Source organism: Arachis hypogaea, chromosome 11, assembly GCF_003086295.3.
Source record: "Arachis hypogaea cultivar Tifrunner chromosome 11, arahy.Tifrunner.gnm2.J5K5, whole genome shotgun sequence".
NCBI classification, from domain to species: Eukaryota; Viridiplantae; Streptophyta; class Magnoliopsida; order Fabales; family Fabaceae; genus Arachis; species Arachis hypogaea.
The window spans coordinates 8,123,930-8,268,108 of NC_092046.1; the positions used below are offsets into that span (position 1 = coordinate 8,123,930).

Sequence of the window (144,179 nt, forward strand, 5' to 3'; positions counted from 1 at the left end):
CTCATCTATAACGGCAAACCAAAATTGTAAAAGAATAATTAGTTGAACCGATTTTTTAATGAGTTAAGACAATGCAGGCTTGACTTGTTAGAGTTAAGAAGTAAAACGGGTTGACTCATTAAAAAATTAAATAAAGAATAATAGATCATTTTCACATTTTTTAGTTCATATCCATACAAATCAAGAAATTTTATTATTATATATTTTCGCACCCTCTCGACTCAAATATGCTTAACTCGTGAGGTATTAGAGTTGAGGCAAAATGATTGAAGGAATCAGAGACTGGTGAGTGAGAGCAAAGAAGATGAGTAAGAGAAGAGAGAGTTCAGAGAAGAGTGATTTGAACAGTAGAAAATTTCATTACACTGAATGAGACTTGCAGCTGTACAAGACTTATATAACATACACTAGAAGCTTCTGAAGAATTAGGTCACTTGTGTCAACTCAGAAGACTTAACTAATCTTCTAACAAATTTAACAGTTAGATAAACCTGATTAACTAACTGGCCCTCTTTGTTCACTTTCAATATCTTCTTTCACTCTATCAATGATGACCCACTTATATGAAATATTTATTGTGATTGAAAGGAAAAATTAATATGGTTTCTATCCTTCTGTCCAATAATAACTTGTACGGATATATAATTTGAATAACATCTTTAATCCCAAATATTAACAAGCTTTCGCTTAACAGTAGCGGTAGCCAAATGGGCCGATTTCGCGGGACCAAATTGCCAAAAAAGACGGATTGAGAAGAGGAGGGGGGACAGATTTAGGACCTGCCAAATTTTAAAAACCCGCACTGCCAAACCCGCAAAATTTGGCGGGACAGGACAGAATGGCCTGGCGGGACAACAATCTTTTTTTTAGGGTATTTTGGACTTTTGGTCATTCACATAAATATAAAATTATAGGATTAGGATTTTATTTTCAACTTTTAAACATGAACACGGGTCACAGCAGCACAACCTCCCTTCTCTTGCCCACTTCATGACGGTGACCTTCCCTTTATCTCTCGCAGGTCGCACTGTCGCAACACAAGCAGCGCCGCTGCGCCGTAGCAGCTCAGAACATTGGCGATGACCACACTCTGCGTACCACTCTCCCACTTGACCACACTATGCGTCCCTCTCTCCCACTTGACCATACTCTGCATCCCTGCATCTCCCTCAAGCGAAGCTTGAGAGCGGAGAATCTGAGAAGTCTCCCAGAGCCCAGAAAGCACCAGAATCAATAGCGGTGACGATGAATCGACTTTCCATCGCACTAGCATTCCTAGGTCTCTCTCCCTGGCATCCCTCTCTCTGGTAATCTATTTGTTTATTTTTCTTAATTTTTCTATTTGTGGGAGGGATGTTTGATGATTTTGTTCTCTTTGTGTAAAATTCGGGTAAATGATGAATAATTAACTAATAAATTAATTATGAACAAAAGGATTAAGAAATTAAAATTTTATGGTTGGAGAAAATAAAAATAATTAGAATACAAATTTAAAAGCTAATTTTAAAAGTTTTGGCCAAATATTAAGCCAACAGACTAAAACGAGTGAATTGGGCTCATGTTGGGCCCAAAGTCCACTCATTAACACTCCTAATCAACCTCACTTCAGCACACTCCCCCCCCCCTCCCCCAACCCCACATTTTCACTAAAACACAAACAAAGCCCTAAGAGAGAAGGGAGAAGATAAGTTTGTTCACTATTCATCCTCCACTTTTATTGTTCATAACTTTTGCTTCGGAGTTCTGATTAACGAACCATTTATGGCCACGTGTTCATCTCGGAATCCTCTTTAATTCTATTTAAACATTATGGTAAAGAACCTTGAACTCTTTTTCCAATTCTTCTTTTCCTTCAATTTTGCATTTTTGGTTATATGGGTGTTGAGAAAATTGTAATTTTGATTGTTTAGGGGTACTCTAGCATGGATTCCAAGTGGGTTTCATCCCAAACTGGAGTGGCTTAAGGTAAGAAAGCTCAATCACCTAATTTTTCCACTATATGCAAAAATCTAGGTTGAGTTATGTGAAAATTTTGTGATTAGATAGAATAGAGCTTGTTTGGATTGATTTTGGGGTGAAGTAGAGCTAACCCGGTGAAATTTGGTGTGGAGTTAATTTAAGAATCATTTTGGTGTGAAATTGGTGGAGTTTGGACCGGTGGACATTGGTAATTTGCTGGAGAAAAGCTTCTGAAGTTAAGACCGCCGTCAACGAAGGTACGAGTCTTAATTTCGGATAGGCATGATGTAAAACTATGTGAATACCTAAGTTAATTGTCCCTAAAATATGATGAATAGAATTGGTTGATGTTGAGTTGATTAGTTGTGATTTTGTGAATTGAGTGGTTAACGAATGATACAAATGTGTATATAAATGAGTTGAATTAAATATGAGTTGTGGTATGCTTGATTATGATAGATATTGATATGAAAATTTGGCCGGAGACCGAGATAGTGTGAGAAATTCGCTATGAGATAAGTGTGTGAATTATTGTATGAGAAAGTGATGATTGATGTCTTGCTTGGTTGTGAAATTGGATTTAGTTGGTGAAATTTGATAAATGAGTGAGAATTGGATTGATTTGTTTTGGATAGCTAGAAATTAATGATTGAGTGTTTAGAAGGCCTAGTAGTGGTATTGGAATGGTTTGAGCTAATTTGGATTTGGAATTTTGATGAAAAGAGCATTTTGTGAAAATTGGGAAAACCAAAATTTTGACCAACTTCGATGTGCCATAACTTGGTGCTTGAAACTTGGATTGGGGTAAGATCTATCTTAAATCGAAGCTAGTTAAAAGATCTTTAAAATGGTTTAAGAATGGAAAAAATCAGAATTTTATAGAGAAAGATATGAATGAATGAAAACTGGTATATAAAAAACTGAATTATGAGATTATGCAAAAAACCAGAATCTCTGGTATGCATGCCCACGCACCCTATGGTGCATGCGCACTGCATAGAATGGGTAACAAGGCTCATGCGTACGCACAAGATGGGAATGTCATTCTGACCTGTGCGTACGCATAGTATGATGGTATGCACAAGTCTTGTTTTCACACTTAAACTATGTTGTTGACTGTTCGGCCTTTCTGGCACTCTTGTAAACTCCTGTAACCCTTAAATAAACTCCGATAACTCATTTTTAAGTCCCGGATAGGGTGTGATTAAGTCCAACAAATTAAGTTGATATTTTAGAGGAGATTGAGGGTTTAAGTTGATGAATATTAATGAAAGCTTGAGAGTAATGAACTTAATGAATACTAAATTGATATAAGACATGGATAATGATATTAATGATGACTGAGTATGGCCTGATTGGCTGAATTGGCAAGGGTGATATCCCGCTTGTGTATTAATTGAATATCTATTTACAATGGTATTATCCCACTCATGAGTTAATGAATTTGGCAATTGATAAACTAATTTGGGTTAAAGAACGAACTAACTTATGAAACTTATTTCAGTAAATGAAAATGGTGAATTGTGGTCTGAGTGACTAGATTGGCGAGGATGGTGGTATCATCCCGCTTACCTAGTGTGTTATTGCTTTGTGGGGATGGTAGCTTTGTTCCCCACAGTGAGGATGGTGGTATTATCCCGCTCACGAGATAAATAAATTAGTAAACTGAATGAGAAGGTGGTTAATGACTTAACGGTTTCAAATTAAATACTTTACTGCGAATTGATGTTTTCTCGTGGCAAGGATGGTAGTCAATCCTGCTTGCGCACTAAGCTGAGTTATGCCAGAACAAGGACGGTGGTTACTCCTGCTTGTTCGTGGTTCTCTCTGATTGCATGGTAATAGGGCACGTGTTTCTTGTAACGGTGAGAGGGCACGTAGTCTCTCTAATGGTGATAAGGTACATATTTCCTCTAATGGCTAGCCGATGTGCTGAGATATTAGTGCACAACAGAGAGACAATGTCCAGGTTAACAACCGGACATGTCAGATTTGGCTGTATAACTATAGATGAGCTCATGGCCAGTAGGACAGACATGCATCATTTGTATTTGTGTATATTGATTGGGTATACATCTTGTATTTGTCTTGCCTTGTTGATTAATTATATCTCTATGTTACTTGACCTAATAGCGTTACATGTTCTCTCTACTTGTGTATTCTTTGTATTGCTTTATATGTGTTTGAACAACTGAGAGATCCCTCATGCTGGCGGTGTTGATGCTGAGGGTTGCTACTGATGTGATGTATTGATATGATTGTATGATGGAAAAATAAATTTGATTGAGATTGAGGCTCCCTGGGTAGATGCAGTGGTTCGCTCCCACTTGCTTCGGGTTGAGATTTGAGACTCCCTGGGTAGATGTGGTGGTTCATCCCACTTGCTCCGGATTGAGGTTGAAACTAAATGTAGAGAATAATCGATATGAGCTAGATGATGATATGAGATTTATAACTTTGAAACGTAGCCAAGTTTGGCGAGTTGACAATCGTTAGAGATTGAGATGATTAATAGATACAGAAGATATTATGGTGGCGTCAATTTAAGGCCGATGAATAAATTGTTTAACTTAACATTCTTAGTCCGTAACTACGAGAGAATTATTATTGTATTATAGAACTTCGTTAATGAAGAGACAAGTAAAGGATAAATTTGAAGTATCTGTTAAAGTTTTTCCGGTTTGGTTTAGAACAGGACCCTAGGCTTAAACAGTGAATGACTGGAGTTCAGGATTGTCTAGTAGGTTCATATCTTTTTACATAGTCTCTATTTGGAATTATTACCGTACTGGAAACTTTCAGGTTCTCACCTGTTGTCGGATTTTGTTTTTCAAATGCAGGACGTGGTTTACCTTGTTGAGTGTGCCGAACTTTGTGGAAAGCCAAGACTCCTCTTTATTTTGTACTTAGATGTTTATTTCTCCACTTTTGGATATGTATATGTATATCCTTTTTAGAGGCTGATTTATGGAGAAACATGTTGTATTTTGTTTACTTCTGAGTTGTATTATACTTTCTAGCCGACGTTGTCTTCGCAACTCGAGACTAGTGTGATTTTTGTTCTATCATTTTTCTTCACAAGCTCCTAGCTATATTATTATCTTTCAAGTATATACGTATGTACTTTGTTTTTAGAGGTCGTAATGCCTCGCCACCTCTGACTTACGACTGCAGCGTGAGGTTTTGTATGGTAAGGTGTTATACTTTAAATTTTGAGGGATGTTGATGATTCTATTTGAGCTTTGGAAACGTCTGATTTACTATTTTTTTTTTCTTAGTGATTACTTATTCACTAATTCTGTTCTCTATTATTTAGTTACTGACTATTGATTCTAATCTATTGAGTTTAAAAGAAATAATAACAATTTTATGATGACCAAACATTATGATAATAGGCCAAAAAGCTCAAAGTGGTGTGAATAATTTTGTTTGGCTAGTGTGCAGGAAATGTACAAAAAAAAAAGAGCAAATGGACAAGGCTCAAATAATGATCCAAACCCATGATCAAAGCATTCATCCCATTGAACCACTAAAGGCCCAAAGAATGGTTGCTAATCACTAACCTAGTTGAAGAGAAGCAATTCACTTGCATCTGAACCAAAACCAAAAGTAATCGAATTTGTTCTCTCACTTCTCTCTTTTCATACCCACATGAAGTAGCTCAAAGAAAGCAAGAAAAAGAAAGTCTTGTATACATGATCTTGATGGGATTTCTTTGCAATGTCAAACTCTTTTGTATATTTTTCTATTTTGTACACGTGATCTTAAGGGAATTCCCTTGCTAAGTTGGATGAGCACTTAGTGATTGCAAGTCTAGAGAGTGACCTAGCCAAATCTAACTTAGGTAAAAGTTGGATTTGTTCCGAATAGGATTGGGTTGAATTCTAGAAAAATTGGTGTTTGTAATCACTATGAATGATAGTGAAATTCTACCACTATTATGGGAGAGACTGGATATAGGTCACATTGCACATGGTGGTTGAATCATGATATATGATTGTGTGATTTTCTCTTATCTACTCTTCTTCTTATTTCTTTCGTTATGAGACAAAATAAAAGTGTCTCTTATATTGTTCATTTCTTAGAAGTTGCATCTATCCAAAAGTAAAAAGTTGCTCTGTTCCTGATTGCATCATGAAAAGACAAAATAAAATTATCTCCTAATTTTTAACTTGACAAACTTAACAGCAACCGAGTTCCTAATCCAATCAGAAGCAAAAGTTAAAAAAGTTCAAACAAAGGAGCCTATAAATTCAAACCCCTTTCTTTAGGCCATTTACAAACCTTCATAATCTCTATTATTTTATTATTCTTATTTAGTTATTGTTATTGATTTAGTTACTGTTATTGTTATTTTGTAATTGATTTAGTTATTGATGTAGTTACTAATTTAAATATTATTATGTTATTTAGGGTTTGAGTTATAAATTCTGTAATGGATAACTCTATCTCCATAGAAGTTGATGGTGAAAATTTAACACAAAATTCTTAAAATGAAGAGGGATCTGAAGCTGCAAAAAATATTAAAAAGAAAAAGTTGAAGGCAACAACATCTAATGTGTAGAGATATTTCACAAAAATTAGACCTAATGATAATGGTATAGAACGTGATGGATGCAAACAAAAATTTAAAATTGGTGGTAAACAATATGGAACAATATCACTTACGCGTCATTTGAACAGGTGCGTGAAAATAAACTTTGAGAATATTGGTCAGACGTTGATAGAAATGCAAAATAAAATGGGATCCCTCGAGATAGATAATCATGTATCGCGTAAGATGTTTGCTGTCTTTGTGATAATTGTGATGTTCCATTTTCTATTATTGATAATAGAAAATTTAGGAATTGAGTAAAATACATTAGTCTAACTCTAGGCTCATTACTAGGAATACTCTTAAGATGTGCTGAAATTTTACTTAAGGAAAAAAGAGAAGCTTAAAAGTACTTTAGTAGCCTTTTCTAATAAAGTTTGTTTGACTTCTAATTTGTGAATATTTATCACTACCTAGAGTTATTTATGTTTAACTGCTCACTTTGTTGATTTAAATTAAAAATTGCAAAGCAAAATTTTAAATTTTTGTCATTTGTCTCCTTCTCGTATAGAATTTGAATTGTCTTCCAAGATTTTTGAACTTTTAAATTAGTAGAAAATTGAGAAGAAGATTATGACTCTTACCGTAAATAACGCATTTGATAATTATACATGTTAAGATCATTTGAAAAGTACTTTAAACATGCATGATTGGTTGTTGTATGACTAAGAGTTTTTTTTATATTCGTTGTTCGGCTCTTGAATTTCACTATGCAAGATGGATTAAAGATTGCCCATAATGCATCGGATAAAATTGGGAAAAGTGTGAAATATGTAAGGCGATCAAAAGGTAAAAAGATAAAGTTCAAAAAATGTGTTTCAGTGATTCAGAACTTGAAATTTACAAGTGGGTTACATCTAGATGTTACTACTAGATGCAATTCTACTTACATTATACTCGAAAGTGCTATCAAGTATCGAAAGGCCTTTGAGTATTTAAAGGAAGCCGATCATACTTATAAGCGTTGTCCTTCGATTGATAAATGGAGGAGAACCGAAAAGATGTGTGAATTTTTATATCCTTTCTAAGAAATTTTAATTTGATTTATGACATATCTTATTCTACCTCGAACTTGTATTTCTTACAAGTTTATCATATTCAATGTGTTTTGATGGAAAGTTTGAAAAGTGAAGATGGACTTCTAAGAAGTATGGGAGAAAAGATGATAAACAAATTTAAGAAGTATTAAGAGAGGTATATTGTCATTCTTGCATCCGGCACTATTCTTGATCCTAATCCTAAGATTTCTACTTTAGAGCTTATGTATGAATAGATTGATGCTGAAACTGCAAAAGAGAAGGTGAAACATGTGGAAATAAAAAGTTATACAAGCTTTTTAAAAAATATGATCCATAGTACTTACCTCTAAAGTGTAGGCAAGAAGCAACTTATGATTATTGGTATAAGTAATGTTTAACATATTTTGATTTTCTTATATTATTTTATTATCATTATTCTATCCTAACAAGATAATTATTTTTATTTTTTGTTAGAAATTAATGAAATGTAATCATCAAGCTAAGATCTATATTAAAAAAAATCAACTTAATACATACTTAGATGAGCCAGTTTTGTTAAAGGATTATTTTAAGGATTTAAATATTTTGAAATGATAAAAATTATATGAACAACGTTATCCAAAGTTATCAATAATTGCGTGTGACTTATTAAGTATTTCAATTACTATGGAATATAGATTATGTATTTATGTTGTTGTGTTTGAAACTGTTAATATTGTGATTTAAATATGTTTGATGTGATAATTATTATGGATTGTATATTACTTAAAACTTTTAAAAAATATAGTCATTATCATGAATTTATTGAATTGTACTTTGTATAATATTATTTTTTGGGATGTAAAAAAAAAAAAAGCGGTTGGCGATTCACCTTTTAATAGAATGGGGTAACAAGTTTTTTTTTTTGTCAGAAAATAACAAATTTAACTCATATTAATTTAGTGGGACGAGGCAAATTAAACCAAGCCACTATTATTCCTACTTAACTGTTTTTTTTTTTCAAGTTTTCAAATATCTTAAGAATACTAAACTTTTTTTCAAATATTTTTTATTATAAATATTTTAATATTATATCATAAACTACTAATTTTAAAAATAAAATAAAATTTTAATTTTTTTATTATAAAAATTTTAATATTATATTATAAATTAATTATTTAAAAAATTTAAGATGATTATTAGAATAAAAATATATAAATAATTATATTTTTGATATAGAAAAGTCTCTTCCTTTTAACACGTGGGTAAGGATTTAGAATTTTATACCAAGACTTTGACCCTTAAATTACATATTCATTACTATATAAATTAAACCAGATCAAATATATTAATTAAATAAACAATAGAACAAAAATCATATACAAAATTTGAAACATACCCCACAAAGAAACCTGAGGAGATTGAAGGTGGAACTTGAAAGCGGCAAAGCTATATTTGGGTGGTGGAGGTGTGGTAGCATCAGAACAAAGAGTAGGCATGAGATTTAGAAGGAAAGAAAGCTGAGAAGTCATTATGCACTAGTAGCTGCTTCGAAATCTCCTATTATTAGTAGTTTGGTACCAATCATATTTATAGAAAAATATGGCCGATGGTCACGATAAATATCAATTACAGTTAACCTTCAAGTTTAATCTTGGACTGTCATATTAAAAAAAAAAAAAACACAAAAAGTTAGATAAAAAGTTTAATTTGTTGGTGAATTGTTGTATGAATTTTCAAATTATGGTTGATTTTTTTTAAATAAATAATATAAATATTTTATTTACTGAAATAGATAATTTATAATATTTTTATCAAAATTCATCTTTTTATTTATCTCGTTTACACGGTTGCATGTATCATGTTTATAAACGTGATACGTGAAATATAGTGGGATCCATATATCTCTTTTACATTGTAAAAGAGAGACAGTATGACAAAAATCAATTAGCTATAAAAGGATCTACAAACTGTTGGTATTCTTCACAAACATCTTAATCATTCTTCTCATCCGTTTTTTTAGTAAATTTAGTAGGAATGTCTAGTGTGAGTGGTTATTTTGTTATGATGGTGTATCCCAATTGCCACATGAAAAACAATGATACTGGAGTTGTATTTGAGTGTGAAAATCCTATTCTGTTGCGTATTAGGAGAGCGTGTTCTACATTTTCTCACTTTATGCAATAAAAGGATGAATTACATTTACATAAATAGAAAGCACAAAAATCGTAATTGAAAATAGTTACCTCATGGTCAGAGAAAACGTCAGGATCTGTCTATTGGGTAGACACCATTGAGAAAACCTATAGTATATCTACGAAACGAGGAGCAGAGTGCAACTGGCAATGTCCGTGGTATCTCGATGTGCTGCATGGCATAAAGAGTGGTACGTCCATGCAAGCACAGCGGATCCCAAGACATACCATGGCACCTCTCGAAGTCCGCCAACAGTGGTAACCATCTGATATAGACCTGATTGTTTGATTTGTCTGTCATCAGGTAACCACCGATCAACAACATGATATAACATCTCGTGTACTGTCGAAAGGTGGCTGCATCGACAGTAGCTGACATATGCCGGACCCGGTCTCGCAGCCATGTCACCTTGATGGAAAACGATTCATTTCTTTGCGCACCCTGCTGTTGAGCATAAGGAGGCCTAGCACCTAAGAGCTCATCTACCCACTCCCAGGTCAAGTGCTGGTACCACGTTGAATGTCATGCGACCACCCACCCACAGGCTCTCCGTGCGTGCGTAACCCTAGGTGGTATATATGCAATATCTTATAGGGTGATCGTGCACTCACCTCAAGGCAGATGGAAAGTGTAGGTCACCGGATGCTACCGCTCCACGAATGCAGTAACCAGGGAGTTGTCGAAGACAAAGTCCTTGAGCTACACTGTGTCCCTGAAGCCAGCCTCCCTCAAGTAAGGGACAATGGCGTCCGGTAGTGCAAGAGTGCGGCTCACTCGCCTAGGGAGTAGTAGACGTAGCCTATATTAAGAGATAAATGTATTCCAATAACAAATCTATTTCAATTGTAAAGAATTTTATTTTGACATAAAAAGATAAAAATTAATGATAAACAATTATTTCACATTTCAAAATAATTAACTATAAAAATCCAACTATTAATTAATTTATCAAACATTAATGCAACATATTCAAAATTAAAATTGACAATATAAAATTTGATTTAAATACATGCAAAAATAGAATAAACATTTAATAAATAAATTATAACTAATAATGACAATTAAATTAATTAAGAATCTTAATTAAATTAATTAATTAACATTTATTAATTTCTATATTCCAGATAATCTAACAAATTTTATTAACATGACAATCTAATCTACATGTATAATAACACTGAATCTATAAAAGTATCCTAACTGTAATTACATATTCAATCTCTTAAAAGAGAAAAATGATCAAAATTAACCTCGAAGTCTATCGCTCCCACAATGTGCCAAGTAATATTCAGGTGGTTGATGTCTCTGTCCCGTGCGTCCGCACGTATCATAAAGTCTGAGTATCTCACAAATGAATATCAAGAGAAATGTTCGAGAAATGGAGAAACAAAAGTAATGAAATGACCAAATAGACGCTGTAAACGAGGTGCTTATATAGACGCGTCTAAGTCTTATTTCGTTTACAGTGTAAACGAAATAGGATTGTACATATCTCGTTTATATTGTAAACGAGATAAGACACGTTACACAACATATTTATAAACGTGATACATACAATTTATGATGTGTCTTATTTCATTTATATTGTAAATGAGATATACTCAAAATAAAATCGTTTACAGTATAAACGAAATAGTAAAAAGATGAATTTTCGTAAAAATATTACAAATAACCTATTTCAATAAATAAAATATTTATTTTAAAAAGTCTCCGATTATGACTATGAATGTCTGCTGCCACGCACTGAGGATTTCAAGAGTTCTTTAAAACCCAAAGGTTTACTACCTGTTGATTCTAGTTCTCGTCTTCTAGATTAGCTTTTCATTTCAGGTATCAAAATCAAACAATATTCCGTTCTCCTATGTAATTGCATTTATGAGAAAATGTACATGTTGAAAAATAGAAAATTAGTGATAAATTCCATATATAATATTTTATTTAGTTTTTTATATTTTATTTTTTTTTAATTCTGTGACTGTAAGGGTTTCAAAGTAGCAAATTAGCAATACTTATCTAGAAATTGATTCTTATATAATTATTTCATTTTACTGTATACCATTCTTACTTTTTTGGAGAACTATATATTGTTGGTTCTATTGCCTTTTTATATTTTGGAAAAAAAAATCATTAGAAATTCATAATGTTTAATCATCCACTCATTTGAACTATAGAACATCAGATTGTTATATTAAATAAAGAAAATGGCTCAATTCAAGCAAAATTACTAGTGCTGCGTTGATAATATCCACTGCTCAAGAATTGATATTTTGTTAGCAGCTTGGTAACATTTATTGTAAGTGCACGTGTTAAATAGCATATTTTGTTAGTGTTTGGCTCCATCTATATAGTTCATTGATTTCTTAGTTTGGTTTTATTAATGCCGAACAAGTTAATTTAGATGGCAAAGTATTATTTTAGTCTTTATTATTATTTGAATTTAATTTTAATTTAGTTTTTAATATTTTAAATATTTTATTTTAATTTTAAAAAAAATTAAATGAATTAAATATCACCTTTAAATTTGATATTAATAATTAATTAATGGAACAACCGAACAAGTGATGTGAACGTTAACAATAATTATAGTTAAGTTATATCTTTTAGTTTGTGCGTATTAAAGAAATATAATTAAAATTTTCTTATAATATTTCATCTTTTTATTTTTATTTTTATATAAAATCTCAAAGCCTAGCAATTAATCATTTTTTTAAGTAAAAAGCTCAACACAATAAGGTGGAGCAAAAGAAAAGAAACAAAAACTCGTAACGCTAAAAATAACAACTCCTAGCCATCTCCGGTATTGCCATCAACAACTATAGAGTTCACCACCAATCTACTCATCGTAATTTGTAAAGGATCTGTTAATAATATCCACCACACTTGAACTTTGATTTTTGAAGATTCTATCATTTTTTTAGCCAAATTGTCCAAATGACCGCAAAAAAGCCAACCAATCACCGCTTCTGTTTTATCTTTTTTGCTGATATATCCGTCTAACTTTTATAGTGTTGCTTGAGTGTACCTGGAATGGTCCATATCCTTCCAAGAGCGAATAATCAAGCACACTACACCTGTCAAGTGAGCTCACAACTAATAAATAAGTGAAAAGCAGTTTCAACAGACTTATGACATAAAACACACCAAGAACGGAGCTAGATAAAATATTAAAGGGGGCCAAAAATATTTAAACAACAAAATAAGACTAAAATAAAATTTTAAGGGAGGGCTAAACTGAAATTTACATATAATTTACATGTAAAAAATTTAAATTAGGGGGTCATTGCCCCCTTCTCTATAATGTAGCTCCGCCCATGAAACACACATATTATCATTCTGACCAATAACGCCTAATCTATACAGTCTTTTTCTTATATTCACCCTACCAACAAGTGCAAATCAAGTAAACAACTTAACTCTTGGTGGGACGAATCCTCTCCAAATAGTACTAGTGAAACCATAGATTGTGATATCCGCCAGAAGCACCTCTGCGTGCAATACCTACACAAAAGAATTAATAGAATAAATATCTTTTTTTACCAAATTTTCAGACCACTCTATCCTCTCTCTCAGTTATTTGTTAAGTTTCACTTATTACAGAACCGCATGAAGTTGGTTTACTAGTTCCAGCTCCCATTGAGTCTAGTAATTAATCATTAACATTTCAAAATCTAAGAGAAATTATTTATGTTAGTAATTGTTGGAGGATCAATTTTATTTTCGTACTAAAAATTGAACATTATTCTCTTTTTAATATGTCAATTGTTCATATTAAATTTAATAATAAAATAACATTAAACTTATTTAAAATTTTTTAAATTAAAATAAAATATTAAAAATATTAAAAATCAAATTATAATTTAGTCTAAACTTTAAATTAAAATATTACTTTATCCTAATTTATATTTGAGGACCTTAAATGACTAGCATCTTAATATCTGTTTATTAGTTTATTTTCTGGTCCTAAAATGTCTTCTAAAATTAAAATATATGAGAGTTTATCTAATATCCTATCTTATTCTATAATGGTTAATCAATTTTTTATTTTATTTTATTTATTTTTTAAAAAAGTCTCATTGTTATCGTTTAAAACCTTTCTCTCCAAACATGTTCTGTTATACTTATATCGGACAATGTGTGACCATTCACTGGCCGACCTTGTGCCCTTATTGCAATCCAAGTGCCTTATTGTCGCAGTCATATTAGGGTAATTTACGCATCTAAATTGTTTGACCCTCAATATTATGCAAATACATTGTTTCCAAATTTAATACACAAATGCATTGTTTCACTATTTTATGTAAACCGCTACTGGCAGTAGCGGTTTACAGGTGTGCATAAACCGCTACAACCAGCCGCGGTTTATGTGTGCGAGTGTGTGAGTGTAAACCGCTGCTGCCAGCAGCGGTTTACGTGCGTGTGTGTGAGTGTAAACCGCTACTGGCAGTAGCGGTTTACGTGCATGTGTGTGTGAGTGTAAACCGCTACTGCCAGTAGCGGTTTACGTGTATGTGTGTATACTATTTAAATAATATTATAAATAAAAAATTTAATTTATCATTTCACAATATAATTTAAAAAATATAAATATGCATGTAATAAATTTTTTATTTGTATTTATTATTAAAATGAGATTAAATAACAAATCAAAGAGTGAGTACTCACAGAGTACTAAAATATATAAACTAAGACTAAATTTTTTTTTATCTTCATCCCTTCTAAAACTCATGAATGATAAAATAATTTATTTTTAGTAAAAAATTCACTAAAGCATACACTTTTTCTTTAAAAATTACTTCATTTTTTATCCATATAAATCATATGATTGCAAAAAATATATAATCCATTTTCTTTCTCTCAATTTTTTTGTAACTTAATTTAGCGGTTTCTGTGTTCCTCTAGCGGTTTACGTTGATTAGAAAAAATGTTTGTTTATGCTAAATTAAGTTACAAAAAAATTGAGAGAAAGAAAACAGAGTATATATTTTTTGCAATCATATAATTTATATGGATAAAAAATGAAGTAATTTTTAAAGAAAAAGTGTATGCTTTAGTGAATTTTTTACTAAAAATAAATTATTTTATCATTCATGAGTTTTAGAAGGGATGAAGATAAAAAAAAATTAGTCTTAGTTTATATATTTTAGTATTCTGTGAGTACTCACTCTTTGATTTGCTATTTAATCTCATTTTAATAATAAATACAAATAAAAAATTATTACATGCATATTTATATTTTTTATTTTATTCATCAAAATTATGATGCTATCACTATTATTTATCTAATTAATCAACTGTAAAATACAAATAATTTTTATTTTTTGGTATAAGACAACAAAGTTGCACAAATAAAAAAAAATCATTTAGCTAGAACCTCAAATGCAAATCATTGCAGCAAAGAACACAACCCATTTTCCAAACTCTCCAATCTCCTTTGTATGGTTGATATAAATAAAAGAGAATGAATTGATTTTTAAAGAGTAAAATATATAATTTAGTAAACTTTTGGCTAAAAGTAAATTATTTTATTATTTATAAATTTTAAAAGAGATGAGAATAAAAAAAATTAGTCTTGCTTTATATAATTCAATACTTTGAAGACTGTATTTTTTTATTTGTAATTTGGTCTCACTTCTAATAATAAATACAAATAAAAAATTTATTACATGCATATTTATATTTTTTAAATTATATTGTGAAATGATAAATTAAATTTTTTATTTATAATATTATTTAAATAGTATACACACACATACACGTAAACCGCTACTGGCAGTAGCGGTTTACACTCACACACACGCGCACGTAAACCGCTACTGCCAGTAGCGGTTTACACTCACATACACACGCACGTAAACCGCTGCTGGCAGCAGCGGTTTACACTCACACACTCACACACATAAACCGCGGCTGGTTGTAGCGGTTTATGCACATCTGTAAACCGCTACTGCCAGTAGCGGTTTACATAAAATAGTGAAACAATGCATTTGCGTATTAAATTTGGAAACAATGTATTTGCGTAATATTGGGGGTCAAACAATTTAGATGCGTAAATTGCCCGTCATATTAAATTTAACGAGTAAAAATATAATTTAATTATTCTGTTAATTTTTATAGTTTTGTTAAATTTATAATTAATTTTTATATTTTTTAATTAATTTTTAATTTTTTAATTAAATTTTTTTATTATAAAAATATTAAAATTAATTTAATATATTTTAATAAATTAAATGTATCGAAAATAAAAAATATAATTAGATATTTGGTCATATTTTTTTTAAAAAAAAAATTGTTAATTTTAATTTTTTAATATAAAAATAATTTAATTATAAACTTAAAAATAATGTTAGAATTTAATTAAAAAATATAAAAATTTAATTATAAATTTAATAAAATTATAAAAATTAATAGAATAATTATATTTAAAAATATACATAAAATTAATATATTAAATATTTATATCTTATTTTTAACCCTTAATTAAATTTAGATAATTATAAATTTTTTTTTTGGAAGGGACCAAAAGAAAACTAGGGACAAAATTTGAGAAAAGTAGAACTTCGTTAAAAAATAATTCAGGTTTGGAGGGGGCACTACCTCCCTTGAGCTATAGGTAACCCTTTCCCTTATGGCAACATTAATGGCTATTGAATTAGGGTGGCTTGCATTTAATTTGGACATTTGGTTGGCACCAATTTTCGAGCACGCGAAATAATATCGGAATTTACCATATATAACATGATATTTATAATCTTATATATATAATATTTATAAGAAAAAGTCTAGGGGCCAGCAGTTTTATTGAATTTTGACCAGCATGTAACCAGTAAAGAAAGGTGAATCATTGGATGAAATTTTACACTAATCTCATACCATCAAATCATCATTGATGGCTAGTTGATGGCTAACAATCACAAAAATTGCTGGCCCCTAGCATTGCTCTATTTATAATTATATATTTATGAGGGCAAAAAACTAGAATAAACCAAGGGAAGTTGCAAATTACCTAAATGAGCCAAAGTGAAATTCGTTTCTGCAATGAGCCAAACCCTATATTTATATAATTCGAACCAGTGTGGTTCGAACTCTATTCATGAGTAATTCGAACCAGGGTGGTTCGAATTACTTGGGAGGAAAACGTAGCACATAATTCGAACCAAGCTGGTTCGAATTATATGGGGAGAAGCTGCATCAAGTAATTCGAACCAGGCTGGTTCGAATTACACAAACTGAATTCGAACCAGTCCGGTTCGATTTAGTGGTAGACAGTGCAGTATATATATGGTTCTAAACGTGAGTTGCTCTCATAGAGGGTGTAATATGGCTAGTGAGGAGAGTTTTGTGGTTTTGGTTCACCATAGAGGATCCATTAAGAGGAAAACTCGCTCCGGTGTGAAGTTCATAGATAAGGATCCTCTCTGTATTGTCGTGAAACCAACGACGAGCTATGATGATCTTGTTAGATCTGTGCTGATGAAACTTGGTCTGGAAGGTGCGAAGCGAGTGAAGAAGTTTTTCTATCGCATTCCAATCACTGTCTTGCAGGATACGGTGAAGTATGATTGCTTCACGATTGGTAGTGATGAGGACCTGCAAGTCATGTTTCTATGTCAGAGGCAGTTTTCCGAGGTGAGGACACCAGAGTTGTTGGCAAAGTTGGTTGATGTGGTATCCAGCTCAGGGGGTTCGAACCGGAATGCCACCACTGAAGCAGCGACAGCCGGTTCGAGTTCCAGGCCTGCCATTGCTTCTTCGTCCGTCCCTGTGTACGAGCCAGCGGTCGAACCAGTCGCCTCCCCGTCTTTTGCTGTTGATCTGAATGATGGAGTAGGCGACGTGGTAGGATCAGTTGATATTCTGTCGAACGCTTTACAGGGAGTTCCACCGGTTGGCGTCGGAGACGGAGTGTTGGGTGATGTAGAGGAGGACGACGTCGAGCCGGATATGATTGAGGATGACAGCGGCGACGAGGTTGGAGCGACTGAGCCTGCATTGGTAGTCGGTGGTTCTAGTTCTGGCACACAGCAGTATCCACCACATTTTTCCTCTTTGGACCTAGATGCCATGAGGCAAGAGGGTGTTTTCAGGGCACTCTGTTGGATTCGGAGCTAGAGATGCTGAAGGGACTGCTGGTTTGACAGAGTTCCAGGTTGGTCAGCAATTTTAGGAAAAAGACGAGGCCCTGTTAAGTGTGAAGACTTACAGCATCCGGCGAGGGGTACAGTACAAGGTTGTGGAGTCTGATCATCGCCGTTATGTGGGCAAGTGTTCTGAGTTTGGGAATGGGTGCACATGGTTGATTCGACTGAGTCTGCGGAAGCGCAAGGGCATTTGGGAGGTCAAGCGGTACAATGGACCTCACACTTGTCTTGCGACCTCCATCTCGAGTGACCACAGGAGCTTGGATTATCATGTGATTTCCGCGTTCGTTATGCCAATGGTTAGGGCCGATGCATCCGTCAGCATCAAGGTGCTCCTAAATGCCACGGCAGCACACTTCGGGTTTAGGCAGACTTACAGGAGGGTCTGGATGGCGAAGCAGAAGGCAATTGCCCTCGTATACAGTGACTGGGATGAGTCATACAACGAGCTCCCCAGGTGGGTTTTGGGAGTCTAGTTGACGATGCCCGGTACTGTTGCAATCCTACGGACGAGTCCCGTTCGAGTTAGTGGACAAGTAGACGAGTCTCAAGCTTTTTTCCACTGACTTTTCTGGACGTTTCCACCGCTCATCTAGGCATTTCGCCATTGCAAGCCCTTAGTTAGCATTGATGGGACCCATCTGTATGGGAAGTACGGGGGTACTTTGCTCATCGCGATTGCACAGGACGGGAACTCCAACATTCTACCCGTTGCATTCGCACTAGTAGAAGGTGAGAATGCAGAGTCTTGGTCATTCTTTCTCTCCCACCTTAGACAGCACGTGACACCGCAGCCCGGTCTTCTGGTTATATCGGACAGGCATAACGGCATAAAGGCTGCGCTTGAGGCTCCGGACGGAGGTTGGTTACCTCCATCTGCATACCGTGCATTCTGCATTCGACACGTAGCGGCTAATTTTGCCCTTACCTTCAAGGGCAAGGATGCACGTAGGCTTCTAGTGAATGCCGCATATGCCAAGACCGAGGTTGAGTTTGATTACTGGTTTGATATTCTTCGGTCTGAAGACCCGGCGATGTGTGAGTGGGCGAACCGGATTGATTATTCCTTATGGACTCAGCATCGTGACGAGGGACGGAGATTCGGTCACATGACGACGAATATCTCGGAGTGTGTGAACTCAATCCTAAAGGGTGTCAGAAACCTCCCTGTATGCTCTTTGGTGAAGGCAACATATGGAAGGCTTGCGGAACTCTTTGTTCGCAAGGGTAGAGAGGCTGAGGCCCAGATGGGAACCGGACAGCAATTCAATCAGTACTTGGTGAAGTGTATAGAGGCCAACTTGAAGAATTCGCGGTGCTTCACGGTGACTTTGTATGACCGGGATAACTCCGAGTTCACCGTTGCCGAGACCACTCCGACGGGCTCTTTCTCATTGGGTACCTACAGAGTATCGCTTGCGTCCCGGACCTGTGACTGCGGGTACTTCCAGGCACTTCATTTCTCGTGCCAGCACGCACTTGCATGCTGCGCCTACTCACGGGTTACCTGGTCCTCTTATGTTCACAGCGTGTATCAGATTAGTTCAGTGTTCCGTGTGTACCAGATGGGATTCACACCGCCGATACCGGAGGGATTCTGGCCACCTTACGACGGGCCAACCGTGATCCCGGACCCTGCCAAGAGGCGTGCGAGAGAGGGTCGTCCGAGATCCACTAGGATACAGACGAATATGGATGAAGCAGATCCGAATCAGCCAAAGAGGTGTGGCCTTTGTCGCCAACCCAGACACACCCGCAGGAGTTGCCCACAGCTTGGAGGACCGTCTCACACGGGGGGCCAGTAGTAGCGATCTTGTTATTGTTAGTGTTTATTGATTTTATTTTTCCTGTTACTTGTTATGTAAGATGACTTATGTAATCTGTTTATCTTTTTACCTTCTAGTAATGAAAAAGTTGCATCTGAATTTGAATATAGTTAGAAATCCCATGACTGCAAAAGTTGATAACTAAAGTGTTATATGATTCAATGATAATACATAGTCACTAATCCACTAGGTAAATACCAGATTTTTAAGTACAATAAGATGAGGAAACAACAAGGAAAAATAGCTCTAAAGTAACAACAGTAATCCACATCGGTCTGGTACATGAGTGAACCCTAACGTCCAAAATACATGAAATGTAAATCATCTAAACAAGTGGGAGCCTGTCCCACAACGACGGGGAACCCATGGCCTCTGACCTCTGCGGATAAACGGCTCCTCATCCTCTATCTCATCTGCGTCCTCATGCGGGGCAGGCTGTGCGGGTGGCGTAAAATGGACAGGTGCGGCAGACGGCCCGGCGACAGACTGTGATGCAGCGGTGTAAGCGGAATGTGGGGTACCTCCCAAACCAAACTGGTCACCAACAGGTGTCGTAGCAGGCTCGTTCAGATCAACATCTAAGGGTGCCTGCGTGCCAGGGGTCTGAGGACGCCTCATGCCCGGCTCGTCCTCCTGCATGATAGCCGAAATCTCCGCTAGAAACCGTGGACTGCCGAAGTCCGCATCAAGCGTATCTGCCCCAAGGAAGTCCTGCTACTGTGATCCGGGAATAACCCATGGAGTACCGTCCTGCTGAGGCTGGTCGTCGGTGGGTACTCCAACAAAGTAATGTCCAAAAGGACCGGACCCAAGTCCAGCATCACTAGGCTCAGCCCCGTCACCCATCCCTGAGCCATACCACTCACCTCCGTGTACCCCATCCTGGGTACTACCACCAGCAACTGAAGCCGCCCCTGCACCATCCCCGCCCTCGGGCCCATGCTGATCATCGTCATCGTCCTCAGGGTCAGGTGCAGCGGCATGAACCGCAGCACGCCCTCTACCTCTGCCAGGATGATGTCGTCGTCGACCCCTAGCGGGGCCGGCCTCGTCGCCAGCCTCCATAGCACGCTCAAGCCACCCCCAGTCACGCTGGCTACGACGTGTGCCCACGCGAGCTCTCCTATCAACCCGCCTCCTGTCCGGCACGTCGTCAGGCCGATCCATCTCAGGTACTCGCCCAGCTCCCCGCTGTGAGGCCTCAACAGGAATAGCAACGGCTCTCGGATCGCCCAACTGCGGATCCGGAGACAAAAATCTCTTCCCGTGCTGACTCCACCAATCCAAGAACTGATGCGACGGACCAGGGTCAGCAACAACATCGAATCTCAGCACGCTCTCCGTACGGTCGTCCCAATATTGATGCCACTTCTGCAAATGGGACGGGAACCATCGAACGCCGCCTCTGCCGTCCTTCGACATCAGAAAGTCAATGTTCAGGGCGGCCTGTGGACGGGGCTGCACCCCTCCAAACTGCGGAAGAACCCTGTCTACCTGATGCCATTCTATGACGGCAAAGTAGATAAGCGATGTAACAGACCGCCACAGCACCATATGCCGAGGCTCCAAAACCTCGGGATGCACGACCTGAAGTACATCGGGGCTACTGTACGGCATCCAGATAAACTGAACCCAGAACGATACAATGTCAGGGCAACTCGTGATCCCAACTCGTAAATTGTGGTTAAATAAAAAAACTTATTAAGTAACATACTGACCTCTCTATCCTGCAACCGGTCTATCCAGAGCCTCCACGTCTGAACTCTAGGACCCTTCTCGCTACTGGAAGGGATGTAACCTGACCACCTGCAACATGCACATGTGTTACCGCTACTTATATGTGTGCTTAGGGTATCCAATACATTATGAATGAACACGCGGTTATGTGTAGTAAATTGAAATAGACAAAGATTAGTAAAGTACCTCGAGGCCAATGGCCAGCTGAACGTCTCAAATCCTGCAGGCCTAAACCGAGGAAATCGCCAGAAAATCCATGACTGAAGTAGCTGAAGTGGGCCCGCTAGCTTGATAACATTTCTGTTCGCCACACGGCACATGCACCGGTACAACCATGCCAGTGCTGCAGAACCCCAGCTGTAGGTCCCCATCTCCTCCAGCCTAGCTACAAACGGAAGCCATCTGATGTGAACGCGGTTGCCCGACTTGTCCGCAAAAAGCTGCGTGCCCAACAACATCATGATGTACGCACGGGCATAACGACGCACAATATCCTCATCAGCTCCCTCCGGGCACTCACCAAACGTCTCCTGAAACCAGCTGCAGTTGACCGCATACTTCTGAACCTGGCTAGGAGGAGGTACCACTCCAAGCAACTCCTCGAACCAAACCCAGGCTGGACGGCCACCCTCGATGTATACATCGAACTCTGATAGGCAGCCGCTGACGTAACGCCCGTCCACTGGCAAACCCAGCTGGTATGCCACGTCCTGCAGTGTGATCGTGCACTCTCCGAACGGCATATGAAACGTGTGCGTCTCCGGACGCCATCGCTCAACAAACGCACTGACAAGGGCCTCGTCCAACCGGAACCATCTATCGTTCAGCCTTGCAAGATGGTAAAGACCAGCCATCTGCAGGTACGGAACGTATCTGTCATCCAGGACCATGCCCTGCTGCCGCCGCATGCTCCTGATGCATCGCTGAGGCTGCGGAAGAAATGAACCGCATTATTAGAACCAGCTTAATTACCGGTGACAAACATAATCAACACGATAATCCCTAAACCAAAAAATCTTACTATGTATAGCCGCTTAAAAATCCAAGAACGAGAACCATTTGCATAAGAAACTTAAATTAGAAACCACCATAGGCTACTGACATGAAAGATCTAACATTATAAAACCACAACTAAACCGCTTACATAAACCACTAACATAAACCACTAACGTAAACCGTTAACGTAAACCGCTTACATAAACCACATACATAAACCACTAAGATAAACCACTAACATAAACCACTAAGATAAACCACTAAGATAAACCACCAACATAAACCCCTAACAAAAACCACTAACATAAACCATTAACAGAAATCACTAACATAAACCGCTAAAATAAACCACCAACTAAACCAACATCTAACCCGCATGCCAAACCACTAACTCACATGTACCGGTAAAACAAAGTTATTTCCGTACTAACCTCTTCGTTGATGACCCCAGCTATATGGGCGACTCCGTCCAAGCGATATAACCGTGCCGGATCGTCCCCCATGAGCAGAGTATTCCGTTCAGGTCTTTCTCGGAGAGAATCTGGGTCGTTTTCTCTGAGATTTGGTGGGGCAGGGGAAGGTGAGAATGGTTCGAATGAGGCTGATTCGAACTCCTTATATAGCCCAATCACTAGTAATTCGAACCAGGGTGGTTCGAATTACTAACAACCTAGCTTAAGCGTAATTCGAACCAGGGTGGTTCGAATTACATGATGACCTCATTTACCCATAATTCGAACTGGAGTGGTTCGAATTACTTGCATTCCTAGTTCGAACCAGGCTGGTTCGATTTACTTTCAATTTTTTCTTTGAAATTCGAACTGCTCTGGTTCGATTTATTTGAAGATGAAGTTCGAACTAGCCTGGTTCGAATTACATAAAAATATGATTTGGCTCATTGCTGTATCGATTTTCATTTTGGCTCATATAGGTAAATTTGGATTGATGTTGGCTTATTATAGTATTTTGCCCTATTTATTATATTTAATATTATATAATTATTTTAGTGATAATTAATAAATATTAAATAAAATAATTTTTTAATTATTTTTTATTTTTTAATAGAGTAAAGTATATTTTTTATCTCTAAAGTTTGACAAAAATTTCAAAAATACCCTTAAGTTTTATTTTGTTTCAATTTTCTCTCCTAAGTTTTGGATTTGCATCAAATATACTCATGACGTCTAATTTTTCAAAAAATTTAAGACCGATTTAACAACAATTTCATAATAACAACCCCTCAACACAAGTAAATCAAATATAATTTTCATGCATTATTGTTAGATTGGTCTTAAATTTTTTGAAAATTTAGCCGTCTAGGGTATATTTGAAACGAATCGAAAATTTTTGGGACAAAATTGAAACAAAATAAAATTTAGAGGTATTTTTAAAACTTTTATCAAACTTCAAGGACAAAATAAAAATATAATTTAGTAGTAAAAATATAATTTATATTTTAATAAAGAGAAAAACTCAAATCAGCCCCTGACAATTACCTCGAAAGACAACGAGGCCCCTGACAAAAAAAAACTCCAATTCGGCCCCTGACAAAAAAAAAAAAAACCCAACCCGACCCCTGACAATTACCTCGAAAGGACAATGAGGCCCCTGTGCCAAAAAAAAATTAATGTTATTTTTTTTGGCACAGGGGCTAATCAGTCCCAAAAAAATTATCAGGGGCCGGATTGGGTGTTTTTTTTTCTTGGGGGCCTCGTTGTCCTTTCGAGATAATTGTCAGGGGTCGGATGGGGTATTCACTCTTTAATAAAAAGATATATTTTAAATTAAACAAGATGTCTTAACCATATATAATAAATAAACAAAATCTTTTTTAATTAAAAAAGATGTACCCAAATATAATTGTTAAATAATTAAATAACATCTTTTTTAATTAAAAAAGATATACCCAAATATAATTATTAAATAATTTTTATGAGATATTTAAATATAAATTACTTATATTTTTTAAAAAAAATTTAAAAAATTACGTAAAAAATGAGTAATTATCTAAATCAGTTCCTAAGATTTTTAGAATTGATATTTTAGTCCTCTAATTTTTGAAATACACAAAAAATTCTCCCAAATCTAATTCTGGTAGAAAAATAAATTTCTAACTCTTTTTTTCCGTCAAGGACAAATAAAAAATACTGACATAGAGACCTAAACTAAGGCATGTGTCAATCAGTTGTTCATGTATACAAAGAAGACAAATTAGTGCCTGGACCTGAGACCCCCCAAAACGCAGCATTTGAAATTAGAAGAAGGTCACAGATGAATTCTAAAGATGGATTCCCTATTCCCGTGCCTCCAGAACCTTATTGTTTGTACTCTATGACATGAAAAAATTATATACCCTTAACCTAAAATGTTAGTTGTAATTAGTACTGTGAATTTTATTTTTCTAAAATGAAAATTCATATTAGTGGTTCTTCTCACTATTCTTTCTCTGAACTTCTAATTTCTTCTCTACTTCACTAATTTTATCACTTTCTTTAGCTTCGTTCTATTTCTTTTTTTCTCTTCATACCTAGACTCATATAACAGAGTTGATGAGAGTGCTTTGCCTCTACCGTAGTTCTTCATGATGATGCAGTGAGCGTAGAGTAGGTAAAGACTCCGATCACGAGATTAGGTGTGGAAGGTGATCAATTCACATCTCAGAACCTGTTGCATGTAGAATTTAATGCCGAACTCACATTCAGAACCAACAATGGCAAATCCAATGACTAACTTTGACCTCCAAGCGGTTGTGAACTTGGTAAATAAGGTGAACCAGTTTCAATCCGCCACATATCAAGCAAATTTGAGTCCTATTATAGATCCTGTGAGTCCATACTTTCTTCATCCTGGAGAGAATCTAGGAGTTCATTTGATTTTAACTGTTCTTGGACTCAATAACTATCATGTATATTAAAGAAGAATGTCTAGAGCTCTCAAATCTAAGAATAAAATACAGTTTGTTGATGGATTTATCACCAAACCAGGGAGAGATGATCCTCTATACAATATATGGGATAGAGGTAATACATATGTAGTGTCATGGCTAAATCTTTCTCTGAGTTCGGATATTGCACAAAGTGTGATTTGGATTAATGTAGCTATAGACCTATGGAATGCTCTAACACATAGGTATTATCATGGAGATATTTTTTGAGTTGCTGAATTACAAGAAGAATTTTTTATAACAAGGCAAGGAGACCTCACCATCACAGCCTATTTCGCAACGTTGAAAAGTATTTGGGAAGAATTGGACAATTTCAGTCCAATTCCAAATCGCAAGGTGAGCGCCGGGATGTGTAATTGTGGACTTGACATTATGAGAAACCAGTTGGAAGAGACTTATCTAGTGCATTTTTTGAGAGGTCTTAATGATCAGTTTGCAATAGCAAGATCTCAAGTAATATTGATAACGCCACTTCCTAAGGTCGATGCTACTTTTTCATTGCTCCTCCAACAAGAAAGACAAAATTCTAATTTGAATGATTGTAAGGCACTGATAGCTAATACCAATTTCAAAACTAATACACAAAACCACCAATCAATGAGAGATGGAAGAAGTTTTCGAGAAAGAGGAGGAAGAGTAAGTGGTGGCACAGGTGGTAGGAGTTATAAGCAATGCACCTTTTGTGAAAAATCTGGACATGTTGAAGATGTATGCTATAAAAAGCATGGACTGCCACCACATATGAGGAATGACAATAGGAGCAACATGATAAACAGTGAAGTTGCAGCTGAGAAGGTTGAGAAAATCAGCAATACTCCTCCACAAGGACTCAATGGTGATGGATCTGAGATTTATTTCTCTGCAAATCATAAACTAGCATTGTTAGCACTTTTGGACAAGGAAGGTTCACAACAACCAACTCATAATGATAGCAACCAAGACATCACATTGCCATCAAGCCAAGGTATAGCATTTATCATGTCTTTATGTACTTTTAGTCCAAACTCTTGGGTGATAGACTCAGGAGCCACTGAGCATGTATTATCTTCTATTAGTGCCTTTAGTACCTTATATCATATCAAGCCTATGCACGTTAACCCTCTAGATGGAATATAAACTGTTATTGACATAGCAGGAGCTATTCACTTCACAAGTCAATTTTATTTAGTTCATGCATTGTACATACCAAACTTTAAGTTCAACCTCATTTTAGTCTTCAAACTGACATCAGATCTTAATTGTCAATTCATTTTTAATTATTCTAACTGTGAGATACATGATCGGCTCTCCAAGGGGATGATTGGAGTAGCTGAACAAAGAAGAGGCCTGTACGCCTTTGAAAATCTTTTAACAACTGCATTCACTATATCCACAAATAATGCATCAACACTGGCTACTCTGGTTTCTCCTTGTGATTCCAACAAGAGAAATAGAGAGACATTATGGTATTTTAGACTAGGACACATTTCAGATAGAAGAATGAAAATAATGCAAAAATGTTACTCATGTTTAAAGAATAAAGGATATGTGGATCCATGTGACTCATGTCACTTTACCAAGCAAAAGAAACTTTCTTTTCCATCAAGTTTGTCACAATCTGAAAACTTGTTTGAGCTTGTTCATATAGATATATGGGGGCCACTTGGTACTTCCTTTATGAGAGGATATAGATATTTTCTTACTGTAATAGAAGACAAAAGTAGATTTACATGGTTGTTTTTCATGAAATCAAAGGATGAAGCCTCTTCTCTTGTGCAAAATTTTGTGAAATTAGTTGACACTTAGTTTAATATCAAAGTAAAAAAAATTAGGACAGACAATGGTGCAGAGTTTAAACTGACTTCTTTCTACAATTCAAATGGCATCTTACATCAAATAACTTGCGTTGAGACACCTCAACAAAATGGTATTGTAGAGCGTAAACATCAACATATACTTGAAGTAACTAGAGCTCTAATGTTCCACTCTGCTATGCCAAGATGTTTCTGGAATTATGCGGCTGCACAAGCAGTCCACATAATTAATAGGATTCCAAGCACTTTGTTACAAAATCACTCTCCCTATCAAATTTTAAAGAACAAATTGCCAAAAATTAATTATTTGAAAGTCTTCAGGTGCTTGGCATATGCCTCCACACTCACTGTTCATAGGACAAAGCTTAATAAGAGAGCACGCAAGTGTGTGCATATTGGTTATAAATCGGATGTAAAAGATTACATACTCTATGATTTGTCAAATAGAGAAATTTTTGTGTCAAGAAATGTGGTTTTTTAGAAAATGTATTGCCGTATCAGACATTTCACTTTTCTACTCATGATTCCATCATTCAAACAAATTTCACACCACCACAACGCTCTACACACATTCATTATCTCATTCGATATAGGCATTTCATTTGATCATAGCATTACTTCACAGAATTTCACACTTGAATCTGGTCTCAATAATCAATTGCACACTCATCATAATATTGCTGAATTACATGGACCGACTGTTGATCTCATTCCCCAGGGCATAGATACTGATGCATCAGAGTTTGATTGTACACATTTATCACATTATGAGAATGTACAAGAAATTAGAAGATCAGATAGAATGAGGAGGCCTCCCTCCTATTGGGAAGATTTTCATTGCATGCTTGCTGCCTCACATGAATTCCCTATCTCACACTTAGAATTTTTAAAAAATGATTTTTCATCCCCTTGTCAAACCTACATCTGCATTAGTTGCATCCATGCATACAGAACCAAAAACCTATGATGAAGCTATTGTGGATCCTAATTGGAAGGAGGCTGTTAATAATTAACTTTCTGCTTTGGAAAATAATAAAACTTGGATAATCACTAAACTTTCTGCTGGTAAAAGAGCTGAGGGTTGTAAATGGGTGTTTAAGCTCAAGCTTCACCCTGATGGCACCGTAGAAAGGTATAAAGCGAGGCTCGTGGCACAGGGGTTCTCTCAAACTCAAGGTGTAGACTACAAGGACACCTTCAGCCCAGTTGTGAAGATGAATACCTTTCGTATTGTTATGTCCATTGCTGCTGTCAAGGGTTGGCATTTACATCAATTAGGCATAAATTTAGATGAGACAGTTTACATGAAGTCACCCCTGAGTTACAACTTCCAGAACTTGGTTTGGTTTGCCACCTTGATCATTCTCTCTATGGATTGAAGCAAGCAAGTAGGCAATGGAACACCAATAAACTTGCTGCCTCTCTTGTTGTTGTTGGCTACACCCAATCTAAACATGACTACAACATGTTTACTAAGTGCTCTCCATGTGGGTTTACAATCATTTTTGTCTATGTTGATGATCTTGTGCTCGCTAGGAATAATTTGAATGAAATCTCTCGAATGAAAGGGTATTTACATGATCTGTACAAAATTAAAGATCTGGGTGAACTCAAGTATTTTCTTGGTATGGAAGTCGCTCGAAGCAAGAGGGGGATTGTTGTGTGCCAGCGCCAGTATTGCCTTGATCTCCTCCAAGATTATGGGATGATGACAGCAAAGCCAACTTCAACCCCTATTAACTCACATCACCCTTATCGAAACACACAGGGACTCCACTCACATCAAATTCAGAATATAGAAGAATCATTGGATATCTATTGTATCTCACAAACACAAAACCTGAAATCTGCTATGCGGTTGAAAAATTAAGTTAATTTTTGGGATTGTGCTACGGACAAACATTTTGAGACTGCACTAAGGGTCCTAAGATACTTAAGGGGAGCTTCAGCCAAGGGATTGTTCTTCTCAGCCAATACAGACCTCACTCCATCCGAATTTTTAGATAGTGATTAAGGGACATGTTCAAATTCAAGGAAGTCAGTCACGGATTACTATATATTAGTTATATCTAGTGTTGAGGAGTTGTGCAATAAATAGAGCACCTAACCAAAATCTAACTAAGCAGAGAAGCAATTCATAGTTTTGTGTGAATGAGTGCAATATTATAGAATAATTAAAAATTAGATATTGTGAATGAGTGGAAGAAAATATAAAATGTCCATCCCTGTGATGGTTTATTTTATTGCATATTAGGGTTCCCATCTTAAAAGGTTCAAGGTCTATATATTCCACTGAAAAAGTGAAATATGTTAATTTATTACATCACTTTCTGAAATAGGACTTTGTCAGCGTGAGACATAATGGTCTGAGAGTCAAAATATGCAACATAGTAAAAACTCTTGGCCACCAAGAAGAATGAACTCTTAATGCCATCTTGGGAATTTTGGAGCACTACTTGCACAAACTCTTGCATTTCTGATTCTATTTCTGGTGTAGTGGTGGGTTTGGTTGCAATACTCAGTTCATTTTCTCCCTTCTCACTTTGGTAATCTTTGAGCTTATGGCAGACTTTGTTAGTGGCTTTGAGTAATCTTTGGTACTGAGAATTTAGCTGTAGCTCTTGTAACCAATCACCAGCCATTAAATTTATAGTTTGCACAATCAACTCTGCTTCTCTTTTGGAGCTGCTTCCTTCATTTTGCCAACTAAACAACCAACTCTGCCACTGACCAATTCAGGAATAACAAATTTTCAAAAGAGACTAACCTCTCTTATTTGTTACATTGTGTTTTTATTTTCATTTTTAATATTTTTTATTTAAGATTTTGTAAAAAATAATAAAAATTTTCTTCCTTTACCTTTCACAATATAAAAACAAAAAAATGTTTTGTTAAACTAAACAAACTGTAAATTTTGTTGTGTTCTAATCACAAGAAATAAATAAATAAATAAATAAAAACTCACAATTTGATTCAAATAATGGGAAATTTCCTGTCCATGATTTTGAAAGAATTCCAATCCAAGATAGTCAAGAGTTATCAGCAAAATCCCAAGAAGTTGCTCGTTTTTGTTGTTCTTATCAAGCCTCCTGCAGCATGGGTTGCATATTCACCACACATTCAAGTTTCTAAAAGATGTATAATAGAATAAAGAGCAATGTTACTGGACGAATAAAATTATGAGGAGTGTTAGGTGCAATCAAATTTTGTAATTTGTAGTCATAAATTAGTCATCATTAATGTTTTTAACGGTGTAAGATTACATCTAATGATATAGGATTGGCATTTTTCTTTTACTGGTTGTGTGCTTACCAGATTTTAATAAAATTGCTAGTCTCCTAGATTTTTTCCTAAAGGTATTATTTTTGACTAACTTTTAGCCAAACATTCTATACTTTGTATACTCCATTTTAGACCCTAAATACTAAAGTTTAACTCCTAAGCGTATAAAAATAAAGTATTAGCTAAAAATGTTGGCTAATATCAATAAAAGGTATGTCTCTAGCAGTTCTTGACCTTCTCAAATTTAATTTGTCTCATTTTAAACATTTTTTTACATGTACGTCCGTATATCGGTTAGGTCAGTACAATTAAAGTTACATTTGATTTTTTTATTAGGCCTAACAGACCCAAGTGAACAAAGGAATTGATGTGTCTAAATTTTAAAAAATTCAAGAATTTAAATGTATTTTAAAATTTTTCGAAAACTTAAATATCCGTAAACTAAAAGTCCAAGAATTTATTTGTCTTTTTTTCTAATATTTATTTACCTGTTTGACAAGTCTTGTCTGTTAAAGTTGTTATTGAGTTGTTCTAAAATGACCTTCCTTGCTTCATCATGGTTGATATGGAACTTGAATGCATGAATCAAAGTTACGGTTTTAGCCCATGCGAGTCGCTCTAACCACCTTTGAGGTTCAAATATGCAAGCTGCTGCCACAAAATAAGCTTGGAGAATACTCTCTTTGCTCACTCCAAAATCCTCCAATCCTGTTTCCGAGTGCCATCTAACAATTTCCATTGCAAAATTTAGAAGCACGTCAATTTTCAATACACATATCTTATAAAATAATAATTGAGTGCCTCACCGTTGGATTTTCTCCCATTCTGCAGAGTGCACTGCTTGACTCTTGCTGTAATCCAATTTGGCAAGTTCAAGATAAATCTCGTTGTTCACACTAGGCAACCTGCCAACAATAAACAAATACATAAATAAATAAACTGAAGAGATGGCGGCATGTGCAGCACACAAAAATAAAGTGTATAATTAGTTGTAAGTTATTGTGGAACTGGAACAGGAAATATGACTAAAGCTCTAAAGAGGATCTTGATATTGGTCTTGTGCACAAAAAAAACGTCTTTAAGAATGACTTAGACTCAGGTTAGCTTTTAACTTGTTTTCTCCTTTAAATATTGTCTTTTATTCGGTCTTTAGAAAAAATAAAAAATAAAAAACAAGTAATTTCTTTAATTTTTGGAACAATTGATAGATAAAAGTGAATATTTAAATTAATTAAATAATAATAAATACTTAAAAAAATTTATTAAAAACTAAATTTTAAAAGACAAGTAACATTTTTTATAATTATATAAAAAATATAATTACACGTCTTACGTTATGATTTAATTACGTGAATAATATTACTGTAACAAGATGTCCTACCATTTATGTATGCATGTTATGTATAATTGATCGAGCTGTCACTACTTTATTTATATGTGATCAAATCATGATATAAGACATGTACTAAAAATTTACATCATCAAATTACATTAGCAAACCGTTAATGAAAAATGGAACGTAAGTTACATCAGTCAATTTTGTATATACTTTTTATGCAATTGAAATTTTAGAGATACAATTTTACTATACAAAATCAATCTTAGAAATCACTTTTGAACTTTAATCGAGAAATATATAGGGCCAATGTTTTTAGCGAAGAAAAATAAACATTAATAGTGTTAATATTTAAAAAAAAAGGTAAATGTGAGAGAAAACTATTAACGACTTAATATTTATCATATTATATAGGGATAAGTATTGTTTTGGTCCCTAACGTTGAGGGTCAAAATCGAAACCGTCCCCAACGTAATTTTAGATTTAAAATAATCCTTAACGTGTTTTTTCATATTAAAATCGTCCTTTTAATTTTTTCTGGACAAAAATGCCCTCCACGACCATCAGCACCTTTACCTCAACCACCACCAGCACCTTTACTCCCACCAGCACCACCACCAGCTCCTTTACCTACCCTCCACACCAAAAAAAATAACATCAATAAAATCAACATAAATTCAACAAATCCAGAAATCAGAAATTTAACAAATCAACCCAAATTCAACAAATTTAACAACCAAATCAAAAAACAACAAATCAAAATCAGAAGCAGATGCAGTCACAGATGCAGAAGCAGAGACAGTCATAGAATCAAAAACAGAAACTCAAACAGAAGCAGATGCAGAAGAAGAAGATGCTGATGCAGAAGCCGAAACTACAGAAGCAGATGCAACAGAAGAAGAAGCAGAAGAAGCAGATGCAAAACCACCGGCGCAGAGCCACCCATCATCACCAGCGGCAGCGACGGAGCGTGCGAGGACCGGCGACGCACTCCACCCTCGGTCCCTCTCTCTCCTTGGCCACCCATCACCCGCGGACCGGCGACGGAGCGTGCGCGGACCAGCTCAGCCTCGGATCCCTCTCTCTCTCCTTCGCGCGCCGCCCTCCTCGCGTCGTGCTCCTCTTCCCGGCGACGCACTCCACGGCGGCAGAAGCATGCATGAACGGTCCTCCCCTCCACTGGCGCTCCCTCTCTCTTTCCCCTCTTCTCTTCTCCCCCGTCGCAGCCCCTCTGCTTTCTTCTTTCTTCCGGCGACGACAGCTCCAAAACCGGCGCCGTCCCCTCCCCCTCCTTCCCCTTCTCCCTCTTCCTTTCCCCTTTCCCCTCTCCCTCCCCACCCCCCTTCGCGTTTCCTTTCGCCCCCTCTCCAAAAACGCGTTTCCTTCCCCTCCCTCCAAACGCGTTCTTTTTTATTTTATTTTATAATTTTTTTTATTAAAATAGGGATATTTTAGAAATAAAATTAAAAAATTTATTAAAAATGACGATTTTAATACAAAAAAATATATTAAAGATGATTTTAAATCCAAAATTATGTTGGAGACGGTTTCGATTCTGACCCTCAACGTTAGGGACCAAAACAATACTTATTCTTATTATATATATATATATATATATATATATATATATATATATATTATTAACAATAATTTTAAAATGTGTTTTAAAAGATAAATATTAGCTTAAATCCATTTTTTTACAGCACCTACTCAAATGAAGATGCTAAAAACATCTTTTTATAAAGATTCTTATATTAAAAGTGTATTTTGTTTATTTAGGCAGACTTTAAAAAAAATAACATTTTTGTAACACATCAAAATCAAACTATATAATTTATGATCTAATGGTAAAAAAGAAGTATTTTCATATGAAGACAATGATAAAATCTTCATGGTAGTATTCACCTATTTTTATTGGTTCACCGATTAAAGAATCTCTACCTGAAAAGTGTCTTTGCAATCCAAACAACGTTTTCACCACCATATTGTTCTATGTAAAATCTTGTCTCCAATCTCGGTAAACTTGCATACCAAGGCACATCCAACGCGTAACTCACCTATAAATATTATTTATTACCATCAGAAAAAGAGTTTTAAAAATGATTTAACTAGAGGGCATTGATTTAAAGAGTAAAAATATCATTTATGACCAAATTTAAGTAAAGGGAATGATATTGGAACATACCTCGCCAATTAAATCTTTTGTGATGATCCATTTATCAAATATCTCATTAGACGCACGATTCTCTGATAAGAATTTGAACGAAAAATATTTGGCATCCTGAAGAATCATTTCCCCAGGAAAAAGCACCTGAGAAGCTCTATAAAGATTGTATGTTGCTGACATTGACGGACTTGTTTCTCCGGCAAAGCAAAAGAACTCACCATTTTTCTCAAAATGCTTCAGTGCATCTACCAAATTTAATAACTTTAATCATTTCTGGAACCATATATTATATATAATCATATTTGTATTTAATTAGAATACAATTTAGTAAAATGTAGAAAATATTTTCTTGTCTTATTTTCTATATATGAATAATAAAAGTTACCGGGTAAAACTTGGTGACCATGTAACCTTAGTAACCTAAATGCCATTACTGAATCGTCAATATCTGGAACCCCCGAATCTCTTGTCCAACCAAGACCCTTGTCGGTCCAATATCTGAAATTATACAGTTTTCCATATTTGAAATCACTGAAAATCTAAATCAAATAATCTCATGAACTTACCTTGAGATATACATCATAAAATCATTAATCTCCGGCTCAAAATATCTTGAAATGCCAAGACGTTCCAAACGACCAACTATCCAATTCCGCTCAAACAAGCCTATGGGATACGAGTTTGGAACTGGCAAAAAAAAAAAAAAAAACGCAAACGTATCAAGTATCAACTTTAACCTGCATCATACATTTGGATTAATATTACTATGGTGATAGTAATACTTTTAAAAATGTTTATGCTATGGTAATAGTATTTTAAAAATATTGCTAAAATTAAAATAATATTTTTTTAAATATTACTAATAAAATATTATCAAAGTATAAAATAATATGATTTTAATTTTAAAAATATTTTATAGTTATTATAGTCATTATAAATATAGTTATATTAAAATTTACATACATATATTTATATAAAAATATTATTTATAGACTAAAATTAATATTTAATTCAATTATTATATATTTATGTATAAATATATGGATAATTTAATTTATTTTAATATATATTTTATATTAATAACTAATTTTAGTATATATATATATAAAAGTGTAATGTGTCGCTCTTTTTTCTTTTTTTTTTTTGGATTTTGTTGACTATGTATTGATCACAAAATACAATCTCAACACTTGGCATATATATCAGTCAAACAATTAATTTTAAGTGATTATTATGATGTTTAAAAGGTAGTACTTAATTTATCAAAAAAATTATTTAATTTAAAAATATAAAAATAAATAATATTTAAAAATTTAAAATTTATTATAAAAATAAATTAGACAAAAATTAAATATGAATTCATAAATAACCTAAAATTGGCATTAATTTTATTAAGAGTTAGTTGAAATTTATTTTAATAATTTAATGACAATAAAAGTTAAAATTTTTATCACATGAATAGATATTGTAATTTCACAAATTTCTTTAATGAAATATATGATATCACCCAAGTGAGAACCACTGCGGAGTGTGTTTTGGTGGTGGAAAAGGATCATCTTTTCGTAATTTGCTCAAAATCATATATTACAAAAAAATGTTAAATACTGTTAAATTTATCGTTAAAATTAGCGTAGAATATTAGCAGTGAATTTACTGATAGATATAGCAATAAATTTATCGAAAAAAAGTTATCATCGGATTAGTTTTTTTACGGTAAAATTGCCAATAATATTTGGATGGAAAAAAGAAAAATTGACGCGAGTATTACCATCGGAATTATCGGTGGATTTAAATTCGCCGATAAAGATCAATTAATGGAATGCTGCATTTTGGTCATACGCAATGTATTACTGTTAGATTTATCCGCTGGTAAATCTGACGGTAAATCTGATCTAAATTCAAAATGCGCAGCTCTCTCCCCTCACTTTTGAGAACACTCTTCTCTCTCTCCCATTCTTTTCTCTCTTCTCTCTCCCTAGCAACTACCTCCGGCCACCCTCTGCCAGCGCTGCCCATCTTCATTCTTCTCCAAAGTCTGCGTCAAGTCGCCTGTATCGTGTTTCATTGCCTCAAACAGAGTTGCTCCCTCTGTCTCCGCCACTGTTAATTGGAAGAGCTGTAGCTGCCGCTCCCTCTGTCGCTGGAGTTGTCTCTCCTCCGTCGTCCAGGTACGTTGCCCTCATCCCGTTCCCTATTCCATCTTGTTTGCATTTTTTCAATAAAAAACTCCAATCCCTTTTTGCCATAATCCTTGCCCTCTCCGACGGTGCATCCCCTTCCTCTCCAAGAGCTTGAAGTTGCTAGTTTCTCTGTCCGCCACTATGCAAGCTCTGCCATCGCCTTGTCGTCACCTTTTGCCTCTCATCTCCATTGCTTTCAGACTTGCTCGCCTCCAGCTCCGTTCCTTTCGGCGTTCAGGTATAGTGCGCGACTCTGTTACTCGATTCAGTTCTTCAGTATCTCGTCGCTGATTGTTCTTATTCAACCTCTGTTAATTGTTTTTCTTGTTGCTGATTCTTTTTTTGATTGTTATGTTGTCGTTGCATAGATGTTTAGTTCTTGTAGTTATTGTTGTTATGGTTCTTATTGATTAGTTAGTGATTGTTACTGTTGCTGTCATTGTTCTTGTTGATTTGTTAAATTTTTTGCTAATAATTGTTCAGTTCTTGCTAATAATTCTTTTGCTAATTTTTTGTTAGGTGTTATTAAATTTTTTGCTATGTAGTTATTAAATTTATTTGCCTAGCTGTTATTGTTCTTGCTGCCTACTTATTGTTCTAGCTGTTATTTATTTGCATACTAATTGCTGCCTAGTTATTAATCTTGTTTGGATATTTCTTTTGTTATTTGACTTGTGCGGATTTGGATGAGATTATAACACATTGGTAGATGTAGATTTTTTAATTTGGATGATATTTTAAAGTTTATATTAGAATATAATTATGTTTTGTGTGTTTATTTATATATTATTTTATTATAATTCGATTATTCTGATTGGACTATGGCTGAAACTTTGATCCAGTGAACCAGTAGCTAGATTAAATAATCATTCATTCTTCTAATATAGTGCTAATAAATTGTGTCAACTAAAGTAATAAGATGTCACTGTGACGTTTCTTGGGATATTCCAATGACGAGCTGATGAGGTTTGATGCAAAACCTTGCTCCAAGTTAATGAGACACACTGCTGGAATATACAGTGTTGGTAGAGCCTTAGGATTTTGATTGGATCCTTTGCCGATTACACTATAGTTTGTTTTATTCTTTCATTCCCTTGTTTATGTATGTCTATGCATCTTATTATTTTTCGCATACTTTTCAAGTGTTTGGTGAAATGCTATAGTTATCCTAATAGTAAGGTTTTAGTTTCTGCTTCCTTGCATATATGAATGGCTTTCACAAGCAAATTTCAAAAGTTCACCCATTTATAAACATATAATACATATTTTCTTATCATGTTTTAATGTGTGTTATTCGATACTTTTTGTATGTATTTTCCTAATCCCTTGGTTACAGAGAGATATGCTTAGCACTACTTACCTCGGTCCAGAATTACTACTATAGAAATGAAAAAATGAACAAACAATGAAATGCTAGCAGTATTAATGAAAAGTTTTCAAAAGATTATAGTAATGTAATAGGTTCAATACATTCTTATAGCAGTAACAATGTAAAGTATAAGATTATGGTAACATAACATATTCACTACACTAACTCTTTGATTCTTCAACCTCACTTGCAATTAGTCAAAGAATTGGGATCAAGATAGAAAAATAGGAAGAGACAACAAATTAGTTAATTGTTAGTATTATAAATAGTTTAGTATGATTGATTGTTTATGTAATGTAGTAATATTAATATAGCCTAATCTCTAATGCTTATCAGTATTGCTATTTCGATTTTTGATTTAATTTTGTTCAATTTTTGTAATTGAGAGTTTGGTGCATTTCAAATATGATTTTCTTGTTTAATTGAATTTTCTTTTTTTTAATAATAAACTTTGATATTTAAACTTGTTTGTGAACTTTCAACTAAAAATTATTATAAGTTGTAAAATTTTGAATTTTATTAGTTTAGAAATTATTAAATTTAAATATTTAATATTATATATTGAATTTTTAAAAATATTTTAAAAAAATTAAGATTATTGTCGATTAAATCCGCCAGTAATAATAAATAATATATTACCGTCGGATTTATTAGAAAAAAATCCGACAGTACCAAACTCCAGAATTACATAATTAAAAGTTTATATCTGCTGTTAAATTCGTGGGTAATTACTAATTAGCGACGGAAAAAAATCCATCAGTAAACAATTATCAGCAAGATTTATAGCGTTGGATTTATTCTGCCGCTAAAATCAACAATAAACAAGTTAACAACAGATTTTTTACTAAATTAGCCTATAAATTCAAAAGTATCTAACAACTTTTTTGTAGTGATATTTTGTTTAAGATTCATGGAAGGTAATTTAGGTGTTGGGGAAGATCACTTGAAGTAGAACACGGGAGAAAATAAAGAAGATTTTGGCTTCACTATTTGCAATAAATGAAAATCTTATAAATTTAATAATTGTTAGAAAATCTAGCACTAATATGATTTGAAGTAGTTTTTAACTAATATGATTTAAATTTGGTCAATGATGATTTTCTGAATTCCAATGAAGTTTAATAGAGAAGACATCTGAGGTAGAAGATGAGTGATGAAGAAGATGATCCAACTTTTTCTTTTCCTTTTTTAGTATTGAGACGATCCTTTTTTGTAACATATATTTTGCGTAGTTTGTGGGTATATGATTTGATATCGGCTAATTTTTTTTATATTGGAAGAGTGTGTGAGTTGTGTTTGGTTATGGAGTATACAGGTGTTAGACACAGGTGTAGGACAAAGAGAAATCGGACCGTCCGAGTTCTTTGTTAAAAAATTCGTTGACCACAAATCGGACCGTCCGATTAGTTTTTTTTATTTAAAATAAAATCGGACCATCCGTTTACATTTTTAGTTTTTTTTTCTTAAACTGAAAACGGACCCTCCGTTTACAAGTTTTGTTTTTTTAATTTTTCCCTTAGAAGAAAACGGACCTCCGTTTTTTGGATTTTTCTTTTTTTTTTTTTAAATCAAAACAAACCCTCCGAGTTTCTTTAAAAAAATATTTTTTTGTAAATTTCCTCTAATCGGACCGTTTGAGTTCCTTGCTCTAAATCCCTCGGTCCGATTTCAACCTCTGACACCACATGCAGGAAAAACACCCCTATTTTCCATAATGCTGTATCACTCCACACCTTCCTCCATATTAAAAATAAAAAGCGCTTTGATATCACCCCAAAATTGTTAAAAGAAAAGAAATACTACATTAACCTTTTTCTCATTAGTGTTTTAAGTGTTGTTTTATTGCTTTAAAAATTACTCAACGAAAAAGATAAAAAAGTAAAATTGTTTTTACGAATTAACTTTGTAGTATTGACACACATAGTCACCGAAGCTACCAAAACATAAAGTCATTAGAGACTACATTTTATTATATGCAAAATTTCAAACACAAATAACTTCACTTTAAAATCAATTCTTCTCATTTTTTTTCTTTTTTTGAAATCAATTCTACAAACATACACTTTAAAGTTAATTAAAAGAGAAAGTGTTATATGGGTACTGTTGTTAATTACCTGCACCATTACAAACGTTAACAGTGTTGTGGAGATACTTGAGAGCATTTTTATCTTTGGTCTGCATGTAAGCATAGGCTGTGGACGCTGGAGAGAATAAGAATGAACCATCTTTTGACTGCAACTTCAAAAGTTGTTTCCACTCCAAATTTACCATTATTCCCTCCAAACTATAGAGTACTGATGTAGGCACCTTATGCATAATCTCTATTGGTATTCTAAACATTCAAGTAGTATAGATACATATATCATATCAGTTTAGTTTTCGATTTCTCAATTAATAATGATATTCTCTCCAGTAAAGTTCTGAAAATTAAATTGATCATTGAAGTGATAAAATTAAAGATTTAAAAATTTAAAGATTTAATTGAGAACGAACTGATTAGAATAGAATAGTATATTTATATATAAAAAAAATATTTTGTAAAAAAATTAATTTTTTTATTTTTATTATTTTAAATTGATTAACTAAAAAAATTGAACCGATTAATCAAAATTTTTTATCAATTCTTTTAATTTTTGATCAATTCATTATCAACTAATTTTTGTTTGAACCGAACTAATTTAATAATCAGTTTTTGATTAACCTAATTGAACCGACAAGTTCGGACCAATTCTCAAAATATTACTCTCGAGTAATAATAAAAATTTGAAAAAAGAACTACTCACAAAAATAATGCTAAATAACTAATTTTTGTTGTCAACGTCACCTAATTATTTATTTTAAATTTAAATCTTAAATCATAAACTCTTAAACTTAAATTCTATACTATAAACTTAAATCCAAATAATAAATAATGTTAACTAATTAAAAATTAGTTTTCTATACTTTCTCTTATCAAATATAAGATACCTTTTGAGCTTGAGATCTCTCATAGCTGATAATTCTTTCAAGATAGGAGAATCATCTGGCACTTCAATATTCATACTTCGAGCCAAGTCAAGAAGAGAAGGTAAAGTAAATTCAAAACCAACTAGATCTTCTGCGGCACTCTCATCTTGAATCTTGCTTAGATTTTCCTTAAAGAATGTGAGCCCTGTACGTGATAATATTATGACATAATAATGTTATAGTAATGAAATTCATTGAATATAAAAAACATTATTCAATCACATAAATTATATGTAAGAATGAAGTTACCCTTGTGACACATTTCGGGGTGCAAATTCCATTTAGTGAATGCAATAACACAGGCGAGGGTATTAAGAAGACGGTCACGGGGTGAAAAGTAATTAGCATCACCCCAAGAACCATCTGGAAGCTGATTGTTGGCTATCCATTCAAGACACGAAGGGAACTGAGGGGCATTTCCGCCATTAACATCTTTCACCAGACCAACCCATGCAGTGTCATATGCTGACACGCTTGCTTCTCCATCTTCCATTGACCCCAACATACATTTCACCACTTTTATCTTCTCTCTTATCTCCTTTGTTTCCACCTCCTTTCATGCAAATCAAACATTAATTACGAACTAATTAAAGAAGAATAGATAAAAGTACACATAAATTTTCATAAGATGGATAGATATATATTTTAATTTTAAAAAAGTATAGATAGACAATGAAAATATTAAATAATGTGAACAATAGATATGTCGAATATTTAATTCACTAGGTGTGTAGATAGTTATCATAATGTTAGAGTTTAGGAGATAATTTAAGAGTTGAGTATTTTTTTATTTTATTGAATCAATTTTAAAATTCATTGTTCACATTATTTATAAAAGTCATTGTCTACCTAACAAAATCCTTTAATTTTTTAATGAATCATCTGTACACACCAATATTAAGTTTTGTTGTTATTTCTACCCTTTCATTGTCTGGATAGTGACTGGTAGATGATGATTTTGTACATTATATGATGTGACCCTTTTGATGACACAATAGAAACTATATGATAAATTATTGAATTTGTTAAATTTGAATAAAAAAAGTTTATAAGTGATTTAGAATCTTCATTCTCTTCTTTTCTTCTCTAAAAAGTGAATGTGGATCAAAGGCTGCAACTCAAAAATAGCTGCTAGGGCTCTGTTCAAAGTAAATTTTGAAGAAAGAAGAAAAAGAACGAAGATTCTAAGTTAGTTATAAATTTTTTTATTCAAATTTAATAAATTCAATAATTTATTATTTAGTTTTCACCATGTTATTAAAAATATCACGTCACACCATACACAAAATCATTTGGCAATTATTACCGTCAAAATAAAAGGATAAAAATGACAATAAAATTTAATATTAACGTGTACAAATGATTTATTAAAAAATTAAAGTATACATTTATTTATTGTATAAAATTAATATATATTTTTATCCATTTTCCCATTAATTAAACATTAGTAGTAAATATATACTTGAGGAAACGTAAAGAAAACTAATAACAACTAAAATGTTGTTACATAAGTTATTAAAACAAAAATACAATTTATATATTAAAATTAACAACTATGTATTTATATATAAATACGTATATTATATTTATTTTATTTAATTTTTAATATATCTTTAAAATTTTAACATATATTTTATATTAATAACTAGTTTTAATATACACATAAATACAATTGTTATTAAAAATAGAGTATAAACACCCAACTTGGTTCCTGTCCATTTTAAATTAGGACAAGGCAATCCCTCACCAAAAAAGTCACCCATGTCGGTCCCTGTCCGTGCATAAAATAACCATCGCGCCCCTTTCCTTGTATCCCTCGTCCATACTTGACGAAAAAGTCTGATGTGACATTTACCGGTGCTGATCTGTCAGTTAGTCCAAAGTTAAGTTCCAATGTGGATTAAGGTTAATGGACAGGGGTCGATTTGTCCCCCTGTTACATTTAAAAACAGCGTCGTTTTTGGGTTAAAGAGGGAGAAAACGTTAACTTCATCCTCTGGTTCTCCAACCTCTCCACATACTACTCGTATTCTAAACAATAATAACGAAATCCTAGGGCACCATGGTTAGGAGTGGAGAAGTTGCAGCAGCCATCGTCTCTTGAGAAATTGCATCATGACTGTTTCCTGGAGTTGTCTTCCCAGCTATTGAGTCATTTGATTGGAGCTGTGAGGTGTGAGACATCAGGTTTGGTGCTTGGGAATGTTGAGATTTGAACCATAAGGTTTGCCCCGGTACTGGTATGGGCGGAGGCACAAAATATGGACCTGGTGGCCTAATAATCTGGTGTTTCTCTCTAAATGGTGTAGGGTTACTATTAGAGTTTTCTCCTACAGCCTGTAACAAGGTTACTTTAACAGTTATATAAATGAAAAGTTTAAGGGATTGAGATGTAATCATTTCTTGTATGATCGGAGATAAAATCCAGTCCCAACTCAGTGCAATCCCCTAGATCATGCTGCAGTATTGACAAAAACTACCCCCAGGTGTCTTTACATTCGTTCAGAACCATAGCATACGCAATGACAAAAAAGTGGTTATTGGCATCTTGTCCCACTGCAGATAACAGCTGCCCACTATAGTAACCTTTGAGGAAGCACCTATCCAACCTAATTAGAGGCCTGCACCCATCTTTAAAACCCCTTTTACGTGCATCCAAACTTATATATAACTTGTCTAACAGTGGCAGCAACTCTGGTTGAGGTATGACATCAATCATAGCTGTGCTCCCGGAATTATTTCTGTGTAGTTCCATCAGATAGTCACACAACTTTTCATACTAAGTTTGTTTGTTGCCTATAACTATCTCTCTAGCAACCTTCAGTCTCCTGCTTATCATTTTTTCACTAAGATGTACATTGTAATCCTTAATCATATACTCCCTAGCCTGTTTAAGCTTTAAGTCAGGCTGAGTCAGTAGCCTCTTTACCAACTTTGATGTCCCCCATTGTTTGTTAGCTAGATTACTACCAAAATTTCTAGCACAGTTATGCTCATTAACCAATGTCATCACCTGATAACACCCCCTAACACTATTTCAAGAGGTCAAAATCAACAAAGGATAGTCCTCTTTTGCACATGCAGCCATCACCCTCTTCTTTTCATTCTTTAGATACACTACATCCTTCCCTTCATACACAAAATAGTCCTTTAGTGCATTCTTAAAACTTTTCATTGTGATGAATGTTTGCCCCACCTTAAACTCAACCTCCCCATATTCAGTCTTGTTTTCATCATCATTAGACACTGGACTGTTAAATGCTTTACTCTCATACTCATAAGGCTTGTCATAATCTGAGTCCAACTCTTCCCCAATAATTTCAGAATTTGATGCCATTGTTGCACCAGCCAGTCCATTTCCAGTCCCCCACATCACCCCCTGCTTTAGGCCCATCAACTACTGCACCTTCTACCCCAGTTTTTCCATCCCTCAGAATGTGTGTCCTCCTCCTACCTGAATACCTCTTGGAAGCCCGTTTCTTGGCTGTCTTTGGAGAATAAATGGACCACCTTTACTTGGTCCAGCCTTATCCCTACTATTTGGGCCACTCTTGATTAATTTTCTATTTGGGCCAGACTTCACCTCACCATCTAATCCACCCTTCACCTCACCAGCTGGGCCACACTTCACCTCTCTAGTTGGACCCTGACTAGCTCTCTTTCTTGGTGACACCATTTTTTTCTTCTTGTTCTTCAATCTCTCCTTCCTTTTTTGTTCCTCACTATCTTCACTACTATGAGTATCTTCATATCCCGGAGGAGGTGACTTATATGGCTCGTCCTCAATTGTTTCATACCCATCACTTGAGGATGATGAGTCACTCAGAATAACTTCCTCAACTTGCTTCTCCTCATCCACAACTTCTGGCACGCGAATGATCAAAGTAGATATAAATCTCATTTGTCCCCTTGTTTTTACTCTTGTTATTTCTCATGTTATTTATCTCAACATCACCCCTCATTACATGTAAGCCAGATTCTAAGTCAGGTGACATGCTATCAAATCAAAACATAGTCTTGTACTCTGTGTAACCCAACTCCTTCAATAACGCTTCGAAATCAAATAAGTTCATCAAATTAATGTCTAAGGGTGGCTACTTCTTCACTTTTTATCAATATATTCTAATTTACCATGTGCATTCCTCTTAAAATTTCCTCCATGATGGAAAATAGAAACTACTTCAAACTCTTCCATTTGCAAATTACTACTACTAATCAAAATTCAGTTCATGACATTTTATCTCACTGTACTAGTGATCTAAACTACTGACAAGCAACATTAATTATTTAACAAATTAATTAAAAAACTTCAAAGTCCATTCACGGCCACAATATTTTTAAAAAATCACAACCAAGAAACCCATTTCAACACTACTGAACACTGCAACACCAACATGCAATTTAGGAACAAAGTTTGGATAGTGATAATTTTTTAGATGCCCAAATCCGTCACTAATCTGAATGGCGACACAAGCTACCTCCACTACACGACGTCAATGACTCCATCAAGTGCAGAGTTAGAAGAGTCCTCTGAGTCCTTCCTAGCGGCCTTGTGAGCACCCTTGTCAGCACCAACACTAGCTACTTCCACCACTCTCTGTCCTTTCGCGTGAAGAAGGTTACAGGAGTTTTGGTTATTATGTAAATATGAGTTAGGGCTTGGGGGTTATGAGGGTGAGAACGACGTTTCCTCCCTTTTTAACCCAAAAATGACGCCGTTTTTGAATGTGACAGGGGGACAAATCGACCCCTGTCCATTAACCATAATCCACGTTGGAACTTAACTCTGGACTAACTGCCAAATCAGCACTGGTAAGTGCCACATCAGACTTTTCTGTCAACTATGGACGGGGGATACAGGGGAGGGGGCGCGATGGGTTATTTTATACACGGACAGGGACTGGTGTGGGAGACTTTTTTGTGAGGGGTCGCCTTGTCCTAATTTGAAATGGACATGGATCAGATTGTGTGTTTACTCTTAAAAATATAATCATCTATGTCTTTTCTTAAATCTGCACGTTTAGAAATTTAAAATATACACATTCGAGGGTTTTTTTTAATTATTTGCTAGATTTATGTATTTATCAATTATTTTGCATGTTTACTAAGAATATTTAGGAAAAATTACCAGAATAAAATATTTGGGCTTTAATTTATCGAAATACAACTTTTGCACATTGCATACGAAAATGCGATTTTTTACTAAGCTATGTAAACTGCGAGAGGGGTCCCACGGATTCTAAATGAACATAAACCGTTACACCCTTCCAATGGTTTACATTGAGATGCAAAATGGCCAGAAACCGCGACAGGTATCTCGCAGTTTCTGTGTAAATAGCAAATATACATAAACTGCAACAGGGGTCCAGCGGTTTATGCTTTAGTATAAATACGCAATAGGGGAGTCACGGATTATTCAGTTTGAGCCACTTTCATATTCTTAGAGAGAGAAAGAGACGTTCTAGAGAGAGGGAGAGAGGAAAGTGTGGTGAGGAAGACATTCTAACTTTGTTGGGGCCGGGACCATGGCAGATGAACGCAGTCTTTACCGGCTCAACGGCGTTGCGCATGTTGTCGGCAGCATAAACGAATAGGTAAGTTTGTTTTCTTTTAGTTGTTGTATTTCATATAACATAAAATGTAGTATTCGGGTGCAGTAGTTAGAACACATAATTTAGGATTGACCAATTTAGGATTTCAAAGTTAAGATGTAAAATACAAAGGTAAGATGAAATGTTTAAGTAGAATGATGATCCTCTTGTATTTGAGATATAGGGTTCAAATTGTAAGGCTTGTAGGGTTGTTGATTAAGTATCATATTTAAAATCTAAGATTTAAAATTTTAGGTTTTAAATATGTAAGTTTAAATTCTAATATTATAGCTTTAGTTTTTTAGAGTTTAAAATTTATTTAAAGATTAAATTTTGTAAATAGAACGTAATTATTGTATTTTACCTTCTTAAACTTTAAAATTATAAATTTTGTAGTTTATGTTTTTAAATTTAAGATTTAAAATTTAAAATTATAACTTTAGTATCTGTTTCCAGTTATAATCTATGGGTTAAACTTGTTATTGATGAAATTTCATTTGGTTTGATTATTTCTCTCACATGCTACAGTTAAGTAGATGTATTTATAGTGTCCAAAGACAACAGAACATGTCTCTGCATGACAGGATCATACCCTATCTGGAAAAGGCTGGTTTGTACTACCTGACGAGGCTCAACACGAGGTGGTTCTGGTTGGATGAGTCCCTAGTCAGCGCATTCATTGAGAGGTGGCATCCTGAGACGCACACCTTTCATATGCCATTCGGAGAGTGCACCATCACGCTGCAGGATGTTGTATACCATCTAGGGCTGTCCGTGGATGGTTTACCTGTATCCGGGTGCCTTACAGATTTTGAGAAGCTGATGGATGATGGCAAACTCGCTTGGAGTGGTTTCAGGAACTATTTTGCGAGCTTCCCCTGCCGAATGAGGTAAAGCAGTTTACAGTCCACTTCACCTGGTTCCATGAGAAATTCAGGGTGCTGCCAGAGGATGCTACTGAGGACACCGTAAGCATATATGCATGGGCTTACATTATAATGCTGCTATCCACTCAGTTGTTCGGTGACAAGAGTGGAAATCGGGTTCATATACGGTGGTTTCCCTTTGTGGCGAGGCTTGACGAGATGGGTAGTTATAGTTGGGGTGCGGCAACATTGGCATGGCTATATCGTTGCATGTGTCGAGTGGCCTAGAACCAAAAAACTCTCCTCACTATTCATTTGTGAAGGTGTGAAAATGACTCTCTACCATCGCGCCACTCCCTCTTGATTGGTATATATAGGCGAATTTGGTGCAAGCATAAACCAGTGGACCCTGTCGTGGTTTATGCACGTTTACCATTTACATAGAAACCGTGAGACCCCTGCCGCGGTTTCTAACCATTTTTCGTTTTAACATAAATCGCTGGAGGGGTGTAATGGTTTATGTATATTTAGAATCCGTGGGACTCCTCTCGCGGTTTATATAGTTTTGTGAAAAATTGTATTTCTGTGTCCAATATGCAAAAGTTGTATTTCATAAATTTAAAACCCAAATGTTTTATTGTAGTTATTTACCCGAATATTTACACATTAATTTTTACGATTATGATATATAATAATTTTAATTAATTTGGATGTTCTACAATTTTACTGAATTTATATAATAAGTTTTTATATTTTAATAATTTATTCCTCAAAAAATTCAAAAACCACAGTAGTCTTATATGTAGTATACATTTAAACACAAAGAATAAAAACTTAAAGCTTTTTCTAATAAAAAGAACTCTGATAATATAACAAAAATTTAATTTATAATTAATTTCTTAATATTTACAATTTTTTCCCACTAAATCCCCGTAAGCATATTATATGTTTATAGGATTTAACTGCAAAGACCTAACTAATTAAAAGATTCTAAAATATAAAAACCTATTTACAAAATTAGTGCGACTAGATAACTGATAAAATTTAGTCTTTATTCAACTAATAACCATTAAAATTAATTTAAATAAAAATTATATTAGGTATATATTCAAATCAGTAAATAATATAAAATATACATTAAATTATAAAATATATTAAAAATAAGTTAAATTATATGTATATTTATATATAAATATATAGTAACTAATTCTTTGTATTCACATAATATTTTTATTTAATATCCCATGTTTTCTATCTTTTATATTTAAAATACAAAATCAGTATTCCTAAACATCAATACATTTAAATTTAAAATAAAATATAACTAAACAAAAATAACAAATCCTAAACTTTACTTATACTATCAGGATAAATTCTAATATGTTTATGTTTATAATAATTATAATGATTATAAAATATTATTAAAATTAAAGTTACACTTTTTTTATATTTTGCTAATATTTTTTTAGTAATATTTTTTAAAAAAACGTTGCTAAATAATTAAAAAATATTACTTTAATTTTAATAAAATATTTTTTAAAATACTATAAATTCTATATTACCATAATATAGACATATTACAATGATTTTTTAATTAAATTCTTTTTATATCTAAGTCTAGGTATTGAATTCGCATCGCTTAATTCAAGAATATGAAAATCAATTCTTTTCACTCACACGTGCATTTTCTGTTGTGTAATATAACTATCACATTCAAAACAGCAAGAAGGATAATATTATTTTTCTATGAAATGTTTGATGTTTATTTCGTTGTTAAACTCTTTATTGATTCATTTTGAATTTATATTTTTATGTAAAAGTTACAGTCTGTTAAAGAACAATAAAATAGGCAATAGCTAACAAAAATAGTCACAACATAAAAAAGCTAAAATGTTACACGTCTAAAGTTTAAAAACTGCAAATCCAAAATTAATCATTGTGTTGTCTAGTTATTGGTTGACATTTTTATGTCTAATTAATCTAAAGGTCCTATTAAATTTACTAACTATTCCGTTAGATAATCATCAGAAGGTCCAGTCAATTTTTGCCAATTTTTATTAGACTAGATTTAAAGTCCATTAAAAAAAACCCACTCCATATATACTCACTCCTCTTAACCCTAGTTTAAAACAAAACACTATAGCCGTCTGACTCTCTTAATCTGCACGCCGTCACCCGCGCCGTCAACGTCCGCCACAGACCACATTTGTGCCGCCATTGCCTCCTCCAGTGCTGCCGTGAACGAGCCCATTGCACTGTGTTGCTTCCACTGCGAGAACGCCGTCCACCACGGTCGAGAAGTCACGCCGAGTCATATGCCTCTTCTGTCGCGCTGCACAATCTTTCATTCCGTTGCCACCCGCATCGTCGCACTACGCCGTCAACATTTAGACGCTAATATAAATTTAGTTCTTACAATTTTTTTTGATAAAGTATATGTTTTATCCCAAACATTTTCGAAATTTTCAAAAATACGTTTAACATTTAATTTGTTTCAATTTTATATTTAACTTTTTCGATAAATTTCAATTCTATCTCTATTGTCAAACTTTTGACCATCAACACAGTTTTTTTCGCTTTTACCTTTTTTCCTCTATCATCTTCCTCCTCCAATGACACACTCTCTCCCTAAATCCTCAATCCCAATCTGTTCACATCCGATCATTATCACTAGCTACTCTCTTTCTCTCTAAATTCTCAACTACAATCTATGCATATCCTACATATATATATATATATAGAGGAAAGTTCTATGGTGAAATTAGTTTTAGTGGCTAAAATTGACATAAGTTTGACCAACAAATAAAATATTGATACATAACAAAAAAATTAAATCTAAAACTAAAATGATTCTCACTTTCTTATAATTTCTTATAATTACTTTTATCAAAATAATTTTTTATAATTATAAAAATAATTTAAAAATATTAAAATAATTTTTAATTATATTTATAATTATTATTTTTTTATTATTATTATTTTTAAAAAATAATTTCTTATAATTATTTTTATAATTATTTTTACTAAAATGATTTTTTTATAATTATTTTTATTATTATTATTTTTAATAATTTCTAAAAATAATACCAAAATTATTTTTTAATTATTTTTATTATTATTTTTTATCAAAATAAATTTTTTTTATAATTATTTTTTCTTTTTGTAATTTTGAAAAACTAAAACCAAAATAATATTCTCTCTCTTATAATTTTTTATAATTATTTTTAAACTAACACCAAGAGGAAGAATATCATTTAGGTGTTAGTTTTTCGAAATTACAAAAAAATAATTATAAAAAATTATTTTTAGAAATAAAAATAATAATAAAAATAATTAAAAAAATAATTTTGGTGTTATTTTTGGAAATTATTAAAAATAATAATAATAAAAATAATTAAAAAATAAAAATAATTATAAAAAATTATTTTTAAAAATAAAAATAATAATAAAATAATAATTATAAACATAATTATAAAATTATTTTGGTGTTATTTTTTTGAAATTATTTTTTATAATTATGAAAATAATTATAAGAAATTATTTTGATAAAAATAATTATAAAAAATTATAAGAGAAAGAATCATTTTGATTTTAGATTTAATTTTCTTGTCATGTATCAATATTTTACTTGTTAGTCAATCTTATGCCACCTTTAGTCACCAAAACCAATGTCACCATAAAACTTACCATATATATATATAAAAAAAAACTAGCACCACCATTCACTTGGTCCCCACCCTTCTTCCCCCTTTCTTGTCTTCTTTTCATTCCCAATCAACCAACTCCTCTAAAAACCCAAAGATTTTTTTTTTTTAATCTTCTTTATCGTCTCTGATCCTACCAGCCCAATTAGTGTGCTGTTGTGTTTCTATGGTGTTTATTAGATTATTTGAAAACAATAGTTTCGAGATCAGCTGAGTCTCAAAAAGGTTCTCTTCGAGGCAGGGTCGGAGCTTTGTAGTAAGAAACGGGGCAATGACCTTCCGACTTTAATTTTTTATATATAAGTTATATGTAAATTTTAATTTAATTCTCTTAAAATTTTATTTTAGTCTTATTTTATTATGTAAATATTTAGATCTACCCCTGTTTTGAGGATTATAAAGATCGGCGGTGGATGGAAATGTGAATAGATTGAAGGGTTAAGAATTTAGAGAGTGTGTACTAATCATGATGGTGGACTGGTGATAATGGTGGTGGGATAGATAGAGATAAAAGAGTAAAAATAAAAAAAAATATTGACTACTATAGGTTGAACATAAAAAAAAATTTAACAGAAGGAATAAAATTAAAATTTATCAAAAACATTAAAGATAAAATTAAAATAAATTTAAACATTAAAAATATTTTAAAAATTTTTAAAAATATTAAAAACAAAATATATACCTATTTTTTTAAGTTAAAGAAAGTACTTAATATTACATTTAAATACAAATTGACGATTACATATAAAACAATTATTTATCTTATACAACTTTTACGGATGTTCTCTTCTAAATCTAAAGACAAACAAAATTTTTTTTAACAAGGACATTTAAAAAGTCCCTTAATAATAATGTTCTGATAAAGTAACAGAAATTTATTCACCTTTAAATCAAGAGTTGGAGAGGATTTTCCATATATTGGACGAAATCCAGCACATTTCTTGGCATGTTCGACTTCATTAATTCGGTGCGAACGTGTACCTATTGGAAAGAGAAAGTATATGTTTGAAGCAATTGGTTCATTAAAAAGTGTGTCGTTACCCAGTAACAAGTTATTTATAGCAAAATATATAACATTAACTTTTTGTTTTAAATGATGAATAATACTAAGTAATTTTTTTAGATATAACTGAAACATGAATAATACTAAGTAAATTTTCCAAATATTCTAAAAATACTAATTTTTTTTCCTTTCCTTTCAATTTGCAAAATTTCTGCTTCATTCCTTTTTTAAAAATTTTAATTATAAAAATTATAATATCATCATATCATAAATTATTTATTTCAAAAGTTTAAATGGATACTTTTAAAGACACTTGAATGATTATTATTTAATATATATACTAAAATCACTTCTTAAGGGGTAAAGATTTGGAATTTTAAGTGAAGACTTTACCACTTAAATTACATACATATTCAATACTATGTAAATTAAATCAGATCAAATATATAATTAAATAAACAAGATAACGAAAGTCATATACAAAATTACAAGCATACCCCACAAAGAAACCCGAGAACATTGAAGGTGAAACTTGAAAGCAAAAGTATATTTGGGTGGTGGCGGTGGGGTAACATCAGAACAAAGAGGCATGCGATTTAGATGGAAAAGAAGCTGAGAAGTCATTGTTCACTAGTATAGGCTCAAAATATCATGCACACTTTTCAAGCATATTTATAGGAAAGGAAAATATGGTCATAAAAGATATCAACTACTACAATTAACCTTAAAAAGAAAGTTTAATTTGGAATTGTCATATAAAACATAACCCACACAAAAAATTAGATAGAAAGAGTGATCCTCAAGTAACTGCGGACGGATGCAAGGGGCAAGCGTAGGCCTTGGCTTCCAACTTATTTAAATTGAAGTTAATCATTTTAAGTATATAAAATTATTATATAAATTTATTTTTCACTGGATAATATTATACTTGAATTGTTGACTTTTTTTATTGTATTTGTTCACAAATTAAGAATAAATTAATTTTAAAAATTTTAAATTTTTAAAAATTTTTATTTTTTGGATATTATTAGAATTTTTTATTTTTTCTACTATTAGAAAAAAATTATTTTTTTAGTTTAAAAATTAAAAAAATAATAAATTTAAAAATTTATTGTTTATTAGATATTGGTAGACTTTCTTTTATCTTTCTAATTTAAATAAAAAAATTTAATCTGATAATTTAAAATCTTTTTTTAAATATTTTCTTAATTTTTACACCTATTATTGTATAAAAATACTTTAATATTTATAATAACTAAAATATCATTATATATTATGAAAATAAATTATTTTAAAATTTATTTATTTTTCTTATGATATTAAAATTATAACATATTAAATAAATTCATTAAAACGATTATATTTTATATATTTTATTCACAAATATGTTTTAAATATATATAACAAAGTTATTAGAATTACTTATTTATATTATTTTATAACATATATTTTTATGATATGAAGCATAAAAATATAATTTACTGTCATAATAATACTCAACAAAATAAACTAATTAAAAAAATAAATAATTTTTATATTTTATCAAATCTAAAATAAAAAAATTATAAAAACTAAGACAACCTTTTTATATAACAAATACTTATTAGTATTTTTAATTAAAAAAAATATTAATCATGAATATATATTACTAAATATATATTATTATATTTAATTATATAATATTTTAATTTTTGACTCTTTCTCTATCAAATTTTTGGATCTATCCCTAATATGAATTTTCAAATAATGGCCATGAATATCTATTATCAAGGATTTCAACCGTGCTTTAAAACCTAAAGTTTTATTATTTATCGATTCGATAATACTAACTAGTAAGATAATATCTAAAGTTATCTTATATAACATTTATAATTTTATGAGAAATGCTAGAGAGTCAGTAATTTTGGTATTTTGTAACCATTAATTGGTCATTAATAGTATTTTTAATGGTGTAAAATTACATCTAATAGTGAAAGATCACTCACTTTTATTTTGATGGTTAAGTAATGGCAAAAAAATACCAAAATTGCTGGTCCCTAGACTTTTCCAAATTTTATTATATGTAATTATATATTTATTATATTTTAAATTATATTATTATTTTAACAATAATTAATAAATATTAAATAAATAATTTTAGATTGTTTAAATTAATTTTTTATTGTCTCTCAAATATTATTATTATTTATTAATAGAAAAATATAGATAAATAATGAGAATACTAAATAATGTGAATAATGAATATGTCGAATGTTCAATTCAATATGTATGTAAATGATTATGTTCATTATTTTTAATTAGATGATTGTTCTTTTTTATTCAGTTTACTCATACATAGTTAATAATGGGTGAATGGTTCAAGTCATTAGGACTTAGGTGTACAGATAATTATCCTAATGTTAGGATTTAGAGAATAATTTGAGAGTGGAATATTTTTTTACTTTATTGAGCTAATTCTAGAATCTATTGTTCACATCGTTCACAAAAATTATTATCTACTTAGTAAAATCCTTATTAATATTCTAGTCCTAGATTAGTTTTTCGTGTATAAAAATGAAAAGAATTATTCCACCATCATAGAGCGACCAAAATTGTCGTCATGGTGTTTAATTTCTATTATATTATTATTAAATATGAATAATTAAGGTCTGTCAATGTTTGTATATAATTTATATATTAGCATGTCTATCTCTGCAACCTAACCTTACCTTCCGTATATAATTTATATGAGCACTTGTTTCTATAAGGTATTTAATATAAATAACTTTTAGATTTGAAAAATTAAATATCAACAACGTACTACTATAAATCAAACATACTTTAAGCAAAATTTGGAAATATTAGGATATCACGATATGCATGTGAGACGTGTTTTAAATGTTTATAATGCGACGAAGAGATAAAATATTATTTAAAAGTTATTAGTTTATATTTTTATAATGTTTAATTTAGTTTGATATATTTTGATTTTGTTTATTTAGTTATTAAATTGAATTTTATGTTTATAGATTTAGGGGTAAATTACCATTTCTATTCACGAAAATTTTAAATACGGATAAATCTATCTATAAAAAAAAAAAAAACTAAAATTGTACTCATAAAAAATAGATTCCCTACGTAAAATAAAATTATTCAAACACTAAAAATTCAATTAAAAATCTCAAATTACCCTTCTTTTGATCCTAATCTCAACCTTCCTTTCTCAAATCTCAATCTTTCCTTTATTCTAATTTTACCACCTCTTCCACCAAAGTCACTGCCGCCAAAAGTCATCCTCACCTTCTTCCATGATCATGATCTTACCTCATCATCATCGACTACACCCTCTTTCTTATTGTGCCTCTCATATCACACTTCACGACCATAATCCTCTTCTTTCAATCCTGATTTCTTGTTTTTATCTTCCTAATGAATTCTTCAAACTTCCTATTCAGTTCTTTTGCATTTCCTACTTCTTCGTTATTTGTTTCCATCATTGATGATAATGTGTCTTCTTGTTGGTCACTATAAAAAACGTCGTTAAAATCGACGGCCAAATCGACGGCTAGATCGTTGATAATATTAAAAATCGACGGCAAAATAGACGGCGGAGATGGTCGCTATTAAATTTGTCGATTTTTTAAAATTCTAATAAAATCGACGGCTTACCCGGCCGTCGATAATAATTTAATAAAATTGACAACATTTTCGTCTATAATATGAGTTTGGGGAATTTTACTGTTGGGAATAAGTAGTATGACCACAATCCAGTCAATCACGTGTCAAATAATTTGTTATTGTTATTATGTTAAAATATTAATATAATAACGTCCTTGATTAAATTTAGAGATTTATCATTGTGATAGTGATCACAATATTGAGAGATAAATCTTTTATAATTTAATCTAAATTGTTCTTGGTCATAGGATTATTAAAAAGAACATTAATAATCCGAAAAGATCAATATATATATAATGGTCTTCATTAGATGAAGATTAATAGATCTCATTTATTAAATTATATATATAGATGGTGCATATAGAGATATGACCATTGAACTGACTCACTTTGAGAATTCCTAATGGTTATAATTACCGTATATTTGTCAATAGGATATTCTCAAGATGAACACAGTAATAGAGTTTCCTTTGACCTGCGACTGTCATAGTAATTAACAATGTATTTATTATACTTTGATTCCGGACACCTAATACCCTAGGTGCTAGTTGAATGGATATTGAGTATGATTTAAATACTTGTAGAATTAATGATTAGTCAATAAGGAATCCGTCAACTCTCGGTAAAGAGTTTGAGCTCTATGATTATAATGACTGAGATGAATAAAACCTTGGCCAAGGGGATTGAATGAATGAAGAAATGAGTTTTTTAGGTCATTCACAGTTCATTATAATAATGGTAACAAGTTAGAGTTTGACAATTAAACCATACTCTAAGGGTTAACCAAGAGCTGGAAAGATGGAAGGAATTATACTTTGTTCTTCTAAGGTTCTTAGTAAAAATATATTACTTCATACTATCGGGTCGTTGAGGAGTGTTGCTAGACACCAACATTGATTAGTAAATTTAGTATGACTAATTTACTACCCGCTTAGTATTGAACCTATGGCGTCACACACTAACGAGTGTTTTAATCTTTGCTGTAGAATTATTTAATTATTAATTTGATTTGATCAAATAAATAATTATATTAATTCAAATGGAATATTATTATATTTTTTGCTAGCACCAAGAATATAATAATAGTATGATAATTGAGAATATTATATGAGATTTGAGAATAATTAGTTATTCTATTTCTAAACTTGAATTCTAAATTTGGATGAGATCCTAACTGATTCTGTTTCAAATTGAGTTATGATATGATTCATAAATTTGAAAGATTCAAGTTTAAAATAACAAGATATGATTTAAATTTGAATTGAGAATCAAATTTAAAATTAGTAACAAATCTCATACTATATATATGTATGCCAAGAGTAGAGGAATGTGAAAGAGACGAGAATAAAACACAAGGATTTTATTCCTTTACCTCTACACACATAAATGTATGTGAGCCTGATTCTTGGAGAAGAATTTAATGGCGTGCAAAGAGTTGCAAGAGGTTTCTCAATTTAGATCAGATGTCCATTGGTCAAGGAGTTGACAGCAAAGGTTGGTCTCGGTGTGGATACGCATAGCGCCTTCGTACCATCGAAGGAGAAAGTGATTTTTACTAAAGCGTCTAAAGGTATTTAGATCTGATCTATATATTGTATATTATTGGAATAAAGTTTAAATACAAAATAGATCTTTAAGGATTACTTTCTTTTTTTTCGCTGCGTGTTATGAACACATGGTAATCCTTCAGTGGTATCAGAGCTTTGGCTTTTTTGTGTTTAAATTTTTATTACTATATTTCTAAAAGTTTGTGAATTAATAAGATTAATTCAAATATTTTTTAAGCATATGATGTAATTATTTTCATTGAGATGGGTTTTTAATAAATTAATAGTTAATTTATTTTAGTTTTGATTATTTAATTGTGATTAAATAATCATTCTTTTAATATAAAAGTTATATTTATAATAAAATATTTTATTTGATTTTATTTATTTATTAATTTCTAAAATTATAGTGTTCAAAACATTTCAATCAAATCAAAATTTGATTTTTCATGTACTAACGTTTAGTCTTAAAAAATTATCAAATCAAATTTGACCTTTATATATACACTTATATATATAAGAAACAAACAAAAGATATTTTACATTTTATTTCTTTTACGTGACCAAAGTCACGATGAAATAAAATCAAATCAAATAGTTGATTAAAATCATAACTATTATTTTTAAAAGGATGATAATTTAATCACAATTAAATAATCAAAACTAAAATAAATTAACTATTAATTTATTAAAAACCCATCTCAATGAAAATAATTACATCATATGCTTAAAAAATATTTGAATTAATCTTATTAATTCACAAACTTTTAGAAATATAGTAATAAAAATTTAAACACAAAAAAGCCAAAGCTCTGATACCACTGAAGGATTACCATGTGTTCATAACACGCAGCGGAAAAAAAGAAAGTAATCCTTAAAGATCTATTTTGTGTTTAAACTTTATTCCAATAATATACAATATATAGATCAGATCTAAATACCTTTAGACGCTTTAGTAAAAATCACTTTCTCCTTCGATGGTACGAAGGCGCTATGCGTATCCACACCGAGACCAACCTTTGCTGTCAACTCCTTGACCAATGGACATCTGATCTAAATTGAGAAACCTCTTGCAACTCTTTACACGCCATTAAATTTTTCTCCAAGAATCAGGCTCACATACATTTATGTGTGTAGAGGTAAAGGAATAAAACCCTTGTGTTTTATTCTCGTCTCTTTCACATTCCTCTACTCTTGGCATACATATATAAAGTATGAGATTTGTTACTGATTTTAAATTTGATTCTCAATTCAAATTTAAATCATATCTTGTTATTTTAAACTTGGTAATCCTTCATTTACCTTCTTACTAAAATCGACAACGTTGCTATCGATATTATTATATAAAATCGACGACATTTCTGTCGATATTTGATTCAATAAAATCGACAATATTTCCGTCTATAATGAGTTTGTGAATTTTACCCGCTTAATAAAATCGACAACATTGACGTCGATATTATATAAAACCGACAATGCTTTTGTCGATATTTGATTCAATAAAATCGACACAATAACCGTTGATTTAATTATTTAGATACCGACAAATCCTTTGTCTATTTTAAATTTAAAAAGCGACAACGTTACCATCAATTTTAATAGCTATATTTTTTAATTATTTTTTCTATTTGAAAAATAGTAAACAATTAATGCAAATAAACTTTTAAATATAAAAAAAATTTATACAGAATATTAGATAACAAGAAAAATAAATTTTTAAATATAAATATTAGATAATGAGTTTACGAACTTATCAAAATAATAAATAATCATCTAACATAAAGACTCAAGCCAAGATAAATAATTAAACTTAGACTTATATTAGTTTAAATTGCAATCCACTAATAATACAAAATATTCAATGCTATTCAATTCAATAAACTTGACAAGTGAAGATTACAACTCCCTTTCTATTTAAATTACAATCCACTAATAATACAAAATATTCAACATTTAGTTATCCTCAATATGAACTTTTCCCCCACAATGGTGCTAATTAGTGAAATAATAGTTGAAATTTACTCACAGATCCAACATCCAATAGATCCGCCTCTGGAAAGTAGGGTTCTGCTCTCTATGTGCATAGTAACAATTTAAGCCTTCGACAGTTCCAACCTAATGATGCAAATCATTATAATTGAAGATTGTGGAAATTAATATAGGGATCAAAAGGCAAAGAAGTATTGCATAAATAAAAAGTTGCAAAGTACCCTTATTATCTAATATTATACTAAATATTAGATAATAAGTTTACAAACTTATCAAAATAATAATAAATAATCCTCTAACTTAAAGATTCAAGATTCAAGCTTATATTCATCTAAATATGAGACACCCATAGACATAAAAATATGCACATTACTATAAATTTGTTGATACTTTATACAAGGGTTAGTAGCATCACTACCACAAATGAACAAATATGAAAATGCACGTGTTCTCATATTATTCTACTGGTTCAAATACCTGGTTGCTTTTGTTGCTGCCAATAGGGCTGTAAGGATAGCAATAACTGTGTGGATTGCTCTCTTAAATACTTCATCAATAGTAGCAAGATAAAGAAAAGTGCTAATCACAGCCATGAAGGAGAGCCAAAAGTCCATGAACGGACACGAGTAAAGTGAAAGTTAGTCCATCAAGGATTAGTTCAAATCCATTAGTGCTAACCTATAGGACATTATAGCTTAATGCACACCAGGTGCCAACATCACATGCATGATATAGTCCACTTGAAATTCCACTGGATGTGAACAAAACCCATTTTGCTAATGCCTGCATAAACAAGTTATTGATTTAGTAACACATAGAATTCTATATAATGAATAAACTGTTTTGTTGCTTATTTAAATCATCCTTAAATTAAAAGAAAATCACCGTGTTAACACAAATAAAAGGAGTGCTTTGTCCTCAACATGTAGCTGAACAAAAAGATTTGATGATGTCCTTTAGCATTGCTAACTGAACAAAGTCGTCAAACCTTTAATATTTTTTTATTTATGAACTGTGTGCTAATCTAAACTAGAAGGAGAAAAGAAAGAGTCGACAAGAGTAAGGGAAAGAACAACCGTGTTCCTAAGGGCCCAATAGGGAGGAAGTATGGCTGCAGCATTCGATGCAATGAGAAAAATTGATTGTCGAACATGTCCTACAGATAACATTACAATGAAAGGAAAGGAAAATGCAAATAGTTGAACCTTGATACAAGCAAGCACCTTGATGAGTTACAATTTCAATGCTACAGTCAAAGCCTCCATGGTTTCGATCATAGGAACAGAAGTTGAGTCAAGAAAATAAACAAGTAGAATGGTAAATTACTTAGTAAGTTGGAGAACAAATGTATAAGATACAATGTCTCAGTCATTACAAGGAATTTTATGGTTTCAATTTAGCAATTTAAAGAAAAAACAGATTGAGAAGGGCTTAAATAAACCTGTATGATGTCAATCCGCTAGCATCGAAAGAGAATTTACATTCGCCGTGGGAGGAACAACGTTTTGGGCACCATTCAAGCGAAATTGACATGATAGTTGGCCCTTTAAAGAATCATTGCTGGTATTAACATGTCTTAGACCAAATTTCCAAGTTCCTTCTCTAGCATACATAATATAAAAAGAACAGGGGAGGAGTTATTGGAACATGTCTTAGACCAAATTCCCAAGTTCCTAATTAGTACATTTTCCTAATTTTCCTCCTAATTTGTCATATATAAAAGCTTCCATTGATACACTTGTTGCCACTCGTTCACCAGTTTGGATAACAGAAATTGATGTTGCACCCCAAAATAATCAGGTAAAGTTTATTACTCTAAACATCAAAGCCCAAGTTATCAAGTAGATTTGTGAATTGAGAAACTTCTCACTTATTTGTGAAGCACTGTTTCAGTGATATAGCTTTAATAATGATCATGATCTAAATTCCCCTGCTGACAAAGTGCAAATTATTTTGTGTTTTTAATGCTTTCTTATGTATATTGTGTTGAATGTTATGGTATTTAACCTAGTTTATGATAAGGGAATTGTGTTGAAAGTTAGCATCCTAGCTTAATACACTTTAAAATTGATACTGCTTAGAGAATCATAAAAGCTAGCATAAACAAACATATACTCTCAAACACTGATTTTGCTGTGTCTTATATATAAAATAATAGTCAAACTGAAGAAAACTATGTAACCAAATTCAATAGAATAAGTAGATAACTCAGCGGAAAAGGTTATAACCCCCATATGCTAACAAGCACTAAAGTTCAACTCTTTTTGAGTCCCTGAAAAGCTTAAAACTTCCTCAATCATATTTCCCTCACTATGGTACATAAACTTAGCAGAATACCTCTAGCAAGTTACAGCACAGATGAATATAAAATTTGCTGTTTACATGGAGTTTCTGAATCTTGCAAATGTTTAGAAAAATGAAAAATCCCCAAATAAATAAAAAGGGAAAACTTCAGAATAATGTAGTAATATGCTCATCAGATACCATAGCAAATAGACCCTCACCCTCAGCTAAATACCTCAAAATTTCTCAATGACAAGAACACCCGAGTTTATTAACAAGTTTCTCAATGGCAAAGCAAGAAATACCTTGCGTGCAGCTTTACTGAATTGGGAAGCCGCATCACTGATGGCATACACTGTGTTGCTTAAAAGACTAGAGGTGCCTTGAGCCATGCCCGTAACAAGTCTGGTGGGACTCAGAAGGTTATACCAATAGTGCTAAATCCATTAGTTAATTGAGTATCTAAGATAATTGAAAACAAGTAAGGAAGGAGAATTTAAACTTTTACCTGCATAATGTTCTTTGCAGGCACTGATAAAAATCTCTTATGCCAAGACTAAAGCAGAAGTATGCCACCAGATGCTCCATCAATAATCCAGCAGAATTCTACACTATTACACAAAATACATGGAACGAAAAAATTCAATGAAAGATTTTACACAAGGCTATTGAAAACGGATGAAATTTTCTATAAGAAAACTAGAAAACAAAAATTCGAAAATACACTCCGGAATTCCCCATGCCAAGCTAGATTCCACATTAACAAAAGCAAAATAAACAACAAATTAGTAAATCCAGAGCATAAATTTACCAAAACAAATGTCAAATCAAATAGGAATCCTACCAAACCATAGTGACTAGCAGAAAAGATGAAATTTCAATAAGTAAATCGAAATAAACAGAGCAATTAATATTATGAGCAATATTCATGAAGATTAATTAAATAATACACAGTACTTTCTTTACTTGAAATCTGTAACTGAATCTGAAGTTAGAACTCTACCTTTTCCTAATACTAAGCAAGCAAATGATTTTTCTTTCTTTCCTTTAAATTTTGTTTTATTTATCACATTGTAAAACTAATGTGTCAAACTAGTTGAGCTGAAGTAATGTGGTGAATTGATATGCTAATTAGGTTTAACAAACGCAAATTCAGAATTTCATCAAGAAAATAGTAGATACAAAAATTGCAAAAATAAATATAATAATCAGAGAGAGAGATAGAGAGGAACTTACAAGAAGTTGCGACTGCGACATGCTCTAGTGATAGAGTCTGTAGAAGAAGAACTTACATGCAGATTCACAAATCACAATGTGATACGAGTGATAGAGAGAGAGAGAGAGAGCGAGCGAGAGAGAGAGAGGGGGGGGGAACTTACATGAAGAGAATGGCGCGGCGGAGGACTCGGCGGAGGAGAAGAAGAAGAAGCTCTGCTCTCAGGCGGAGGACGACAGGTTTTCTCAGGCGTCGGAGAAGAAGAAGCTCTGCTCTCTGCCTCTCTCCGTGACCGTGACTCCGTCTATGGTCTCTACTCTCAGGCGTTGGAGTTGGAGGAGAAGAAGAAGCCTCTGAACTTTGATTCTCTGGAAGGTTAGTGTTAAATTTTGGGGAAATAAGTGAAACGAGGGACGCGGGAAGCAAACGTGCGAGGGATTTATTTTTTGGTTGATAAAAATGGACGGCAATTTGGTCGATTTTAGTTAAAATAAAAATAAACATTCTAACCATTTATTTTATATAATAAATCTATATCGTCCTTCATTCACTTCAGAGAAGAGATTTCTATAGTTTAAATTTATCAACAACAAAAGTTATCGATATTTTAGTTATTAAAATAGATAACTCGTCGATTTTAAAGAAAAAAATTTTTATCTTCTATTTAGTAGGTAATGTGACAATAGTATTAAAATGTTAGAAAGTTAGTCACCAAAAAAATGTTAGAAAGTTGCCAAAATAATAGATGACGTTGTCGTCGATTTTAATATTTTATTTTTAATATTTTTTTTTCATTTTATCGACGATAAGCCGTCGAAAAATATTGGCGTAAAATTTGGCCATCGATTTTTGGCGTCGATAATTACACTATTTCTTGTAGCGTCATTCTCTGTTGTCTCTTATTCTTGAGGTAGAGTCGTAGCAATAGAAATAACTAACTAGCATGTGAACGTCGTTGTCACAATTTGGTGGTGGTGGTAGGGTGTCTTTTTCTTCTTTATCTTCATGTTCTTGATGACTGGAAAAAGAGGTTTTGGTGAGAAGAACGAAAATGGCGCTGCAGATGAGGAATATGCATTTTCTCTGGAAGTAGGCAAAATTAAAGGAAACAAGATAGTATAATGTCAAAGTGCAAAAAAAAAAACATAAATGCCACACTTAGCTACATAACTAACTACAATTTTCGTTTCAGCAACACATACCTATTACTCTTCATCATTATTATAATTTTTCAATCTCACTTTCATGATGATACATAATAAGGCTTAGAAGAAAATGATGATGGTGATCGATGAGTAGTTGTCTTGGTTTTTATCTTAACTTATATTATTCTTTGTGATATGTATAGAATAATGGAAGGATTGAAATTTGGGGTTAATGGTTGGTGGCGGTGATGTTGGCAAACGAGGTGGTGAAATCTATAACAAAAGGAGGGTTAAAATTTGGGGGCAGAGGGTTGAGATTAGGGTTAAGAGAAGGACAATTTGAAATTTTTAGTTAACTTTTAGTGTTTGAATAATTTTGTCGTACAAAATTCAATTTTTATGAGTATAATTTTAATTTTTTTTATAAGTAAATTTGTCAGCGTTTAAAACTTTCATAGGTAGAAATGATAGTTTACTCATAAGTTAAAATAAAAAAGTTATACATATCTCATAAATTATTATAGCCATTATAGAGTGATTAGAGAAGTGCCAAAGCACTTTTACATTTCGTGATGAAACCATGGTTTGGATAAGTGAGATTGAGTAAGTCACTCTCTTGTTACATAAAAAAATTGGGTAAAAAGTTGAGTGAGTCCCTTCGATTGAATTTTCAAATTATGGTGTGGATAAGTTAGATTGTGGAGTTTATTTTTTGTCGCATCAAAAAATTGGATAGAAAGTAGAGTGATTGTCTTTATATTTAATTTCAATTTATTTTTTTATTTTTTATTTTTATTTTAATGTATTTTTTATTCAGTTTGAATTATTATATTTTTGTTTATCTTTTTTTATCATTTAGTATTAAATTTTAGATATTAGATTAATTTTTATTAATTTATATTTATTCTTTTTATATCCTAAAAAAAAGGAGTTTTAGTATCTCTCACGGTATTCTTTATATTTTTGTCGTTCTTATTTCTTTTATTTATGTTTTATTATTATTTTGTCAGTCTTGTTGAATTTTATTATTAAAAAAAATATACAATGTAAAAAAAACAAAAGAAAAATGTTAAAGGTCTTGGGCAAAAGGAGGATTGTGGATTGGATAAATGGTAGTAACCAAACAAGCTCGGATCAGAGAATTCAAAGAATTTTAAGAGAATAGAACATATGCAACTAAACAATTGTGGAAGAATTATTGTGTAATATTTAGGGCTGGTAATATATATTCTATCTGCGAATATTCAATTTAAACTAATCTGTTTGGATAAGGTTGTCTACCTGATTCGCTGTTGGTAGGGTAGGGTAGGGTGTGAGTTTGCCTGCGGGTAAGGTAGAGTACGGGTTCAGGGTATATCCTACTCTACTTTATCTGTACCCCTAATATATTATATAATATATATGTAAAAGTTATGTATATAGTGAAGAAAGTGAGTGTTGAACTCACAATTTTTCTCTTATAAAAACTTGAAATAACCACTAAGTTAGTTGATGATCATATTATTTGTAATTTTATATTGAATTTATTTAAAATTTTATTATTTTTAATTTTAATTTGAATTTAGTATTTTATTAATATGTATGAAATTTGAAATGGTTGAACTTTATATTTACTTAAAAAAAATTTATTTTTCTTCGGGTAGGATCGGATAGGGTAGGGTTTAGAACTTTAGGGTGTGGATAGGATTAGGGTTGAGAGATTCTCAACCCGCGAATAAAATAGGATAGAATTTTAAAAAAATTTTCAATTCATGGATAAGATTAGGGTAAAGCCCAAATCCTACCCTACCCTACCCATTATCAACTCTAGTAATATTTAAGGATAACAATAAATTCAGTGAAAGAAAATAGTGGGAAACTTTGGCCTTGAAGAAGCTGAGTTTTTGGGTACATTATATATAATTAAAGTTGTTTGGTATGGTGTCTAAAAAAAATTATTAAAAAAATTAAATAATTAATTTTAAATTTTAAAATATAAAAATAAAAAAGGTTTAAAATATTTAAAAATTATTATAAAAGATAAATTAGATAAAAATTAGACACCAAATAAAAAATATCATAAAATTGGCCGTAATTAAAAGACAAGGAGCACATGCAACATATGCAAAGAGATGTAATGTTAGTTTAGTGGTGTTGCTTACCTTGTTAGTAATTTTTGTTTGGTTGTTGATTGTTGTGACGAGTCTTATCCTATTCTTGATGGCAATGTTTAAAGGAATACTAAAAATTCTAAGTGGCCCTCTTCTCTCTTTTTTTTATTAAAGGTCGAGCTTGTAATAAATTATCTAAAAATAAAAAAATAAAAAATATTTTTTTATATTTATTTTTTTCATATATTAATTTTTCAACGACAAGATTCAAAGACAAATCTTTTTTAAAGAAGAAGAGGATGATATATGTTTCAAATGTTTGTTATATAAAGAGATCAAATATTATTTAAAAGATATTAATTTATATTTTTTAAATGTTCAATTTAGTTTGGTGAATTTTGATTTTGTTTATTTATTTACTAAATTAGACTTTTATGTTAACTAATAAGAGATTATAAATATTTTATAAATTATTATAATTGTTATTGTGATTAGAGGTGTGAAACTTTCCTTTTGGTTTCATAATGAAACTATAGTGTGAACAAGTGAGGTTGAGTGAGTCTCTCTTATTACATCGTGGAATTGGATAAAAAGTTGAGTGAATTCTTTCGATTCAATTTCCAAACTATGGCTTGGATAAATTAAGTTGAGGAGTCCTTTTTTTTACCGTATTAAAAAATTAGGTAAAAAGTAGAGTGATTCTCTTTGTATTCAATTTCAATATATTTATTTTATTTTTTTTCAATTTTAATGTATCTTTTTATTTAGTTTGATTGTTTGTGTTTTCTTTATTTTTTTTCTTATCAGCATGGATAAGAGTTTGTTTTATATTATGTATATATATTTGTATCTAAAAAAATATAATAAAATTTTTTTAAATTAGTTAACAAATAAAAAATATTAATATGTTAAATATAAATATTTTATTTTTATTCTTAATTTTTTTAATACAAGCTCAAAAACAAAGGAGATAATCATCATAGGCAATACAACGTAGAAAGTTCACGTCTGTACAAAAATTTTAAAAACTAACACAACACAAACAGCTTTTTTTTTCTCCAATAAAGCTCCAATAGAGCGAAGTCCCAATTTCACAATTTAAAAGCATTTGGAAATCTACTCTCAAACACAATTTTATTCCTTTCCTACTAATCCAAATGGTATATAAGGCGGTATTTGTTTATAGAAACAGCACATTAAGATAAGATATAGAGATATAAAATTATATTTGACAGTTGAGATATAGATAAAGATTTTGTATCTAGAGATACTGAATTAATATATTTTGTGTCTATCCTAATAGAAAGGATACAGAGACACTAACAACGGACATAATTTATTTTTTATGAATTCTGCTAGAAAACCAAGAAGGGTATAGCCAACAACAAGCCAACAAATATATTTAAACTACATTCTATATTAATTAATTATCATTAATTATTAATTATTTAAATTTTATTTTTTTAAAAATACAAAATTAATGATTATTAATTACCTCTTTTTACTCTAATTCATCTTTTACCATTTATTGCGCAAACCTTAATTTCTCTTAAAAAAAAAAACGTCGGAACTAAAAAAAAAAACACACCAAAATATAAGATAAAAAATCATCTAAATCCTAAGAAAAAAACATACAAAACATAGAAAAAAGAATCATCTAAATCCTAAGAAAAAAACATACAAAACATGGGAAAAAGAATCATCCAAAATTTAGGAAAAAGAAACATAAAAAATTAGTTAAAAGAATCATTCAAAACCAAATAGGAGAGGAGAAGAAGAAGAGCCATTGGGTGACCGGCGACGACACCTTGGACGGTGTTGCATGTACAGTGGGAGACTCGTGGTGGCGCGTTGCAAGGAGGAAGCCACGCATCACGAGTGGAGGAATCGCCATGGATTGGAGTAGTTGATCGCGCGTCGCGAATGGGGGACTGGTGGTGGCTGCGTCGCAACGGATGGGAGCCGCAGCGGTGCAAATGCGTCGGGACGGTGGGTGACGGCGTCGACGAAAGAAGGACGACGACGAGATGCGTGGAAGAGGCCGCGCAGCGCGACGAAAGATGCGATGGTGGTCGGTGGGTGGCGGCATCAAAAATGCGTGGAGACGTCAGGTTTGAGGAGGGAGAGATTTGATTGTTTCTAAATAAATGGAAAATGATTAGGTTTTTTATGGATTGTTTTTATTGAGTATTATAAATGTGATTAGAATAGATGTAGAAAGAATCTTTTTTTAATTTTGATTTTTAAATTTTATTTATTTATAAAATTTAAATTATAATAGAGTTGGCTTATGTTAGTTTGTAGGAGAGTTATTTTCCTATACTTTTTCATTTTTTATTTTTTTATTATTCTTGTTAATTTTTCATAATTATATTTTTATTATTACATTTTTTTTCTCAATTTTTTTGAACGAAAAAAATAAAAATAAATTAAATTTTTATAATTTATTTTAATTTATTATCAAACAAAATATGAGAACACAAAATTTTGTATTTCTATTATTTATGTTTTATTCGTCTTATTTTATCCTATTTTTAAAAACAAACGCAACTTAATATACTATGTAGAAAAGAAAGATTTTAATTCCCCACACAATTTTGTCATCTTTTTCATGCTGAATATCTATTCAAACGTAGTACTTATTCAAGTTCTATTGTTCTACAGAATTTGAAAGTGTTACGTTAGATAGATAGTGTTCAATATATATGAGAAGAGAAAGTGTTGTTAATTTTGAAAATGGTTTAATAAAGATATTTAAATTTAATTTTTTTAAATTAAGTTTGATTATTTAAAATTTTGTATAATTTTTTGAATAATAGTAGTGTTAGGGAGTTAGCATATTTTATAATTTATAGTTATTAAATAATTATCATTAGTATTTTTAATGGTATAATTATATTTAATAGTGTGAAATTACATATTTTTTTATGATTAAATGTTAGTTAGATTTTAATAAAAATGCTGATCCCTAAAACTTTCTCTTTCGCATAATTAAACGTTGTACGTAATTAGAATTTAAAATTCAAATAACTGGAAATAAGGGAAAATTAGAATTTAAGAATCTTTAACAGTTTTAATTATAATGATTACTTAAATTCATGGGCCAGCTAATGAGTAAAAATTTATATTCTTATATTATTTATATTCAAATATCATAATTCATACCTACATTATCCCCTTGTCCTTTTATAAGAAGCAGAGGAAGAGGTGAAAGTGAATGAGTGAGTGAAGAGAGAGAACAGGGAAATTAGGATTCAAAACTTTGTTTGATAACCTAACGTTTGAAAACTTAAGGATTGAACATAACTACTGTAATTATAATAGAAGTGATGGTGATGGAAATCTTTTAATATATATGAGGTTCAGGGATGGTGGGATTTAATTGAATCTTAAACGGTGAAAATGTTCAAGGTTTAGGGGAGGTTGTTTAAAAAAAAATCTAAGATTGTTAAATAAACGTGGGTAAAGGATTGTTAATTAAATTAGATAAGGGCAAAGGATTAGGAATAAATAGTATGATCACAGTTCAATTAATTATATGTCAAATAATTTATTATTATTATTATATTAAAATGTTAAATTGTTAATATAACAATGTTCTTAATTTTTTTTTGAAAGGAAAAGTTCAACATCGAAATGGAGCAAAATAATACAGGAAAAAATAAAACAATCAAATAACTCCTGTGTCATCTCCGACATAGCTATCAACAACATGAGTTATTGACTACACCAGTTCGTAGCACATGAGAATGATTGAGCCACACAATCTCAAACTCCTGTTGTCTTACTCTGAAAAATAATCTCATTCCATCGTAGCCAAATGTTCCACATAACTGAGAAAAATCCAACCATCCAACTCCTGTGCAACTCTTTTCTTAGCGGCATCAATCTCCAACTCTCAAAGTGATCTTTCAAGGAATCCGGTGCAGTCCACTTCTGTCCAAACTCTGATATCCAGCACACCACACCTGTCAAGAGAACTCACAAGTAACAAATAAGTGTTGTAAATTTTCTACTTCTTTGTTACACAACACGCACAAATTATCGTTCTGTTGTAGAATTTTCAACCTACATAGCCGATCATTTGTATTGACCCGGCCTATCAAGACAAACCAAGTGAATAGCTCTACTCGAGGCGGAACTAGTCCTTTCCAAATTTTCTTTGTAAATTTATATCTCAAAAGCTCCTCATCCAAAGTCTCTTCCTGCATAACCTGCACAAATGAGTTAGTGGAATAAACGCCTTCCTTATCAAATTTTCACACTACTCTGTCTTGCACTTCTGCTATCAATCTAACAGATTGCAAGACTTGAAGCATCTAATCTAATGTATCTGTTTCCCATTGACGCAGTTCCCTTCTCCATTGAAAGTGTCAAACCCACTCTATCCCGTCCCAGAACCCACAGTCTCCAATCACTGATCCTTGTTGGTTTGAAATCAAGAAGGTCCTTAATTAAATTTAGAGATTTATCATTGTGATAGTGATCATAATATTGAGAAATAAATATTTATAATTTAATCTAAATTGTTCATGGTCATAGGATTATCAAAAATGACATTAATAATCCGAAAAGATCAATATATATATATATATATATATATATATATATAATGGTCTTCATTGGATGAAAATTAATAGATCTCCTTTATTAAATTATATATATATAGAGATATCACCATTAAACTGACTTACTTTGAAAATTTCTAATGGTTATAATTATCGCATATTTGTCAATAGGATATTCTCAAGATGAACATAGTAAATAGTTTTTTTCCCTACGACTGTCATAGTAATTAACAATGTATTTATTATATTTTGATTCCGGACACCTAATACCCTAGGGTGCTAGTTGAATGGATATTGGGTATAATTTAAATATTTGTAGAATTAATGATTATCCAATAAGGAATCCGTCAACTCTCGGTAAAGAGTTAGAGTTAAATAAAACCTTGGCCAAGGAGATTGAATGATTGAAGAAATGAGTTTCTTACGTCATTTATAGTTCATTATAATAATGGTAATAAGTTAAAGTTTGACAATTAAACCATACTCTAAGGGTTAACCAAGAGTTAAAAAGATGGAATGAATTATACTTTGTTCTTCTCAGGTTCTTAGTAAAAATATATTACTTCATACTATCGGGTTATTGAGGAGTGTTGCTAGTCGCCAACCTTAATTAGTAAATTTAGTACGACTAATTTATTACCCCCTTAGTATTGAATCTATAGGGTCACACACTAACGAGTGTTCTAACCTTTGCTGTAGAATTATTTAATTTTTATTTTGATTTGATCAAATAAATAATTATATTAATTCAAATAGAATATTATTTTATTCTTTGCTAGCACCAAGAATATAATAATAGTATGATAATTGAGAATATTAAATGAGATTTGAGAATAATTAGTTATTTTATTTCTAAATTTATATTCTAAGTTTGGATAAGATCCTAACTGATTCTGTTTCAAATTATTATGATATGATTCATAAATTTGAAAGATTCAAATTTAAAATAATAAGATATGATTCAAATTTGAATTGAGATTCAAATTTAAAATCAGTAACAAATCTCAATACTATATATATGTATGCCAAGAGTCGAGGAAATAGAAGAGAATAACATGAGTTTTATTCCTTTACCTCTACACACATAAATGTATGTGAGCCTAATTCTTGGAGAAGAATTTTATGGCGTGCAAAGAGTTGCAAGAGATTTCTCAATTTAGATCAGATGTCCATTGGTTAAGGAGTTGACAACAAAGGTTGGTCTCAATGTGGATACGCATAGCGCCTTCGTACCATCGAAGGAGAAAGTGATTTTTATTAGCGTACATAGGTATTTAGATGATCTATATATTGTTTATTTGAATAAAATTTAAATACAAAATAGATCTTTAGGATTACTTTCTTTTCTTCCGCTACGTGTTATGAACTCATGGTAATCTTTCATAAGTATACTTTTTGTCCTTAACGTCTGTAATTTTTTTTCGAAAATATTTCTAACATTTAATTTCACTCAATTTTATCCATAATATTTTTTATTTACATAAAAATTATCTTTAAACGTTAATTCCATTTAAAATTTTAGAGACAAAATTAAAATCATTCAAAGGTAGTTTACAAATAAAAAACATTAGGAACAAAATTGAATAAATAAAAAATGTTAATGACAAATTTAAATAAAATTAAATATTAGAGATATTTTTAAAAAAATCATAAATGTTAGGAACAAAAGATATCCTTTACTCATTAGATATTTTAGGGTTTAGGGTTTATGGTTATGTAACTATGTCTTGATCGGTAACTTCTGATTGTGGCTAATTTTGATGGATTACTTTTAAGTTAATAGTCAAATTAGTCTTTAAAATTTTCTAAATTCGTTCACGAGAGATTTTCTCTCTTAGAAAGTAATACAATGGTAATTGAGTTTTATGTACTGAATAATTCCTTGATGGTTTACCGTAATTAATGGAAACTTGGTTGATTGATGCGAATTATTGTAGTTGTATAATGAGATTGATTCTTGTAATCTTGTGTGTTAAAAGGAACTAGTGGTAAATGGGTGTAATTCTTTTAGTTTTCTACTCAATTTCTTTTTCAATTTCTTGTACGACTAATCTTGTGTGTTAAAGGAACTAGTTGTTGCATGCTCTTTTCCGCTTTAAAAGGACACACATGCACCTGCTTCACTTGATAGATTAGATGCTTGCATGGTTCAATGGTGATAAATTAAGGGCTCTAGCTATATGAATATTAGGTTTATAGGAAACTAAAAAATTTCTGGGACATTGAACGTTCTGAGGGACTAACCAAACTTGGAGGAATTTTGGATTTGTTGATCATAAAAAAATCTTTGATATACATTAATTTTTGAAAAATCAATGTTACATTACCAACAAATATTATTATTTTTGGCCAGCACTTAGTCAGTAATAATTTGCACTCATATTTACATACGTTTTACATAGATGAAGTATATAATTTGCACCTATATTTATTAGAGTTTTGCACACATAAATCAATACCGTTTGCACCCATAAATCAATATAATTTATATCCACGTTTTTTTCAGAATTTGCACATATAAATTAGTAAAATTGACAATTTGGTATTTGTGCTAGTCAAATGATGACAAAAAATACTAAAAGTTGCTGACTTTCAAGAATTTCTCTATTTGAAATAGGCGATTTTCCTACATGCATAATTCTTCACTACTTTAATAGTTCTATGGTTTGAGAATTTTGCGCACTTGTATAATGTCAGGAATATCTTATTTATTCAGAGAGCAAGAAAGGGAAGCAGAAAAACAAATTCAGTATATGGCGTGATGGGTTATTACAGGAGCAAAGTCAAGAAGAACAAATTAATCTGATTATACATTGAAAATTTCAGGTCATCAAAAAAACTTTCAAGATCTGTCATATGTATGTGTAGAATAGCGAAGATTCTGGTTCACAACATATGGTTGTATATACAGACTTAAAGGATGAACTGAAGTTACTTCTGGGAAATATATTATTGAATTTGTTTGCCTTAAAATTGTGATGTGTGTTCTAAATCGCCAATGATATTTGGAAGCGAATTACTTTTTCCAGACTATAAGGCAATGGTCATGTTAACTAACTGAATTTTGAAATGAAAACTTGAAATGACCTTGTATTAGTATAGAATCTTTAGATAGCTAAACATGTTCTTGAAGCAAAGCTTAATCCTCAATTAAACATTTGAAGGATAACACGTTTATGAACTATTGTCTTATTAGCATAAAATTTGCCATCTTTGGATGGCTAAACGTGTTCTTGAAACAAAGCTAATCTCAATTAAACACTTGAAGGATAACAATGGGACTCCTGAAGAGCTTATCACCTCTATTAACAAGTACTTTCCGCACATTGTTGACACCAAAATACTCTTCAACAATAATCATGTGCTCCAAGAAAGGATGAAAAGGTCAAGAAAACCACTGGACTCTGCATTTTCCACAGATTTCTGTAGGTTCCAATGGCAGTGATCTTGATTCACCGGCACATGTGAAGGTGAATGTTGAAGTTAATGATTTGAGGTTCATTTCTGCATTATCTCTATAAATCATGAATGGTAATGTCTAAGTGGTTTAGAAAATGGTGTTATCTGCATAATATAAGGTTATTCTCCACATGTATTCAATGGGGCAGCAAATCACTGACTCATACTATGAAATGGAGTTTATGCACAATTTCTAGTTTGCATTTTATTGATTTTTTTTTTATGTATAACGGGGCCCAAGGCCCAGGACAACAAAAGATCACAGCGTAACGCTTCTGGAGAATTTCATTCCACTTCTATCAGCAAGCACTTGATGTGCGACCATGGCAGGCGGGAGCTTGAAGCAATGGACTCCATCTTCTTGTTCTTGCCCTGCCTTAGCAAGAGCATCTGCACAGAAATTTGCCTCCCGGTAGATATGACGGACAACGACGCTCTCCAAGCCAACTAGGAGCTCTTTAATAGCTCGAATTAGAGTAGATTGAGAGTGCTTCTCCACTGATGTCTTTTGAATTAGCTCCACAGCACATTTGGAATCAGACTCAACTACAAGTTTGGAGATTCTCATCTCCGTTGCTAATTTAATGCCAACATAAAAGCCCCAGATCTCTGCCGTAGTGATGGTACACTTTCCAATCTTCATGCTGAAACCTGCTACCACACGGCCCTCCCAGTTTCGGATAATGCCGCCACACGCCCCTCTACTTCCAGGGTGGAGCACCGAGCCGTCCACGTTCAGTTTAAGCCATCCCTGTTCCGGCGGTTCCCATCCGATTGATTCCTTTCTGGTAAGTCTTAAGGTTTTGGTACTGACCTCTGTTAGGTTTAGGGCAAAGTGATAATGATCTGCAAGATTAACTGCAATGCGACTGAATTGGGTGTTTGGTAAACTATCTTCACTGAAAATAAGCTCGTTTCTGCTTTTCCAGGCTAAGTTACAAGTGGTGGTGAAAGTTATGGGCCAAGGTGTCCCATTAACAGAAGGAGATGCTTCCAGAAGATTTTTTCTCAACCAGTCGTGGAAGGATTGAGAGAAAAAGGTGTCCTGGTAATCTCTGGGAATGATACTAGTCCACACTTTGCGAATAAAAGGGCAATCCCGCAAAACGTGGAGTATCGTCTCTTCAAACTGATGGCATCTGGGGCAGGTACTATCTTCAGTTAATCCTCTGCTTTTCCTTTTGCTGTTTGTTAAAAGAGCTTCATGAGTTAAAAGCCAACTGAAAGACTTTAATCTCTGGGGAATCTTTAATTTCCAAACTTGCTTATATATGTTACTGTTCTCACTATTACCCTTGAAAAAGGCATCATAAGCTGTTCTGATAGAAAAATTTCCATCTGCTGCTGGAGCCCAACTCACACAATCCTCCCCTGTAGAGGCATTAGGGGCTTTTAGGGTGCGAAGATGACTAATTAGCTCATCAGGCAGAACATGAGAGATTTTCCCCCAATCCCAATTCCCATGCTCATCCGCATAATCTTTGACCTTTTCTGCCATTCTGTTCTCGTCCAGGTTCATAATAGCAGCTTCTCGTAGTTTAGGGATTCCTGGGACCCAATGATCCTCCCAAAAAGAAATATCATTTCCATCTTCTATTCTCCAAACGAGCTGATTACAAAACTTATCCCAAATAGAAGTGATTCCTTGCCACGCATTCGAACTGCTAGTTTTTTTGTGAACTTTTGGAACCTTGCCATTCCCACATCCGTACTTAGCCTTCATGACTTTAACCCACAAGGCGTCCTTATTATGAATGAGACCCCAAGCCAGCTTCATAAGGAATAACTGGTTAGTCTCGTGAGCTTTTCGAATACCCAATCCACCTTCTTCCTTGGTCCTACAAATTTTGTCCCAATTTAGAAGGTGGACCTTCTTTTCCTCTTCATTACTTCCCCAGAGAAAATCCCTACAAATCTTATCAATCTTATTACAAACCACCTTTGGAAGCTTCATAGTTTGCATACAATAGCTAGGGATAGTGGATAGGACAGATTGGACGAGCGTAGTTCTCCCGGCAAGAGATAAAGTCCTCTTGTTCCAAGAAGACAGCTTGGATTGAATCCGATCAATCACAAATTGAAATTGTTACTGGTTGCATTTCTCGTGAATGAGAGGGACTCCTAGATATCTTCCTAGATTTGATGTGAGTGGCACTCCAAGATCCTGGCTAAGTTGTTGCTTGATGTTGTGGTTCACGTTCTTTGAAAAGAAGACACACGACTTGCTAAGGTTGAACTTTTGTCCTGAACTATCACAGAATATTTGAAGGGTCTCCTTAATAACTCGAACCTGTTGCAAGCTCGCCTTGGCAAACAGCACCAAGTCATCTGCAAAGCATAGGTGAGAAATATTAGGTCCGTTTCTGGAAAGGATTATAGGTTCCCACTTTCTATTCTCTACTACTTTGTTAATCATATGTGATAATCTTTCAATACATAAAACAAAGAGGTAGGGGGAAAGAGGGTCTCCCTGTCTAACGCCTCTAGTAGGAGAGAACGTTTCAAATGGTGATCCATTCCATAGGAGATTCATAGTTGGGGATGAAATGCAATAAGCAACAACGTTGATAATGTTCTCTGGGATTCCCGCATCCTTTAAAGTATCCACCACAAAGTTCCAGTTTAATCTATCATAAGCCTTTTCTAAATAAATTTTTATCGCCATTAATCCTTTGCCTCGGTTCTTGCTTCTCATAGTATGGACCACTTCCTGTACCACAAGAATATTATCCGCACTAACCCTGCCAGGCACAAAGCTAGATTGAGTGTTAGCAATAAGAGTAGGCATAAAATTTTTAAATCTAGAAGCCACAATTTTAGTGATCACTTTATAACACACGTTACAGAGACTAATGGGTCTGAAGTGGCTAAAATTTTCCGGAGCTGGATTTTTGGGTATGATAGTAATCAGTGTTTGATTGACTTCCCTGATATTCCTCGGGTCTTGGAAGATGTCCTTGACCCAGCTGGTTAATGATTCCGCTACTATATCCCAGGAGTGTTGGAAAAATTTTGCTGGGATTCCGTCGCTGCCCGGTGCCTTCCAACTTCCCATGTTAAATATAGCATTTTTAACTTCCTCTCTAGAGGCTTCCTTCGCAAGCTCAGCATAGTCTTCTTCATGAAGCTTGGGGAACCAGTTTTTAATAGGGTAAGGCTTATTATTCCCGTCTGACGAGTAGAGAGCCTTAAAGAAATTCACTCCCCATTTCTTCAAATCATCAACATCATCAATCCAGTTACCTTCCTCATCTTTAAGTGCAGTAACTTTATTCCTTCTCCTTCTTCCATTAGCCTTCTGATGAAAATATCTAGTATTTTTATCACCAAAGTTAATTTTATTACATCTAGACATTTGTTGCCAATAGCTTTCCTCTTGGATGGAGATGGTCTCATACTCCTTGATGAGATCATTTTGAAGCTTTTCTAAGAAAGGATTAGGGTGAAAAGATAACTTGTTATTAATACCCTCCAATCTGTTCAGAATTCGTTGCTTTTTTCTAAAGATGTGTCCAAAGACGTCCTTGTTCCATAACCTTGCTTGGGCTGTGAAATTCCTGACATTTTGAACAAGCCCTTGAGTTTTATTCCAACTTCCTTTCACCAAGTTATTATAGTCTTCATGCAGAATCCAAGGTGCAAGGAATCGAAAGGGTTTATCCCTCCCATCATCATTAGCTACCTGAAAGTCAAGAAGGATAGGTAAATGGTCAGATTTTAATTTAGGAAGATGCTTCACACCAACATCAGGAAAACGATTAGAGAAGGAAATATTGCTGAGAAAACGGTCAAGCCTCTCTTAATATTTCTTCTTTGCCAGGTGAAAGGGGGCCCTGAGAAGCCCAAATCTTTCAACCCGCAAACATTTGAACAGTTTTGAAACTTATAAGTATCAAGAGAAAGGTTGGAGGATCCCCCTGTGTCATTTATCGTAAGAGTAGAGTTGAAATCCCCTCCTATACACCATGGGCCTGATATGCTATTAGCAATGTCCTCCAACTTATCCCATAGTGCATTGCGATTTCCTACTTGAGGGCTCCCATAAATAGCTGTGAAGAACCAAGGAGGTTCTCTATTCCATTGAACCTCCAAGTGGATAAGCTGTCTATGTATAGTAATGGGTTTGATGTTCCAAAGATCTTTCTTCCATAAACACCAGATACCACCCGAGAAGCCTTCAGCTTCGCTGACACACCAGCTATCAAACCCAAATTTTTTAATAATCAGCTCTGCTTTCTTCCCTGAAATATGGGTCTCAAGTAATATGCAAAACGTTGCCTTATACTTAGTATATAAATCAGTTAGCATAGAGTGGAACCCCTTTGCAGAGGCTCATCTGCAATTCCAAATTAAAATATTCATCATAAGAAAAAAAAAACTAGAAAACATAAAAATAAGACAAGGGAAGAGACTCCCTGGACAGAGAAGAGAAGAATTAAGTCTCCATATGCCGAATATCCTCGGCATCAGCTTGCTCTTTGACTCTAGAGTTGTCATCATGCATATGACTATCTGTCACTCCAATGTTCTCTACCCTGGTATCCTGTTCACTCTCAGGTGGTTTGTCTTTGATAATTCCTGTTTGACCTTCTACTCTTCCTCCCCCCATAGCGGTGGCTATAAGGTTTTTCGTGTGATGGTCAAGATTGCCAAACAGAGGGATAACGTTGCCCTCTTTATGGCTGTTGTAGATATTCTTCCCTAACCTGCTGAATTGTTTCCAGTATTCACTGTGGCTTCCTTCTTTACTTCTGTTATTTGTTGCATCTATTGGAGTGTTCTCTTGCTTCTCTGTATCAACTTGATTTTTTGCTTCAGAAGTGAAATTTGTTTGTGCTGAGTTGTTGTTTGTGTTTAGAGCTTCCTGCTTGATTTTGGTTATTCCTTTTGCTATTATCAGTGTTCTTGCCTTTGTAGGTTTTACTTATTGTAAAATTCTTTGCAGCAGCATTATAGTTTCTCTATTGGTTTTCCATGCTGGCATAAAATTGCACTCCTTTTACGTAAGCATCATTTTTCTTTTCCTTATTAGAATGAATATTCCTTTCCAAATGCTCTCCATTTTCCTCTTCTATCTCTTGCTCCTTTAATGCATCAAATCTGCCTACATAATCATTTCTTTCCTTTTTTTCAAACGCCTTACCAGAATTTTGTCTATTCCATCTTTGGGGTTTTTTAACCACCATCCATGGTCCAAAGGGACTTTCCTTGTTTTCCAAGCCTTCAATATTCAAATTTTGATTGATTTGTGGGATTTGGTTCTGCTGAATATTCTCAACGTCTTGATTTTTCATATCTGATCCCTGATTTTTTGCTATCATATTTTCTTTCCCATTTTGTTCTTGCTGACTCTGCTTCCCTTGTCTTAGGTTTCCGGCGTTGTCACCCCCTCCGTGGTGTCTCCGGCTAGAGTCTTCACCATGGTTTTCTGCATCTTGTTTGGTCTCTTTTGCCAATTCAACACACCCGTCCATTTTGTGTCCATATCTTCCACAAGAGAAACAAATTTGGTGGAGTCCCTCGTATTCCAATTTAAAATCCTTACCAAGGGCAGTGAATGATGGAACAAGCTTTCTTCTAAGATCTATTTCCACACATATACGTGCAAATTTTCCTCTGGAATGGATTGAGGTGAGCTCGTCGACACGAAGCATGACTCCCAAGGACATCCCCACTTTCCAAAGGAAGTGCTTGTTGTAGAGCTCTGCCAGGAGATTCGGAATTCTCACCCAAGTGGCCAATTTCCGCACCTCTGTTTCCTGTGGGATGAACAATGGTCTCCATCTTTGCACTAACAGATAATGGTCAGCAATCATCCATGGTCCTTCGAAAAGGGCATATCCATAATCCTCCTGAGAAGAGAATCGAACCAGGAAGAACCCTTCTTCGAGATCCATCACTCGGATAGCCTCCTTTCTACCCCATCTTCTGTTTATCCATCTTTCCATAGTTTGAAGGTTAATCCTCTTACCTAGAGGCTTCACAATCAGCGTCTGTTTCCATGGCCTGCACCACTCGTCATACTCCTCCAGGGTCACTTCGATTGATGGTTTTGGGTTGAAGGGAGCCCGAGACTCTGTACCCAGATCCCCGATTTCATGATCAGAGAGATAGTCCTCTGCCACCATCTCAACAATGTTTTCCGGATTTAATTTATCTAGCCCATCTCCTAATAGGCGATCTCTGTAAGAAACTTTTGCAGGTTGGGTCATAGCAGTTTCAGGCACCATCTCCACATCCAGGTTGACCTGCTGTCCATCTATCATCACGTTGGACTGTTCTCCTTGATTAGATTCTTCTTCCATCACGACATCCCCCTGTCTTGTTGAAATTATCTTGACTTTCTTCGTACTTCGTGCAACTAAATCCTCCTCCTCCGATGATCGTTTCTCGGTTTCCAATGAGAGAGTTTCATGGTTCATTTTTCAGTTTCGGAGAGGCTATTCAAGATAAACTGATCTTACAAGCGCATTTTATTGATAGTGGAGATTATGTTTTATCACCTGAAAAAGAAAAAAAAAAGTAAAAACAATGGATTTATGTACAACTTGTATTTGCATGTGATTGTAGTTATATATTTTTGGCAATTTCCATGAATGACTCAAATATTTTCTCTTTTTGTCCTCCTTTTGATTTCTTCCTTTTCTGATATCTGACTCCAGCAATCTCTAAATTACCCTTCTCTTTCGTTTTTGCATTTTATATCACTTGCTGTCCAAGCTGTCTGCATTTTTGGATGTAATCAACATAACATATATTTATATGCAAATTCTGGAGCCAAACATGAGGCCGGATACGATGCTTTTATGACTGGTTGCATCTTTGCCCAAATATGCAGTGATTTAGGAGTTGATTATAAACACCGTGAATCCTCTCCACAACAACTAGCCCTCAATGAGATTGAATGGAAGACCAAGTTGGTTGACAAAGATTGAATGGAGACCACATTCAAACTTTGGAGCCATTTAGCAATGCTCTTTTACGAATGCATATGTTACATCTTTAGAATGGTAATATCAAGTTATTAACCAATTTTCTATAGTTCTTTCGAATTTCTATAACTATTTCGAGATCATCCTCTTACATTGTATTTTAAGAGAAGTACTAAAGTTACCAGAATTTCTTGTTTTTTGCCATTATTTAGTTATCAACTTAATTTTTTTAATCTAATAATCCAACAATATACTTTATCTCATACTTTTAAATATTGATGGTAAAAAATAATAAATTCTGATAGACTTTTAATATTTTTTATTTATTTAAAGTATTGTTTTAGTACTTATTTTAATAGTGGAATTTTCGTGTTTTTTGAGAACTAAATGTAAGCATTTTAGCTGGATCAGTGTATATCGCAACTCTTAATTTTTATATTTCATATATTTTTTATTTATTTTAGTTAAGAGGTTCATTTTTATTATTATCTTAAATTCTATCTAGATATCTTAGATTCGCATTTAACTTATCTAAAGTCTTTTAAGGATCTTAGAATAATTATATAAAGTATCTCAAAAGGTGTTTATAAAAATATTTAAGCTTGTTATTTAAAATAATTTTTTCTAAAATAACAATATTTTATTCTGTCAACAAAAAAAAAATTCTTCAACCTCACAAATTAGTTTAAATCAAGTAGCAAGAACGACTCTTGAATTATGTGTTAACAAATAGTTCAACTCCTCAAACCAAATTTCTAATACAGACATACAAAGTGGAAATTTCACTTAAAAACAAGTCTTAATTACATCCAAAATGTCTATTTATCGTAAATTTATTAATTTAATAGTAGAAATACTCAATTCAAATACAAAGAGAAGATATCAAAAAATACAACACTAATCCTCTCTAATAAAAAAAAGTGACTAATGACTTGGAATACAAAATAAATGTAGAGATACAAGTACAACATATAAAAAAAAATTTACAATTTTTTTTTTCTAACACGGACTATATTATTTAACTTCTATTGTATAAAACTAGACTAACCAAATCACTTGTTGTTACTAATTCCTAGATAGTAAAATTATATTGCAAATACAGCAATTTGTGGTGTTATCAACTTATATATAGTTTATGAGTTGTAAGTTAACACTCTCAAAATTAAAAACTTTGATCAAATAACTTTTTTTTGACCTTTAAATATGTGTAACTTGAATAGGCATCTTGGTAGCTAAAACCCATTCTACATTTGTAAATAGAAATTAGGAATGCCAGCTGGCATAGTTAATCAGTTAGAGATTATAGCTAATTAGTTAAGTTAATGATTCTTTTATTTTTTTTCCTTTTAACTTGTATATAAACAGCATGTTTGAATAAGGGAAATTCCCAATTGAGTATTTTCACATCAACACCACTCTGAGTTCAATTCCTGTTTCTTTCTCTCACTCTTTCTCATCACATACTCTCACATCTTGCTTCACCATGGATGAAGCTTGATTTCTCTTCTCCAATCTCATTGCCCTCTGTTCTTGGACTTGCACGATAGAGTTTGATGAGAGCATGACCCTCTCTTTGACGCGTTTCCACATGGTGCGGTGAGCGTGGAAGGGAGGTAACCGCTCCGATCAACGAGACTAAGAATAGAAGATCTGAATCTGGCAACCAAACAGATTCTTGAATTCGCCAATTGTGTTCTTGAATTTCATTTCCTTTCATTTTCCCCCTGGTAACCGCTCCGATTTCTTTCGTCTCGAAAGATCCCCTTCTCATTTTCTTCAATCCCTAAATTGCAATGGATAACACTCAACCGTTGAATCCCAATGTGATGGATGCTCAATCAATTGCGAATTTCTTGAAACAAATGTCAGCAATTCAAGCTCAGATGGCGAGAAATTCAGTCAATTCATGGCAAGATCCGGCAAGCCCTTACTTTCTCCATCCGAGCGAAAGTCTTGGTAATCCTCTAATTCCAGTTATTTTAACTGCAAGCAATTACAGTGCTTGGAGCAGAGCCATGTTGTTGGCCTTGAAGTCGAAGAATAAGCTCAAGTTCATTGATGGATCAATCACAAGGCCGAATGAAAACGATGCGCTTTTTGAAGCTTGGGAGAAATGCAACACTTACTTAGTGTCATGGATAACACTATCATTGAGTCCTGAAATTTCAACAAGCGTGATTTGGAATAATAACGCCTCAGATATTTGGAAGGAACTGAGAAATAGATATTATCATGGTGATAAGTTTCGGGTGGCAGAATTGCAGGAAGAACTATTTCAATTGAAATAGGGAGACGCTACTGTTATGGCTTATTACACAAAGATGAAATCTCTTTGGGAGGATTTGAACAATTTCAGACCCATTCCTGATTGCGTAAATTGTACTTCTGTGTGCTCATGTGGGTTGAATATAATCAGAGAGCATAGGCAAGAGGATTGCACCACAAGATTTTTAAGAGGACTGAATGACCAATACGCTAATGTCAGATCCCAACTAATGCTGATGAATCCCACACCTGATATTGATGCTGCCTTCTCCATGTTAACACAACAGGAACGACAATTCAATGAATGCAATGAGTCCAAGGTTTTCTTTAACAGATCCATGCAGTCGAACAATGAGAGCAACCGAGGGAGAGGCATAGGGAGAGGTAGACACCAGGCTCTTGGCAGAGGACAAGGAAGCAGAGTGCAATGTACATTCTGTGACAAGACCAGCCACACTATTGAGACATGCTATAAAAAGCATGGTTTGCCGCCTCACTTGAGGCAAAGGCAAATCAGTAGCGTCAACTACATTGCTGCTGAAGCACCTGCTGAGAAGAGACTTGATGATCTCAGCCAATGCAGCCTAACCAACAGTCAGAAGGAAGTTGGTGATTCTACAAGTTATGAACTCTCTTCACACCAAAAGGATGCAATTCTGCAGTTTCTCAAAGGACAGGAGGCTCCGCAACAACCTCAAGTCACAAATCAGGTTCAATCCACCACAAACAATACTCCATTGATTCAAGGTAACACTGTCATTTTAAAATACAGTAGCAACATTTCAACCTTTGTTACTGTTAAATCTCACCTCTGGGTAATAGACACAGGGGCAACTGATCATGTCACTTTTAATTTGGACGATTTTCAATCATATCAAGAAATCAGTCCCATGATTGTTAGAATGCCTGATGGTAGCCATACGACTAGTAGCATCATTGGCACCATAAGGTTTTCTAATCAATTATACCTTTCAAATGTGCTTTTCATTCCAAACTTCGATTTCAAATTAATTTCTGTGTCAAAATTAACCAGCAAGTTGAAGTGCAAAATGCTCATAGATGACAACTTATGTGAGATACAGGACCAAGCTACTTTGAAGAGGATTGGAGTAGCTAAATGTGCTGATGGTCTCTATACATTGGATAAGCAATTTTTCTGTTCTGCAGCTCACAAAACTGATTTCACACACACTTCCAGGCACCCATCACTTACATTCACAGCAGCTGTCACTACTGATGACAATTCTGCAGCTTACACACATATCATAAATGCCTTATGGCATACTAGATTAGGTCACATTCCACAGCATAGACCTCAAATAATGCATAAAACTCATCCCTTCATCAATTGTAATGAACAAATAAATCCATGTAACTCTTGCCATTTAGCAAAGCAAAAGCGATTACCATTTTCATATAGTGCTTCTGAATCTCTTAGTTGTTTTGATTTGTTGCATCTTGACATTTGGGGTCCTATATCAACACCTTCCATTCATGGACACAAGTACTTTTTAACCATTGTGGATGATAAGAGTCGATAGACTTGGATACATTGCATGAAAGCCAAGTCTGAAGCGTCTGACCTTGTTAAGAATTTCATTGCAATGGTTAAAACCCAATTTAACAAAACTGTAAAATGCGTGCGAACTGATAATGGCCCTGAATTTCTCTTAAAATCATTTTATGCATCTCATGGCATCTTGCATCACACATCTTGTGTTGAAACCCCCCAACAAAATGGTATTGTGGAGTGAAAACACCAATACATCTTAGAGGTGGCAAGAGCTATACTATTTCACTCATCCATGCCAAAATGTTTTTGGAATTTTTCTGTCAAACATGCTGTGCATCTAATCAATATCCAACCAAGTGAATTTTTCAAAAACAACTCTTCTTTCAACATCATTTTTAATAAAATACCAGATTTAAGCAATTTAAAGGTATTTGGATGTTTAGCATATGCATCAACCCTTACTAATGGCAGAACAAAATTGGATCCGAGAGCCAAGAAATGTGCTTTTTTGGGCTTCAAGGAAGGGACAAAGGGATTCACTCTTATAGATTTGCAATCCAAAAATATATTTACATCTAGAAATGTTATTTTCTATGAAAACCACTTTCCATACTCAACTTCAGAATCTGATTCAACCGATAACCCAAAAATATCAAATGCTGAACTTATCCAACATTCACAAAAATCACAGCTCTTTCGACATAATTTTGACGATCCTTTTACCGATGACACATACAACACAGACAACTCATTCATGCATTCATCACACAACACATCCAATTCATCTCATCATATGCATCATAATGCATCTATTACAGATCACACATTAACACAACAAGATTCATCACAATACAGCTCTGCACCTGCCACTGCTTCACAAGCCACATCACATTCCACCAATCCTCATGCATCACCTGCATCTAGCATTCATCATGAATCACCTGCACCTAACTTCAACTCAAGTGTTGTTAGAAGATCTGCCAGAATTAGAAAAGTGCCAAATTATCTCAATGACTATCAATGCCACATAAATACCACTGCTACCAATTCTCTTTGCAGACATCCTATGTCACAGGTCATCTCTTATGATGCACTTAGTACAAAACATCGAGCGTTCTCTTTGGCCATTTCTTCAAATATTGTTCCTAGTGACTATGAGCAAGCTGTTGTTCACCCTTGCTGGAAAGAAGCCATACAATGTGAACTGGAGGCACTGGAGAGAAATCGTACTTGAAAAATCACCACACTCCCATCTGGCAAGAGAGCCATCAGTTGCAAGTGGATGTTCCGAATCAAATATCATCCTGATGGGACCATTGAACGCCACAAGGCCAGACTAGTCGCAAAGGGCTTCACACAAATTGAAAGAGTTGATTTCATCATAGTTGTCAGAACCGAACCGGTGATCGAACCGGTAAGATTACTGGGTCACTGGGTTACTGGTTCAACCGGTGGGTCACTGGTCGAACCGGTTAACCCGGTATAATTAAATAATTATGTAAAATTTAATTATTTTTTATTATAAGTATTTTTATTTTATTTTTATAAAAATAATTATCATTTTCAAATTTTAATATTTTATTAATTAATTTATATTTATTGTATTATTATATTATTATAAGTAAAAACTTACATACAGTTAATTTTCATGTGAAGTTGATATTTAAAAATAGTTAGATAATTTGACAAGTTTAACTAAATATCATCTAACGATTTTCAACTATCAATTTTATATAAAAACAACTGCATGTGAGTCTTTACCTATTATTATATACTACAAGTATTTATTGAAAAAATAATATTAATAGATATCATATAATCATGAAAAGAAAAATAAATTATGATTAATAATTTTTTTATTTTTTTAATATATATATATATTTTAATAAAATTTATATTTAAATAAAATATAATTGATTTAAAAATTAATGACTTTAAAATTAAAATTAATTGAATATAAGTAAATAGAAAATTGCTATATGTATTATAATTTGGATATGTATTGCTCAAAAGCAATGTAGCTTGGTGGTCAGATTGTTCTTCTTGCAACCCTGGAGTGAGGAGTTTGAATCCTATGTGAGCCATTTTGAAAAATTTTCCAAAAACCACACAGCTTTGACACTTGGCACGTTGGAGCTTATGGAGACCATGGTGGACTTGCAGAACCCAGATGCATCGTAGCTTCACCTTCAGTTGGGACCGGACCGCCCCCTGGACTGCAGCAACCAGGAGGCAATGGAACCAAATCAGAATCTGATCACTCTTTGTACACCAAACTCACCACTCATGGCGTAAAGTACTTTTTGGGTATGGAGGTCGCTAGATCTTCGAAGGGCGTTCATCTATGCCAACGCAAGTATGCTATGGATGTCCTCAAACGCAAGTATGCTATGGATGTCCTCAAAGACTTCGGATTCTTAGAGTGCAAATCAGTAAGCACACCTATGGATTACACCACTGCTTCAAAGTTATCTAGGGAGAGTGGGACTCCACTGGAAGACAAAACTGGATACAGACAGTTAATTGGCAGGCTTCTGTACCTGACCAACACCAGACTAGACATTGCCTATGCTATGGGAAGGCTCAATCAGTTCATCGATTGTCCCACTGATATTCATATGCAAGCAGCTTATCGTGTCTTAAAATATTTGAAAGGTTATCCCGCTGTTGGCCTTCTCTTCTTGGCAGATAATGATCTTACTCTTATCGGATTCTCAGATGCAGATTAGGCAACTTGTGCTGACTCTCGCAGGTCAATCACTGGTCACTGCTTTTATCTTGGTAAGTCGCTGATTAGTTGGAAGAGCAAGAAGCAGAGCACAGTCGCACGATCCTCCTCTGAAGCCGAGTATCGGGAAATGGCACTTGCAACTTGCCAAGCACAGTGGCTCTCCTACATCATGAAGGACATTGGACTCCCCATTACGAAACCAATTACACTCTTCTGTGATAACAGATCCGCCATTCACATCGCCACCAACCCAATTTTCCATGAACGAACGAAACATATCGAAGTTGACTGTCACACTGCCAGAAATCAACATCTTTCAGGCCTCACTCACCTGATGCCGGTCTCGTCCTCTAACCAACTCGCCGATTTTCTCACTAAAGCTCTGGCCCCAGCACCCTTCAACAACAACATTGCCAAACTAGGACTTCTGGATATTTATAGTCCTAGTTTGCAGGAGGCTGTAACTTGAATAGGCATCTTGGTAGCTAAAACCCATTCTACATTTGTAAATAGAAATTAGGAATGCCAGCTGGCATAGTTAATCAGTTAGAGATTATAGCTAATCAGTTAAGTTAATGATTCTTTTATTTTTTTTTCTTTTAGCTTGTATATAAACAGCATGTTTGAACAAGGGAAATCCCCAATTGAGCATTTTCACATCAACACCACTCTGAGTTCAATTCCTGTTTCTTTCTCTCACTCTTTCTCATCATATACTCTCACATCTTGCTTCACCATGGATGAAGCTTGATTCCTCATCTCTAATCTCATCGCCCTCTGTTCTTGGACTTGCACGATAGAGTTTGATGAGAGCATGACCCTCTCTTTGACGCGTTTCCACAATATGATCAAATTTTGTAACTAATACATTTTTTAGTAATATCTATATTTATCAACTTAAGTAGTCGTTTTAGATAAATTAAAACTGGTTTTGATTTCTTCACATCGCATACAAACAAACGTTTGCAGTGGGAAGCTATCTTTTAAATTCAAATAACAAAATTTTTGGCGGTGTTATGTGAATTTGTGAGTAATAGTGTGGCTGCAGAAGTAGAGGGAGTGGAAATAGTGGCTCAGTGTATTTTCGTTGGAGGAATTGGTGATCAAAACAATAGATTGTTCCAAGGAATTGGGTGTCGGGGATGCCATGCTGCGAAACACAGCCCTTCTTTTTAAGTAGTGGTGGCGCTTTTCAAAGGAGGATTGTCCGCTGCGGAAGAAGGTGGTTTGTGCTTGTAATAATCTGGACCCAAGTGTGTTGTTGTCCTCTCAGGTTATACCTATCAAGGGGACCCTTTGGAGGATATCTGCCAGATACAGTTCAAGAATCAGCAAGTAAGACAGAAGATGATTACTGGGTTGGCTATGGAGGTGGGTGATGGAAGAGGGACTCGGTTCTGGGAGGATGTCTGGCTGCGTGGTGGTGCTCTAAAAGATCAGTTTCCGAGACTTTTCTCAGTCTCAAACCAAAGAGGATCTGTTATAGGGGATTGCGGGTTTTTGGATGGGGCTGAGTGGATATGGAACTTCCAATGGAGGCGAGAGCTATTCCAATGGGAGTTGGATCTAGTGAACCAGTTGCATGATGTATTAAGGCTGGTCAAATTGGATTATGGCAGTGAGGATAGAGTTGTATGGAAATTTGATAAACAAGGGGTCTTTTCTATTAACTCTTTTATGCAGGTACTACAGGAGGACATCATTCCGGAGGATATAACAAGCTACAACTTTACAAAGACAATCTGGAAAGGTTTAGTTCCACCAAGAGTTGAACTGTTTGTTTGGTTTGTTTTGACTGGTAGGATCAATACGAAGGAGAGGCTGAGTCAGTTGGGAGTTATCCACCACGAAGATGTTGTATGTATGTTTTGTAACAAGAGTATTAAATACGGTCACCACTTGTTCCTTGGTTGTGATTTTTCTTGACAGGTTTGGTGTGCTTGGTTATCATTTGTTGGAATGCTATGGTCTTGCCCAGGGACGTTGAAGGAACATTTTATAAGTTGGACTGAGATATCAGCTAGCAAGGAGGAGCGCAAGAGGTGGTTGATGGATTTTTGTGCGATTACATGGAACATCTGGCTAGAAAGGAATCGAAAGATTTTTCAAAATAAAGGAAAAGGAGTTGATGAGATCATTCATATGTCCTTCGTGAACTATAAGGAGTGGTTAGGTGTGGATCCTTTTTGTTGTTGATGACAATGCCGGAAATAACAAGGGGATAAGCATTAGTGTTATTAGGAGTTGGCTAGATTGCTTTATGGTGTACACTGGTTCTTTCTGTTATTTTTCGCTCCACTTCTTTCTTTCCAAAAAAAACTGCAATCATAACCATGTATTAGTTATATCTAGTGAGGACTTGTGCAATAAATAGAGCACCTCCCCAAAATCCAACTAAGCACAGAAGCAAGTCATAGCTTTTGTGAATGGGTGCAATACTGTAGAATGTATAGTAAAAATTAGATATTTTGAATGAGTGGAAGAAAATATAAAATTTCCATCCCTGTGATGATTTATTTTATTGCGTATGAGTGAAATATGTTAATTTATTACACCACTTTCTGAAATAGAACTTTGTCAGCGTGAGACAAAATGGTCTGAGAGTCAAAATATGCAACATAGTAGAAACTCTTGGCCACCAAGAAGGCAAGAAGAATGATTTTTTTTTTTTGGAGCACTACTTGCACAAACTCTTGCATTTCTGATTTTTTTTTTTTTTTTTTTTGGTTTGCACCAGGGTCTCCATTAGGCCAAAAGCCTAATAACTAATCCCTCAGAGGCACAAAATGGGTGACCCTCCCAAGCAAGCAAGTTTCATTTCTATCCTCCAATGAGTATCGAATCCGGGAGAGATGGTTAAAGGACACAGACCCTTATCCATCCATGCCAACTTGCGTTGGTTGCATTTCTGATTCTATTTCTGGCGTAGTAGTGGTTTTGGCAATATTCGGGTCATTTTGGTAGTTTCTGAGCTATGGCAGACTTTGTTAGTGGCTTTGAGCTATTTTAATTCCTATAATTTAAAAAGCCAGTCTTTTAAAATCATATTTTATAGTTTATACGATTTCCCAATGGCATGAATTAAAATACTTTCGCATTGCTACATGAAAATCCAGAAAAAAAAAATGAATCAAGTATGATAGTAAGTCAAATATCACCAATTTGAACATATCTTTTATTACTTAGATCTACAACCTTAAAGGTTGCTCTCATACGTTACTCAATGCACAAATAAATAAAATCGGGATAACACTAACAAATAAAATTAGAAATCAGCACATCACACATTTTTGCAAATTCAAAGACTAAAGATTAAGACTTCAAATTTCGGAAACTAAAGTGATTCCCATATGCAATGTCAGATGCTAAGGTAAATATTTACTATTATAACGGCACCAATACCCACTATAGTTAGTATCAATAAACCATTTTCAGTTAATCATATGCACCATTTGGGAAGACTGAGTGTAACATATCTAACAAAATTCACCCAGTCTCTTACAATTTCTCATTCCTGTCAGTTCTATTTTTTTATACCATACATACAATAAAATCTACATCTAAACCCTAGTATTACTATGATCTTGATTTACATTTGGACACTTTTGAACGCTTCCCAGATGATCCTGTACCATTGAAGCTTGGTTTTCTTCTTTTAAGATCACCGTTACTTCGAGAATCAGGGGATGATTTACTTGTTTTGCTGTGGTGAACAAGATTGGTTACAATGGCATATGTGGTGACATCACCCCTTGGTGTCAAGATGGTCTTTCTCTCAATAACATCATTCTGACCACATTTTGATTCAATAACTGCCTTCTCTCTTAGCTTTTGGAATATGAAATCCTTATCGAAGTTGAAGCAGTCGGTTGAACCCTGAAAAGATTAATAGTTTAGGTTTAGACCACACTTCTCAATACGCAGGCATGAAAAAATGGTTTTCTTTTGGATTAAAAACATAGGCATCAGACATTAGAAGGAATAAAAGAATGAACATGGTACCCCCAATTTTCTTTCAGATCATACCAAAGTGATGGCGGAGTTTTCGAATAAGAAATGGTATTTGCCATGAAAATGAGAGAGAAAAAACTTCACCTTGAAATCAACTGGAACATCAATTTCAAGGGACGAGCAGCCACAGCCATCACCGAAATTGAGTTTCAGAACCATTTCAAATGCTTTGTTATATGCTGTTCTCCTGTGAAATCAAGTCACCCATGTGATAAGAAGGTGCAGGCCATGACATGACATCTATTTTGAGTATCAAAACTTATTGGAACAGAATTATTTCCATTCCATATTCCATAATTTTTAACAAAGTTTCACTACTCCCAAATCAATTTTTAATCTCATCTAGTGTGTAAGGAGCAGTGAAGTGAGTAAAATCCATAAGAAAGAATATATATATATATATATATATATATATATAAGTGTTTTAAAACCTTTTAAGCCGAAACGGTTGCCTATCAAGAATGGCTGCTTTGTAATCTTCCTTGTCTAAGAAGGATACCTGCAGAACAAGATAGGTATGCTGGTCAATTTCTGGCCTAGTGATGATTTTTTTAAACTTACATTCATGATAAGATTAGAATGGTTAATGAATGCATTACACCAGCAGCCAGTAGGATAGGCAACAAGAAAGAGCTGCTCTTGCCCTAATTACATTGGAAAACTAGGAGGATTTATCGCCATCGTTACGTTTACCAACAGAAAATACTTTGACTGGGAACAGGGATCAGAGAAAGGAAAGAGAAGAAGATATCAGGGGGGACTAAAAAGAAGAATCATAACTACATGGAAGATCAAGAGGGAAAAGGGAGAAAAAGGAAGCATTTTCAGCTTTTAAAACTCCAACTATAAAACTCTTAACATTACTATCCCTAAGTAGACAAAGCCAGCTCAATAAGCAATCAAATCTAAATTATTCATGGATAGAGAAAAAGTACTTAATAACTGCAAGCAAGAAAAAATCTAAACTACAACAATAAAGAGTTGGCTATATAGATCAAAGGAAAGTAATCTGTCTTGTAAATTATATAGACAAATAAATTAAATCCAAATGCTTCTCAGTTCTTAATGATACCAATTTAAGTGTTTCTGTCTACACTGCCTCTGATTTAGGCCACTGCAGGAAGAGGCAAAGGGGGTTGTAAGACCCAACAGTAATTAAATAAAAAGACTTTGGACAAGATTAGTTAAAGGTAGAGGAAAATAGAGAATAGTTAGTTGGTGTGGTTGAGCACTGTAACAGTTGAGAGAGTAGAGAAGCTTTAACTCTTCCTCATTGTATCCTTACAGATTCTATACAAATTACCCCCCAAATTGTTGGAGTTCCTCAGCACACTGCTGGGAATTCCCAATTCGATACACTAAATTTTATCTCTATTTCCTATTGCCAATATCACTTCTACCAGCTACACTCATTGAATCATATTCTCCTCATGTGTGACTATAGGGCATCTTCTCACATGATTGAGCCATCTTTCCTAAATAAGTGCCACCTCAAGTTTCGTTCTATTGCAATGCCTTTTTTGTTTTGGTAGATCCACAGATATCCTCCTGCTGGAGAGAATCATTCAAGCATTTGAGATCCCATAGAGAGGCATGAATCTCCCAACACCGGTTACTCGGCACCCAAGACCATTGGTTAAGGAGGAGTATCTGCCACTCCAACTCACCATGTCTAGGTCTTTGCAATACCTTTTAATACTATTGTATTTAATGTATACCGACTCCAGTCATCTGGTGCAATATTCTCATGTATACAACATTCAACTTATTCTCATAGCATTTTATTGCCTAATAATCAATGTTTTGTAGTTTTAAATACTACCAGAGAACAGTGTGAAACTTAAGTGCATATATACTATTGTAAGCTATACAGAAAAGCCCTTAATTCAATATTAATATTCTTAACTCAATAGTCATATTTTATTCCCATAAAATTGACAGCCAGTCTAGCAAACATGAAATGTGGGCCATAAATAAATTAAATGAGAAACAGACTAAACATATGAACTCACCTCAACAGATTTGATGAAAGGCAATGTTGCTTTCTGTCCATGAGCACTTGCAACTTGGAGAGTCCAGTTCACATATCTTTTATCTGATATCCATATGAATGAATTATGTTAGAGATATGAACCAATGTGTAATGTATGCAATGCTAGACAGTAAATCCATCATCTTGGTAAACTTTGTTAGTACCATAGATAAGACTTAGATTTGAGATTATAAGGGATAAAGGGAACAAGTTTTCACGGATGCTAATGAGATCAAACAAATATAAGGAATAGCAAAATTCATTGATTTTATTCAGTAATAAAGGGGCTTCATCCAGTTAATTTGATATAAATAAAATCTGAGATCACTATATCTAAGTTTGTAAGAAATTATACTAATTGTTGACTACAAATGCATCCAAACTTCCTTGGCCATTCATGATATGAAAAAAATTTGAACCAACTAAAATGCTAGTCAGGTAGGCCATTTAAGAATTGGGTCATGTCTTCCATTTTGATCATTCAAATATCTAGTAAAAAATGTGTCTGTGTCTCCGTGCATTCATAAGCTAAATGGACTCAATATAATTACAAACTAAATGCTGGTTACCAAGGCTCAAACCCTGCATTATGATAATCTGGAAAAGATCAATCCTTATAAAAGGAGGAATCTGCAGGTTAAGTTGGTCCATGACACCTGCAATTACCTGGCACCAATGTAATTAATTCTTATCAAAATGTATATCAGCATATCTGTATTCCTCATGGCAGGAGAAGAAAATTCAAGCCAGACTTATTCGCTTCAGATTGAACTGATATTAACATCTGGATAAGAATTCATAAGAAAATAAGAAATTTCATGAAACAGAAATGAATTCACACTTTAACAATGTCATAAACTTTTAAGAGACAGGTCAGGAAGGAAATTATCTAAGTAGTCAAAGCTTGTTTATTTTATTGATAACTTTAGAAAACATTATTTACTTACTTTAATTTATCTCAAATGCTACTAATGGAGCCATCCTTACCTAATTTGTGGTTTTTGACAATATTCATACAGGAAACAAATATCATGGTATTATCATAGAGGAGTTTCATATTACAACAATAGTAAGATCTACAAAGCATATCATTTACATGCTCTCTCGAATTTGATTCCTCTATAATGAGTCCTCACTCCTCACTTTGGAAAGAAGAGTAAGGTCTCAACCCAACATAAGAAAATCAAGGGAGAGGGTTAAATTGGGGTTTATTATGCATATGCAAGTAATATCAGCCACTGAATTTGACAATTGTTGAGAAATCTTTTTATGTTGACATCTAAACGGAACACTGTCCCTAGCGGAACTAAATTCGATTCTTTAATATCATACCAAATCCATTATATCTAATTAAAAATATAACCTAATCCAAAAGCTTTTCTTGCAGTATGCCCCAAAGATCACCTCAAATATTATAGTATAATAACTGTACCAAGGATAAGATTAACATAAAATATTTATACAATTGCATAATTTTATAAGATTGCATAATTGTTTATTATAACATCAATTCTTAGTTTAGAAACAGGAATTTATCGAGGAATAGAGGATAATGAGAAAGCAGTTTATATATCATCCAATAATAGAGAAGGCTGGGCATTAACAAGTTATTCAACTTCTTTTGTAACCCTTTCATCCCCCAGCTACACATCCTTATCTCTGTCATTGACTAGGTTAGTGCTTTTTCACAACATTTGCATCAGCATAAATTTTTAATGCAGAAAGCTTTGCAGGTAAGTAATGACTATAAATAGAGAGAGAAGGAAAACATCATCCGTAATCAAAGGGCAGAGGCTCAGATCAATACCTTATCTACAAAACCATGAATGACTAAAGCAGCTTTTTTGTCCTTCGGAGTTTTCTGCAGGTCCAAACATCTATAGTTAGATATTTACATTAATGAGAATGCATAGGCATGACAGCAATAATAAACTGAAACTTGAAACTTAAAAGCCAGACAACAAAATTAGAGAGGGACTTAAGAAATTGGCTATATAACTATGTCAGACTATAAATCTATAATACTAACTATAAGGAATAAGGAATTCCAATATTCTAAACACATTAAAGATATTCAAATGTATTATGGCATATGTTGGCCAAAGTCGGTTTCGGATTTGTCTAAATGATATCAATTTAAATCACTCCCTTGATCACCTTTACTGCTTTACATGCAAAGATGATCAAGGCAACCAAGACTTACTGTTATAATAATACTAGTTAGTGCTGTAAGAGCATGCAAACCAATAAATAACGGTCAGAAGGACTCGCATCTAAAACACAAGAAAGCAAAACTAAGAAAAACTAGCCAAAATATTTTTAAATTTTAACTGCATGGCAAGACTAAACTAAAACTACAGAACTTATGTGTTTTACCCATAAAATTTTCCATGGTTAATCGAATTAATTGAGCTCAAATTGGATCTATATTCCTTTTAGGAAAAGCAGCAAGTGTACCATTTTTTCCTTTACCTAGTAAGTAGAGAATAAGAGGCCTAAACCTCTAACAACAGCAAAGATAACTTCATTTTATAAGTTGGGAAGCAGGTTCACCCTGAATACCTGATATGATTAACATTCGGAAGCTGGCTAGAAGAAAATATGATATACCTGAAGATTTACAATAACAACTTTACCCCCACCACGTATTGCTTTCAAAGGCAAGTTGCACGCAGGAGTTATTTGCAGACTGCATTGAGATTTTTAGCCACATTATTGCAATAAAAAAATTGAAAATCAAGAAAATAATTTAATGACATGGAAATGAAAATGCATTGCTCATGTATTCACTTCAACATGGAGTATACGTGAAGCTTCATGTTCTTGGTTGAATGTATGTCTAGTGTAATACGCTGTTTATATCCATATCCTTGGCTATTAACTATTAAGTGATGATAAGTTACATTTTTCTTCTTCGCAATTCCATTTATGTTGCAAAATTTAGTTTCCTTCCAGAATATAAAGATGCAAATAGAACCTGTAACTAGAGATGGTTCAATTACTAGGATACTCCACTACTCTGCTCTCAAGGTCAAGCACTGTTAGTTTAAATGAAACTAATCTAATTTTGCATATCAATTTCGCTCTCCATTCTACCAAAAGAAGCTGGTTTATGAAAATAACAAGGTATTACCCAAGCAGTCAAGCTTTTCTCACGAAACTGTTAAAGTCAATTTTATTTGGATCTGTTTAAAATGAAGGCTGATTCTGCACAACCCAAAACAACTAAACTTGTACAAGTGAATAGGTAGGTGGGGACTGGGGACTAAGACAGAAGTCATTGGAATCAATAACTAATAAAAAAAGCTAGAATATAAAGTAAATGAAAACAAAAGTGTAACAGGAATAAATCATAAATCCTATTACTACCTTGTCCCCAAGCACAACACTATATCTGCCTGTTTGCAGTGCTTCTCTGCAGGATCCATTTCCTTTGGAGGCAATGCATCCTTTATACACAAGGAGATAGAGACATGCTTAGAGTTAAGAAAAAGCAGGCATATATATTAGACAAACAAAAGACAAACGTTCGTTAACATGTCCTTAATTATACACCATGGCACAGTAGTTGTCAGAAACATTAACAGCTAAAATCAATTAGTAGTCAGTGTCATGTTAAGGTTAGCTTGGTGAAGGACAATTTCGCCCAATAGACAACTTTCAGCAGTTCCCAATATAACAGTTACTTTTCCACTTTTTAGTGAGAGTATGTGTGGCTGCATGTAGTTGTAGTGTGTTACTTGTTTATATATATATATAGTACTGAGTCTGCATCAATGTAAAAGAAGACTAACATGCCAGGAAAGCAACAATGACCATTATCTATTGCGTGCAAAAAATGTACATGGTAGCCATGGTGTGCATGTATAGGCAAAAGTAACAAGAAATGAAGAAACCAAATAATGTATGTTGTTGTCTACAATTCAATATTTGAAGGGAAAAAAGGTCATTATTATCAAAAAGCACAATCGCGGGGGAAAAAAATTCTGCAGCTAAAACACCCATGAAAAGGCAGCAACCAAACTTGACATCTGCAAAACTGCAATTCTAATAACAAATTATTGACTCGATATCATATTTTAATACCAAAGAAAACACAAGATCCACTAGACAGACAACCATAATAAATCATATTAGTTAAACTTCAATCAAATTGCCATCAAATAAATTAACATTATCTACCTCCCAGTCAAGGACTGTATCCTTGAGTCTTGCTCCACATTTTTCATCTGAACAGCGTCGTGATGTCTCCTTTAAACCAATAGTTTCTACCTCAAAGTCACGAAAGTACCTTCAGAGGTTTAAATCATATGATTAGATTATGATCATTTAAAACCATATCTTTAAAAACAAGGATTTGTAGTTGACTGATATAAACCCCCCAAAAAGCAAACCAAGAAGAAAACCATAATTAAAAAAATGTTCACTTGGTGGTTATGTTGCTTCTGCATAACAGGAGCAAGCTGAAAATTATTTATAAGAAATGAGTTCATTTGAACAAAGTTGAATATGGAAGAAAAGAAGGCGTAACTGAAATAACTAAAATAACAAAAACTGGCAATGACTAAATCAGCGGTGACTTAATGCAGAAAAATCAGGACAAATCTAAATAGAAAATTTCACAAAGTCAATACAGGATGGAAAAGATTAAATATTAGAAATTACAATAGGGCTTTAATTTAAGAGAAAAGAGTTCTTGATGCTTGCAGCTTGTTCTGTTCATACTTGCTGCCATACTGTAAATATTGGTACCTTCATAGAAGACATATGATTGGTCGGAAATTGATCCTCTCAATTTTTTTTAATCGCAATTGATCTTTTAAAGTGCGATCTCACCCCATACAAGACATTTCTTTCACATGTTTTTCCTTGATCTCACTTAAGTCTCGTATGGTGTGAGATCATACTTCAAAGATCAATGGAGCAAAAAAATTGAGAAGATCCATTATGATGATTGGTCAACTAATCAACTCCCCCAAAATGACAGCCCATGCAAAAGTAGGGATCAAAGGGAAGTTAGATCTTACTCAACCCCGCAAGAAGGACATGTTTCCATGAAAGAATTCCCATGCAACTCAGCTAGTTTCTCCCTTGGTATTCCAGATCGAAGATGGAGACCATCAACATTCTATCATAAGAAAATAAAATATCAGAAGGCACCCAATAAAAAACAAAAGCGGAAAAAGTGAACATTTTTTCGCATGTCTAGAGAAAGAAAGTGTATACATAATATAAAAAACAATGACTCTACCTGACTGATAACAAACTTTAAAATACCAGCCTTTTCTAGTTCAACTAGAGCCATATGAGTCAAACTTGGCATCGCTCGATGAAATGGCAGTGATGCTTCAGGCAAGGCTTTACCTTCACGCTGTAATGACATAGAAAATACGGATAAGAACCTGACATGAAGTCAAATCCCACAATTAAACCAGATAGCAAAGACTATGAAAGAATGTGCATTGCAAATGATAGCAGCATCTGAATTAATTTTTAATAGCTTTGTCCAACAATATCAATTATCACAGTACTTTATGACTCTTCAGTAGAGAAACCTACATTTAACATAAAATTTTGGGTTCGATTTCAGTTCAACAAGATAAAGTGTAGGAGACATGTTTCTCTTTGGCAATCTCAGGTTCAAAACATATCCAAGTAACTAGGCTAGGAATTAGGATAAATCATGGGAATAAAAACTTAATTTCATCAGAGAATAAGCATTTGCAAGATTCAAAAATCATCACCTGAAGTGTCCAAATTCCCTTAGGACCTCTAAAATCGGGTATACCACAAGAAGTTGATATTCCTGCACCTGTAAAGACCACCAAGTGCTTACTCTGCAAGTAGAAAAATGAATATCAAGTTAAAAAAGCATATCACATAAATATAAAAAGATAAAGAGGAAAATATTTTATGTAAACATTAACAAGTAGCTCCAATTGATACCTTTTTAATCATGATGGCAAGTCGCTCTATCTGCAATGAAAGAAAAGTCAGCATATGAAGGATTAATTCTGGCCTAGGGAGGTAAATAGGTAATGAAGGAAACGTATCTACTCTTTACAATATAATGAAGGAAACCTCTCTCTAGGAAATAATGGCCGTATTGTATTCTTAGACAATAACAACTAAGCTTTATCACACTAGATGAATTTGGTTATGGTAGCTAAGACAAGACAAGAAAAAATGGAAAAAATCATGGAAAATGTGGACATAAAAAACGAGAGATGATTGAAGAAACAGCATGTATGATTCAACCAAATCCCAATTCCCAAAGAAAAGAATCCAATATTGAATAATTGACCAGAATATTCATGAACAGAAAAATGGCTCCATATCTGCATAAGCAATTTACTGCACTCTGCACACATACATATGGACAAACCTAAGCAAATGCCACTAAAAGGCTCAACGAAACTAAATACTACCAATTATAACAAGGCTAGCCACAATTGTCTGTATATTGACAATTTTAAGTTTTAACCTATTCAAACAAATATGGATGTTCAATTACACCTATGCCAATAGCATTAAAAGCCACCCAAAATTGAATTATAACTTGTGATGACCTAGCTAATGAATTTTTTATGTCAATTATGTTTGGATCAACAAACATCATCAATTGCATGAATCAACAAACCCAATCACCATTTATGCATAATATCTCTAGATCCTTAATCAGAGTGCTATTTCTATAATATAGATAACCATACTAAAGAAAAACTAAATGCCATTGGTTCCTAAGATCCAAAAAGTTATGAAAACAACCCTAGCATCCACCATGCCATGGTTGTTTAATAGTACCATTGACACAATCACACAAATAATATCCTCAAGGACAATGTATTTTATGTGAAATTTAAAATCACAATTTGTGATTTAAAACTAGTCAAACCAACTCATAGCGCACTTTGAAAAGGATCAACTGAGCCCTAAGTCCTTCGTAATGATAATCATAGAGCATAATTGAAGATATCAGCAATTTTACGTAAGGCAATACAAAAAAACAACCACTATCTCTAGCATATTAACCAACGTCTAGCAGAAACTCTTCTACATTGAGGTGAAAACCTAGTCAACATTTCAATTATCAATGTTCCAAAGCATCATTAACTAAAATTCAAAACCATTGCAATAAGACAAAAAGCTCATTGATTCCAATGTATTTCTCGCCATCCTAATCCAGCTCAGCACATATCATAACATGCATGCTGATTATGGGGGAAATTCAACCTAACCATTAAAACACATGTAAGGATCAACAACAAAGCTTAATCTTGCAGCATTTCTCGGAGAAAGATCATCCACAAAATGTTTCGTTACTGAAGAAACAACAAAAGATTAAGCAACAAGAAACACCAAGACATGGGAGAAAAAAACAAGAAGAAGGTGAATGGAGAGAGAAAGGAGACGCACTTTTTCTCTCAAAAGGTGAGAAGCATCGAAATGCTCAACCATTCCAACGTTGCCGACATCTTCTATGTAGGAAAGCTTCTCTGCGTACCCAAGAGACATGTTGATTGGTGATGACTCAGAGACTGTTCTCAACGATAGGAATGGCAATGAGTCAGAGCAGCCACTGAGAAACAAAGGCAGAGAGAGATCATCGAGACGGTGACGGTGACGGCGACGCGGGAGGAGGCAGAGACAAGGCAAGGAGAGGGAAAGGGCGGCAAGGCGAGGGTTGAGAGACGGAGAGTGGGGAACGGTGAGAAACGAGGGTTGAGAGACAGATATTGGAGAGTGAGATTTTGAGACTGTAGAATCAGGGTTGCAGGAAAAAAAATGCATAGAAAGGAATGTTGTAATAAATAATTTTAAATTAAATTTTTTAGTTATTTTTTATATTATAATTAAATTTCTATTAATAGTAAAATAATAAAATTAAAACAATTTATAAATTGTAAATTTATTATTATACTCATTCTTTATCATTTACATGTAGGGTGTTCGCAATGCGATTTTGATCGATTTTGAGTCAAAAATTCATCTGATTCAAACATTAATTTTACTTGCAGTTAGGGGTAAGCACGGGTCGGTTTGATTCGGGTTTATAGAAAATTAAAACCGAACCGATCAAAATATAATTGGTTTGGTTTGGTTCGGCTTTATATTTTTTTTGTACATGTACCCGAACCAAACCAAACCGATTAAGAACGGATTGGTTCGATTTGGGTAATTGGGTACCCGATGACTTTGAAATTCATAAAAAAAAAAAACTAAATTTTTATCTTACAAATTCAACAAGTACAATAAACATGTAACATCAATAGAAATAATCCAATCATGTTAAATACCAAATACATTAAAAACTAAACTCATTAAAATCCAAACATATTAATAGTGAATAATTTTTGTCTAATGAAAAAGTCATATATATATTTTTTTATTTAATTAATATACGATCAAGTTCACGGGTTGGTTCGGGTTCCGCACCCCCAAAACCGATACCCGAACCAATCACTAACAAAGATCATCGGTTTGATTCGGGTTGGACCCGATTACCTGTTGATTCCAAAACCAATTTAATTGGTTCGGTTCAGGTTCGGACGGGTAATCGGGTACTTGCTACCCGTGCTCACCCCTACTTGCAATATGATTTGGATTGAATGATTTTTTTAAAAAATCCGATCCAATTTCAAGCGGTTTGGATTGGATTGGATTTGCAATTTTGTAAATTAAAAAATTAAATATATATAACAAGTCTCAACATCAAATTTTAAATAATCAGTAATAACATAACAAGTCTTAATAATATCTTAAAAACTAACGATAATATAACAATAGAAATAAATAAATCACATTTTGAACATAAAATATTTATTAATAATAATAATACATGAATAATTAATTATAAATATAATAACAAAATAATAACATTATAGCACATTGTGTGATTTGGATTAGATTGGATCGGTTATAAAAAGTAGATCTGAAATTCGATCCGATCCAACGGTTTGTAAAAAATAAAATCCAATTAAATCTAAATTAATACGGTTTTAATCGATTTTCGATTTAAATTAGACTGAATGGGCGATTTAATTTAGATCCGTTTAAATTTAAACGCCTCTATTTACCTATGATTTATACTCTCTTAAATTTATTTTTTCTTTACATTTTTTATCTTCTATATGCTTCTCAAATTGCATAGTTTAAAGTCACCTTCTTTTAAGAATTTCAAATTCGAGAAGGCTCAACAAAAAAAATACCTAAATTTCTGTGAGAAGATGAATATTATTCTTTTTTTCTTCAACAATAACGGAAGTATATTGTTTATGGCAGAATGTCAACATACAACTTCTTTCAATAGATTGATGATAATGAAGATTTGAAGTCATCAAATAATTATTAGTATTTTTAATGGTATGAGATTACATTTAATGATGTAGGATTATTCATTTTACTTTTTTGCTAGTTAAGTGTTGGCCAGATTTTAATAAAACTAGTGGCTTCTTAGACTTTCTCAAAGTATTAGACAGATAAAATAAATTAATACATAATCATCTTCGACAATGCTATCAACAATCTAAAAGATCAAATATCACTCTACTCTTTGTAATTCTTAATCGACCTGTTGACTACTTTCGCAATACCTGTTGTTCCTACCCTTACCCAACACTATGACCCAGGTCCAAATTCACCAAAAAGGTCCAATCCAAAGATTGGCCTTCGTCACCCACCGACCTCCTTGGAAGAGGTCGGATTCGACACAGACTCCTTCCCAAAGAAGTCGGGCTTGATGGATAGCTGGCAGATAACACTTATTCAAATAAGTAACTGCCCCTAAAATCTCTCAACCTACTTCTAGGAGCCATATCTCAACTACCCTAAGATAAAGGGACGGTTATCCACCTTGAAAGGTGGAACTACACCAACAGTGGTTATTGGATCACCACTATAAATACACTAACACCCCTCAGGTATCTCTAAGTTTCAATATTCTCTAAACCTATTGACCCCTTTGCTAACTTAGGCATCGGAGTATCTTTGCATGTACCACCCCCCATTCTTTCACATACACAAGTCAGACGGCGGCTCCCAGACGCAAACCAAGTCAGAGACCACCTCCTTTTTGACGTTTGAGCCAATTCTTCAAACCCAATCCACCATTCTCAGGTTACCTACATAACACATGTTGACACTAGTGCCTTTCCTTTAGGTAATTCAAGAACACATCAAAGAACCAACTCCTATTGTCCTTAGTTCTACTTTTATTGCAGCAACAACAATTGAAAAGCAATTGTCAAATTTCTCCTAATAGTAACTTGCTAAAAATCCTTGCTTCACTACATCAAGACATATGTACATCCTCGTAAATCTATGCCAGATTACTAAGGTGCTTTGAGTTGATGTCGGGGTTAACTATTAACTTTGATAAATCAAGTTTAATTTCAATCAACTGTGAACATCATTGGACGTACAACATGTGTAACTTGTTGGGGTGTAAGGAGGTCTGCCTCCCAGTCAGATATCTTGGCATTCTCTTAGGAGTAAACCCAAGACTGGTCAGGACCTGGAAACCGATAATTGACAAGGTAGAGGAGAAGCTCAGCCTGTGGAAAGCAAAGGTCCTCAATAAAGCGGGTAAACTGGTTCTTATTAAGTCTGTGTTAAATAGCTTGCCAGTATACTACCTGAGTCTGTATAAGATGCCAAAGGCAGTGGCAGAGAAGTTGATATCGCTGCAGAGAAGATTCATGTGGAGTAAGGAGGAAGGCAGGAATGGTCTGGCACTAGTTAAGTGGGAGGTGGTTCAAGCCCTGGAAAAAATTGGGTGGTCTGGGGATAGGTGATGCCGTGGTCAGAAACACTACACTACTGTTCAAGTGGTGGTGGCATTTCTCAAAAGAAGAATGTTCATTATGGAAGAAGGTGGTGTGCTCTTGCCATGATTTGAACCCAGTGTGATGTTATCAGCTCAAACATTACCTACTAGAGGGGGTCCATGGAAGTATATATATATATATATATGTCAGCTACAGTTCAAGAATAGTGCTGTGAAAGATAAGATGATTGCGGAGTTGTCTATGGAGGTAGGTGACGGAAGGTGGATTTGGTTCTGGAAAGATGTCTGGCTACAAAGTGGTCCATTAAAGATGAGTTTTCCGATGTTTTTCTCCATTTCAAACCAAAAAGGATTAGTCATAGGGGATTGTGGATTCTGGGTTGGGTTTGAGTGGATCTGGAACTTCCATTGGAGGCGAGACTTATATCAATGGGAGTTAGATTTAGTGGTTCAATTGCATGAGACGTTAAGACCTGTAAAGCTGACACATGATAAACAAGACATAATTTTTTGGAAGTTTGATAAGGAAGGTATATTTTCAACTAATTCTTTTGTGCAAGTAGTACAGTTAGAATCTCTTCCGGAGGATATAACCAGATACAGCTTCACAAGAACCCTATGGAAAGGTTTGGTGCCGCTACGAGTGGAGTTATTTATCTGGTTTACTCTGATAGGACGAGTAAATACTAAAGAAAGACTGCGTAGATTGAGAATTATTAGTCAAGGTGATAACATGTGCGTTTTGTGTAATAAAGAAGTTGAACATATTTATCATCTGTTCCTAGGGTGTGAGTTTACTTGGCAGGTATGGTGCCAATGGCTATCTGAATTTAGGAGGTCGTGGACTATTCCGGACTCACTAAAAGAACACTTTGAGAGTTGGATAGGTGTTGCTAACAGGAAGATAGAGCGCAACAAGTGGCTTATTTACTTCTTTTCGGTTATTTGGAACATTAGACTAGAGAGGAATGATCAGATTTTTAATAACAAGGGAGGGAGTGCAGAGGACGTATGTCAGAAATCTTTAAACAGTGTTAGAAAATGGAGTAGTTTAGATCTTTTTTGTTATTGACGGCTATGCCGTAGATGACATTAAGAAGATTTTTTTCATACTTGTTTATGTGGTAATATTATTTTGTTTGTCGCGCTACTTTATTGTGTTGAGCTCTTGTTCAAAAAAAATTCTTATTATTCTTCACACATCTATATCTGTGACATATAATGTTGCATGCTTCTTAATAATTTTCTTAAACTCGATAATTGACATTAATTCTAATTCCATGAGAAACTAATAGTCTTTATTTATCTCTGTTTCATTATTTTTAGAGTACCTTCTGTTTTTTATCATGTCATCAAAATTTCTCTCATAACTATCGATTTTTTCAGTTTAATATCTCTCAAAAATGTCTCTAACTTCTTTATACTAACTTGATTTATATTAATATTTTTTGTATTTAGCTAATATGTGTTTTCACTTTTCAGGACACAAGTTAAAGTTATCAATTAAAAAAATTTATATAAAAAATATATAAATTTTAAATTTCTAATACATTTGATATTTATTTATTAAAATAAAAAATGTAAAAATGTCTATTAATAATAATTTTTACTTGTATCTTTAAAATATATGTTAGTTAAACCATAACAATACAAGTTATTTATAACAATATATAATGACAAATATAAATTTTGGTGTTCAATTTTATTTTTTAATATTGTCCTTAATAAAAAGCAGTTATTATTATCATTTTTAAAATATGGTGAAAATTCAGGTGAAATCGACTTCACGTGAAGTTAATATCTGAGAGCCGTTAGATGATTTGACTAATTTGACTAAATTTTCATCTAGCGGCTCTCAGGTATCAACTGCACGTGAAGTTGACTGCACCTGAGTTTCCACCTTAAAACACGGATCGTTTTTCTCTCTCCATGTACATTCTATCGTTACTCCAAAAAAAAGGGTAATGCTAGGGAGACAAAAAATACAACCAGAGCGTGCCTTATTTAGCATTTATTAATTGTCGCAACAATTAATAATGCTAAATAAGACAAATTATGGCTGTTTTTGGCTAATTTTCTTTGATTACCAAACATTTTCGAAAAAAAAAAAAAAAAAAAAGCAACTTTCATCTCTTTCACTTTGCAATCAATCTGCCATAATAACAAGTTAACAAAACAACTCATCTTCTCCTACCTCATTTTCATCTATACATTCCTTATTTCAAATTAAAAAAACTTCTACCATTTTTTAATACATAATGTCGAAACTCACAACTTATGGCTGCCAAAATGCTTGATGCTGACATCTTTCAAATTGCAGCTTTGGTCGATTACATCTTGACACATCTTCTACATATTCATTCTAAAAAAATCTTCTGAATCATTACTTATGTATATGGTCAACTAAATTTCATGCTAACTATCGCACATATGTTGAGAGCATTTCAAAATAGATAGCGTATTAACTATTAAGTTTGAGTATATAGTAATAAAAGAGAGAAACAAATATTCAAATAAAAAAGGGCTGCACATTGCTAGGTTTTGAATTCGGAAGTTAAACAGTATTTTGTAGACAATAAAGTATGAAATTATCTGATTTCAATTTTAGTAAGTTGTATTTGGATATAAAATTCGTAAGGAAGAGTGTTTTAGGAAATAAAATTTGTATAATTGAAAAGTATACATAAAAAAATTAATGCTCAAAATACATTTAAAGATATAATTTATTAATTTTTTTTAATCTGTTTTAGATTGGGATAATATTGATTTTTTTAGATATGAGTATGACAATAAAATATTCAATTATTGATTATTAACTATATTGAGTTTTAGTTTTTCTTTCATTTTCATTGCAATTACTTTTCTATTTTTATGCTTCAATAAATCCATTCACAATTATTGAACAATGAATATATTTCATGCGTAACTTCCACGTGTTGCCTTTTTTTTCTATTATATATATTCTCTAATATATTCTTTTAGTCTTTATTTTTTAAATATTTTTTTAACATTTTTTCAACCATAACACATTCTTGAACCCCCGATATAAAGAGAAGTAAAATATGGTAAATATTATGTTATTTGTATCATGGTTATGTTTATAACACTATGTGTAAAGATAGTCTTATCTTCCTTTGGTATTAATTTAATTATTTTTTCAATTAAATATTTGTTTCATAGTCAGATGTGATATATTTGTTATAAAAAATTCTTAATTTAAAAAATCAGTCTATGTATTTTTGTTTTTACTTTTTCAATTATATTGTGAGAAGATAAATTAAATTTATCCCTTGCCATAATATTATTTGTTTTGGACATATCACTGATAACGTAATAAGGTAAGAAGATTTATTAAATTTATTTTCTAAATAATCTAATTAACACAATTTTGTAACGATTAATTTTTAAAAATATATATATATTTATTTTTATCGCATAAAATTAATATTTTTCATAGTTTAGAACTATTTATTATGCGCTATTAAGTATTAATTATAATAATGGTATAGCTAAAACAGTAATATTCATATAATAATACTTTTTTAAGATTTAAATAGGAAAAATCAGTAATATTATGCACTATTAAGGATTAATTATAATAACGAAAATTTTCAGGACCAGCAAATATATCAAGATCTAACCATCATTCAGTCATCATGCGTTTTTATACTAGGACTGTCTCACGGCTCACGCGCTATCATAACGGCTTTCTCTCATGCGCTATCACAAACTGCTTTCTCTAACGCTCCTCTCCAAGAAACTAGCCGGATACGTTCTTCTACGTCGCAGTTTCATTGACAAAGCTTGAAGCTTCACCTTTTATTCTTGGATAAAATTTTTTTCTCTGTCGCTCATTCCTTCTCAGCTGCAGAACAACTCAGAATTTCACTCTCTCGCTCCATGTCAATGATGGAATCAGTGTTAGAAGAACAGAATATTGAAGTAAGCAATTTCTCCCTCTTCTAATTTCATGATTTTTGTAATGATTTTCATAGTGCATCAATGTACACAATGATGATTATGATTATGAATTTCTGAGCTCGCAAAGCATGCTGTTTTTGTTTTTCATAATAGAGTTTAAATTGAATGTACAGAATCCAAATTATAGCTTATTCGCTTTTGATTTTCATAATGCAACAATCCACAATTAACGCAAACCAACTGTTTGATGAAATGACTAAGACAGAAAATATAAAAAATGTTAGTGTTGCTTGTTGTTTCTAAGTAATGAATAATGGTTTTAGAAGAATGCCCTGCTACCATAAAACACTCTTGATCCATCTTTTTTCTTCTTACTATTATTACTAACATCATCAATTTCTGATATGATGTTGTTATTATTGCTGCTTTCATGATCCTGAATCACATCACCACAATTTTGATCTTTTCTTTCAGATTTGTCAATTTCCATAGGTAGCTTCATTCTTGCTAAGGATTCTGTGAATTGTTGCATGCTTCTCATATACATATCCACTATTTGTTCTTAATAATTAGCAATAAGAAACATGCTTTTTGGACTTTCAACTCAACTTTCAATTTTCAGATATTTGGGTCTAGGAGTCATGGTTTTCTTATTTTGCTATTTTCATGTAAAACTTTTAGATATGTACAAATTCTCCACCCAAAACCCTTTCCTTATTTTCTGGCTGTGGCCTTTCATTTAAGACTCCGCCCTCAATTCAAAGGTGTTCCTCTTCTTTACCCTAAGAATGCACGTAATTAAGCCCTAGTAGAGTTTAATGAGATTTTGCACACCTTACTCATCACAGTTTGCACCCAGTTTAATGAGATTTTGCACATATGACTTAACATAGTTTGCACCTACTTTAATGAGATTTTGATTTACTATCTGATGTATGCTAACTTTTTTACAGGATGTGCCCAAGGTTGGCATGTGTTTTGGAACCATTGAAGATGCAAATCAATTTTATCATAATTATGCCAAGCGCGTTGGTTTTGTTACTAAGATAAGGTTTACCCGAAGAGTTGGTAAATATAAGGTTCCTGAGAATCAAATGATCACTTGCAATAAGGAGGGGAAACACAAATCTAGAGTTTCACCAATAGAAAAGACCAACCCTAGAACCAACTACAATTGCCCCGCAAGGATTTCTATTAGGTTTAATAAGGAGGGTCTTTGGATTATATCGAAGGTGTGTTTGGATCATTCACATCCTTGTGATCCAGAGATGGCAAAACTGTTGACACGTAATAGAGAGATGACTATACACATGTGTCGAGTCATTGAGAGGAATGATGAAGCAGGTGTGAGACCAAGCAAAACATATCAAGTATTGGTGGGTGAAGCATGGGGTTTTTCTAAGATAAACTTAATGGAAAAAGATGTTAGGAACTATCTAACTACACCCTATCTCTTTTGGCATCTTTATACAAGAAATCCAAGACAAAAAGTCTCTTTTTATAGATGTCATAAGCATATAGCCACCAGTGATAGTCATAGCAGCACGACACCAATAACTGTATTATATCATATTTTCTTATTAGAAGTGAAAGTCTTGACCAACAAATCGATTTATAATTTAACAAAGTAATGATGAAATTGTCCAAAACCGTAAGTACCAAAGGATACAGAAAAACTTCTCATGATTAGGGTCAGCAAATTCAAATGAGGCAAAAGGAGGCATCACTAACTTTAATATATAAACAAAGAGAAGCTCCAATGCCCATATATCAAGTATAGATTCAAAAACAGAGGATAGCATTAAGTAATATATTCATGTCTATAACTTTATATGGCCAATTATTGTTATTAGTCCAAAAATAGAGGATAGCATTTCTGTTTCATTTCTGTTCCATTATAAATATTTAATAGCATTCAAATGAAAAAAATTAACACAAGGTAACAGTGACAAGGTATGTGGATAGAAACAGGGTTCTGAAGAAAGTGCAGAGCACAGGGAATAGACACACCCAGAATTAAATAAAGGTAAACATTTTGGGTCTAGTACTATAATCTTAAGGGATTCAACTATGGTAGAGAAGTTTCAACTATGACAGGGAAGGAATGAAATTAATCCACAAATAGCATGACACCGACAAAATAAATACATAGCAAATATAGCTCTGGCACAAACAAAAAAATTAACACAATACGTAGAGAATAGTTTTAGTTTTACTCACCCATCTATGTTTTGGAATTTCCTTTTGCTCAAAGAAGCTGTCACCATTCTTTCCAAAATCATCGGGAAGAAGTACATAACTTTTTTTCTTTCTTTTGACCAAGTGTCCCCAATGTGAGAACATCTCTCCCTATATATAAAGAAATAGTTAGATTATAAAGTTTAAACTCTCCAATTATAAAACTGAAAAAGTAGTTTGTAACTTTGTATACACACCAAAACAAAAGCATTTATGCAATAGACATCAAAGCTAGGTGGCCTTAATTTGTTGAAAAAAAAAAGACCATATAATTCATAACCTGCATTTTACAATGTAATGTTAGTTCCAAAACATAATACACATAAAAATATTAAAAAAAAACAGAAACATGTCACAGTCAAGAAATCTAACCATATTGTTTATCTGATGTCTTGACAACATTGACATGATATCCTCCCTAACAAGCATTGCTCTAGGTATGGCTTTTAAGATGCACAAAGTCTCATCCTTATTCAACCTATCGTCTGTTGCCCAAAAGTATATCTTATCCTTATCTACTTCTATTAACTTATTGTCCTCTATCACCTTTTCTTCTTCCCCTATTTTGTTTTTCTCATCTATCACCTTTTTTTCTTCTCCTATTTTGTTTTCCTCATGTATCATTAGGGAGAATGATGGAATTGATGGTCGCACAGGTTCTTGTGTCTTCTTGATTGGAGAAGGTGTATAAATATCACAGTCTTCTATTTCTAAGAATGCTTGCTGCACTTTGCACAATTTCTCTCCATTCAGGTTTTATTACATCATCTAAAGCATAAAACAGAACATACACACAAAAATGAGATTTAAAATAGAGAGAAAGTGGAATCTAAATAATAGGAATGTGAGTGCAAAATATCATTAAGGTGGGTGCAAAACATCAAATTCATGTGTGCAAAATCTCATTAAAGCGGGTGCAAATTATTAGATTCATGTGTGCAAAATATCATTAAGGTGGGTGCAAAACATCAAATTCATGTGTGCAAAATCTCATTAAAGCGGGTGCAAACTTGCTGATTCATGTGTGCAAAATCTCATTAAAGCGGGTGCAATTTATCAAATTTATGTGTGCAAAAAATTATTAAGGTGGGTGCAGAACATCAAATTCATGTGTGCAAAATCTCATTAAAGCGGGTGCAAATTATCAGATTCATGTGTGCAAAATATCAAATTCATGTGTGCAAAATCTCATTAAAGTGGGTGCAATTTATTAGATTCATGTGTGCAAAATATCATTAAGGTGGGTGCAGAACATCAAATTCATGTGTGCAAAATCTCATTAAAACGGGTGCAAATTATCAGATTTATGTGTGCAAAATATCATTAAGGTGGGTGCAAAACATCAAATTCATGTGTGCAAAAATTCATTACATAGGGTGCAAACTTGCTGATTCATGTGTGCAAAATTACATAACAAAAATCTCATATATATTCACATAATACATAATGCAAAACAACAAACACTAAGAACTATAATTTATACCCATATTGCTAGGCGATCGCATTGGCGATCTCATGTTGTTTTCATCTTTTTTGTCTTCCCTATTAAATAAAAAAAACAATAAATAAAGATTTGTAGAACAATAAAAAAAATAATCATAACTATAAAAAAGCACATACACTATTTTTACCTTGTTTTGACCTCCTTCTCCTCATCTTGCTTTGCATCACTATAAAGAAGAATACACTATATTTTACTTTACATTCTCTTTTATTACAAAAGATAAATCAAAACTAATTTTTACCTTTCTTTATCTTTTTGCTCATCTGATACATTATCATCTTCTTTTGACATTTTGTTGTCATTATTTTGTTCATCAAATCTATAAACAAAAAATTTAATTAGTGATAAAGAGTGTTTGTAATACTCATAGGCCTCAGTCCTTTCATTTATAACATCCCAAAACTTTATTTTTTTTACCTTTCTTTCTTTTCCTTCATTGTGTTATCTTTATTAAGCTCCTTCGCCCCCTCCCCCCCCCTTTCTTAGCCAAATTAGTTGGTGCTCTTGTTGTGTTCTTTTTGCAAATTTAGCATCAACACCACCTTGCTTAACTAAAAGGATAACAATACCCTACAATAATAGTCACACAGATTATATTATACACTCATCATATTATGCAAAACAGAAAAAAAATCCAGAAAAGGTTCAGTTCACTAGAAATTAATATTTAGCTTATAATGCTTTCCATTCGCCAACGGAGAAGAGTTGTAGCATAACTAGCATTCCATGAATTAAAAATTAAAAATAAAAAATAGAGATCACATATTAAATCCAGTTTAGTTTCAACTTTATTATTTACCATTGTAATTGTATTCTCTACAGTTTGCACCAAACTTGCCACTATTTTTCTTTTATCACACTGCATTCAATCTTTAGAGCAAATAACTACACACTAATTCACTAATAAGCACACCACAAAACAGCACAATTATACTCACTAATCCACATCTGCACTCAACAATCTTGGAATGTCATTTTACTAACTTCTAGCTAATAGTGATTCAGAAGCCAAATGAACCACAAGGAAACTATATATATATATATATATATATATATATATATATATATATATATATATATATATATATATATGTACATGTTAGAAACGGATCAAATTGTGTGTCTTGTTGATCATCACACACCAAAGAGATCAGAACTTGCTTGTTTGTACACAGAGCAAAGAGCATTCTGTTACTTTCTCAGAATAGTGTGCAGTGAAAATTAAAGAAAAATGAAATAAATGAAAATTTACAATTTAAACAACAATTTTAATTAAATTAAACATTAGCTACTTATTAACATAAACATATATATATATATATATACACCTTGCCTTACTTAATTATATTAATCCTATGTCCCACCTCATAAAAACATAGGAAGGTTCAAGGAAAAAAAGACTTCATATGCAAGAATTAAATAGAGATAGTCGCAGAACAAAAGAAATATGCAATTAAAAGTGATTATTCAATTCGTTTGCTCCTTCATGCAATTTTGCTCCTATCTTTCATATTATAAGGTGAAGATATACAATTTTGCTCTTTTTAAATTTCCCTTGTCATTCTCTACATTGTTAATTAAGACTTTTTGTATAAAAATAAATAACATTGAAAACATAACATAATGTTATTTTGTTCAACTAAAGTAGCTAAATTAAGCATAACCTTTTTCTTCTTGTTCAAACTTATTTTTTAGAAAACCTTTTTCTAAAACACGACATGCAAATATAAGACTTAGAATAAAATTGAGGCACTATCATAACTATAACTATGCCATTTGAGCATTCTATATAGATAGGAGGATTTCAACAATTAGGAATTCAGCACAGTTGTATGTATCTCAAACAACACACACATCACACATCACACAAGAACACATAAAGGATCAAACCTAATTAATATATTTCATCTTGGATAAACAAAACGTAGCTGATAACTAGAAGTGAAAAGAATTCAACTTAGAAATGTGCATTAAGGGGTTCATTAATTGAAAGAATTATGGATATTATAAGCAATCATCAATTTAAAAAAAAAAGAAGCGCATTAACAAGATAAAATAAATAAAACAAACCGTTGTCCTTTGCTTTGATGACTCCTGTGTCAACTTCTTTGCAAGTTTTTCTTTATCCCAATAAGCAATCCATGGTGGTGGAGGCCCCATATAATTTTTCTTATCTCCGAATGTGTCTTTGTGGTAATAGATAATCTACAAGCAAAATAATAAATATAATGATTATCATCAAAAAAGAAATCAAAAAAGGAAAAAAGGATAAGTACATTAGACTGATTACCATCAAAACATAAAGACAACCATCAATACTTAATGTAATTTTTTTCTTGAATTTTTGAACCCCTTTCATAAGCTCATCATGCACAAATCTTGCCCAATTGCATCTTGTGATATTCTCTACATCAACAATGGCACGTAAGTGCTTTAGGGATGTGACAACGCTACTTGTTGGTGCCAAAAATGAGCTAATAATGAACATTGTAAATGCTCTCCTAAAATAATCTCTCCCTTTGGATGTTGAAACATTACATTCTCTTGAATGTAATACTTCTTGTAACCATGAGCTTGTCACAGACTTGAACGGGGCAACTAATCTATTTTGCTCTGAAGTCCAATCTTCTTCTTCTGGAAAACTTTTACCAATTGAAGGTAATCCTAGAGCAAACCCAATTTTGTCTGTTGTCACATCGATATCCCCCACCACTAATTCCAGTTTGCTTATTGTTGTGTTATATGCTTTAGAAAGTGCGAGGAATAACCACCTATCAATTTTCCAATCTTGAATAGCCTTCATGGATGAGAATCCCATTTTATCAAAAGTAAGAGAATTTATCGTTGTGAAAACCGAAATGGGAGAACAACGACATTCTATCATTTTCTGCAAACATAAAGTAGAAAATCTTATTAAATTGGGTGCAAACTATGCTAAGTGATATGTGAAAAATTTTATTAAACTGGGTGCAAACTGTACAAGTAAGGTGTGCAAAACGTGACTAAAGTGGGTGCAAATTGTCAAATTGATGTGTGCAAAATCCAATTAAAGTGGGTGCAAACTGTCCGAAAAATGTGTGCAAAAAACAATTATATTGAGTGCAAACTATGCTGAATAAGGTGTGCAAATTCTCATTAAAGTGGGTGCAAACTATCTGATTCATGTGTGCAAAATTTCATTCAGATGGGTGCAAAGTGTCTTGAGTAAAGTGTGCAAAATCCCCTTTTAAATTGGTTCATACCCGAGATTCTAGTTCTTCAAGAGTTTTCTGCTGCATTTTTCTTCTAGTTCCTGTTTCAGATTTCTTTGTAATTGTACTTCTTCGCGGCATCTTAATATCTGGATCTTTTTCCATTTTCAAATAATCACTGCATATTATTAAGAAACATACTATTAACAAAGCTAGTAATCAATTATGCAGTAGCCATTATCAAAGCTCTACCACAACAAAGCTGTACTAACAAATGAGATAATAACTTAATGAATTTTTTCAAAGATTTACAAATTAAAAGTTCCAGCAATATTACTATTATGATTCATCTGCATTCAATGTCATATGTTTATAGATTCAAAAACAGAGGATAATAACTTTAATGTATAAATAAAGAGAAGCTCCAATGCCCCAGAAAAGTAATAATAAAGGTAGAAGAAGATAAGAGTTAAGGGTTGTTAGAGGGACAGGTTCTTTTGCATTTGCTCGTGGCGTTGCGGTAATTTCTCAAACAGGTGTTGGGCAATCTACTCATGAAAATGGTGTTGCTGCGTCTTATCATGTTAAACTTCAGCTTCAATTTCCAAAGCTCTACCACAACAAACCTCTACTAACAACTGAGATAATAACTTAATGATGAATCAAAATCAAAATCAAAATCAAAATCAAAAGAAATTTTATTATAGAGTACTTAAAGATTTTTCATGAATAGACAGGAAACATTGAGTAATATTTTTGGGTGTTATTATGAATTTCTCGTTGCATGTTTTGAATGGATACAGAATGATGGACAGCAAGAAGGTAAGAGTTGAAGAAAGCAATAAATGAACAAAAATCAAAACTCATTAACCTTCACATTAATCTTGAAGAAGCATCACGCATTACTAGAAACGAAGGAGAATGGATAGAGAGCTGAGAGATGCTGTTGCAGAGAGTAACGCCGCTGCTATTGGAGACGCTACTTGGGATGGACAGCGAGCTCAAGAATGCTGATTCGTGTTGAGCGTGCTCTAGCGTTGAGAGCAACAAAGATAGCGCGCAAGGGAGTAGAGGAGAGACTGTGTAAAATTTTGGGGAAGAAGAAGAGAGCGTGGTAAAGGAGCGTGAGTACACGCTCTCTATATGCATTTGGGCTTTATTTTGTTTGAGGTATAAAATTACTAATGCTGGTTGTTTGCTGACCCAAAAGTTAGAAAACTGAGGAAACTCTCAGGGACTAGCAAATATATCAATATCTAACCATCATTCAGCCAGCATGTGTTTTTATACTAGGACTGTCTCACGCGCTATCACAAACGGCTTTCTCTCACGCGCTATCACAAAAGGCTTTCTCTCACGCTCCTCTCCAAGGAACTAGCTGGAGAGCACTGCTAGCCGGATACGCTCTTCTACGATCGCAGTTTCGTTGACAAAGCTTGAAGTTTCACCTTTTACTCTTGGATAAAATTTTCTTCTCTGTCGCTCATTCCTTCTCAGCTGTAGAACAACTCAGAATTTCACTCTCTCTCTCCATGTCAATGATGGAATCAGTGTTAGAAGAACAGAATATTGAAGTAAGCAATTTCTCCCTCTTCTAATTTCATGATTTTTGTAATGATTTTCATAGTGCATCAATGAACACAATGATGATTATGATTATGAATTTCTGAGCTCGCAAAGCATGCTGTTTTTCTTTTTCATAATAGAGTTTAAATTGAATGTACAGAATCCAAATTATAGCTTATTCGCTTTTGATTTTCATAATGCAACAATCCACAATTAACGCAAACTAACTGTTTGATGAAATGACTAAGACAGAAAATATAAAAAATGTTAGTGTTTCTTGTTTGTTGTTTCTGAGTAATGAATAATGGTTTTAGAAGAATGCCCTGCTATCATAAAACACTCTTGATCCATCTTTTTTCTTCTTACTATTATTACTAACATCATCAATTTCTGATATGATGTTATTATTGCTGCTTTCATGATTCTGAATCACATCACCACAATCTTTATCTTTTCTTTCAGATTTGTCAATTTCCATAGGTAGCTTCATTCTTGCTAAGGATTCTGTGAATTGTTTGCATGCTTCTCATATACATATCCACTATTTGTTCTTAATAATTAGCAATAAAAAATGTGCTTTTTGGACTTTCAACTCGACTTTCAATTTTCAGATATTTGGGTCTAGGAGTCATGGTTTTTTTATTTTGCTATTTTCATGTAAAACTTTCAGATATGTGCAAATTCTCCACCCAAAATCCTTTCCTTATTTTCTGGCTGTGACCCTTCATTTAAGGCTCTGCCCTTTATTCAAAGGCGTTCTTCTTCTTTATCCTAAGAATGCACATAATTAAGCCCTAGTAGAGCACATAGTAGTAAAGCCCTAACCACTAATAGTTAATACCTTAAATAACATTACCTCACAATATTTAATAAGAAAGGAAAATAGATAATAAGACAAGATGCATGCTCAATGAAACTGATCTAACCTTAGCTGCTAAGAACCTGAAGTAGAAGAAGAAGCATCAAATTTGTAATTGTTCTATAACAGTAAACATGTTCTATGATTTTCTTGGGGTTGGAGGTACATAATTTCCAAGGGTTAGGAAAGTGAGGCTAATCTAGTTAATAGGTAGTGTTGTGTTTTATGTAGTTGTTTTGTTTTGGTTGGGTTTGTGATGCATTCAAATGCAGTCTGTTGTTGTAGGGTCCTGTTTTGCGTTCTCTTTTGTACAGTTAGTTCCATAAAAGCCTAAAAGTAACTAAAGTAAAAAAGTGCAATCAATAGAGGGATGAACAAACAAATATTTGGAGATATATATATATATATATATATATATATATATATATATATATATATATATATATATATATATATATATAGAGAGAGAGAGAGAGAGAGAGAGAGAGAGAGAGAGAGAAGGAAAGAGATTAATATTGTATGAACATTAAACATGGGATTATCTTTGTAATTTTGCACACATGAATCAGACATTTTGCACCTACTTTAATAAGATTTTGTACATTTTACTCAGCACAATTTGCATCCAATGTAATTATTTTTTGCACACATGAATCAGACAGTTTGCACCCACTTTAATGAGATTTTGCACACATGACTTAACATAGTTTGCACCTACTTTAATCAGATTTTGATTTACTATCTGATGTATGCTAACTTTTTTACAGTATGTGCCCAAGGTTGGCATGTGTTTTGGAACCATTGAAGATGCAAATCAATTTTATCAGAATTATGCCAAGCGCGTTGGTTTTGTTACTAAGATAAGGTTTACCCGAAGAGTTGGTAAAGATAAGGTTCCTAAGAATCAAATGATCACTTGCAATAGGGAGGGAAAACGCAAGTCTAGAGTTTCACCAATAGAAAAGACCAACCCTAGAACCAACTACAATTGCCCCGCAAGGATTTCTATTAGGTTGAATAAGGAGGGTCTTTGGATTATATCGAAGGTGTGTTTGGATCATTCACATCCTTGTGATCCAGAGATGACAAAACTGTTGACACGTAATAGAGAGATGACTATGCACATGTGTCGAGTCATTGAGAGGAATGATGAAGCAGGTGTGAGACCAAGCAAAACATATCAAGTATTGATGGGTGAAGCGGGGGGTTTCTCTAAGATAAACTTAATGGAAAAAGATGTTAGGAACTATCTCAGCAGAAAGGTACGCAATGTTACGGAAGAAATGGATGCTAGGGAGATGTTGAAGTATTTTACACGGATGAAGGATATGAACTCTGATTTTTATTTTGATATTGAACTTGATCAAAACAAGCGTCTCAAAACTATATTTTGGGCTGATGCTCGAAGTAGAGCAGCATATGAGTACTTTGGAGATGCAGTTTCATTTGATACTACTTATAAAACCAATCGTTACGATATGCCATTTGGTTCCTTTGTGGGGGTTAATCACCATGGTAACTCAATGCTTCTTGGGTGTGGTTTGTTGACAAAGGAAAATCCAGGCTCGTTTACTTGGTTATTTAATGCTTGGCTTACATGTATGCATGGAAAGGCTCCTAAAGGCATTATAACAGACCAATGCCTCGGAATACGAGCTGGAATTGAGAATGTGATGCCAGAGACACGTCATAGGTTATGCATTTGGCACATTACAAAAAAGATTCTAGAAAAATTCAAAAGACACAAGAGATATGAAGAGTTACAAAGTGATTTAAATAATATTGTTTGGGAGTCTATTTCAGAAGATGATTTTCAAAATCAATGGGAAGATTTTCTGATTGAATATGATCCAGAAGATAACAAGTGGCTATCAGGTACTTCTCTAAACATGAATTTTTATATTTTGCACATAGAAATTAGCATATTAGTATTTAAAAAGTATCAAGTGGCTATCATATTCTATTTGCTAGAATTCTAACATGTGTTTGAAGATGCCTCTAGTACAATTTTCTTATTCTAATATTTTTTAAGCTTTAATGCATTACTAACATGTTTATGACAATATTTGCATCCACTTTTGTTAAGTTTGCTTACAAATTTTTTTTATGTATATTTGTTTACTATGATACATAGATATCTATGAAGAAAGACATCGATGGGTTCCAATTTTTCTTGACAACTTTTTTTGGGCTGGTATGAGATCTACACAACGAAGTGAGAGCATGCATTCCTATTTTGACAAATTTTTAAATAACAAGAGCTTGTTGATTCAATTTGTCAAACAATATGACAATTGCCTTGGATGAAAAGAGCAACAAGAAAGGGAGGCTGATGTTGAAGACTATAAATCAATAATACCTTATGCCACTAATTCCTTAATAGAGAAGCAATTTCAAGGTGCCTATACTAATGCAAAGTTTAAGGAAGTACAAAAGCAATTTAGAAAGAAAGCAAATTGTATTTTGCACCTTATGAAAGCAGTTTCTACATCTAAAGTCTATTCTATTTTGGAGGATGTATCTACTTCTAAAGAGAGGGTTTATGAAGTTAACTACAATGCAGAAACGAAGGACATTACATGCATGTGTCAAATGTTTGAATCAAGAGGCATATTATGCCGTCATAGCTTGGTTGTCCTAGGGCATGAACGCATGAGAGAAATTCCAAGAAGATACATTTTGGACCGTTGGAGCAAACTTGTGAAGCGAAGACATAGTGATATTAAGAGCAGCCATGATCCAAGTTTGTTGAATCCAAAAACAGAGAGGTTTGATGATTTATGCTCCCATTCAAACAGTGTTGCTCAATTTGCATCCCAAACAAAGGAAACAAGTGATATCTTATATCGTTATCTTGATATGGCTATGGCGGAGTGTCAAAAGCACATGTTGCTAACTCATCATCTAATGCCAATGAGTTAGATAATTTGCTTACATTAGAAGATGGTGGTAAAGATGGTGGTAAAGATGTATTGTCCATTTTTGTAGGAGGCTGTATAATAAGCATTCAAGATATTAAAAGCCCTCCTTATGTTTCCACTAAGGGTCGTCCAACAAATAGGCTAAGATCTGAAAAAGACAAGATGATAAAAAAGAAGACCGACGCAAAGAAGAGGAAAAGTGAGATAACCGAAAAAGAGGTAAAACATTATTTTATTTTTGTTACCCATGCTATTTTTTTACAATTATTTAAATAGACTTTAGATGTAGAAACTACTTCCTTAAGGTATATATAAAGGATAATCAGTTGTACTTTATAGCCATGCTGTTATTACTTACACTTGAGTGATAGCTTTTTCTATTGTATATAAAGGATAATCAACTTATTAGAGATAGTCAAAGTCTCTCTTTCAACGAACAGGTTCATCCAATAGTTTGTGATTTTTGTGATTTATAAACATATCAATTTTATATATGTGATCTAATATATTTGTTTTTTCTTTTAAATTGTTTCAGCTTCAAGATGCTAACTACCATGTTAATGAGGGATTTGAATCTGATTCAATGGGAGGATCAATGGGAGGATTCATGTCCTTATTGAACTCAATCCATTCATACCAATTCTCAAATGTCGATTGATAGCAAAATAATGTCGAACCAAAAAGAATTTTATTTGGCAATACATTAAAGAGTTCAATTAGCTGATGATTTATGAGACAATTATTATTTTGGACAAGAAATAATAAAATTGATTAGTTTCAAACTCCAATACAGTAGCTTGCTGCTCCTGTTATTCCATTTATCAGTAATAATAATTAATTTGTATATATAACTATATTAACTAATACCAAATCTATAGCTTGCTAACTTACCCAATTGGACAAACTGCAGTTTTTATCTTCCAAGATTCTTTTCTATATAAATTAAAACAAGTACCAGTTACAATAATAATAATAATAATTATATATTAAGAACGAGATGATGGAGAAATTTGTAAGCAAAATAACTATGGATATATGCATATATGCTTCATTAAAATGGGTGTAAATTAAATTTGTTTATAGGTACAAAATTAGTTTGTAACTAGTATTTTATCCGTAATACTATTACAGGAATATAAATCTTTTTAAATTATGTCGGTCCTAATATTATAGATTATGACACGAAAAATTTATAGCATTAAACTACTTTTATAAAATAGTCGTAAGGGACAAAAGTCCCCGTTGGCTATGAAGACCAGAGTATTAAACAAAATTAAATAATAAATTTTTTAGTTATTATTTTCAAATGAAAGAGTTTAATTTTTTTATTTAATTTTAATATTCGTTATCTAAAATTTGAAAGAATTTAACGTGTATATTTTTAATAAATTTGTTATACTTGCTATTTAAAAATAATATTTTTTCTACATAAATTAAACTATCATGTGTGCAAATTGTCTCATTCATGTGTGCAAAATTTCAATAAGGTAGGTGTAAATTATTTGAGTGAGGTGTGCAAAATCTCATTAAGACGGGTGCAAATTATGTTTAAGACGGGTGCAAATTGTGCTTCATAAGGTGTGCAAAATCCTGTTAAAATGAATGCAAACTGTCTGATTTATGTGTGCAAAATCTCATTATAATAGGTGCAAATTAAACTTATTTATAGATACAAAATTAGTTTGTAATATAACCCCACTCATGCTTCCTGATATGAGAATGAGATCATGGGACATAACAACTACTCCAATTTATATATAAGATCATATAGGATTCATACATAGCTAAAAAAAGAATCATTCATTCATTGAAAACTGAAAAGTCTCTCTTGTGTTTGCTTACATTATATGCTACAGTGCAACTCTTTCTTTCCTAAAAAAAGCAACACACAATGGAAAATGTGCAAAGTAGCATGCACTTGGTTCTCGCAACTAATGCCAAAGCCAAGGTTCAAATGGACTCCTGAACTTCCCCAAAGATTCATCGAGGCAATTAATCAGCTTGGAGGTTCAGAAAGTGAGTGCATACTATATAGTAAAAACTATAAAACAAATCCTTTCTACAAAACAAGTATATCTAATGATCCCTTGAACTCTGTTATATACAAAACAAGTATATCCAATAACCCCTAAAAAGAGATGGTAACTCTAAGTCTTGAATTTTAATTTTTGCGCTTCTTAACGAGAGCTTTCTTTCTAAAGCCCTTCCCAGCCGAACCAAGGCATTCGATCATCAATTCATCAGTATTACATACTATGTAAGGAATTGATTGAGCTGGAGTTGACTTTACCACTCTATATTTCTCTGATTAATTTATAACATCCTTAAGAAAAGGCATTTGAAGGTGATGTAAGCATTTGGATGACCAATTGCTTCCTTAGATTAACGCACTCAAACTGCAATAACAATGTTCACAAAGATCATAAAGTATAAAAAAACATAAACATCAAAAGCAAAAATAAAACTATACAAAAAAACATTTACTTCCTCCCATTCTGGCATGTTGGACACATTAATCTCGATACTACTAGGATTTCACATTTCTACCCATTTTATTACAAACAATCCGCAATCATAGCTGAAAAAACAATTGAATTAAAATTTGGTTAGTCTTATCATGTGCATTTTATATTATTTATAATATAACATAATTAATATAATGCTTACTTATTTGATTGTCTAGGAAGATTCAAATAAATTGGGATCGGGTCATTCTTTGGTAGCTCATAGTTCGGCACAGCTATCGAGACCATTTGTTGAATCAATTTGCTCTAGAAAAAGGTTCATTGTTAATAAATAAAACTATTAAACCACATAATATAATATCATGTGAGCAAAACGAAATTATACCGCATATATGTCTAAGTGCACCCTATCTCCTTTAGCCTCTTTATACAAGAAATCCAAGATAAAAAGTCTCTTTTCATAGATGTCATAAGCATATAGCCACCAGTGATAGTCATAGCAGCACGGCACCAATAACTGCATTATATCATATTTTCTTATTAGAAGTGAAAGTCTTGACCAACAAATCGATTTATAATTTAACAAAGTAATGATGAAATTGTCCAAAACCATAAGTACCAAAGGATACAGAAATACTTCTCATGATTAGGGTCAGCGGATTCAAATGAGGCAAAAGGAGGCATCACTAACTTTAATGTATAAACAAAGAGAAGCTCCAATGCCCATATATCAAGTATAGATTCAAAAACAGAGGATAGCATTAAGTAATATATTCACGTCTTTAACTTTATATGGCCAATTATTGTTATTAGTCTAAAAACAGAGGATAGCATTTTTGTTTCATTTCTGTTCCATTATAAATATTTAATAGCATTCAAATGAAAAAAATTAACACAAGGTAACAGTGACAGGGTATGTGGATAGAAACAGGGTTCTGAAAAAAGTGCAGAGCACAGGGAATAGACACACCCAGAATTAAATAAAGGTAAACATTTTGGGTCTAGTACTATAATCTTAAGGGATTCAACTATGGTAGAGAAGTTTCAACTATGACAGGGAAGGAATGAAATTAATCCACAAATAGCATGACACCAACAAAATAAATACATAGCAAATATAGCTCTGGCACAAACAAAAAAATTAACACAATACATAGAGAATAGTTTTAGTTTTACTCACCCATCTATGTTTTGGAATTTCCTTTTGCTCAAAGAAGCTGTCACCATTCTTTCCAAAATCATCGGGAAGAAGTACATAACTTTTTTTCTTTCTTTTGACCAAGTGTCCCCAATGTGAGAACATCTCTCCTTATATATAAAGAAATAGTTAGATTATAAAGTTTAAACTCTCCAATTATAAAACTGAAAAAGTAGTTTGTAACTTTGTATACACACCAAAACTAAAGCATTTATGCAATAGACGTCAAAGCTAGGTGGCCTTAATTTGTTGAAAAAAAAGACCATATAATTCAGAACCTTCATTTTACAATGTAATGTTAGTTCCAAAACATAATACACATAAAAAAAAAAAAAAAAACAGAAACATGTCACAGTCAAGAAATCTAACCATATTGTTTATCTGATGTCTTGCCAACATTGACATGATATCCTCCCTAATAAGCATTGCTCTAGGTATGTCTTTTAAGATGCACAAAGTCTCATCCTTATTCAACCTATCATCTGTTGCCCAAAAGTATATCTTATCCTTATCTACTTCTGTTAACTTATTGTCCTCTATCACATTTTCTTCTTCCCCTATTTTGTTTTTCTCATCTATCACCTTTTTTTCTTCCCCTATTTTGTTTTCCTCATGTATCATTAGGGAGAATGATGGAATTGATGGTCGCACATGTTCTTATGTCTTCTTGATTGGAGAAGGTATATAAATATCACAGTCTTCTATTTCTAAGAATGCTTGGACTGCACTTTGCACAATTTCTCTCCATTCAGGTTTTATTACATCATCTAAAACATAAAACAGAACATATACACAAAAATTATATTAACGTATGCACACAAAAATGAGATTTAAAATAGAGAGAAATTAAAATCTAAATAATAGGAATGTGAGTGCAAACTATGATTCATGTGTGCAAAATATCATTAAGGTGGGTGCAAAACATCAAATTCATGTGTGTAAAAATTCATTACATAGGGTGCAAACTTGCTGATTCATGTGTGTAAAATCTCATTAAAGCAAGTGCAAATTATCAGATTTATGTGTGCAAAAAATCATTCAGATGAGTGCATAGTGTGCCGAGTAAGGTGTGCAAAATCTCATTAAATCGGGTGCAAAACATCAAATTCATGTGTGCAAAAATTCATTACATAGGGTGCAAATTTGCTGATTCATGTGTGCAAAATCTCATTAAAGCGGGTGCAAATTATTAGATTTATGTGTGCAAAAAATCATTGAGATGAGTGCATAGTATGCCGAGTAAGGTGTGCAAAATCTCATTAAATCTGGTGCAAAATATCAAATTCATGTGTGCAAAAAATCATTACATAGGGTGCAAACTTGCTGATTCATGTGTGCAAAATCTCACTAAAGCGGGTGCAAATTATCAGATTTATGTGTGCAAAAAATCATTCAGATGAGTGCATAGTGTGCCGAGTAAGGTGTGCAAAATCTCATTAAATCGGGTGAAAAACATCAAATTCATGTGTGCAAAAATTCATTACATAGGGTGCAAACTTGCTTATTCATGTGTGCAAAATCTCATTAAAATGGGTGCAAATTGTTTGATTAATATATGCAAAATTACATAACAAAAATCTCATATATATTCACATAATACATAATGCAAAACAAGAAACACTAAGAACTATAATTTATACCCATATTGCTAGGCGATCGCATTGGCGATCTCATGTTGTTTTCATCTTTTTTGTCTTCCCTATTAAATCAATAAAAACAATAATTAAAGATTTGTAAAACAACAAATAAAAAAAAAATCATAACTATAAAAAAGCACATACACTATTTTTACCTTGTTTTGACCTCCTTCTCCTCATCTTGCTTTGCATCACTATAAAGAAGCACACACTATATTTTACTTTACATTCTCTTTTATTATAAAAGATAAATCAAAACTAATTTTCACCTTTCTTTATCTTTTTGCTCATCTGATACATTGTCATCTTCCTTTGACATTTTGTTGTCATTATTTTGTTCATCAAATCTATAAACAAGAAATTTAATTAGTGATAAAGAGTGTTTGTAATACTCATAGGCTTCAATCCTTTCATTTACAACATCCCAAAACTTTATTTTTTTTTACCTTTCTTTCTTTTCGTTCATTGTGTTATCTTTATTAAGCTCCTTCGCCCCCCTCCCCCCCCCTTTTCTTAGCCAAATTAGTTGGTGCTCTTGTTGTGTTCTTTGCAAATTTAGCATCAACAACACCTTGCTTAACTAAAAGGGTAACAATACCCTAAAATAATAGTCACATAGATTATATTATACACTCATCATATTATGAAAAACAGAAAAAAAAAATCTAGAAAAGGCTCATGCAGTTTAGTTTAGTTTCAACTTTGTTATTTACCATTGTAATTGTATTCTCTGCAGTTTGCACCAAACTTGCCACTATTTTTCTTTTATCACACTGCATTCAATCTTTAGAGCAAATAACTACACACTAATTCACTAATAAGCACACCATAAAACAGCACAATTAAACTCACAAGACACTTAAAAGAAAAAAAAAAGTTCTTGCATTACATTATAAGGCAATTACATAAAGTAATTAACATAAAAAAAGAAAATCAATGCACTCAACAAATAAGCAGCACTGGAGAAGAAAATCAACTGATGTAATTAGGAGCACTGGAGCAGAGTCCACATCTGCACTCAACAACCTTGGAATGTCATTTTACTAACTTCTAAAACACGACATGCAAATATAAGACTTAGAATAAAATTGAGGCACTATCATAACTATAACTATGCCATTTGAGCATTCTATATAGATAGCAGGATTTCAACAATTAGGAATTCAACACAGTTATATGTATCTCAAACAACACACATCACACATCACACAAGAACACATAAAGGATCAAACCTAATTAATATATTTCCTCTTGGATAAACAAAACGTAGCTGATAACTAGAAGTGAAAAGAATTCAACTTAGAAATGTGCATTAAGGGGTTCATTAATAGAAAGAATTCTGGATATTATAAGCAATCATCAATTTTTTAAAAAAAGAAGCGGATTAACAAGATAAAATAAATAAAACAAACCATCGGCCTTTGCTTTGATGACTCCTGTGTCAACTTCTTTGCAAGTTTTTCTTTATCCCAATAAGCAATCCATGGTGGTGGAGGCCCCATATAATTTTCCTTATCTCCGAATATGTCTTTGTGGTAATAGATAATCTACAAGCAAAATAATAAATATAATGATTATCATCAAAAAAGAAATCAAAAAAGGAAAAAAGGATAAGTACATTAGACCGATTACCATCAAAACATAAAGACAACCATTAATACTTAATGTATTTTTTTTCCTTGAATTTTTGAACCCCTTTCATAAGCTCATCATGCACAAATCTTGCCCAATTGTATCTTGTGATATTCTCTACATCAACAATGGCACGTAAGTGCTTTGGGAATGTGACAGCGCTACTTGTTGGTGCCAAAAATGAGCTAATAATGAACATTATAAATGCTCTCCTAAAGTAATCTCTCCCTTTGGATGTTGAATAATTACATTCTCTTGAATGTAATACTTCTTGTAACCATGGGCTTGTCACAGACTTGAACGGGGCAACTAATCTTTTTTGTTCTGAAGTCCAATCTTCTTCTTCTGGAAAACTTTTACCAATTGAAGGTAATCCTAGTGCTAACCCAATTTTGTCTGTTGTCACATCGATATCCCCCACCACTAATTCCAGTTTGCTTGTTGTTGTGTTATATGCTTTAGCAAGTGCGATGAATAACCGCCTATTAATTTTCCAATCTTGAATAGCCTTCATGGATGAGAATCCCATTTTATCAACTTCAAGTTTTTGCTCTTTTGTAAGAGAATTTATTGTTGTGAAAATCGAAACAGGAGAACAACGACATTCTATCAATTTCTGCAAACATAAAGTAAAAAATCTTCACCCAATTTTAACCATAAGAAATAACAATAATAATAAATCTTATTAAACTGGGTGCAAATTGTGCAAGTAAGGTGTGCAAAACTTGACTAAAGTGGGTGCAAATTGTCAAATTGATGTTGCAAAATCCAATTAAAGTGGGTGAAAACTGTCCGATTCATGTGTGCAAAAAATAATTATATTGAGTGCAAACTGTGCTGAATAAGGTGTGCAAATCCTCATTAAAGTGGGTGCAAACTATCTGATTCATGTGTGCAAAATTTCATTCATATGGGTGCAAAGTGTCCTGAGTAAATTGTGCAAAATCCCCTTTTAAATGGGTGCATACCCGAGATTCTAGTTCTTCAAGAGTTTTCTGCTGCATTTTCCTTCTAGTTCCTATTTCAGATTTCTTTGTATTTGTACTTCTTCGTGGCATCTTAATATCTGGATCTTTTTCCATTTCAAATAATCATTGCATATTATTAAGAAACATATTATTAACACAAACACATATAAATAACCTAGTAATCAATTGTGCAGTAGCCATTATCAAAGCTCTACCACAACAAAGCTGTACTAACAACTGAGATAATAACTTAATGAATATTTTCAAAGATTTATAAATTAAAAGTTCCAGCAATATTACTATTATGATTCATCTGCATTCAATGTCATGTGTTTAACCTTTGACACTCCAGAACATTCTGGAAGCTTAAGTGTTCAGGCTAAAGAAAAAGTATCACCCCAGAAAAGTAATAATAAAGGTAGAAGAAGAGAAAGAGTTAAGGGTTGTTGGAGGGACAGGTTCTTTTGCATTTGCTCGTGGCATTGCGGTAATTTCTCAAACAGGTGGTGGGCAATCTACTCACGAAAATGGTGTTGCTGCGTCTTATCATGTTAAACTTCAGCTTCAATTTCTAAAGCTCTACCACAACAAACCTCTACTAACAACTGAGATAATAACTTAATGAATTTTTTCATAGATTTATAAATTAAAAGTACCTAAGTTTCATAAACTAGATATGATGAATCAAAATCAAAATCAAAATCAAAATCAAAAGAAATTTTATTATAGAGTACTTAAAGATTTTTCATGAATAGACAGGAAACATTGAGTAATATTTTTGGGTGTCATTATGAATTTCTCGTTGCATATTTTGAATGGATACAGAATGATGGACAGCAAGAAGGTAAGAGTTGAAGAAAGCAATAAATGAACAAAAATCAAAACTCATTAACCTTCACATTAATCTTGAAGAAGCATCATGCATTACTAGAAACGAAGGAGAATGGATAGAGAGCTGAGAGATGCTGTTGCAGAGAGTAACGCCGCTACTATTGGAGACGCTACTTGGGATGGACAGCGAGCTCAAGAATGCTGATTCGTGTTGAGCGTGCTCCAGCGTTGAGAGCAACAAAGATGGCGCGCAAGGGAGTAGAGGAGAGACTGTGTAAAATTTTGGGGAAGAAGAAGAGAGCGTGGGAAAGGAGCGTGAGTACACGCTCTCTATATGCATTTGGGCTTTATTTTGTTTGAGGTATAAAATTACTAATGCTGGTTGTTTGCTGGCCCGAAAGTTAGAAAACTGCTGGCCCTCTAGCGGTGCTCTTATAATAATGGTATAGCTAAAATAGCTTGCATTTATATTAATAAGAATTCTGATAGGAGAAAATAATTCAGAACATCTGGCTGTATTAGAGGCCAGCTTCAATTCACAGTTAGGGGGAGCAGTATTCGAAAGATATTAATCTTTTCTACCGGTGCGAGTGTCTCATCATAATCTTCTCCGTATTTCTGGGTGTAGGCCTTAACAACTAATCGGAGAGGCTCGTATCCCTCTCTTTCTATTAGCTCCATGCGTAGCTTGGATCTTGACGCCATGTATGCACTGGAGTTTTCCGAATATGCGAACATAGGTACATGAACAGTGGGAAATATGTTTCCTTAATTTTGTATTGACGAATCAATGAGCGACAATTTATTATTGTTATAGGTGTTGCTGACCCTGAGGATGGGAAGTTCCGGATCAGAATGGAGTACAGTTTTAGAAAATCAATCATTGTGGCAATTCGGAGTTACACTATCTTCAAAGGAGTCGATTACGTTGTTTACGACTCCGAGCCATAGATGTTCTATGCAATATGCAAGACTTATGGACGTGGGTGCGATTGGCTTATCCGAGCCAGCTTGATACAGAAGAAAGCTTGCTGGGAGATTCGAAGATACAACGGAAGGCACACGTGTTCCATGGGAACGATCTCATAGGATCATTTCAAGTTGGACTCAAACACGATTGCTGAGGCCATGAAGCCGTTGGTTGAATCTGACCCATCCATAAAGGTGAAATCTATAATTGCAGAAGTCCAGGCAAGATTCAACTTCACCATTAGTTACCAAAAGGCTTGGTTGGCAAAGCAGAAGTCTATAGCGAAAGTCTTCGGTGGATGGGAAGAATCTTACGGAGCTCTGTCATTGTGGTTCTCCGTAATGGTTCAGAAGATGCCTGGTTCACAAGTCCAGATAGAAACACGACTCCTGTATAATGGGAGTGAAGAGGTGACTGGTGTCAGAATACTTCATCGGGTATTCTGGAGTTTCAATCCATGCATTAGAGCCTTCAAATATTGCAAGCCGCTGGTTCAAGTTGACGGCACCTACCTATACGAAAAATATAAAGGTTACCTTTTAGTTGCAGTTGCACAAGATGGGAATAAAAACATTGTGCCAATTGTCATTGCCATCGTAGAGGGTGAGACGACTGATGCGTGACACTTTTTTCTTAGTAATTTACGAAGGCATGTTGTAAGAAGAGACAACGTGGGTATAATCTCCGATCGTCATGAGTCAATCCGGGCAACAGTAAACCGTAGTGGAGAAGATTGGAAACCTCCAAGAGCATGGTGGATGTTTTGTATTCGGCACATTGGTAGAAACTTCTGAAGGGAATTCAAGGTCCCATATTTGCAAGCTTGTGGTCAACGTTGCGTATTCAAGGACGGTGGAGGAGTACAACATCAATTACAAGAGGTTGCAAGAATGAGGCGAGGCATATGCCCGTTGGTGCGACAACATCGACCTACCTCAGTAGGTGTTGGCAATTCGAGGGATATCGATGGGGTCACATGACAACAAACCTTGTCGAGTGCATTAATTCAGTGTTGAAGGGTGCCTGAAATCTGCTTGTCTTGGCGCTCGTCCGAGCAAGATATTATCGGTTGAATGAGCTATTTACGCGGAAGAGTTCTGAGACTTACCAGCGCAAGCGTGCTGGATTTACTTACTCTGAGTTTTCCACTTAGCAGATAGAGTCAAATATGCAGCGTGTAGGAAACATAGTCGTGCACCGGTTTGATAGAAGAAATGAGGTGTTTGAGGTGCGTGGAATGCCAAGCAGATGAGTGTTAGTAGTTGATCTTACACAACGAAAATGCAACTGTGGGCATTTTCAGGTGGAGCGACTTCCATGTTGCCATGTTATTGCATGTTGTGCTGACCACCGCCTCGATTGGCAGGTGTATGTTGGTGATGTGTACAAGATGTTGCAATTTTGCAAGGTCTACCGAATTGAGTTTGTCCCAATGGGCGACACGGCGACATGGCCTAATTACCCGAGACCGACGATGGTCGCGAATCCTGCCCTGAGACGAATGTCCAAAGGTCCTCCCAAATCAACTCGCTATTTGAATGAAATGGATTCACGGAAAATGCGTGATCCACGGATATGCCGTCTTTGCGGGAGGTAGGTTCATAGTAGTAGTAGATGTCCGTAACGTGCTGGACCGAGTGGGGTTGGTGGCAGTGGTGGTTCATAGGGTTAATGTATTTCTAAGTTAATGTATTTCCAAGTTAATGTAGTTTTAAGTTAATGTATTTTTAAGTTAATGTATTTCCAAGTTAATATATTTTTAAGTTAATGTATTTCTAAGTTTGCTTCGACTGACTGTTAATTACAACTAATAGAAATATTAAATAATACTGAGTTCGAATGAACTAAACATGATTGCAACTAACACTAGCGATTAGATAATACTGAGTTCGACTCAACTAAAGACGCATACAACAAATACAAAGTTTAGATAGACTAAGTTCAACTCAATTGAAGACGCATACAACTAATACAAAGATTAAATAGACTAATTTCGACTAATCAACTCACGGCTTCCTCTTAAAAAATCCCATCGTCTTGGTCACTATCTTGTTAACACTTGATGGAGTAAACCTGTTCGGTGGACGGACATCTGTCGTAAGTTGTACTGATGACTAACTCCCTGTTCCTCTACTAGACCTGGCCCACCTGCGGCTGGCGGAGCTGAAGGACTAGGGATATACTCGTCAACAACCTCCGATTGTGTCGGTGCATTCAAGTCAAGACCGCTCGGAGCATCAGTTGGCACATTCATACGACCTAAATCGATCTCAAGATGCAGATCAATGCAACCACTCGCTCAACTATCAAGTGTGGGGGTACGATGGATTCGATGAGAGGATTCATCCACTGATGCCTGTCGTGACTGCGGCGACTGCTAAGGTGGCGCTGCATCGAAGACATCCTTAAGAGGAGCACCACCATCAAGGAAATGACGGATGATACTGCTCAACCTGTGGTGAAAATGCGGGAAAGTCTGCATACTGAAATCACATATGGACATGTTTGTGCTAAGGCAGACTATGGTGGCTGTGGTGGCTATGGTAGCTGTGGTGGCTGTCCTGGCTGTGATGGTTGGGCTATGGTGGCTGAGGCAGTGGCGGGAGATAATAAAGAAATGGCTGAAACACTGCATATGGCTGCTGGGGTGGCTGCTGAGGTGGCTATTGAGGAATGAACTCCAACAACCTCAAGTACATCCAGAATGAATCAATGTACCAACGATGGTAATCTGCAGACGTGCTAAAGTTGGAGATCGGTTGCGAATTCCTATCTCGCAACCGACTATTGTGGCGGTTTCCCCATTGCTGAATCCAATCGTCTAGTATCGTGCTCGAATCATGGCACTGTACTCCCCGAAGAGTGTAACAATGCTGGTCAAGAGGGATGCCATGTGCCAGCAGAGGGGGGGACAGTGCATACCCGTACTGGCGGACCACTCGGTCCACAGGATGCCATTCAACACACTTGAAGGAAACCAACGGCCCTACCATGTCACACACATCAAGGTGGTGGTATAACTCGGCCGGGATGATGATGCCGAGATATGACCGAAAAATAAACTGCAAAACGTTGCATGGGATAAGTTAGATTATTAATACTGTAAATTATTCTTAATAACTTAAGACAAATACTGACATCTTTCATGTAGTCTATGTCATGCCTAATAGACGCTACTCTCCTCGACATCCACGCCTTGGTTCGTGGATGATGACTCCACCTGCAATACACAATGTTATAACAGAGTTTAAATTACGTCTTGCCAATAAAACATAAATAAAACACAACACAAACTCTAATAAACTATGTACTGTTACGGTGTTACCTGCGTGCAACCGGTATCTCAGCGGGTGCAAGCTGATGTCTCAGAATGGGCACAAGAAAGAGCATTCGCTCCCATACCCAAACAAACAACAAATCAAGCGGGCAGTGCAATCGTACCGTGAAGAGGTACGAGAGTTGCTGACCCCCCAACTGTAAGTGCCGATCTGCTCAAAATTTTGGAGTAGTGGCAGATACTTCGCGTGGGCATACGCCATCAACTTATCCGTGAAGAGGGTGGTTTCCAGCAGACAGAAAATGTGACACCTAACGTATCGCTGAACAGAGTCCCAAGTATCTAGAGGCTGTGTGTCTCTGATATGGTGAACCCAGGACAGCTTTATGTAACTTTTAGATGAACTACTCAGGACGGGTTCGCTGCCAAAAATCTCCATGCTATGGTTGACCAAGAAGTCTTGACTGCTATCGGTCCAACCGGTCACAACCTCTCCATCAATCGGTAGGTCAAATATGTGTAACACGTCCTCCAGTGTCACTGTAACCTCACCGGCTGACAATACGAAGGAATGAGTCTCTGGCCTCCACCTTTCCACAAGAGCAGATAGCAAGCCGGAATGCCCTCTGATCTGTCCCACTCTCGATATATGGTAGAATCATGTTGTTCGTAAAGCCTGCTCAACCGCCGGGTGCCACTATTCCGACAGATCAAGCTTACGAGGCAGAATATTCCTGTTAGCCTGGGTACAGGACAATCAAAATACAAATGACAAATTATTAAAAATTAAAAAATAGATATTACAACTAAATAAAATTAATATTACAACATAAAAGAATAATATAAAATTCAAAACTTAATATTATTAATTATATTACACATTATATTAACAGAAATAACAAACTTACATAATTAGGATGTCTCAAATAGTTGATAATATGATCTTCTAGAGACGTATAATCACGTACCATTTTAGACGTACTAAAATCACTTTAGTTAAAATCAACTTACTCACTCTCCAAACCTAACCCCAAACCCTTGTACTCAAAACTCTCCAAACTCTTCAAAACCCTTGCACCAACCTTCACTAACTATCCAAAACCATTTACCACCAACCCTCACTCACTCTCCAAAACCCTTCACCACCCAACACTCACTTCACCGCCTAACCTTCACTCATACACAACTAAACCCCAACCCTCCCTCAAACACCCCGAAATCCTCCCTCAAACACCTGCTCCCAACCCTCACTCACACAATGTCACAACCAAACCCCAGCACCCTTTTATACACCCCTAAATTCACCATCCCTTCACCAACCCACGGCACCCATTTACTCCTCTCACTTCCTGTTGCATGGCATGTCTCTTACATGGAGACACCTTGGGAACCAGCATTCAACATGCAACATGCGTGCTACTGAGAGACCGCCACATGGTCTGGAGACGCTACGCTGCACGGTCAACACGCGACCTGCGTGCTGCTAGGGAGTAGCCACGTGGAATCACGCAGTCTGCGTGTTGCTGCGATGCTGCCACGTGTCGAATCCCTGCGAAGAATCTCTGCTAAAGTGGTCTCAGAAATCTGCGCGGAATCTCGGTAACAGTAACACACGGGGTGCGTGTTGAACCATAGCTCGACACGTGGCGAATCTCTACTGTGAATCTCTGCTAAAGCTGTTTCGAATCTCTACTAAAGGTAATATGCAGATTGCGTGCTATAAGTACAATTCTGATACATCTATATTTCTGTAAAACACTCCAAATACCAATATTTAACAAAAACATCCCTTTCTTTTCCATATTTAAAATAATTTCTGAAAAAATGTGTGTAACATTGTTATATTACTACGCTACAATATTATTCCTAGCTTAACCTAGCACGTATTTAATCTCCGTGTTATAAGTGCAATTCTGATACATCTATATTTCTGTAAAACACTCTAAATACCAATATTTAACAAAAACATCCCTTTCTTTTCCATATTTAAAATAATTTCTGAAAAAATGTGTGTAACATTGTTATATTACTACGCTACAATATTATTCCTAGCTTAACCTAGCACGTATTTAATCTCCTTTGTTGAAACATAAGCAATTGTTGTTTCTTGTTAGTTTTTACATCACGTAGCATTATACTTTGGTATTATGAAGAAGAAAGAACAAAGGAATACACAAGTCATTATGAAAGTGAAGCAACCAATGCAAATAGAATTAACAAGTCAGATCCATGAACGTGAAACGAACAGTGTGTTAGAAGGGAAGGAAATATTGTCGGTGGAGCACGTTCTATTAACGTCAGATGCACTTTCATCCACCGTCCACGTGGAAGCCCCTGCACCGTTCAAGCTAGGTTAATCTAAATCACAGCGACATTAAACTTTTATTGTTTTTCCACAACCAAATTAACCGATACACCAAACTTCAGCTTCAATTACAAATCAGTATGGGTGAGCTTTCACTGGTCAACGATCCACGTGGAATGTCAAAGACGGTCGTGATTACAATATTAAATACAAGTCCTTCTAATTAATTCGGTAATTGGCACCTTGGCAGCTACCTAGTAGCTTAGCTTGTGCGGACCACCTTGTCGTTCCCAGAAAAGGGAGCTTTCCACTTTACAACGTGCAAGTGTGCAACTATGTGAAATTGCGAATACGATTCTGTGCTTCTTGTGGTATATAGATTACCTTATTTGGTCAAAATTATATTCATTTGAGTATTTGACATCATTAATGTACACGGTATGCATTTTCTTGGGTTCTTTTTTTTAAAAAAGTAAGTTTTATAATAAACTTGGAAAAATACTAAAAGACCTACCAAATTTATTATTTTTATCAATAATTAGTTAATAATATTCAAAATTATAACTAAAAATATGTTATTAGATTATTAAACTGAACGAATTAAACTGATAATTAAAGTGTTAGTGTAAAATAATAAATTCTATTATCTCTTAAATTTTTTCATAAATAATTTATATATCTTTCAGAAAAATAAGATATTAAATAAGTTTTTTAAAAAAATTTTGTGACAGATTTATCGGTCCTGATAAAAAATATCAAATAAATCTATTATAAATATTTTTTTTGAAATCACTTCTTTTAATTATATTTTTTATTTTCTTTTAAAATTATTCTCAAGCCTTATTTGTTATATTAACATTTTTTAATATTTTTATATCCATAAAAATTGTGAATAATTTTAAAAGAAGATAAGAAATATAATTAAAAAAAAGTGACATTATCAATTTGGGAGTGGTATTAATTATCATTTCCTTATTTTTAAAAACTTTTTAATATTTTATTTAAAAAACTAAATTTATTATGAAATTTATCAAAAACATATTTGTTTTATTTTTTAACAATGTTTGGATTTAATACTTTATACCATAGACGTAATATATATTTTGCAATTGTAAAAACAGATAATTAATAAAAGAAAAAACTAATTATCATATACTGTTAATGCCAAAAAAAATTATACAAATAATTAATAATCGTGTATTATTATTGTTCATACCCTGACCCAATAATAAAGGTCCAGGATCCAAGTAAATAGGCCCAACCCAAAGGGTTGGCCCTCACCCAGTACCAGCCTTCATCCCAAGAAGTCGGTACTGAACACGACCTGCTCCAAAGAAGTCGGATACGAGGGTTAGCTGGCAGATAATACTCATTCGAATGAGTAACTACCCCTAGAAACTCTCTAACCACTTCATAGAGCCATATCTTAACCTCCCTAAGATATGGGAACGGTTATCCACCTAAAAAGGTGGCACTACTTCAGCGGTGGTTATTGGTTCACCACTATAAATACGCTGACACCATTCAGGTATCCCTAAGTTCCAATACTCTTTAACCTGCTCACACTCTTGCTAACTTAGGCATCGGAGTGTCTTTGCAGGTACCACCCCCCATTCTTTCACACATACAAGTCGGACGGAGGAACGCCGAATAACAGATCCATTCGAAAGCCACCTCCTTCATACGTTTGGGCCAACCAACGCCTTCTAGCCCGTTAATCTCCGGTTACCCATCGTAACATTGGCGCCGTTGCCGGGGACCCGAGAGATCAACCAGTGATGGCGGATAGATCCCCTGAAGAGGGTCATGTGGAGACAGATTCTGAACAAGAGAATCTGAACACTGGAAACAATGAGGCAGACCAGACCCTTCACTAGGAAGCCAATGATCAACACAGGGAAGGCACCTCCGGAATCAAAAATCCGAAGGTAAACTCCTCGGAGGGGCGCAAATCAGAAAAAGAAGGACCATCCCACGCAATTGAGCTCATGGGATTAGTCCACAGTCGCCTCGAGCAGCTAGAACAGGAACGGGAACGACAAAAAGAAACCGAAAAGAACCTAAAAGAGGAGATGGAGCGACGAAAAGAGTTAGAAAGAAAACTCTTAAAGTTAGAATCCTCCCTCAAAGGTGAGAACTCCCACAACGGTAGAGAAGATTCTCCCTTAGGAGAGAAAGATCCTTTTAGCGAGGACATAATGAGGGCAAAAGTTCCGAGAAACTTTAGAAGCCCCGATATGGACCTCTACGACGGAACCACTGATCCAAAGCATCATCTGAGCAACTTTAAAAGTCGGATGTATCTGGCTGACGCTTCTGATGCTACGCGATGCAAAGCTTTTCCGACAACCTTGTCAAAAGCAGCGATGAAGTGGTTCGACAGCCTCCCTCCGAGGTCAATTACCAGTTTTGAAGACCTCTCAAGAAAGTTCTTGATGAGGTTCTCCATCCAGAAAGACAAAGTAAAACATGCACCAAGTCTCCTGGGAATAAAACAGGAGGTCGGGGAGTCCTTACGGGCCTATATGGAAAGGTTCAACAAAGCATGTCTGGAGATTCAAGACCTGCCCACCGAAGCAGTCATCATGGGGCTAGTCAATGGTCTTAGAGAAGGTCCCTTCTCACAGTCCATATCAAAAAGACACCCCACCTCTTTAAGTGATGTACAGGAAAGAGCTGAAAAGTACATCAATATGGAAGAAAACGCTAGGCTAAGAGACCCGAGTTCACGACCCGGTCACCCTCCCTCAACGAAAGAGAGGGAGAGGGAAGCTAAGAAGAAGGAAGAACTCGGCCTCGATAGGCCAAGAAAATATCACTCTTATACTCCACTGAAAGTTCCTGTAGTGGATGTATACAGAGAAATTTGCAATACCGAAAGGCTGCCTCCTCCCAGGCCCATTAAAAATAAAAGAGGGGGGAGCCGCGGTGATTACTGCGAGTACCATAAGATATATGGGCACTCCACAAACGACTGTTACGACCTTAAAAATGTGATAGAAAAACTGGCCAGAGAAGGTCGGCTTGACAGATATCTCATAGAAAGGTCGGACAGTCATGGAAAAAGAAAGCGAGATGATATGGATAGAAGAGACCCACCACCACAAACTCCAGAGAGACATATCCATATGATCTCAGGGGGGTTTGCGGGAGGGGGACTCACAAAATCCTTTCGTAAAAGACATCTCAAGAGAGTTTACCAGGTCGGAGAGGGGTCCTCCGACCTTCCAACCATTTCATTCACAAAGGAAGATGGGCGAGGAATAATCCCTGGGCACGACGACCCAGTGGTAATTACCATGATCTTGGCAAATGCCCATCTACACAGAACACTAGTAGACCAAGGAAGCTCAGCGGACATCCTCTTTAAGCCAGCTTTCGACAAACTAGGTTTAGATGAGAAAGAGTTAAGAGCCTACCCCGACACCTTGTACGGATTAGGCGACACGCCAATAAAGCCACTAGGATTTTTGCCCCTCCACACCACCTTTGGAAAGGGGGAAAATCAAAGACTCTGAGTATAGACTTCATAGTCATCGACGTGGGGTCGGCCTATAATGCTTTAATCGGCAAAGCTACCCTTAATCGACTCGGAGCGGTGGTATCGACACCCCACCTCTGCATGAAATTCCCGACCTCAGCGGGGATAGCAACGGTGAGGGGAGATCAGAAGCTGGCAAGGAAATGCTACAATGAAAGCCTAAACCTGAGGGGAAAAGGCAAAGAAGTTCACACAATAGAGCTCGGTGGAGCAAGGATTAAAGAAGAGCTGCGACCACGACCCGGAGGAAAAACCGAGGAGATTCAGGTCGGAGAAGAGGAAGGAAAAAACACTCACATAGGAACCAACCTGGGGGAAACCCTAAGACAAGAATTGATTAAGCTCCTAAGAGATAATTCCGATCTCTTCGCCTGGAAGGCCTCCGACATGCCTGGGATAGATCCAGAACTCATGTCCCACAAGCTCTCGGTCTACTCGGGATCTCGACCTGTACAACAACGAAGACGCAAGCTCGGCCCAGAGCGAGCTCTAATAGTAGAGGAGCAAGTACAAGCGCTCCTAGAAGCCGGTTTTATCAGAGAAGTCGAATATCCAACATGGCTAGCCAATGTGGTGCTAGTCAAAAAACAAAATGGTAAATGGAGAATGTGCGTCGACTATACCGACTTAAATAAGGCATGTCCCAAGGACCCTTATCCACTACCAAGCATTGACACCCTAGTAGACTCTAGCTCGGGGTATCAATACTTGTCGTTCATGGACGCCTACTCAGGGTATAACCAAATCCCGATGTATAAACCAGACCAGGAAAAAACATCATTCATCACGCCCAGAGCTAACTTTTGCTACGTGGTCATGCCATTTGGATTGAAAAATGCAGGGGCCACATATCAGAGGCTGATGAATAAGGTGTTTGCCCCTCACCTAGGGAGCTTAATGGAAGTGTACGTCGACGATATGCTGGTAAAGATCAAGAAAGAAGTCGACCTCTTGTATGACCTTTCGCAAGTCTTTGACACCATAAGGTTGCACGGGATGAGACTAAATCCTGCAAAGTGCGCCTTCGCGGTGGAGGCAGGAAAATTTCTAGGATTCATGCTAACACAAAGAGGGATCGAAGCCAATCCCGACAAGTGTAGAGCTATCCTAGAAATGAGAAGCCCGACTTGTTTGAGAGAGGTCCAACATCTGAATGGCCGACTAGCAGCTCTCTCCAGATTTTTGGCAGGATCAGCACTAAGATCCCTTCCACTGTTCTCCCTATTGAGAAAGGGACACCAATTTGAATGGACTCCCGAATGCGAGGAGGCGTTCCAAAAGTTCACAAAGTTTTTGAGCCAACCTCCTATTTTGACCCGACCTGTAGCCGGAAAAGACCTCGTCCTATACCTATCCGTGGCAGACAAGGCCGTCTCAGCAGCCTTGATAAGAGAAGACGAGGACGGTCAACACCCAATCTATTTTATCAGTAAAGTTCTACAGGGCCCTGAGCTAAGGTATCACAAATTAGAAAAGTTTGCCTACTCCTTAGTGGTAGCCTCTCGAAGGCTACGGCCTTACTTTCAAGCTCACACAATAAGAGTCCGCACGAACCAACCCATGAAGCAAATCCTCCAAAAGACGGATGTTGCAGGAAGAATGGTTCAATGGGCAATAGAGCTCTCCGAGTTCGACTTGAAGTACGAAACTCGGACGGCGATCAAAGCCCAGTGCCTCGCCGACTTCATCGCAGAATATGCAGGGGATCAAGAGGATAAACCAACTACATGGGAACTCTATGTAGATGGATCCTCCAATAAAACAGGAAGCGGCGCAGGCATAATATTGGTAGACGAAAGGGGAACCCAGATAGAGGTTTTCCTCAAGTTTGAATTCCCAGCTTCAAATAATCAGGCAGAATATGAAGCCTTGATTGCAGGATTGAAGCTGGCAGAAGAAGTCGGTGCTACGAAGGTAATGATATACAGTGACTCTCAAGTGGTGACCTCCCAAATAAGTGGAGAATATCAGGCAAAAGACCCAAATATGAAGAGATACTTGGAAAAAACTCTGGAACACCTTGGGCGTTTTGCAGAAACCGAGGTCACGCACATAACTCGGGACCTAAATAGCAGAGCAGACGCCCTATCCAAGTTAGCAAGTACCAAGCCAGGAGGAAATAACAGAAGCCTGATCCAAGAAACCCTCCAGGAACCTTCAGTGGTAAAAGTGGAAGACAAACAAGAAGTCTTTGAAGTGGTCGGATTGAACCTCGGATGGATGAACCCCTTGGTCGAATACCTGAAATTCGACATCCTCCCCAAGGAGGAAAAGGAGGCCAAGAAAATCCGAAGGGAAGCACAACACTATACCTTGGTGAAAAATATTCTCTATAGAAGGGGGATATCAACACCATTGTTAAAGTGTGTACCGACCTCAAGAGCCACCGAGGTATTAGAGGAGGTACATAGTGGAATCTGCGGGAACCATCTCGGAGCAAGGTCATTAGCCAAAAAGGTGATCCGAGCTGGATTCTACTGGCCAACCTTGCAGAAAGATGCCACAGACTTTGTGAAAAAGTGCCAACCATGTCAAATGCATGCAAATTTCCACGTGGCCCCCCCAGAGGAGCTCATCAGTATCACCTCCCCATGGCCCTTTGCGAAATGGGGAATGGATTTATTAGGTCCTTTTCCCCAGGCGCCAGGACAAGTCAAATACCTGATAGTGGGAATAGATTATTTCACAAAGTGGATAGAAGCAGAACCACTGGCCACCATCACTGCACAAAGAAGTCGGAGGTTCCTCTACAAAAATATAATCACAAGGTATGGGATACCTTATTCCATTACCACAGATAACGGAACCCAGTTCATCGACTCCACCTTTAGAAGCCTAGTAGCCAGTATGAACATCAAACACCAGTTCACCTCAGTGGAACACCCACAAGCCAATGGGCAAGCCGAAGCAGCCAACAAAGTCATACTGGCAGGGCTGAAGAAAAGATTACTGGCTTCGAAAGGAGCTTGGGCTGAAGAGCTCCAACAAGTACTATGGGCTTACAGAACAACCCCCCAATCCGCCACTGGAGAAACACCCTTCCGACTAGTTTATGGCGTAGAAGCCATGATCCCAATAGAGGTCAATGAGCAAAGCCCAAGAGTGATTTTCCACGACGAGATCAGGAATATACAAGGGCACAAAGAGGAGCTCGACTTGCTCCCCGAAATCTGAGAAGAAGCCCAGATAAGAGAAGCAGCGTTGAAGCAAAGGATGACCGCGAGATACAACAAAAAAGTCATTCGAAGGAGTTTCACCCCAGATGACTTGGTCCTAATCAGAAACGATATTGGAGTCAACAAATCGGGGGAAGGAAAGCTCGCTGCTAATTGGAAAGGACCATACAAGATCAACGAGGTCTTAGGAAAAGGCTATTATAGGGTAACCGACTTCGACGGCAACGAGTTACCAAGATCATGGCATGCTTGTAATATGAAAAGGTACTACAGCTAAAAGCGAACCCTACTCCCTGATGTACTCTTTTCCCAATTTCATGATTTTTTCCCAAAATCAAAGGGTTTTTTTTGAAAAGGGTTTTTAACGAGGCATCATAGTAGGGGCTAAGGGAAAATAAATTATCAAAAACCCTTAGTAGCAATAAGGTACCTCCTCAATTAATAAAGATCTCTTTCATTTTAAATATCTCTTTTAAATTCCCTTTTTATTCTCTTTCTACGAAACGCGCCGATTTAAGCTCGACAAAACGTGAAAATCCCATGAACCGACCTAGATGGTCGTCAGGATAAAACGACGAGGTACAAGTCGGCGTAAAGAGGCTATAGAAGTCGATCATGATAAACTCGGGAGCACTCCGACTCATAAGTCGGAAAGCGAAGTCGAGTAAAATTAAAATGAATCGCAAAAGTAGCCTAAGTCACGAAAAACTCAATGAAACAAAATTGAGTACTAGGAATAACAAAAAGAGATAGGAAAAAGCTAAGAAAAAGTTATAAGGCTGCCTTGAAGATAAAAAAAGATTCAGAAAAGCAGGCAAGCCCCAAAGGAAAGGTTTTTTCCAGAAAAGATCAAAGAGTCAAAAGAACCACGAATAGAAAAGCATGCGCGCATAAGGTAACTCAAAACCCTTATTCGAAAAAGGGCATTCATTTAAACGCTAAATTAAACCCTTATTAAAAAGGGTATCGAAAACTTGTTTTGTTTACGGCCCTAAAAGGCCAAAAAATTGTTGCAAACATCAACAAATAAATATAAAAGAGTTTAAAAAGAGGGGCCCACAGGCCGGGCCCCAATAGCCAAAATCACTTCTTAGCAAGAGGAGTAGAAGGATCACCACCACCAGGACCAGGAGTTGGAGAGAAAGTCAGAGGAGCGCCAGAAGAACTCGGAGCGTCCTTAGAGCGAGGAGGGGACTCTATGATCCTCTGCCCTCGAGTCTTCAAATCAGACTCAGACTCCACCACGGGGACAAGAGGATCCACGATGGCACCATCAATAACAATCTTATCAGGGTCCAAAGGAGAAAGGTCCAAGTCAGGAGCAATGACTCCGACCTGCTCCTTAAAAACCCTCCAAGCCTCATCAGCACCATCCGCAATAGAGTCCTCCAACTCGGTATAGGCCTTCCGGGCATTCAGCAAGTCATTCTTTACAAACACAAGATCAGCAAATAAACTGTTGTAGCTGGCTTGCGCTGCCTTCCTCAAATCCACCTCCATGTTGCATTGGGCTTGCAACTTCTTCTCCTTCTCCCGGAGGCTGCCTCTCTCCTCCTTCAGCTTGGCAACTTTCCCCTCCAACTCCTTCTCATGCTCCTGATATATGCGAAGCCTGCCTTCCAGCTCCTCGACCCTCGAGGTTGTCCCTAAAGAGCTGAGAGGAGTCTTCTCAAATATATCTAAGAGTTTGCCACAAACCCCCGCCGTCTTGAGACTCTCCTCAACCACAGTGGTGAGGTAGTGCCGAACAGAAACATCATCCATACTCATACGAGCATGAGGATAAATGTTCTTTCGGACGAACGCAAGAGCGTCCGCCTCACCAGAAGCGCCAGACTCTAAGGTCTTGCGCTTCTTCGGCTCTGGTTCAGGAGTAGGTCGGACAGGAGGGGGTGGCAGAGAGGAAGCAGAGGAAGAAATTACAATAGGTTGGGAGGGAGTCCCGACGTTCCGAGGAAGAGGAGGAGGAGAGACAACCGCCCTAGCACCACCAGATCTGGCACGAGACCTTGCCTTGGCTTCCTGAACCCTCTGGTAAGACTCTTGAGCGTTTTTCTTTGCCATCTCTGC

At 34.2% G+C, this 144,179-nt stretch overlaps 8 protein-coding genes across 29 annotated transcripts; 5 read left to right on the forward strand and 3 right to left on the reverse strand.

Moving 5' to 3' along the window:
- Positions 1-29,390: 29,390 nt before the first annotated feature.
- Positions 29,391-52,513, reverse strand: LOC112720124 (ent-copalyl diphosphate synthase 1). Of its 5 annotated transcripts, none has more exons than XM_072206397.1 (14): positions 52,183-52,438; positions 51,566-51,663; positions 40,771-41,071; positions 40,483-40,666; positions 39,630-39,847; positions 34,533-34,653; positions 34,352-34,464; positions 34,185-34,211; positions 33,985-34,046; positions 33,741-33,856; positions 31,270-31,368; positions 30,952-31,188; positions 30,147-30,270; positions 29,391-29,907 (listed from the first exon to the last, which is right to left on the reverse strand). In XM_072206397.1, exons 1-14 carry the CDS (start codon positions 52,307-52,309, stop codon positions 29,500-29,502), a joined length of 2,235 nt encoding a protein of 744 aa, XP_072062498.1. In that variant the 5' UTR covers positions 52,310-52,438; the 3' UTR covers positions 29,391-29,499. The 5 variants fall into 5 exon arrangements, 4 of the variants coding, with proteins under 4 accessions (XP_072062498.1, XP_072062497.1, XP_025626733.1 ...); XM_072206396.1 differs by having other exon boundaries at positions 40,771-41,074; positions 52,183-52,437; XR_011867231.1 differs by having other exon boundaries at positions 30,147-30,309; positions 33,985-34,211; positions 40,771-41,074; positions 52,183-52,440.
- A 6,175-nt stretch (positions 52,514-58,688) lies between these two features.
- Positions 58,689-62,792, reverse strand: LOC112720127 (uncharacterized). Of its 17 annotated transcripts, none has more exons than XM_072206411.1 (10): positions 62,541-62,772; positions 62,398-62,448; positions 61,670-61,767; positions 61,467-61,566; positions 60,320-60,475; positions 60,084-60,137; positions 59,955-59,989; positions 59,764-59,847; positions 59,356-59,661; positions 58,689-59,004 (listed from the first exon to the last, which is right to left on the reverse strand). In XM_072206411.1, exons 2-5 carry the CDS (start codon positions 62,416-62,418, stop codon positions 60,455-60,457), a joined length of 240 nt encoding a protein of 79 aa, XP_072062512.1. In that variant the 5' UTR covers positions 62,419-62,448; positions 62,541-62,772; the 3' UTR covers positions 58,689-59,004; positions 59,356-59,661; positions 59,764-59,847; positions 59,955-59,989; positions 60,084-60,137; positions 60,320-60,454. The 17 variants fall into 17 exon arrangements, 16 of the variants coding, with proteins under 16 accessions (XP_072062512.1, XP_072062504.1, XP_072062511.1 ...); XM_072206403.1 differs by having other exon boundaries at positions 60,320-60,480; XR_003162057.3 differs by lacking the exon at positions 60,084-60,137 and having other exon boundaries at positions 59,955-60,034; positions 60,320-60,480; positions 61,670-61,772; positions 62,541-62,792.
- A 19,572-nt stretch (positions 62,793-82,364) lies between these two features.
- On the forward strand, positions 82,365-82,859 carry LOC114924644 (uncharacterized). The gene has a single exon (XM_029289882.1). The coding sequence runs from the start codon at positions 82,365-82,367 to the stop codon at positions 82,857-82,859; it is 495 nt and encodes a 164-aa protein (XP_029145715.1).
- Positions 82,860-82,874: 15 nt separating this feature from the next.
- LOC140176007 (uncharacterized) lies at positions 82,875-84,377 on the forward strand. The gene has a single exon (XM_072205849.1). The coding sequence runs from the start codon at positions 82,875-82,877 to the stop codon at positions 84,375-84,377; it is 1,503 nt and encodes a 500-aa protein (XP_072061950.1).
- Positions 84,378-90,443: 6,066 nt separating this feature from the next.
- LOC112720129 (NAD-dependent protein deacetylase SRT1) lies at positions 90,444-100,908 on the reverse strand. Of its 2 annotated transcripts, none has more exons than XM_025770956.3 (14): positions 100,540-100,908; positions 99,070-99,099; positions 98,868-98,960; positions 98,375-98,494; positions 98,151-98,251; positions 97,306-97,414; positions 96,493-96,572; positions 95,734-95,812; positions 94,931-94,984; positions 93,693-93,789; positions 93,104-93,186; positions 91,523-91,590; positions 91,176-91,278; positions 90,444-90,956 (listed from the first exon to the last, which is right to left on the reverse strand). In XM_025770956.3, exons 1-14 carry the CDS (start codon positions 100,636-100,638, stop codon positions 90,657-90,659), a joined length of 1,416 nt encoding a protein of 471 aa, XP_025626741.1. In that variant the 5' UTR covers positions 100,639-100,908; the 3' UTR covers positions 90,444-90,656. The 2 variants fall into 2 exon arrangements, with proteins under 2 accessions (XP_025626741.1, XP_025626740.1); XM_025770955.3 differs by having other exon boundaries at positions 91,107-91,278; positions 100,540-100,898.
- Positions 100,909-107,809: 6,901 nt separating this feature from the next.
- LOC112720912 (protein FAR1-RELATED SEQUENCE 6-like) lies at positions 107,810-109,753 on the forward strand. Its single transcript, XM_025772006.1, has 3 exons — positions 107,810-107,851; positions 108,784-109,174; positions 109,743-109,753. Exons 1-3 carry the CDS (start codon positions 107,810-107,812, stop codon positions 109,751-109,753), a joined length of 444 nt encoding a protein of 147 aa, XP_025627791.1.
- Positions 109,754-117,837: 8,084 nt separating this feature from the next.
- On the forward strand, positions 117,838-120,767 carry LOC112720913 (protein FAR1-RELATED SEQUENCE 5-like). Its single transcript, XM_025772007.1, has 7 exons — positions 117,838-117,849; positions 117,956-119,063; positions 119,323-119,382; positions 119,500-119,931; positions 120,063-120,328; positions 120,502-120,561; positions 120,645-120,767. The coding sequence occupies exons 1-7, from the start codon at positions 117,838-117,840 to the stop codon at positions 120,765-120,767; spliced, it is 2,061 nt and encodes a 686-aa protein (XP_025627792.1).
- Positions 120,768-129,968: 9,201 nt separating this feature from the next.
- Positions 129,969-130,704, forward strand: LOC112720914 (uncharacterized). Its single transcript, XM_025772008.1, has 2 exons — positions 129,969-130,413; positions 130,595-130,704. The coding sequence occupies exons 1-2, from the start codon at positions 129,969-129,971 to the stop codon at positions 130,702-130,704; spliced, it is 555 nt and encodes a 184-aa protein (XP_025627793.1).
- The last annotated feature ends 13,475 nt before the right edge of the window (positions 130,705-144,179 follow it).

Coding starts and splice junctions, on each gene's coding strand:
- LOC112720912 (XM_025772006.1), top strand. CDS start 107,810: ATGTCAATGATGGAATCAGTGTTAGAAGAACAGAATATTGAA. Junction 107,852..108,783: donor TAGAAGAACAGAATATTGAA/GTAAGCAATTTC, acceptor ACTTTTTTACAG/GATGTGCCCAAGGTTGGCAT.
- LOC112720127 (XM_072206399.1), bottom strand. CDS start 62,418: ATGTCGCAGTCGCAACTTCTT. Junction 61,768..62,397: donor TGTCGCAGTCGCAACTTCTT/GTAAGTTCCTCT, acceptor GTAATAGTGTAG/AATTCTGCTGGATTATTGAT. Junction 61,567..61,669: donor CTGCAAAGAACATTATGCAG/GTAAAAGTTTAA, acceptor GAGTCCCACCAG/ACTTGTTACGGGCATGGCTC.
- LOC112720914 (XM_025772008.1), top strand. CDS start 129,969: ATGAAGCCGTTGGTTGAATCTGACCCATCCATAAAGGTGAAATCTATA. Junction 130,414..130,594: donor TGTCATTGCCATCGTAGAGG/GTGAGACGACTG, acceptor GCACATTGGTAG/AAACTTCTGAAGGGAATTCA.
- LOC112720124 (XM_025770948.3), bottom strand. CDS start 52,309: ATGACTTCTCAGCTTCTTTTCCATCTAAATCGCATGCCTCTTTGTTCT. Junction 41,075..51,565: donor CTCCAACTCTTGATTTAAAG/GTGAATAAATTT, acceptor TTTGCATGAAAG/GAGGTGGAAACAAAGGAGAT. Junction 30,271..30,951: donor AGACAAGACTTGTCAAACAG/GTAAATAAATAT, acceptor CCCATGCTGCAG/GAGGCTTGATAAGAACAACA.
- LOC140176007 (XM_072205849.1), top strand. CDS start 82,875: ATGGCTTATTACACAAAGATGAAATCTCTTTGGGAGGATTTGAACAAT.
- LOC112720913 (XM_025772007.1), top strand. Junction 119,064..119,322: donor AGATAACAAGTGGCTATCAG/GTACTTCTCTAA, acceptor TATGATACATAG/ATATCTATGAAGAAAGACAT. Junction 120,562..120,644: donor ACGAACAGGTTCATCCAATA/GTTTGTGATTTT, acceptor AAATTGTTTCAG/CTTCAAGATGCTAACTACCA.
- LOC114924644 (XM_029289882.1), top strand. CDS start 82,365: ATGGATAACACTCAACCGTTGAATCCCAATGTGATGGATGCTCAATCA.
- LOC112720129 (XM_025770955.3), bottom strand. CDS start 100,638: ATGTCTCTTGGGTACGCAGAGAAGCTTTCCTACATAGAAGATGTCGGC. Junction 96,573..97,305: donor ATACAGTCCTTGACTGGGAG/GTAGATAATGTT, acceptor TTGTGTATAAAG/GATGCATTGCCTCCAAAGGA. Junction 95,813..96,492: donor GTGTTGTGCTTGGGGACAAG/GTAGTAATAGGA, acceptor ATCTCAATGCAG/TCTGCAAATAACTCCTGCGT.